This window comes from Schistocerca serialis, chromosome 4, assembly GCF_023864345.2.
Source record: "Schistocerca serialis cubense isolate TAMUIC-IGC-003099 chromosome 4, iqSchSeri2.2, whole genome shotgun sequence".
NCBI classification, from domain to species: Eukaryota; Metazoa; Arthropoda; class Insecta; order Orthoptera; family Acrididae; genus Schistocerca; species Schistocerca serialis.
The window spans coordinates 91,078,235-91,222,413 of NC_064641.1; the positions used below are offsets into that span (position 1 = coordinate 91,078,235).

Sequence of the window (144,179 nt, forward strand, 5' to 3'; positions counted from 1 at the left end):
GCTTCTACATGAGGTTACTCCGGCTCATAGCCTTCATGATTATGGAGTAAAACACTGTCAGAGGCCATTTATAGCCGCTTTCAAGGAGACGTTACGCTTTTGGAACGGAGTCCCAGCCATATGTCCATATGACCACTTTTTTTCAATTGTATGCACTGCATATAACGACTCATGACATTCAACAAACACAGAAACAAACAGATCACCACTGTACACTGTCTAATGGTTCTTATGGAGTAATACAGCGAGGTCCACAGGATTACTATTGTGGAATTCTATGGAGAAGAGATTTTTGGCCTCGAGAGAAATTTTAATGAGCGAGTACAAAACGTTATCTCTAATTCTACAACTGACTGACAGCAATGATATAGGGCAGTATCACGCTCACCTGAACGACAATACTTCTTGAAAAACAGAACAGTCTGCACCTTACCTATGTTGTGTAGTTTTAGTAGGAGTGCAATGTCACACATATGTAGGTAAGCCAATCAGCCGCATTGAATTGGTATGAAGGGAGATGAATTTCCTTGTGTGGCTGATGATTAGCTGTGTAGCTTCAGGGCCAAGGGCGCGTCGGGTCTGTTACGTCAGCCAGGTGCAGAGGGGAGTAGCAAAGGGCCGCATGTGGGTAAATCGCAAAGCTGAGAGTTTCGACAAGAGTCATCTCCCTTAGCAGAATGCGGAATGATCAGCAATGGCGGGCTTTGAGACAAACTATAAGTTCTTTGAGAACCTACAATAATTTAAAGGAAATCTGAATACATTTGCGAGCTCAGAGAAACGATGCTCATCCAGTGAGACAGCAATAGTTTCAATAAAAAAAAAATAGCTCTGAGCACTATGGGACTTAACGTCTGAGGTCATTAGTCCCCTAGAACTTAGAACGACTTAAACCTAACCTAAGGACATCACACACATCCATGCCCGAGGCAGGATTCGAACCTGCGACGTAGCGGTCGCGCGGTTCCAGACTGTAGGGCCTAGAACCGCTCGGCCACGCCGGCCGGCAATATAATTTAAATAGCTTTAAAACAACAATATTTAATAATTTACAGCAAATAAACATTTCACAATGAACCTCTGAATTAACAACTTTTAAACGCTTCATGCCATATCAATTGCATTGCGCTGCAGCTGCCATCTCTGAAAGCTACGTATATTTCTCTATTCTATTTCTTGATTTATTGCGTTTATTATACACTTTCATTACCCAAATATTTGTCAGAGAATTGTAGCCTCCACAATTACACAGCAGATGAATACATTATGAATAACTCACATTTTGTCATAACTGTGTATTTATCCGATCCACAGTTTACATTGGCAGAAACTTTATTTAAATATTAATTACAAGTGGTAATACAAAATCATGGTGATATAGGAAGTCATCAATCACATGTCTTCACTGACACCACCTTTGTAAAACAGTGCCAAGAGACGCTTCTGACAAGAAGGCGTAAATAATTTTTTAAATAATGTTTAACGAGAGTCTGTTGTCATTTATCGTTAGCGCATGTGCGCAAGAATACTGGCTTATTTATTTATGGACGAAACTATACTGACTATTCTGATATTTATTGTGAGTGATATGATGTGACTGAATGTTATAACATTTCTTTACTTCTTATCTGTGGAACATAAGAACGAAGTAATTCTGGTGGGAACGCCCTACAGCCAATTGGAAAACACACAGTGGCGTAACACTATCGTAAATGGTAAATGTCGAGACTGGCATTTTGCCAATGAAGGGCACGAGTGAGCGATTCCGGACTCTGACGTTTGTACTGAAAGCAAAGAGACCCGCCGGAGGTAACGTGCGTGATTCGGATGTGTAGGCGATAGATTCTGTACAGTTGAGAGTAGCTACGAGACTTCAACTTTTCAGGACTTTTTCGATTAGGTCTTGGAGGGGATATTTGGATATTCGTTCTGGAAGTAGGCATATCTGCTTGTGGTATCGTATGGTTTTTAATGAAGTGGGTTATAGATTTTGAGCTATGGACGGCAGCTACCACACTTTAACTTCTGACGGAACTTTATATTTCGAGAGGCTGAATGTGCTCCAGAGTAAGTCTCTAAGTCTTGCCGCTTGTATTACGGCACTGAGGATACAGTATGAGTTACTATTCTTTGAATCGCGCGTGTTGATTTGCAAAACATCATGCCGAATTCTGAACTATTCTGAGTTGGCGAATATTTTATGCATTGTGATTACGAAATGGACTTAGTTTTCGCGTATCTTGGTTGACTATTTAATTCGTGGATTTTATAATCATGTTAGTACCGTTCCCAAAGTAACATTACTGTATTCGATAGGGGTATTTTCTTATTGTATTTCAACTGATTATCGTAGGAGTACTTTATGTTTATCTGAGATTTCCTTTCTTGGACAAACATTATTCAACATAATTCTATGTCGTCTACATCAATTACAGACTTTAGAATAAAACCTTTTTTATTAAATTATTCATTTAATTTTTACTTTTAATTTCTGTGTATTATATTAACTCGCAATTATAGCCAATGCGTAGACTACTTGACTACAGGATCATAGCTTCAGGTTTTTATTTGCAGCGAATTAGCTGGACCCTGTGACTACATCGAGCTACTGAGACGCGCATAATCCGAGTACCTGAAGTAGAGTAACAGCAGGTAAACACGCAACTTGTTTGCTCGTAAGGAATACTGTTAGGAAGCGCAAGTACACTAGCAGTAACAACAGGAAAGGAGCAATTTTGCTAAGTGATACAGTTTAGCAAGACAAAATTTTATCTTTCAACCTATTTTCTGTTTTGGTGATAGTGGGATTACTCAGACCATGGCTAGAGTTCGTTGACCCATTTACTGTCTTAATGAAAGCACCGAAAATCTTTGGGTTTTTCATCTAATCGATAGATCCTCAAATAGTTAAGTCGATAAGCGAAGGTTAAGATTGTGAATTTACACCCTCCTGGTGTAAGGAATAATTCATTTCAGGGTATTCGTATATTTCTAGGTGACGTTTTCTCTGTTTCTTCTAAACTGTAGTTTAGCCTATAGTGGCTTTACTTTCCCAAATTTGATGAGAAATAATTTGGCCTTAGCGAATGCTACATAACGTTGAACTGTGTAATTTAAATATTTCACGGTAATTTAAACAGTTTCCTTTGGTTCGGCAACGATTTTGGCTCCGTTTTGCGAACGAAGTGGAAGGAAGCCCTAAGATTGACAGACTGCCGTTTTCCGCCTGTTCTTACATGTCCTTATCAAGTTGTAGACTACTACTGGTCAAACCGAGCGCGGTGGCACTGCGGGTGGCACACTGGACTCGCATTCGGGAGGACGACGGTTCAATCTCACGTCCGGCCATCCTGATTTAGGTTTCCCGTGATTTTCCTAAATCACTCCAGGCAAATGGATGGTTCCTTTGAAAGGGCATAGCCGACTTCCTTCCCCATCCTTCCCTAATCCGATGAGACCGATGACCTCGCTGTTTGGTCTCTTCCCCCAAACAACCAAACCCCAGTACTGGTCAAACATTCCGGTGTGCGATCGCCAGTTTCCTGGATGCTCCTCTTTTCCCTCAGTAGAACAGGATATGTTTCGTTGTAGTACGTCTGGCATCCATCCTACCCCAGTTCCCGTAATGATCCCTTTTGCATATGCAGAGGTGGGACAATACCTCGAACCAGTCACTGATGACGCAGGTATTATACTAGGCCACATTCCTTCAACTACAAAGCCTGGGCGCTAAACCTCGGACGAGGTAATGAAATTCGATGTGTGAGTCAATCTACGGGAGAGCACAGTTTCTGAGCACCACACAGAAACGCAAGTGTGACTTCCGTGAGCGACTGAATGCTTAACCATGCAGACACGGAGCACAGCATGGCGAGAAAGTCAGATCCGAGTTAGCTGTGCACAGCGTAGAAACTGAACTGACCTGGTCTGTTGCCATCGACAAGTTAACACCCAGGACTGACCGTACAGTACTTCACAAACGTCATATGTGACAGTGTGGCGAAGTATTCTCCTGTAATACCCATACCATCTCATCCGCATCCGTATCGGTGGCCACTGACGGGGATACTAAATCCCTCCCACTGAAAAGGGCACATAGTACCGAGCATGGCCACACTTCTGCCGCAACTTCTGGTGGAAGACCTGAAGGGGCGTGAGGTTCCCTGGCGGCAGGGGGGACCGCTGAGATTGGCAACTTCGATGCGGCCGACTCTGCCTGAATGGCATAAGATTGCGGAGGCTGGTGTAATGGCTGGCCCGCTTGAGTGGGCGGGGGCGTGGATTCATCTATGGGCAAGTGGAAAAAGGAGGGTACAGGTTCTAAATCCATGGTCCCGTTCGGACACCGCGGGATCGATCGCCACCGACACAGTATTCCACAGGCGAAAGCAGGTGGGCGGTGGACGCAATGGGAGTGGCCGCGTGTGGGCAGTTAAGATACTCCCGCCGGTAAAACGCCACGAACAACAAAGCTTGGCTGGCGCATATTAGAGATGATGGCACTACAAGGACTAGGAGGCGCTGACATCCTCAGCAAACTGTCTTCGGTTGTGACCTATCACGACACCAGGCAGCCACCTAGGTTGCTGGCCATAGAATGCACCCAGACTGCAGCCCCACGAGGAAAACGAAGAGACCGTGACCATTCGGGGCATGGTCATCAGGATGTAAATAGTCGAGGAAGTCCTGCGGCTGGCACCGATGCAATCGCTCAAACAGCTCCAATCATCCGGCATTGCCCGACATGTGGGTAAAACGTTTGACAGCGCATCGTCGCATGTTGGAGTATTGAAAGTTCTCACGGACAACTCCACCTCTAAGTTAGAAGCCGGACGAAGCAGTGATACCGTTGTGGATGTACAAAATCCTCAAACCCCCACGACACACCAACTGTTATTGGAGACGAGAGTTCAGTGAAAGTACTCGAAAGCGTGTGAACTTCTGCAGTCGACTTTGTGGAAGACAATTCAGTACCCTGCGGAAAATTGGACAACACATCCCCAACCAACAACCACATGATTCTCAATACCTGTCCCATGAAATCATTGGGCGTCGTGTTACAGTGGTTTATTCATTTATTTATAATGTAATTAAATAAAAAAATAATGTTCCAAGGCTGCTCCAGGACTCAACAAGGTGAAAGAGACGTGGTAGATTAGCCTGATTCTGCATACAGGCGGCGAAAGACCGCGACATGTTCGTTATCATGATCAATTGCCGTCCAGAGTGTTCATACGAGACGTACCCCAGTGCGATGCACGTGGCAGCTGGAGTATGCGGGTACGCAACGCCGGAGAGACGCCAACTCGACAACTTTGCTCCTCTGCGGCAAGACGTCCTAGACCACATGGAGGCAGTCAAGCAGGAGAAAAAAACCTGTGGAACTGAAGAACTCGAGTCAACCAACGTGGGCAGTTGAAATGATTTTCCGAAAAAGCGTGTCCCGCTGGCATCAACGATAATGCATCAGAATTAGAATACTGAGGGGTGGACCGGATATGAATCACTTAACAACAATTATTGAGAAAGAGCACCCACTTCCGTAGTCAATGGGCAGTCCTATCTGGTGGTTTGGAACAAGGGCTGAATGAGTAAACCAGCAGCTTGTGGTCAATGATGAGTAGCAGCTTCACTACAAAAGAAAACATGAATCTTTTTAATGCTGTAAATTATGGCCAGTGCCTCCTTTTCCACCTGTGAAAAAGTTAAGCTGAAATGGCTCTGAGCACTATGGGACTTAACTTCTGAGGTCATCAGTCCCCTAGAACTTAAAACTACTTAAAGCTAACTGACCTAAGAACTTCACACACATCCATGCCCGAGGCAGGATTCGAACCTGCGACCGTAGCGGTCGCGCAGTTCCAGACTGTAGCGCCTAGAACCGATCGGCCACCCCGGCCGGCCAATACGTTAAGCCACTGAAAGCTTCTTTGGAGCTTTACAAATGGGCTGCTTGGTCCTACTTACGTTACGATGCGACAGGACGGTCTGTATGCCACACTGGGTTGCCTCGGCGGTCAGGGTTAACGGTATACCCGGCATAAAGGAAGACAGACAGGGAGTGGAGCACAGACAAAGTTTTAGTGACTGAAAAGATCTTTGCTACAATTCATGGTGAAACATTCAGCTCTCCTTTATATCGCACCATTCGCCACTAGTTTCGGTCAAATGACCTTTGTCAGGCTAAGCTGGCATAAACGGCAGGAAATTTTCACCATAATTTGAACAAAAGCAAACTGCTCTTTTGAGTCCATCATAGTATTTAATAGAGTTTCTAATGCTAACCCTAAATACTAATCAATAATTAACAACAAATCACAAACTCGATTGCCCTTCGTGATTAGAACTTCCTGAATATGGCCGCAGATGACTGACAAAAAGTCACCTTTAATATGGTGAAGAAGGCACTACTCCGGAGTTATAATGGATGGCATTGTTTCAGGGTCGTTGCGACCTCCTTTTACAACAGAGCCATCGCAGTCTTATTGTAGCTCTTCTATAGCCATGTTCCGGAAACAACCTTACAGTGCATGAAAGCGGGGGAGCATGTGAAATTACTCGAAAGAAATGTGTATGCACTGCACTGTGCTTTGTACAATAACTGATATAGGGTTTCCGCCTTTCCTATTACGAAGTGACGAGCTCCAGTAGTTTACGGCTGGCTTTGTAATTGCGAACTGTCTTTATACTTCCCTTTGTGATGGGAATTATCTCACATTTATCCAAATTTAAGTAATCTAGAAACCATCTGAAAAATAATGCTGTTTTCCATTTCTTTACAGTTACGACACGGTGATATGGTCCAAATGGCTCTGAGCACTATGGGACTTAACTTATGAAGTCATTCAGTCCCCAAGAACTTAGAACTACTTAAAGCTAACTAACCTAAGGACATCACAAACATCCATGCCCGAGGCAGGATCCGAACCCTGCGAACGTAGCGGTCGTGCGGTTCCCAACTGTAGTGCCTAGAACCGCTCGGCCACACCAGCCGGCCGATACGGTGATATCTTTCTGCGGATAACTGCTTCACCTAGCGAACAGTCTGACTGCTGCTAATCCTTGATGATTCACTATTACATTATCTGTCCTTTTAAGCGCACAAATCTTACGTTACTTTTCTTCTTTTGCGAAGTTTGCTGTCCAGTATCAGCTAAGAAGTGTAGTCACGTAGTTCGTTTCATCGTGTCAAAGAAAATATACTAACGTAATTAATTACTGGTACGTTTCTGCAACTGCGGTACATGTGGAAGTACCCGCACCAAAGCGCCATAGAGGAAGAAACGATATGGTGCAGCCCATTGATTAACTGCACCATCCGACTGTAATTGTTTGCTACATTAAAGGGAACAACGCTCCATCACTCCTTGGTAAATTGGTGGTGGTTTAAGTCAGCAGCACACTGTCTTATAATTTTCAATATTTGAGCAATAATTTCTATCAGTTATTAGCAATTGTTATTCGTGCCAAATCACGTGCAGTTTTTTCAATGAACGCCACTCAGCATGCATAATTGCGGATTTCATGCGGCTTACACACGTGGTGCTCTGTACACGGAAATTACCTTAATTTAAGAGCTAGTACGTAAATCGGTTGACGAATTTTATCCCTGAAGTTCACACTGGTGTTATCTGAGGACCAAGACTTGTTGTTTTATTGTTTTTGAGGTGAAGGTTTGCTTGAGAAGAGGCAGACGGCTTGATACTAACGTACTTTTTCAATACGATCTGTATCAAGTAAGGGTATACTCTTGACTTCTAGTGTTTTAATCCTCATTCACTGTTTCGGTTTTACTCCGTTTTGATCATCGTCAGTGTGCCACATCAGTATTGTGTTTAGTGCTGTTCTACTGTGCGTCAAGAGGTGTGATTTTAATTTTGTGCTGGCCTTGTGGCCTTGTGGTTGTTATGTGCTAGGCCATCCGTCGATACTTTTATGCTCCGGTCATACTGCGCCTTGTGTTCTTTTAATTGTACCAGTGGGTGGTTTTTTGTGTGCGCTACTTTTTACTGTTTTTATCTCCATTTTACAGTCGCCCCTTTTTTTGTCTATTGTCTTCCATGATGTTCCACCTTTTTTATATCTATGTACACCATGTTTCCTCCTTCATGTTGTTTTTAAATGTCTTCTATTGTTTGTTCTGTCTTTCGGCTGAAGAGCAGTGCATATGCTGCTGCCAACCCGTCCCGATGGGGAATTGAAATACAATAAAGGAAAAAAAAATCGGTGTTACTTGAACATTTTGCAACCAATATGTAATTTCTCGGCGTCACAATCACCTTCTAAAGAAGATAATTTTGTAGTTACCGAAACTTAGGTCAAAGTCTCAAATAAACCCGTGTCACGCAACTAGTTGGCTGAATTTATCATCCTTTGGAAGACTGTCAGGTGAGGCAGTGATTAGGTAGCATAGGGTCCTCCAGTATTTGAAACAAATCTAAGTGATGAAGAACGAAGTGGCAGTATGAACAGCAATAGCTGTGAAGGCCCTGTTGCTGTATTAGCGACGTGTCGCAGACGAAACGACTGTAAATAACATGAAAATCAGTCATGGATCATCTCTAAGCTGCTCGTACTGCATTCTGAAACTGACGAATGTCGCTGAAAGTGCTCACATGCTGCTTCTTTGGGCTGTCAAATTTTGCCTCGATCACCGTGTTTTCCTGCCATGGGACGCAGCGACTTCTTCCTCTCACCTCAGCAGACGGAACCATTCAGTCAGCATCGTATCCACAACGGTGAAGAGATCATTGGCGAGGCGCAACGTGAACATTCTAATTGCAGGTTTCCACAACCGAGGCCTCTGACAAGCTGGCCATCGTTGGGAAAAAAAACGTGTCGCATTGAACGAATACGCAGAGAAGGACGGGAACCATCATTAAATTTCAAGGCTCTGCTACTTTTACTGTAGGTGATAACTGAAATCATATGACTGCCCGTATTACTTTCTTTTGAAACACAGTCATATACACTACTGGCCATTAAAATTGCTACACCACGAAGATGGCGTGCTACAGACGCGAAACTTAACCGACAGGAAGACGATGCTGTGATATACAAATGATTAGCTTTTCAGAGCATTCACACAAGGTTGGCGACGGTGGCGCTCCTACAACGTGCTCACATGAGGAAAGTTTCCAACCGATTTCTAATACACAAACAGTAGTTGACCAGCGTTGGCCGATGAAACGTTGTTGTGATGCCTCGTGTAAGGAGGAGAAATGCGTACCATCACGTTTCCGACTTTGACAAAGTTCGGATTGTAGCCTATCGCCATTGCGGTTTATCGTATCGCGACATTGCTGCTCGCGTTGGTCGAGATCCAATGACTGTTAGCAGAGTATGGAATCGGTGGATTCAGGAGGGTAATACGGAACGCCGTGCTGAATCCCAACGGCCTCGTGTCACTAGCAGTTGAGATGACAGGCATTTTATCCGCATGGCTGTAACGGATCGTGCAGCCACGTCTCCATCCCTGAGTCAGCAGATGGGGACGTTTGCAAGACAACAACCATCTGCACTAACAGTTCGACGACGTTTGCAGCAGCATGAACTATCAGCTCGGAGACCATGGCTGCGGTTACCCTTGACGCTGCATCACAGACAGGAACGCCTGTGATGGTGTACTCAACGACGAACCTGGGTGCACGAATGGCAAAACGTCATTTTTTCGGATGAATCCAGGCTTTGTTTACAGCATCATAATGGTCGCATCCGTGTTTGGCGACATCGCGGTGAACGCACGTTGGAAGCGTGTATTCGTCATCGCCATATTGGCGTATCACCCGGCGAGATGGTATGGGGTGCCATTGGTTACACGTCTCGGTCCCCTCTTGTTCGCATTGACGGCACTTTAAACAGTGGACGTTACATTTCAGATTGTTACGACCTGTGGCTCTGCCCTTCATTCGATCCCTGCGAATCCCTACATTTCCGCAGGATAATACTCGACCGCATGTTGCAGGTCCTGTACGGACGTTTCTGGATATAGAAAATTTTCGACTGGTGCCCTGGCCAGCACATCCTCTAGATATCTCACCAATTGAAAGCGTCTGGTCAATGGTGGCAGAGCAACTGGCTCGTCATAATACGCCAGGCACTACTCTTGCTGAACTGTGGTATCGTGTTGAAGCTACCTGTACACGCCATCCAAGCTCTGTTTGACTCAATGCCCAGGCGTATCCAGGCCGTCATTACGGCCAGAGATGGTTGTTCTGGGTGCTGATTTCTCAGGATCTATGCACCCAAATTGCGTGAAAATGTAATCACATGTCAGTTCTAGTATAATACGAGGGCAGTTCAATAAGTAATGCAACACATTTTTTTTCTCGGTCAATTTTGGTTGAAAAAACCGGAAATTTCTTGTGGAATATTTTCAAACATTCCCGCTTCGTCTCGTATAGTTTCATTGACTTCCGACAGGTGGCAGCGCTGTACGGAGCTGTTAAAATGGCGTCTGTAACGGATGTGCGATGCAAACAAAGGGCAGTGATCGAGTTTCTTTTGGCGGAAAACCAGGGCACCTCAGATATTCATAGGCGCTTGCAGAATGTCTACGGTGATCTGGCAGTGGACAAAAGCACGGTGAGTCGTTGGGCAAAGCGTGTGTCATCATCGCCGCAAGGTCAAGCAAGACTGTCTTATCTCCCGCGTGCGGGCCGGCCGTGCACAGCTGTGACTCCTGCAATGGCAGAGCGTGCGAACACACTCGTTCGAGATGATCGACGGATCATCATCAAACAACTCAGTGCTCAACTTGACATCTCTGTTGGTAGTGCAGTCACAATTGTTCACCAGTTTGGATATTCAAAGGTTTGTTCCCGCTGGGTCCCTCGTTGTCTAACCGAACACCATAAAGAGCAAAGGAGAACCATCTGTGCGGAATTGCTTGCTCGTCATGTGGCTGAGGGTGACAATTTCTTGTCAAAGATTGTTACAGGCGATGAAACATGGATTCATCACTTCGAACCTGAAACAAAACGGCAATCAATGGAGTGGCGCCACACCCACTCCCCTACCAAGAAAAAGTTTAAAGCCATACCCTCAGCCGGTAAAGTCATGGTTACAGTCTTCTGGGAGGCTGAAGGGGTTATTCTGTTCGATGTCCTTCCCCATGGTCAAACGATCAACTCTGAAGTATGTTGTGCTACTCTTCAGAAATTGAAGAAACGACTTCAGCGTGTTCGTAGGCACAAAAATCTGAACGAACTTCTCCTTCTTCATGACAACGCAAGACCTCACACAAGTCTTCGCACCCGTGAGGAGCTCACAAAACTTCAGTGGACTGTTCTTCCTCATGCACCCTACAGCCCCGATCTCGCACCGTCGGATTTCCATATGTTTGGCCCAATGAAGGACGCAATCCGTGGGAGGCACTACGCGGACGATGAAGAAGTTATTGATGCAGTACGACGTTGGCTCCGACATCGACCAGTGGAATGGTACCGTGCAGGCATACAGGCCCTCATTTCAAGGTGGCGTAAGGCCGTAGCATTGAATGGAGATTACGTTGAAAAATAGTGTTGTGTAGCTAAAAGATTGGGGAATAACCTGGTGTATTTCAATGCTGAATAAAACAACCCCTGTTTCAGAAAAAAAATTTGTTGCATTACTTATTGAACTGCCCTCGTATATTTGTCCAATTAATAACCGTTTATCATGTGCATTTCTTCTTGGTGTAGCAATTTTAATGGCCAGTAGTGTATTACAAGAGGGCTAGGAGACGCCCTGCTAAATGTCGTCGACACGCACCGTTATACGCCTAGTTGTCTGCGTCCAAGAACTAGCCGGCAGAAGGCCGGAGGCCACTTTCACAAGGCGCTGACCGTCGGCCTCAGCGTATATAAACGCGCGGAAGCTGGTTCCAGGTATGCACTGGCTAACAGCGGCAGCAGTAGTAGCATCGGCATAACAGGCGCGCAGCACCACCAGCAAACATGAAGCTCCTGGTGAGTTCACCTAACACAGGCTCACTACGTCTTACCAAAGGCGGAGCGCAACATCTCTCAACTTCTTACTGCTAGCTTTGAGACTTTATAAATGTATTTATATCATTTTATGTTGAATTTACTTTCTCAGCCAGTAAGCACATTATTACAGACACTATTATACGCATATGATATCAATAGACTGTTGGTCATTACCTATTTAACTTAAAATATATCTGGAAATAAGTCGGGGCTTTATGCACTTCTTCCGCTCTCTAGATAAAAATTACTGGGAGAATAAAAGGAAAGTTAAATGAAGCGTCTATAGCCTGATTATTAAATTGTGATCCACTGGAAGGATTAATACAAGCTTTCAAAAGAAGCAATTCAGAGATATTATGAAAAAATGTCAATCAAAATATGCGAACGACGATTTGGACTCCCATGAATGTAGTTTAAATCCCTTAATCTTTACACAAAAATGGTATCAGAGCTTAAATGTAGACAGGTTCATTTTAGATGGAATTGTAAATTATTTGGTGCTTCAGCTGGTATCAGAGCTCTGCGTGTAGATAGGCTCTTTGGAGCTGGTGTTGGACAATATTTTATCGCGGAGATACAGATACAAGAAAACTATGTAGTTAAAAATGCTCGACATGCGACATTCTGTTTCCCCACATCGTTTCATTCTATCCTGAGTGGTGTACGCAACCACAGCTACGAACAGGTGTAGGGGGAGGTTATCAAAAGAAAGTTGTTGCACATCTGTATCGTGATGGGTTACAACGCTAGGCTATAATAGGCGCAGCTCCAGCTTTCTTGTGTGAAAGAGGTACTTGGTCACAAACGGGCAGAATATTGTTAAATCGGTGTTACCTGTTATAAATGACGCTCTTAAGCAAAATTACAGACCTTTTCTGTGACTTACCTTCTTGATACGTAACAACAAATATTGCATATTTCTTTCAGCCCCACTGGCGCTCTTATTATTAGTAAACATGTGACTAGGGCCTCTCGTCGGGTAGACAGTTTGCCCGGGGCAAGTCCTTCGATTTGACGCCACTTCGGCGACTTGTGCGTCGATGTGAATGAAATGATTAGGACAACACAACACACAGTCCCTGAAAGACCCAGTCGGGAATCGAACCCAGGCCATAAGAATTGACATTCTGTCGCCCTGACCACTCAGCTACGGGGTTCTGTGTGGAACCTTTCAGGAGGATTTTGTGAGTAGGTAAAAGTTAATTCCGATTTTTTCTAAGAAAGAAAGGAAGAACTTGGATTTTCCCGGTAGACACGGTGGTTAGCAATGTGACAGAATGTTTTGTGGTATGTTTAAGTTACACCACTTTATAACCCACAGGAATAGTTCTCTAGTTATGAAAATTGTGGCTCTTACTGCAAGATATTTTCAGGATTCTGCATCAATTAGGTGTCATTCTGTCATTCTGTATGTCTGTCAACACCCTTTCTTCTCAGGAACTGGAAAACGTAGCAATTTGAAATTTGTGTCAATTACTAAGGTGAACTGTCCCTTGGTGGTGTGAAAAATTTAAACTTCTAAGCCAATGCAATCAAAAGGTGCGGCCACTTATGTCACATAATATGATACTCGCAAACTGTTGAACTGTTTGTATACGCAATTACCTTCGTAGAGGGCCCCCAGGGTGCGAGATCCTCGCACTGTTTTGTTCAGAAAGCATTATCATGATGTATAACATCCGTTTTGGAATTAATTTACAGGGCCCATGTATTTGCTCCCTTCTAGTGTACAAGGGCTATGAAGTGGTACTCGGATTAGATAATTCTAGGACACTGATTTGCCGTCGTTCACGGTATATGAAAAGGTAGAATTTCGAATATTAAGAGAAATGGTCGTCATAAAACGGGAATTCGGCAGCGCTCTAATCACGCATACGCCAGTATCTACGAACTGCAATACCATAAAGGACCAGTGAACGTTAGTGTTGTTGGAATGAGCGAGAGATCGATTCCTTGTCTAGCCACAACGGCCTTTATTTGCTGACTTTTATCTGTTCGGTGCTCACTCTGGCTTCTTAATCGTTACACTGGATTTGCAGCAGTCTGTGAACCAAACACGCGTAAACACTTAGTAAGTACAAAGAAATACGTGTACAGTCATTTATATTAGTACAATTTTAAGACACTTTTGAATTTAAGTGTTCGATCTGTCATCTCCCCCTCCAGTTTCTACCCCATGTATATTCAAAATATACATAAATGACCTTGTGGATGACATCGGAAGTTAACTGAGGGTTTTTGCGGATGACGCTGTGATATATCGAGAGGTTGTAACAATGGAAAATTGTACTGAAATACAGGAGAATCTGTAGCGAATTGACGCATGGTGCGGGGAATGGTGATTGAATCTCAATGTAGACAAGTGTAATGTGCTGCGAATACATAGAAAGAAAGATCCCTTATCATTTAGCTACAATATAGCACGTCAGCAACTGAAAGCAGTTAATTTCAGAAGTTATCTGGGAGTACGCATTAGGAGTGATTTAAAATGGAACGATCGTATAAAGTTGATGGTCGGTAAAGCAGATGCCAGACTGAGATTCATTGGAAGAATCCTGAGGAAATGCAATCCGAAAACAAAGGAAGTAGGTTACAGTACGCTTGTTCGCCCACTGCTTGAATACTGCTCGGCAGTGTGGGATCTGTACCAGATAGGGTTGATAGAAGAGATAGAGAAGATGCAATGGAGAGCAGCGCGCTTCGTTAGAGGATCATTTAGTAATCGCGAAAGCGTTACCGAGATGATACATAAACTCCCGTGGAAGACTCTGCAGGAGAGACGCTCAGTAGCTAGGTACGGGCTTTTGTTGAAGTTTCGAGAACATACCTTCACCGAGGAGTCATGTAGTATATTGTTCCCTCCTACGTATATCTCGCGAGGAGACCATGAGGATAAAATCAGAGAGGTTAGAGCCCACACAGAGGCTTACCGACAATCCTTCTTTCCACAAACAATACGAGACTGGAATAGAAGGGAGAACCCTTAGAGGTACTCAAGGTACCCTCCGCCTCACACCTTCAGGTGGCTTGCGGAGTATGGATGTAGATGTAGATGTAGATATGTTGCTGCCTATCATGCATAATATGCTGGCACATTGTTCAGTGCTTGTTCTGGTCTGCCTACAGATCGTCCTGAGTGCCTTGGTGGCAGTGGCTCTGGCCACGCCCGGCTACCTGGGGGCGGGCGCCTACCTGGGGGCGGCGGGCGTCGCCCCCGTCATCGGCTCGGCGCCGGGCCTCGTCGCCCCACAGCCGCCGGCCCCCGTGGTGGTGGGCGGCCTGGCAGCCTATGGCCCCGCCAACATCGTGCTGGGACCGGAGGGCGTGCCCCTGGACACGCCTGCGGTGGCCGCCGCCAGAGTGCAGCACCTGTCCGCGCGTCTCGCCGTGCAGTCTCGCGGGTCGGGTAGCGCAGCCGCCGCCGCCGCCGCTGCCGCCGCCGCCGCCGGCGCCTACGCCGTGCCCGCAGCCGTCGCCGCCCCCGCCGTCGCCGCCGTCGCCCCCGCCGCCTACGGCGTTCCTGGACTCGCAGGCCTCGCTGCCGCCAAGGCTCTCTACCACGGCTGAAACATCTGCGAGCCGATGTTGAAACGTGCCCTGTAAAGCAGCTTGTGTACACAATTCGGCGTAGCTACTGCAGATGTACACAATCTTTGTATATTACTAGAGGACGCCAGAGGACGAATAAATTATGATTAATAGCTATGTTTCTGTTGTTTTTTGTCTTCCGTTGTCCTACTGTTATAGCATGTATTCTCCAATATACTTCTAAAGCTTATCCCAGATATATTAGTCACAAGGCTTATGTCGAATGTCCTAACAACTCTACAAGAGGAAATAGTCACATTCAGAAAAAGAAGAGGAATAACGGTTGAATGGCGGTAAAAGATGCCGATCCATAATATTGGGAACAGTTTGGACAAGCACTAGCCAGTAGCCGGCCGGGGTGGCCGAGCGGTTCTGGGCGCTACAGTCTGGAACCGTGAGAATCCTGCCTCGGACTTGGATGTGTGTGATGTCCTTAGGTTAGTTAGGTTTAAGTAATTCTAAGTTCTAGGGGAATGATGACCTCAGAAGTTAAGTCCCTTAGTGCTCAGAGCCATTTGAACCATTTTGAACTAGCCAGTAAGACAATTCGCTCAACTAATCTTATAGATGAACAGTACAGATAAATAATATAGAACAGCGGCAAGAAGGCGAATGCTACAAATCTTTTGGTATACAGACGGACAGACAGACAATTCTGAAATGAAATATTGTACTGCGAATAGTTTACGCGTACAAGAGGCGACAGAGACTACGATGGGCTGAAAGAGAAAGAAAAAAAAAACAAAGGCAACCTATGTCTATAGACAGCTTCAACAATGAACTATTAAGGAACGTGACTTTCTGTATAATACTACTAAGTCTGTTCAATATGCTGGCAAGGAAGGCTCATAGCAAGATCGTACAAAAAGTACAACTTATATCGCCTTTCATTGAGGGAGAAAGAAGATCACGCCAGAATTATATGAAGACTGACTTACTTATTCAGCATACTGTTTCCCTGAGCAGCAGACTAAAAGTAATGTAAGTATATACTAAGTGAGGAACGATAACAAATGCAGTATTTCTGATGAAACAGGTAACTGAAGAACATGCAAAATTTAATTCGGAGAGTCAATAGGCATTTTTTACTAGGAAAAGCCTTCGATAAAATTAATGGAGAACAACTGTGGTACCTAATGAAGAAAAAGTTTAGCTTCGAGCGATGAAGTAGTGAAAATAACAGATTATCACATAGGTAAAAAGGCAAGGCCTGGTAGAAATTCCTGGATAAAAGAGGAGAAACTACATTTAGCTGACGAAAGGAGAAAATATAAAATTGTAGCAAATGAAGCAAGCGAAGGGGTATACAGGCGTCTAAAAATATAAGATCGACAGAAATGGGAGAATCGCTAAGCAAAAATGGCTAGAGGACAAATCCAAAGCAGTACAAGTATGCTTAACTAGGGGACAAATATATAGCATTTTGTCAAAAACTGACATTCTGAAATCGTGGCTAAGTACAAAATACACGTCGATTTTTGTAAGGAAAAGAACAGCAACCAGCCGCTCTTTATAATGCTATTTATTTATTCAAATGGCAGTTGACGTCTAGACACACACTGGTTGACGTCAACGTAAGTTTTCGCTTTTTTATTCCGCCTTGTGGCGGAGGTTCCTTGGGGAGGTGGTGCCTTAAAGCTAAAACGATGTTAAAAACGACCTACTTAGACGTAACTATTCCTAATAACGATTGAACATAACGTAAAGAAATCTTTAAAGTTCAGTTATTATACATATAGTTTATTTATGTAGGAATTCTCCCGTCATTCTGTTGCAGTTTTGTTGGTTTCTGTTCACTAAATGCTGAAGATTATTTCAAGCACTTATTTGATATACATATATTCACATAATGTAAAGCACAATACACGATCAACAAGTTTTTGTCACATGGGAAAATGAGTACATAAATGGCTATTGCACAAAACTGAAAGAGTCAAAGAATTTCTCTCTCAGAGACATCTCAACAAGTATCTGATGTTACAGTAGAGCAACTTACAAACTACGAAAGTTTAATTGCATGCAATTTATTTTCAATAAACATTAATTACAAATAAAGTAAATAAATGGAAAAGCCAATCTGTTAGACAAAGTTACTTAAGTAATATTACTTAAATACTGTGGCACACACTCGTAACATAATAAATGATCATAAATAAGCGTATGTATAAATATTTCGACAGTGGACGGTTCTGTGTCACATGGTCGCTACTTGAAAGTTTAAACTAATTTAACTATTGTAATAATGCGTGAGTAAGCAGGCTGTTATATTTTAGTATAGGGTTTCAGTCTTCTTATTTTTACCGTCAAGGCGAGTAGTGTTTATTCATGTTTCAAATTGGGAAAAAGATGATTGAAATTTTGTAGAAAGATTGCATTTGATAGCTCAAACTGTTCATTAAGGATTTGTAACGCCACCTTTCTCAGAATGATGCAAATCGGGATGTAGTCTTCAGTGCATTTTACTGCATGTCTGTCGAGAGTTGTGTGCATTTCATATGTAGGTTCTGATATTTTATTCGAAGGACCACTTATAAGGACATTTTCCTGTTGCTCTTCGTAGCCATACATTTACAGATACAACAAAAACTGTACATAGCTGTTAAGTTTTACCCATTTCAGAACTCTTTCATGATGTTTGCATAGCAGATAATATTATGTCCTCTGTCTTTTTTTTTTTTTTTTTTTTCATCAGCTTACCTGCACGATCACGGGAAACTTATTCTAAGCCTGTTTCATCAAGAAAATTAAGAGTAAATTCCACAGTGCAAATTTGTAAGTTCATTTTAGTGAAGCAGAAGAGTTACGAGAGGACAGTGCGAATACGAAGAGATAAAATTAGATGCCTGTGGTGAGCAGCCGGGTAAGTGACACCATGCATGGAGTCACGGTTCTGAATCCGCGTAGCCAGGCAGGTGACCGCGATAGCAAACGAGAGAGGACTGTTCATAAGGCATCCTGTTAATTCTCGTAACAATCCAATAAAAATATTGTACATGACATATGAAATTTTTACACTGATTTTCGAAGTTTCTGGAAGAGTGACGAATGAAAATCCAGGCATCAGAGATAAAATAGAAAAGAAAATGCCTCATGAACTACTCCATAAGCACAGTCGCTTGTCGTTCACAGTTTCCCAGACACCAGTGTGATTAGCTACAGAGTATTTCACTTTATTTCAAACAGTAATTTGCCACCGTTCAATATTCTACATTATTTATAAAGAGAAACATGATGAGATGCAATGTATGGATTTCAGTTTTACGTGGCGTGCTGCTTTTCGTATACGCTCTAAGACAAAAAACGTAGAGCCACGAAGGAATTACCAGAATGGGACGGGAACCTGTAGACGTGATCTACATGTACACGCAAACAAATAATTACAATCTCAGAAAAATTGGATGATTTTTTAAAGAAAAAAGCTTGATAAACTTAGCATATCAATAACGCGTTGGTCCTCCTCTGACCCTCATACAAACAGTTATTTGCCTTGGCAATGATTGACAGAATTATTTTATGTCCTTCTGAGTGACATCGTACCACATTCTGTCAAATATGTGAGCGTTAGAGCGTCAGAATCCGAGCTGCTTGGAGGCTCCTTCCCAGAATGCTCCAAAACGTTCTCAGATGGGGAGAGATTCGACGATCTTGCTGGCCATGGATGGGTTTTGCAAGCACGAACAGGTAGTTGAAAGTCATGCAGTGTGTGGGCACGCATTATCTTGCTGAAATGTAGCCCCAGAATGGCTTTCCACGAAGGGCAACAAAGCGGGTAGTAGAATATGATTGTCGCACCGCTGTGCTGTAGCGATGCTGCGGATGACAACCAAAGAGGTCCTGATTTGAAAAGAAATGGCACTCCAGACTATCACTCCTGGATGTCGGGCCGTATGCCAGCCGACACGTTGATATCCCACCGCTGTCCAGGGGGTCTCCAGAAACATTTTCTCTGGTCATTGGGTCACAGTTTGGATCGTGTCTTATCTCAGAAGACAATTATACTTCAGTCAACGAGATTACAGGCCGAATAAATGTCTGGAGACCCCCCAGACGGCTGTTGAATATCAACCGGATTGCCGCCTGCAATATGGTGCGACACTCAGGTGTGATGATCTGGGATGCCATTTCCTTTCAGAGCAGGACCTCTTTGGTCGTCATGAGCGGCACCTTTCTATCACAGCGGTAGGTCGACGATATTCTAGGCCCCGTTTTGTTGCCCTTCATGGCAAGCTATTCTAGGCTTACATTTCAGCAAGATAATGTCCGCCCGCACACTGCGAGAGTTTCTACTGCTCATGCTTGTCAAACACTACCTTGGCCAGCAAAGTCACCGGATGTCTACCCAGTGGAGAAAATTTGAAGCTTTATGGGCAATGCCCTCCAGGAAACTTGGATTTTGAGGATATATTTGAAAGAATGTGGTACGATATCACTCAAGAGGACGTCTGCCCCCGGTAGCTGAGTGCGCAGCGCGACGGAATGTCAATCCTAAGGACTCGTGTTCGATTCCTGATTTGGTCGGAGATTTTCTCCGCTCAGGGACTGGGTGTTGTGTTGTCATAATCATTATTATTTCACCCCATCGGCGCGCAAGTTGCCGAAGTGGTGTCAACTCGAAAGACTTACACCCGGCGAACGGTCTACCCGAAGAAAGGCTCTAGTCACAAGACATTTACGTTTTACTCAAGAGGACTTCCAACAACTCTGTCAATCACTGCCAAGGCAAATAATTGCTCGTATAAGGGACAGAGGCGGACCAACGCGTTATGGATTTGCACAGTTTGTCAAGTTTGAGTGAATCATTCAATTCTTGTGAAATTGTTATCATGTGTTTGTGTATACACGTGCACCACATCTACCTATTCCGTCCAATTCGAATAATTCCTTGATGGGGCGTCGTAATCTTTATCTTAGAGTGTACATGTGGAGTTAAGTTTTACGTAAGACTTTCTCATTTGTCCACTTTATTCTCGTCTCACAGTTTCCAAATGATGATCTAGTCGTAAACTCGACGAGTTGTGTGAAATACTTAAATAAAAGTGATCTTGTATCAATAACTTTTGAAAGGAACGAATGGGAGTGTTCTCCGGCAATCGCGCCGTGGCTGTTTGTGTAATGTGGTAACTTCCTGATGTATGGATACATTACTTGTATTGAGGATGTTGTATAATCAGTTTCACTTTAAAAGGCTTTATAACTATATTGTTTCCGAAGGGACGTGCAGAGCATTCTTCCCTCATTTAAAGGTGGCTTAACTTTATCTGTACATATTAGTTTCATAAAAATCAACCATTGATTTAAACGTACGACACATTCTACTTATTTTTTAGAGCCAAATTCGTAAGCTATTAATGATCACTAGTCATACTTTCATTACGATAGTAGATCTGTAATGATTGGTACAACACATTACAGATATACAGCTGCCGATTTCGCCTCCTGTATCCAGTTCAATCCCATTTCTCTGTCCTAATAGTTCCCACGTCTCCCATTATTTCCCAAGCCTTTTTACACGTTACATTTTAGGTAAGTGATTGAGGTGCTCCAGAATTAGGAATGAATGAATCGGATGCAGTGGGAATCCTGATTTGTCTGTCACCAGCGAACGATTCAGAAACAGACTGATGTGCCATGTGCTTACGTATGTCAGCGTGCACTGTACAGTGACCTTTACGTTCGGAACGTTAGTTCTGCTGCAAAAGTTCGAGAAATAGTTGGTGGGCACAAGGATACATTTTTGTTTCTACGTTTAATGTCCATCCCCCGTTCACACGGCACCCGACTTACGCAGAAAAAAAAAAAGAAATAGGAAAATGGCAGTTGTAGAGTAAAACAATTTCTCATCTGAAGCGACAGTTATTAAGAATTTCTAAGAAGAACTGTGTAAATCTCTTTAGAGATCCTAAGAGAAATCTTGAAATCCTGTGGGGAATATGCGCTGTTTTCAAACTTCCTGGTAGTTCATAACGTGTTCTGTAATTTGGCTCGAAACTAGAATCCTGCTTTCCATTGAGAATACTCTTAACGACAAAGCTATCTACACTCATCTGGTCAGACCATTGCCTGCGGAGGACAAAAGCTAAAGTTTGAGAGACGATCCAGTATTCAGTTTTAATCCATGTGGAAGTTTCACCTGTAAATATTAACTTACGTTAGAGGCGCTTGATAACCGATTCATAACATCGGGTGCAAATGATGTGTGTGATTACAGATGGTCGTTGAGAGTTGTAATACAATACTTCTTCAGAGTAGTGTTTCATGAAAAACATTGCACAAAAAGCTTGTCACCCTCACGAGGAATAGCGTGAATGAAATGCAACATCTGCTATTGTCTGCCTAATACCCATGATTCGGAGATGAAGAGAGTCAAAAAGTTTGTTCACGTATGCCTTATCAGACAAAAGCCTACCATTGATGATTTAATTCCGTAGACCTACCAAAATGCACGGGTGTTGCTCTATACAGATATCTTCTATGGGAGAATGATAAAGCGAATTTGTGGGGCCAGTTGATGTGTGATAGGGTGCCTGAATCCTCAACGATCGAGGAATGTCAGCTTGCAGTCGTGTGATGTGTCAAGTAAGCACTCATCGCGATGTTGTGGAGGAAAGGACAGGAGATGGTCATCAAGAATGTTGACATTGCTATCATGGTTCGTTTCTACCGTAGCCTGAGTATGTGGGACTAAGCTATCATATGAACAAGACCTGTAAAATATCAAAAACCACCTGCGGTCCTAAATAAAGCTTCCACATTCTGATTTAAAGAGCTGCTTGAGCCTTTAGTGCATTTGATGCCACGCATCAACTGAAATTCTGTGTTGTTTGGCCCATTTAACAAGTGTATCTTAATATTTCGAAATTTTGCAAAGTACCCAACTCCAAAGTTGGACTGCATGCAGTTACCTACATATTTTTCAATAGGAAACTGCTCCATAAGGAATTTATTTACTAATAGTAGCAATACTTGAAGAGTTTGAATTATCATTGACAAGACATCACATTCCTCTTCAGCCCCCATTCACTGGCATCTTTTTATGACCACTGATCTTACACTGTGTTACATAACTGCGAATGGTATTCAATCTTTGTAGTAACATCGGCTAACCCATGTCGAAACACTAACGAATCAGGAACGCCATTCGAATTGTGGTCAGGGTCACGTCCAAACACGATAATTTATTTCTGCTGTTCTAACACATCTCCACTTCAACCAGTGTAATGCTGCATCCATTTAATCTATTGGATCATATGCGCTGCTTTCACGGCGTAAACGATCTGTGAAGGTTTAGGCAGCAGCTGTGGCCGAGCGGTTCTAGGCGCTTTAGTCCGGAACCGCGCTGCTGCTACGGTCGCAGATTCGAAGCCTGTCTCGGGCATGGATGTGTGTGACGTCCTTAGGTTCGTTAGGTTTAAGTAGTTCCTAGTCTAGGGGACCGATGACCTCAGATGTTAAGTCCCATAGTGGTAGAGCCATTTCAGCCATTTTCTGTGGATGTTCACATGAGCACCAGTCTTTCACCATCATAATGCTCCACGTTGCCAACGATCTCTGTTATGGAAGCGACTAACAATTTCGTCCAGTAAGGTTAAGTACTCCTATGCTGTTGATATTTATTCAGTGTAATGTTGTGTTTGTGTTGTAAGGAAGTACAACAATGGTATTTACTCAATAACAACAGAATGATTAGAATGTAAAGTATAATTTATTATCTTTTGCCTTTTTCTGTACAGTGTAAACGAATACTTTATAGTTCGCGCTGCTTTCTCCCTTTTGAGTAGTCGGTGAGGTGATCTGTTGCACGGTGTTAACCGTCGTCTAGCGTAGTTGTTTTAGCCGTGGTAGGCAGCCTTGAGGGCAGCCAGGGATCCGGGAGCAGCCAATAGGCCAGGAGCAGCGACAGCCGCAGGAGCGACGGCGGCGACAGCGGGGGCAGCGACGACAGCGGGGGCGGCGTAAGCGCCGTAGGCTGCGGCGGAGGCGGCGGCGAGGGCGGCACCGTTGATGGCGGCGTCGCGGGCCCTCGTCTGGGCGACGGCGGCCAGGTGGGCGCCCCTGGCGGCGGCCACGTCAGGGGTGTCCAGGTTGTAGCCACCTGGCCCGACGACGATGTTGGCCGGACCGTAGGCGGCGAGGCCGGGATGGATGCCGCCCACATAGACAGGAGCTGGCTGGACGGCGGCAGCGAGGCCTGCGGCGTAGGCGGGGGCGGCGACGCCCGCCCCCAGGAAGCCGGGCTTGGCCAGGGCCACGGCCACGACAGCACTCAGGACGATCTGAAAGTAGGTTTCAGCCGCTCATTTCAAAACTATCACAGATTTCACAGATTTCAATTGTACACTATGTTAGGCAGTAACTGTGCTACAATAATCTTATTAAAGTTGTGCTATTATCTTTCAAACATGGCTTTCTTTCTATGATCGTGTTGTCACGAAGAAAATTTATTCATATTTAACTCACTTCAAGGGTGCAAAAGAAATTATTGTTATCTCGTTTACTTACCAATTACAGATTAAGAGAAAAGTGAGGAACATAGTAAATACATTGTAGTGCATCCACTGTGCAAGAAGATAGAGACTCGAGTGCATGTTCTCTTATACCTTTTTCAATATGTGTCATAAACATTCATGGCCACATCTGTAGCTGAGTGGCCGTCTATGTGGATGACTGCTGTGCAGAAGACCTGGGTTCAATTCCTGGTACTGCTTTGAATTTTTTCTTCAGGGAGGTTTGTGCAGTCATCCTCCTAAAGCCAGCTGAGGAGCTGCTTGACCGTTCGGTAGCGGCACCAGCCCTGATAAACTGACAGCAGTCAGCAGTGTGGAGTACTGTCATGTGCCCTTCCATGCTACATTCACATGACACCAGTGGCTAATGGTTGATATGGAGGTGGAACAGACGTAGGTGGCTTGTATGTGGCCAGAACAGTTCTACCTTTCTTGTATAGACATTGATAAGCTGATTTCTGTTGTTTTATTTCAGCAGTGTTTTCCGTAAGAATGCTGAGAAACAACGTAACTGAGCACCTGGAACTTACCATACAGATCTCTTCACTGAAGTAGATACGTACTAGAAATATACTCCCGTTCTTATTCATAGTCAAATCGTCCAGTTTCAGCGAGCCGTTCCTGACGCTTTCCTTATATAATTCTTTTTCTAAATTCAGTAGGCAAATCCTGATCATTTTCTATGTTCCACAAGCCCACCTCCATCGAAAAATATCTTGTCGCTTTGTATCATATGCGTGATAACTTTCATATTTATATGTTCGAAATATTAATTCGTTTTTAGCTGATCGCGGTGGAGGTTCGAGTCCTCCCTCGGGCTTGGGTGTGTGTGTTTGTCCTTAGGATAATTTAGGTTATGTAGTGTGTAAGCTTGGGGACTGATGACCTTAGCAGTTAAGTTCCATAAGATTTCACACCCATTTTTTAATTCGTATTTAAATTTAAAATCTCAGTGTTTCCTTGTGTTCTTTCTATGTCTTAAATACTTTGAGACAATAATAAATGTTAACGTTTCCTTCTCCCAATAGCTTGAGCGAGCGAGGTGGAGCAGTGGCTAGCACACTGGATTCGCATTCAGGAGGACCACGGTTCAATCCCGCGTCTGGCCTTCCTGATTCAGGCTTTCCGTTATTTCCCTAATTCGCTCCAGGCAAACGCCGGGATTGTTCCTTTGAAAGGGCACGGCCGACTTCCATTTCCATCCTTCCCTAATCTGATGAGACCGATGACGTCTCTGTCTGGTCTCCTCCCCCAAACAACCCAACCCAACCCAATAGCTTGATACAGACAATTGTCGACGTAGACTGCATATTAAGGTCTTTGGATGATCTTGCATCAGACACTAATACAGCAGTAAATTTTTCGTGGACTTCATCCACGTGTTAAACAGTTCTGGAGTGAAACTTCGTGGCAGATTGAAACTGTGTACCGGAGCGAGACTCGAACTGGTGACCTTTGCCTTTCGCGGGCAAGTGCTCTACTATCTGAGCTACCCAAGCACGACTCAACGGCCCGTCCTCACAGCTTCACTTCTCCCAGTACCTCGTCTCCTACCTTCTGCAATACCAGCAGGAAATACAAGAGAATAATACGAGTCGTATAGCCGTCGCTTAGTTTAGGTGAGTGAATCAGAAGATACTCCTGTTACTCCCTAAATGTCTTGGTTTTGCTTCAAGATGAACGTACTTCTAGAAGCCTAGATGCTAATAATGTCAGAGTGAAGCATCCAGCTTGCAGATGTGTCACAGGGACGAATGTTAGACGTCGCTGGAATGCTGTATCACACTCACCAAGCACTTCATGTTGGTGGTGTAGGTTTCCAGTGCGACGACCGCTGCTGCTGTTGCTCCCGCTGCCTGTCTGCTGCTGGACTGTGCCTAGGTTTGCCTATGGTCCGTTTATATACCCGGCGATAGCTGTCAGATATGCGTGAAAGTAGTGCAGGCGTCCTTCTGCCGCTGCGACCTGAAGTAGCCGTTGGCACACAAAATGGGTACTCCACCAGCCTTCCTGCTACTCGGGGTCTCCGCGTGCAAACTGCTATTTTAGCAGCTGCTCTGACTCTTTGATACCAATGAAGAGCAAAGATAACCCTTTCTAATGTGAACACATTTCCTAAAAAAAATGGTGAATTAAGTTGAATTCTCTGAATATTTTGTCATCTTCTCGGGGTCTCCATGTACAAATTGATATTTTCACGGTTGCTCTGACACTTTGATACCAGTGAAGAGGAAAGATAACCCTTTACAATCTGAGCACATTTAAAAAAATGGTGAATGAGGTTGAGTTATGTGAATATTTTGTCATCTTCTCGGGGTCTCCGTGTGCAAACTGCTATTTTCGCAGTTGCTCTGACTCTTTGATACCAATGAAGAGGAAAGATAACCCTTCATAATCTGAACACATTTTTAAAAAAAATGGTGAATTAAGTTGAATTCTCTGAATATTTTGTCATCTTAGATGATGAAAAATAATAACGAATTTTACGCCCTACAAATTTAATGGGGAAGGCGGATCGGATTTTAGTTCATCTTAATAGTCTTTTGATGTAATGTAGAATATTTGATATTTTAAGGAAAAGCTATGAATAAAGGCTTGTGTTATTTTACTTTTGTGGGGGAAAAATGTTACAGAGTTTACAGTTCATATTTTATGGCACAAAAATGTAATAATCACTACAAATTTATAACTTTGTAATACAAAAACATGGTGCAGATTGCTTCACTTTTTGTGGAAGCGTCTGAAACAATCCTTTCCCTTTGGAATATAAAGTGTTTCACTTGTGCTATTTTACTGCTCATACAAGCATCATCTTGATGACAAAATGTCACCCATGCTGTCATAATAACCAGGGTATCACTGATCCAGACCGCGTTTTTGGTGAGGTTTATATGCGTCTGCCTTTTTTGAGGAGCCAATACATATCCTAACAGTTATTCACACTCTCCTTCCCCCTTCTTTCCGTCTCTGCCAGAGGCATCCTACGTTAAGCAGACCCGTAATGGTCTTTTCCGCACTCTGGTTTTCATGGCAGAGCTCTTTGTGCAGAGACCAGCTGCTGATAGCTTGAAGATCTGCGAAGTTCCGTGCAAATGACAGAACGCTAGTCGTATCACGCTCCTCTGACAGAGAAAGAGTATGATTTTCTCTTAGAATTGAGTATCATAATGTTAACGTACATCAAAGCTTTCCCATAAAACAATAATAATCAGAGGGAACAGACAACTGGATCAATTAATGCCTAAAGCAATGCAGTGAACACCTAATTCGCACAGTCGTGCTAGTACCAAAATTTCACCTAAGTTGCTATGTATAGGCATTAGATTACTAATAACCGTCGATAGTACAACATCATTTAATTATTTAAATGACTATATGGCGTAATTTCTTTTGGAAGTGCAACTGTACCAGTTTAATTTTTTGGGCCAGTTGGGTAATATTAATGAAGTTGACATGCACCTAGTGAGTCTTGGGCCTTAGTAATGCTGACACTCTCTGTGTGGGCCTGCCGGTGTGGCCGTGCGGTTCTAGGCGCTTCAGTTTGGAACCGCGTGACCACTACTGTCGCAGGTTCGAATCCTGCCTCGGACATGGATGTGTGTGATGTCCTTAGGTTAGTTAGGTTTAAGTAGTTCTAAGTTCTAGGGGACTTATGACCTCAGATGTTGAGTCCCATAGTGCTGAGAGCCATTTGAACCATTTTTGAACTCTCTGTTTGGAATCTCACAGCTTGTCTATTTCGTGTCAGAAAAACCGTAAAGGAAGAGAATAGCAGTGATGAGGTGTTCAGTTATAGCAGAATGTTGAAATTAGATAGACTTATACGAAATAAGGAGACTGTTCGAAAAATCGTCAAGAAAAAGAATATGCGGAAGAGACTGACTAGATGAAATGATATGATGACAGGACATGTGCTAACACATCAGCGAATAACTGCCGCGGCACTACAAGGAATAATAGTGAGTAAACATTGTAAGGGATCGCAGAGATTGCAATATGTTCATAAATGTGGACGTGTGTAAGTTCTGCTGGGAAATGATGAGGTTGGAGTGGGAGGGGACGAGTTCTCGGCTCGCATCAAACCAGCCAAGATAAAAACGGAGACTTTCTATCCCGTTGGAGTCGTGTGTTCGGCTGTCATAGGCACAGCCGCTATTTCAGCAACGAAGTGGATAGATCACCAACTTCGTTTAAAAAGGGATGTCAATGTGCTGTTCGTTTCTGTCCCGCAGGGAAGGAAGACATTATAAAATCACGAAATGGAGCTAAACTGCCAAAAAACCGGATTATATAAAACTGATGATTTAGTATATGACGTTAACAGTTCAAACCTAGCAGATATCGCAAATGGAATATTTTGTATCCCGCCTGGAAAGCGGCCCGTGGGTCTGCTCCTGAAAAGTGAAGGGTAGGCCGAATGTAAGAAGTGAGTAGGAGGAGGAAAAGGTGAAACACATCGGTACTGCGTTTAACTTTACAGAATATTTTATAGAGAATAGCAGTCAATGACATACGTAACTTTGCACTGAAGAGCACGTAGGTGGGAAGCTGGATAGGCATCAACGCTAATAGCCACTAGTTGTAGGACAAACTATCATTGAAGTAACTGAAGCAACTAAGTCTGTAATGGCTAGCCCCCTATGATGTAGAAGCTAAGTTGCTCGGTCGTCGGGTCGGAATCAAATGGGTAGAATCTGGAGCGGCGCTCGTAGAGCTGCACAGCGCCAGCTAGAGGGCGCTGTCGTCTGTGTCGGTGTCGTAGTGCCAACCTAGCAGAGCGCACCTACGTTGTGGCATCGTAGCTATCGATACCACAGAATACATCTAACCAACCTGAATTTAAAAAAATTTTTTATTGCTGTATTAGAATATCCAACATGCTCAGCTCCGTCGGACTCCAATCATTCTTGGAGCTCTGACTCTTGTTTACTGTTCACTCTTCCAGCTGCGGTCTGCGTCTTGTTACCCATTCCAATCTCCTCCACATTATACACAATAAATTAATGGGATGGTACCTCTGTCGGGCAATCCTATTTTAGAATGGAGACTTCAATAATGCAGTTTCACCTGTGCGAATGAGCGTTCAGTTACATATCATTTTCCTTTGCTAAGCATTTGTTATAAGCTACTTCATCTGCTCTTGTAAGGACTGTTAAACCAGGAGCTATTCCATAACCCACATCTCCAGGAAAAAAGGCATTAAAAATACTGCCAGTCATGTGGTCCATTTCATTGCTGTGCAAGCTGCTTGAACGTTACCTCTGGATTTCCCTTTTCTCTTGATGTGGTCATCTCCATGTCATGCAGTTTCTTCATAAACATATGCCGGCCGCGGTGGTCTAGAGGTTCTAGGCGCTCAGTCCGGAACCGCGCGACTGCTACGGTCGCAGGTTCGAATCCTGCCTCGGGCATGGCTGTGTGTGATGTCCTTAGGTTAGTTAGGTTTAGGTAGTTCTAAGTTCTAGGGGACTGATGACCTCATAAGTTAAGTCCCATAGTGCTCAGAACCATTTGAACCATTTGAACCATTAACATATAGGTAGAATCGGCTGACCGGAAAGCAGCTCGGAATGAAAAGCTTTTTGCTGTTACGTCTTGGCCGTTTAAATAACAATTGTAATCGTAGGACATTTTATCTAATCCGACATTTTATTTATTACTGCGGTCGCTGCTTCCCAGAAGGTGACTGATACCGTGTGCTGAGTCGGATGTCCTCAGGGAAACAACAAACACCCAAAGTACCTTGGGGTTACCCTAGATAGGACACTAACATTCAAAGAACACCTGACGAAAACTGCAGCGAAACTTAAAACACGCAACAACATATTGCAGAAGGTCTGTGGCACCACTTGGGGCTCCACAGCATCTACCTTAAGAACATCCGCACTTGGCTTGGTGTATCCAGTGACAGAATACTGTGCCCCAGTGTGGCTCAACAGCTAACACACACACATGGTAGATAGCCAACTTAATGCAACAATGCGTATTATATCAGGCACAATCAGGCCAACTCCTACAGTGTGGCTGCCCGTTCTCAGTAACATAGCCCCTCCTAACCTGCGCCGTGAACACGCTCTGGTTAGAGAATTCCAAAAAATCATGACCAACCCTCAATTACAAATCCATGAAGATACTCACGACATCCAAGGAAACCGACTCCTGTCCAGGCATCCTCCACTAAAGACCGCACAGGCTCTGCGCCAAACCAACTTTAAAATAAATGACCGATGGAAAGAGGAATGGGAGAGCAGAACAACAGTAAACTGCCACAGTATGCCATGCATCTTTAGTAAATCAAAAGGATTTGATTGGCCTCGCAAAGTTTGGTCAACTCTTAATCGCATCAGAACCAACTGTGGGAGATGCGCCGACTCCTTACACAGATGGGATAAACTTCCTTCGGCCGCTTGCGACTGTGGCGCTGAGAGACAGACGGTGAAACACATCGTGCAGGAATGCCCACTAAGGGCATACGAGGGTGACCCACAGGATTTCCTAATGGCGACCCTAGAGGCAATCGACCATTTATTATCTAAGCTGGACGTCTGCTTGTGATTGCTCTTCTGTGAGTGTAAATTTACAATTGGCGGTGTCCTTATATACAAACTGTTATTTATTGCTCTGTTTATAGATATGTGATTTTTTTTAAATCGTGTTGTTTCTGTAATTTTTACTGTGATGTTATGAGCCATACGCTAAATAAATAAATAAAGCAGGGGAACAATATTGAAAACCAGAGTCTCCTTCATGTCGTGATACACAGACGTTGGTTGGTTGGTTTAAAGGCGGAAGAAGGGAGCAAACTACGAGGAAATCGGTCATTTCATACAGGATACCTCCGAAAAGCCGGCAGGAGCGGCCGAGCGGTTCTAGGCGCTACAGTTTGGAACCGCGTGACCGCTACAGTCGCAGGTTCGAATCCTGCCTCGGGCATGAATGTTTGTAATGTCCTTAGGTTAGTTAGGTTTAAGTAGTTCTACGTTCTAGGGGCCTGATGGCCTCAGAAGTTAAGTCCCACTGTGCTCAGAGCCATTTGAACCATACTTCCTAAAATCGTGTCTGACGTCCTTTTTACCGACTTAGTGCAGGTGCTTGATGTGGTATGGTCTCGACAAATCATTTTAAGTTCCCTGCAGAAACACTGATCCATGCTGCCTTTATAACAGTCCAAAATTGCGAAAACGATGCCGGTGCAGGATTTTGTGCGCATCCTGACGTCTCGGTTGCATTCCATAAATTTTCAATGGGATTCATGTCAGGCGATCTGAGTGGCCAAATAAATCACTCGAACTGTCCGAAAAGTTGTTCAAACCAAGCGCAAACAACTATGGCCCGGTGACGTGTCGCTTTGTCATACATAAAAATTTCATCGTTGTTTGGGAACACGAAGACCGTGAATGACTAAAAACGGTCTGCAAGAAGCCGAACATTACCATTTCCAGTCACTGGTCGGTTCAGTTGCACCAGAGAATCCAGTCCATTCCATATAAACACAGCATAATGGAGTCACCATAAGCTTGCCCAGAGCCTTGTTGACAACTTGGTCCATGGATTCGTAGGGTCTGCGCCGTATTGGAACTCTACCATCAGCTCCTACCAATTGAGATCGAGACTCATCTGACCAGTCCACCGTTTTCCACTCATCTGAAGCCCAACCGATATCATTATGAGCCAAGAAGAGGCGCTGTAAGCGTTGTCGTGCTGCTAACAAATGTACCGGGTGATCAAAAAGTCAGTATAAATTTGAAAACTTAATAATCCACGGAATAATGTAGATAGAGAGGTAAAAAATGGCACACATGCTTGGAATGGCATGGGGGTATATTAGAACAAAAAAAAAAAACACCCCATATTGCTAGACGCGTGAAAGATCTCTTGCGCGCGTCGTTTGGTGATGATCGTGAGCTCAGCCGCCTCTTTCGTCATGCTTGGCCTCCCAGGTCCCCAGACCTCAGTCCGTGCGATTCTCTTTCGTCATGCTTGGCCTCCCAGGTCCCCAGACCTCAGTCCGTGCGATTCTCTTTCGTCATGCTTGGCCTCCCAGGTCCCCAGACCTCAGTCCGTGCGATTCTCTTTCGTCATGCTTGGCCTCCCAGGTCCCCAGACCTCAGTCCGTGCGATTATTGGCTTTGTGGTTAGCTGAAGTCGCAAGTGTATCGTGATTGACCGACATCTCTAGGGATGCTGAAAGACAACATCCGACGCCAATGCCTCACCATAGCTCCGGACATGCTTTACAGTGCTGTTCACAACATTATTCCTCGACTACAGCTATTGTTGAGGAATCATGGTGGACATATTGAGCATTTCCTGTAAAGAACATCATCTTTGCTTTGCCTTACTTTGCTGTGCTAATTATTGCTATTCTGATCAGATGAAGCGCCATCTGTCGGACATTTTTTGAATGTTTGTATTTTTTTGTTCTAATAAAACCCCATGTCATTCCAAGCATGTGTGTCAGTTTGTACCTCTCCATCTACATTATTTCGTGATTTATTCAGTTTTCAGATTTATACTGACTTTTTGATCACCCGGTACTCGCGCCGGTCGTCTGTCAAATTTCGCTGCACTAACGACACGTTCGTCGTACGTCCCACATTGACTTCTGTAGGTAGTTCACGCAGTACTGCTTGTCTGTTATCACTGACAACTCTACGCGAACGCCGCTCTTGGTCGTTAGGTGAAGGCCGTCGGCCACTGCCTTATTCGTGGTGAGAGGTAATGTCTCAAATGAGGTATTCTCGGCACGCTCTTGACATTTTCGATCGCGGATATTGAATTCCCTAACGATTTCCGTAATGATATGTTCCATGCGCCTAGCTCCAGTTACCACACCGCGTTAAAGTCTGATAATTCCTTTCCTGCGGCCATCAACGCGTCGGAAATCTTTTCACAATATTTAACTGAGTACAAAAGACAGCTCCGTCAATGAACTGACCTTTTGTGCTTTGTGTACGTCTGAATATGTTCATATCGCTGTTCCATGACTTTTGTCTCCTTAGTGTAGCAGATTCGACACATATTTTCGTATCAATAAAAACAAAAGGTGGCTCGCGAAAGCGAAACCAGGTTCACAGTTCTGTAAAGCAGTTTACATCCTGCCTGAGCGCAAGAGAATGCGGAAATGATGCCATGGCTGACTGCAGTCCGTTTAAGATTACAGGATAAATGATGTCAATCACTTGGCGCTACACTGTTGTCACATCGGCTACCGCTCGGTTAAAGGCGACACACAAACACGGCAGGTCACGTCGCAATTGCTGGAATGCTGCTCGTGCAGTGCTGGGCAACACTGGAAGCTGCTGCCATCAGGTATGGCGGCAACGCGAGATGCTCTGTCCACAGCTGATTGTAAATGGCCGAAGACTGAACTGCCGCAGACAACGCGTATTGTGTCGTGGACGACCGGTTCTGGGCGCTTCATTCCGGAACTGCGCTGCTGCTACGATCGCAGGTTCGAACCCTGCCTCGGGCATGGATGTGTGTGTTGTCCTTAGGTTAGGTAGGTTTAAGTAATTCTAGGTCTAGGGGACTGATGACCTCAGATGTTAGGTCCCATAGTGCTTAGAGCCATTTGAAACTACTGAACGCGTATTGTAGCCGGGTGAACTTATATTCGTGTCCTAACCTAACCACAACCTTTTGATGTGCAAAGTATCCCAGAGAACAGCCTGTTAACAGGCAGCAGCAAAGCTATTAATCACGCTCGCTTTGCTTATGGCGACTGAAGTTGACCTGTACGAGCAAACTGAAGACAGAAAAAAATTCAGTTTCAGCTCTAAAAGCGAACTGTAACATCTTGTTTTTGCTATGCGAGCTGACGTGATACCGACCGATGAGTAGTGCTGTTTGCAACTTACTTATAGTTTATAGCCAGCACAGGTAGATTCCAGAGGAAGAAGAATGTTAAGTAGAAAAGAAAGCAAATGAAAAAGAGAATATGATGATGAAAACTATCCCATAAAAGATTAAAAATGACAAAAGTAGACTTAAACTAGTTAATTGAAAATAATAGTAATCAGAGTTATTTTGGCAAAGCTTTCTGAAAGAAAAGAATATTGTGCCCCAGAAACTGGGACGATACCACTGTGCTACAGAAGACCTTACAATAATATCGTTATATTTATTTATCTATTGAACTAGTTGCAACGATAATTTCCTGCCTTGAAATAGTTCAGTTTTACACAATGTCGTGTAAAGTTTACCTATTGTAGGCCGACCTTTGATGATAATTGAATATGAGAAGCAAAATTGCGTCTTGTGCGAAGGAATTCAGTAGTCTTTGGCTAGTGGTGTCGACGAAATGTGCGTATTTAGTTACCATCGTTTTGAGTGTGAGTGTGTGTTGTTTTGGATGTGCTTATCGAGTGTAATGAAATGCGAAATAAAACGGCCGGACTCAGGATTCGGGATCCAAACATAACAGGTAAAAAAGCCAGACAAGGAACTGGAATTTAACTGCCCATTTGTTGCGGCAGTTTGGCTACGGCGAACATTTCAGGCTTGTGCGGTCTGAGTGGAGCAAACCACCTCCAATACGTTTAGTGTCAACTACCTAATAATTGTAATCAGACTGTAGGTAACTGTGTTTCCATCACGAATAAGATATTAATAAACAAATGCACAAATGCACAAATTCTCAAAATAACGTGTAAATTGCCATAATGATCATCATTGTTGAAAGAACAGTCCTAAGTGACAAACGGCACATTGGAGTTTGGAGTTTGTACCATTACCTCCTTTCTGCATAATTGTTGTCGTGTGGAATTCATTTCAGTTATTTTGTATAAGTCAGTGCAGATTGCTACGTGCAGTTTGAAATACGCGTGCAGGCGTCAGTCGCAACCTACAGCGATGATAATGTAACATAGCAGTTCAAATTCTGAATACTGTTTTTGGAACGTCACGTATGTTTTGAGCGCCAGTAAATGTTTCTTAAATATAAATAGCGTTACTGAATCTCAATTCGCAGGCAAAAAGTTATTTATCATTAATGGAAATGTTACGCTCTCTTTCAATGAATGACAACGCAACAGAACCTGCAAGTAAACCAGCGATAATATAGAGCGTGAAATGATTTATTTTTCAGAAAATCAGTCTAAAGTTCACATAAAGAAAGAGTGGTACAAATACCTGGGTATTTTTGAAGTAATTACAAAAAATTTCTTTATCTCTTTAAAACTGAGTTAACTTTTAACCCTTTGAATTAACTGAAAATATTCTAAATCAGAGGTGAAGCCTCACCTAAGACTTGCGGTGTTAAATCTCTGAATAAGTTTCGTAATCAAAAATATTAACTAACTTTAATATTGAAAACTGACTGTAGAAGTATGTAAAAGCACTTAGATTTATTTTCCTCTGAGAGTGAAGCTCGCAAACACTGGAATATTTTTTTTTTGTACACGTAATGGCGGACTCAGCGCCACCGAAACAGTCGAAACCAGACAGCAATCGACAGCAATATTATTATTACCTTTAAATAAATTTCACCTGGAGGGAGAGCTGTTTTTGAAAGTAAACATAAGATACTTTCAATTAACAATATATTGTAACCTTCAAGCTCATACAGATAGTTATAGATACATCGATCCACAGGAGAGAGAGAACGAGCTAAAAACAGAGAACAGACAGGGGCGAGGAACATGGCTCTTGTGTATATACAGGGTGAGTCACCTAACATTACCGCTGGATGTATTTCGTAAACCACATCAAATACTGACGAACCGATTCCACAGACCGAACGTGAAGAGAGGGGCTAGTGTAACTGGTTAATACAAACCATAAAAAAATGCACGGAAGTATGTTTTTTAACACAAACCTACGTCTTTTTAAATGGAACCCCATTAGTTTTGTTAGCAAATATGAACATATAAACAAATACGTAATAAGTGCCGTTTGTTGCATTGTAAAATGTTAATTACATCCGGAGATATTGTAACCTAAAGTTGACGCTTGAGTACCACTCCTCCGCTGTTCGATCGTGTGTATCGGAGAGCACCGAATTACGTAGGGATCCAAAGGGAACGGTGATGGACCTTAGGTACAGAAGAGACTGGAACAGCACATTACGTACACATGCTAACACCTTCTTATTGGTCTTTTTCACTGACGCACATGTACATTACCATGAGGGGTGAGGTTCACGTACACACGTGGTTTCCGTTTTCAATTACGGAGTGGAATAGAGTGTGTCCCGACATGTCAGGCCAATAGATGTTCAATGTGGTGGCCATCATTTGCTGCACACAATTGCAGTCTCTGGCGTAATGAATGTCGTACACGCCACAGTACATCTGGTGTAATGTCGCCGCAGGCTGGCACAATACGTTGTTTCATATCCTCTGGGGTTGTAGGCACATCACGGTACACATTCTCCTTTAACGTATCCCACAGAAAGAAGTCCAGAGGTGTAAGATCAGGAGAACAGGCTGGCCAATTTATGCGTCCTCCACGTCCTATGAAACGCCCGTCGAACACCAATGAGGTGGTCGCCAATGATTCCGCACCATACATTTACAGTCCACGGTCTCTGTCGCTCTACCTGTCTGAGCCAGTGAGGATTGTCCACGGACCAGTAATGCATGTTCCGTAGATTCACTGCCCCGTGGTTTGTGAAACCCGCTTCATCGGTAAACAGGTAGAACTGCAACGCATTCTCTGTTAATGCCCATTGACAGAATTGCACTCGATGATTAAAGTCATCCCCATGTAATTGCTGATGTAGCGACACATGAAACGGATGAAAGCGGTGACGATGCAGTATGTGCATGACACTACTTTGACTCAGTCCACCGGCTCTCGCAATGTCCCGTGTACTCATGTGTGGGTTCATGGCAACAGCAGCTAACACACCAACGGCACCCGCTTCTCCTGTGACGGGCCTGTTACGGACCCGTTTGCGTGCTACGACCATACCTGTTGCATACAGTTGGCGGTAGATGGTTTGCAATGTGCGGCACGTTGGATGTTCTCCGTCCGGGTACCGTTCTGCATACAGCCTGCAGGCTTCAGCTGCATTTCGTCGACACTCGCCATAGATGAGTATCATCTCCGCCTTTTCAGAGTTCGAATACACCATGGTCACAGTTCCTACAACACTACACTATCACAGACGTCTGGTAACACGGTGTACTACAGTTGGTCTGCGTGCGGAGACGAATGCAGAATAATAATAGCAGCAAGCGCTACATGCAGACACTGCGACAGCTAGACCAAACCACAACAGTGCACTACAGACACACTCGTAAACACGGTCGTCATCGTAAACATGTCCCTGCAGATGCTGCTCGCCGACCGTGGCCCGTGTTTGTTACAACACGCAACTGAACGTCGGAGGTTTCAAGCGTCAACTTTAGGTTACAATATCTCCGGATGTAATTAACATTTTACAATGCAACAAACGGCACTGATTACGTATTTGTTTATATGTTCAGATGTTGCTAACAACGGCACATCACGGGGTTCCATTTAAAAAAACGTAGGTTTGTGTTAAAAAACATACTTCCGTGCATTTTTGTATGGTTTGTATTAAACAATTACACTAACCCCTCTCCTCACGTTCGGTCTGTGGAATCAGTTCGTTAGTATTTGATGTGGTTTACGAAATATATCCAGCGGTAACGTTAGGTGACTAACCCTGTATATTACACCAAGTTCCATGCTTTCATGAAACATGTAGTATTCTTTGCCATTAATGGAAAATATTTACAATATTTGTCACGGAACATTATCACACTCGACAAAATGACTTATATTATTACAGGCATTATGTTCTCTTTTTACATTTCATGTATTAGACAGGCTTCCAAGTGACGTCACAAGTTTTACCCTGAGAGACAAATGGCAGGGGACAGCAATACGCACACATACAGATAGCGGTATTATCGTGTACACAATATGTAGAAGGGCAGTGCATTGACGGAGCTTTGAACACCGAATGGTAGTTGGAACTAGATGCCTGGGACGTTCCGTTTCGAAAATTGTTAGTAAACTCAATATTACACGATCGACAGTGTCTAGAGTGTGCTGAGAATACCACATTTCAGGCGTTGGCTTCACTTAACGACCGAGAGCAGCGGCGTTTGGATAGAGTTGTCTGAGCTAACTCACAAGCAATACTGCGTGAAATAACCGCAGAAGTAGGTGTGGGTCGTACGACAAACGTATCCGTTAGCACAGTGCGGCGAAAGTTGGCATTAATTGTGTATGGCAGCAGATGACCGACGCGAGTTCTTATGTTGACACCACGACATCGCCTGCAGCGCCTCTTTTGGGCTCGTGACCATGTCGGTTGGACCCAAGATGGCTGGAAAACAGTTGTATGATCATAACACTTCCGATTTCAGTTGGGAACAGCTGATGGTAGAGTTGGACTGTGGCGCAGACTCCTCGAAGTCATGCACTCAAGTTGTCATCAAGGCACTCTGCAAGTTGGTGGTGGCTGCATAATGGTATGGGATATGTTTACTTTGAATGGACAGCGTCTTCGGGATGTGCGGCTACTTGTAGTCCATTTGCAGCCATTCATGGACGTGGTATTGTCAAACAACGGTGGAATTTTCATGGATGACAATGCGCCATGCCACCGCGCCACGATTGTACGTGACTGGTTTGAAGAACATTTTGGGTAATATAAATGAATGATTTGGCCACCCAGGTAGCTCGACATCAATTCTGTCGAACATTTATGGGACAAAATCGAGAGGTCAGTTACTGCACAAAATCCTGCAATCGTTGGAAGAACGAAAACCAACTCTAAAAAGTGGGGATTTGCATGCGACTCCACAGAATGTGAATGCGGTGAAGAAGAGACAATGAGTCAGCTTCTTGTCTGCAGCCAATGCCTAACGTCTTGCTCGCCACAGAATGTCATCGATGCCACCAAGGAAGCATGAGAAGTTGCTGCATACTGGTCACGCCGCATTTAATTGTAAGTGTAATGCTTATAGTGCCATGTTTTGGCACATTTTGTGTAACTTGTAAGCTATAGTGTGTGTGTTGCTCACACGATGAAATAAATCCTGCAACGATAGCACTTTCGCAATTGTGGGCGGCGGCAGATGCAGCATGCCTCAATATTTCTGAGGGGACTCACAACGACCCTTTGAGTCCATGGCATGTCGAAATGCTGCACTACACCGGGCAAAACGACGTTCAACACCATATTATTAGGTCTCCCATAACTTTGGTCACCTTAGTGTAAGCCTGCTGGGTGGGGTGTGGTGCGAATGAGCAGCTGTTGAATTTGCAGTTTATGCGACACTTGAGCCACACATTATCACTGACATGGAACTGATATGAGATTCAGGAAATTCAAACATCAGTATTGATACCATTCACACACCGTTGACCATCAGCTAGTATCGAGAGCAGTCTTCATCATTATTTTGATCTTCGCGTATGCAGTGTATCCCACCTCCATTGGTCGACATGTGGCGGAGGATTCACATAATGAACGCGACGATTCCTATGGTCGTCCCGCAACCTTCGGTAGGGTCGTGAGTTCCAAGTTCAGGGAAGAATTCTCATGTCTTAATTGCATCCTTCAGCTACTTGTGGGCTGTTCAGAGCCAGTAATCGTATCTTACAGAAAGGAAACAAGTGAAATTTTCCAAGAATAGTACCATAATGAAATCACCTAAGATTTTCGTTCGAGTGGTCGAATCTACATCTACATCTACATGGATACCCTGCAGATCACATTCAAGTGCCTGGCAGAGGGTTCATTGAACCACCTCCACAATTCTATATTATTCAAATCTCGTATAGCGCCAAGAAAACGAACACCTATATCTTTCCGTATGAGCTCTGATTTCCCTTGTTTTATCGTGATGATCGTTCCTCCCTATGTAGGTCGGTGTCAACAAAATATTTTCATATACTGAGTAGAAAGTTGGGATTGCAATTTCGTGAGAAGATTCCGTCGCAATGAAAAACGCCTTTCTTCTAATGATTTCCAGCCCAAACCCTGTAACATTTCTGTGACACTCTCTCCCACAGTCCGCAGCTCGTGGTCCTGCGGTAGCGTTCTCGCTTCCCGCGCCCGGGTTCCCGGGTTCGATTCCCGGCGGGGTCAGGGATTTTCTCTGCCTCGTGATGACTGGGTGTTGTGTGCTGTCCTTAGGTTAGTTAGGTTTAAGTAGTTCTAAGTTCTAGGGGACTGATGACCATAGATGTTAAGTCCCATAGTGCTCAGAGCCATTTGAATCCTTCCCACATTTCGTGATAATACAAAACGTGCTGCCTTTCTTTGAACTTTATCGATGTACTCCGTCAGTCCCATCTGGTAAGGATCCCACACCGCGCAGCAGTATTCTAAAAGAGGACGGACAAGCGTAGTGTAGGCAGTCTTCTTAGTAGGTCTGTTACATTTTTTAAGTGTCCTGCCAATAAAACACAGTCTTTGGTTAGCCTTCCCCACAACATTTTCTATGTGGTCCTACAATTTTACGTTGTTCTTAATTGTAATACCTAGGTATTTAGTTGAATTTACGGCTTTTAGATTAGACTGATTTATCGTGTAACCGAAGTTTAACTAGTTCCTTTTAGCACTCATGTGGATGACCTCAAACTTTTCGTTATTTAGGGTCAACTGCCACTTTTCGCAGCATTCAGATATATTTTCTAAATCGTTTTGCAGTTTATTTTGATCTTATGATGACTTTATTAGTAGATAAACGACAGCGTCATCAGCAAACAACCGAAGACGGCTGGTCAGATTGTCTCCAAAATAGTTTATATAGACAAGGAACAGCAAAGGGCATATAACACTAACTTGGGGAACGCCAGGAATCACTTCTGTTTTACTCGATGATTTTCCGTCAATTACTACGAACTGTGACCTCCATGACAGGAAACCACAAAACCAGTCACATAACTGAGACGACATCCCATAAGCACGCAATTTCACTACGAGCCGCTTGTGTGGTACAGTGTCAAAAGCCTGCCGGAAATGCAGGAATACGGACTCGGCCTGAAATCCCTTGTCAATAGCACTCAACACTTCATGTGAATAAAGAGCTAGTTGTGTTCCACAAGAACGATGTTTTCTTAACCCATGTCGACTGTCATTCTTCCATCCATCTCTTCATGCAGAATTGGTTACTCTCATTTCTTGCAAGTAATTTCAATATCTGTTCACGGAGAAGTGAAATAGAAAGTACAGTATCCCCGTTGCGAAACAGCCTAATAATTTCAAGACAAGTTCTCAAAACACCATCTTTACCACTAGTGCATAGACCACTACCTACTTCAGAGTTACATGTATGCTGAAATGTAGCAGAATTCACTTTCTCACCCCTTTCAATATCTATGCAGAATGGGCTGCGTCACTGTAGCATATCGGTTGTACTTCATTCGACGCTGTAGGTTCACCTGCGGCGTCAGTGGTAACCTGTAGAACGCCAGATTTGCTTTTACGTTGTTGATAACATATTCTGGAATAGTCCCGCCCCAGAGAACTGAATGGGGAAAATTTCATCTATGGATGTTTCACGTAGAAGAATCATCATGATTATAAATGAGAAATGCATGCCCTTTGATTAGGAAACGAATGTAGTGTCTTCTTGCTTTTAGCTGTGTACGGTATGGACAAATCAAGTCCATACTTCCAAATATCACAATGTCATATCAGTTAACCATCCTGACTATGCCCGTACAGCTCTTAAAACAGCTACTGCAACTTTTCAGCGTTCTGGATAGATATTGCTACAATGCGGTATGTACTTAAGTTTCTCTACAGTCCTACATGATCATTAATCGTCTCCGTGAAGCAACAATAAGCGAGGAAGATACTGAATTACGAAGACAGTCTAGTTTGAAATGCTGTCTAGTTTCAGTATAGTTAAGCCTCTAACCGTATATTTATTGTCAAATGCTTTATCACGTGCTTTTGTAAAAACAGAAACATTAAGTCATCAGTGAGTCATTACCTCCTCCCTTCATAATTTGCGAAGCGAAACAGCGTCGTAAATAATATTGTATGGCAATTAATCAAATATTTGAAAAGATAGCCGAATGAAAGTGGTAAACAATGCACAAATTAACTGGTAGAAAGGTGAAGTCGTCAAACATGAAGTTAAACCCTCTTCTGCTAGTATATACTTACCTTGATCAGAAAGTAGATACCTTATGGCCATCAAAGTTGACAACTTTTTACCAGAATGATCTACCGAATAATTGAGATACTACAGTTAAATCGGAAGCCGCGTGTTTTACTTTGACCTACAAATACTCGAAGTTCTACAAAAATTAACAAAAGGCTCCACCAAAATGAATGTATTCCTCTGAATTCGTATATGAATTTGGTAACAGATTATAAAACTGTGAAATTCTAAATATCACGAATACAACCACTGTACTAAATAAAACATTGGGCCATTTCTATGTTGGGCCATTTCTGTGTTATGTGTAGAGTTCTTTTTTTTTGTGTGGATAAATTGGGTGATCGTCGCTAGTGCATTTGCAACGGCAGCTGTAAATCAAATTTTGTAATTTTGTGACAGATTAATCGGATGCCTGTAAAAGTCTGCAGATTTTATCCAGGACTACTCAGGTTACAAAATTCAAGAGAAATGTGGAATTTCGTGAAGTCCATAGGGTAAAATTTGTACAGATATTTGCATCTTCAGTTTGGTGTAACGACTCATTTCAGTGTACAAGAGCCACTGCAAATTTATTACCTTTTTAAATTATTTAGCATTATCAGTTTACGACATTGAAGCACTATACTGGCAAAAGCATCAATAAGAGCAATTTCTCTTCTACGTGACGCTGGACGTCAAATTGAACCCAAAACTAGAGTACAACACGTAATCGTCCTGTGTTCTTGTAATGAAATGTTAAAAGAACGATGCAATCCCATCTGGGCCTGACGCAAGACTAATCTGCAAGCATGACATCTCTTCAGTTGCTTGACTGCCACGAATTGTTAAGATTTCTGATAAACTTGTACTTTAGTAAATGTTGAAGATTATACCTCAAGCGAACAGTTTGTTAATTAGTGCATCAAGTGATGCTCTGCTATTCAATGACAGTTGTATATTATCCAGTACTTCTGGGGCAAAGAAGTGTGTCGAAGTTAAGTAAATCTTTAGTCCAGTTATGTAATAAAGTGAACAAATATTTCACGTGTTCTATTTCGATGAGCATTCTCCCAGAGTAATCAAAGAACCCACAGTTGTGGCTGGACGTAACTAATTTCATCTAGTCACAACGGAAAAATCTTACTTGCATGGAGTAATTATCGTAATTTCAGAAAAAGACTGCCGCACACTTGAACTCAACGCTGTAATTTCTAAATAGAGTCAGGAAGTCCGAAAAGTGTTCCGAATTTCAACATTCTTCCCTGCCATAGTCTTAGTGAGTAACATTACCTTCTTCTTAAGACATGTCTGTGTTGCAAAATATTCTGTATTCCTTAACTGGGGCGTATATCCTGCCAGCTATTATAGGGGCACTACTTGTCTTCCTTGTACGTCAAGTCCTTGATGACGTCACACATCCTGTTACATTAAGCCGATTTATTCGATTTTACACAAATATTACATTCATCTACTTGGATTTTTGTTGTTCTTTATATTCACGACTAATTTCATTTGCTAAAATGCTTCCTCGCACCATGTTGACTCACAGCACACATTTGACATTTTATCTTCTATGCATCTGAGACATGTAGTAGGCGGATATTTCCAAGATCCCAGTGATGTCTAACGCTGATCAAAGGTTTTAATCGTTAATGGCATACGAAAAGTAACGTTTTCGCGCTGATAATATTTTTTATTAGAAATGATTAATATTTCCAATTACGCTAAGAGGAGCAAACATGGTAACTTATATCACAGCTTAATAATAAGTCTTAGAACGGTTTCACAGCCAGTCATATCATATTTCTTCCAGTTTCAACGGGCATTGTAGCAGCTCTCGAGGTATCATACAGGAAAACCGACCACTGGCTCGCTCGACCACTAGACATTAGGGTCCTTATGCGAGGCTATGTTATTAATTTTCCACCTTGTTATAGTGCCTATATTAACCAATGTTCAATAGTACATTACTGATAAATGAAAAAATGATAACCAATGTCGCGACACAAATATAAAAGTTTCACTGTTAGGAACCGTCGCAGTATTATGACTGTAATGTGCTGACTACAAGAAAGTGGTAGCACTCCAAGGGCGAGCATTGTTTTAGAGGTGCACCTTATGAATTTCTGTTCCCAGGCTAAGTAAGCTACTCTGCATGCATGATGACAGAAGCAACTGCAGTAACACATACGTTATTGCAGTTTGGGTTCAAAGGCTATACATGTGTGCAGACTTGAGAAAAAATGATTTTCACTATCAATGATATTATTTATGATTAAATGTTATTTCACGCTTGTGCTTTTTTAATAAAAGATACATTTACCAGTAAAAATAAAAAGTAGAGGCTTTTTGTGTCTTGGCGACGGGAAGGAAATTCGGGCAATCTTTTAACCGACAATGATAAATATGATATTAACCATGCCTTGCTGAAGTGGGCAAAAGTCACGAGAAAAATAAGAAGAGTCTTACTGAGGTAGATCTTATTACAGGCAGCTACAGCTACAGTATTCCATAAGAAAGAAAGAGATATAGAAGTGGCTTTTTTTGCAAGACACCTTGCTGTACACGATGACCTCCAAGTACAGTATTTAATTCCTAGATTCGTATCGAAGCACAGAGCCCATCGTCACTAGCAACTAATGCAGAGAATAAACAAATAAATGTATACATATCGATGTTTCTAGATAATAATATTTTGTACACCCAACAATGAAATTATACAGTATATATTAAGAACATCCATATCAATTGATGTATGTGGGAATTACAGAACGTATATGATATCAAAATTGATGTGGATGCGGAAAACAGTACGTCATGACTACTTGAAATACACTCCCTAGAGTATTTCCTAGTCTTGGCAGTTGATGGTTGGAGTGCTGACACATAAGCTGCGCATCCAGTAATGCTGGCAACTGATATGTAATGCATGGGGATCATATCAACCTGTACCGCATCAAAAAAAAACTGATGATGACGCACCGAAGCGTTGAAACTGGTAGCGACAGAATAAAATAAAGTCATAAGGACGCCTGTAGGTGTTTTTATTTGTCACGATAGTAAACGGCCGTCGTCCCACAGATCTCCTGTTAAAGTGATGGACACACAAAAACTTGAGATCTAATCACTACCTTGTCTATGTGAGCACGATAGCATCCAACATCTGTCTCACCTATGAAGCAAGGAGATCTTGGGTACACATTACAGCTGCCAAACATTAAACGGCCACGTTTCCTGGTCACAATGGGCATTATTGTCAAGGAGTGGAAATATGTAGTGGGTGATCAGGGTACAGTATCCATATTACAGTCTCTTATAGACTTTGACATCATATTCAGAAATATTTTTGACCCGCACTCACTGTACAAGGAAGGGTGGTCGTTTAGCATCTGACAGCTGTAACATGTACACAATGACCTGTGTGCAGGAGAGATGGTAGAGATACAGGATCCTAAAATGCACCCATAGAGATGGTTATTATGAGATTTTAAACTGTCACCTTTGACATCACAGAAATTTTGTGGCTGACATTCGAGTTCAAATGGTTCAAATGGCTCTGAGCACTATGGGACTTAACAGCTGAGGTCATCAGTCCCCTAGAACTTAGAACTACTTAAGCCTAACTAACCTATGGACATCACACACATCCATGCCCGAGGTAGGATTGGAACCTGCGACCGTAGCGGTCGCGCGGTCCCAGACTGACGCGCCTAGAACCGCTCCGCCACTCCGGCCGGCGACATTCAAGTCACTTGATATAGTATTACATATACAACTTATTTTTACGTTGCAGATATCGATACATACGCGTGTGTTTCTTTCTCTGCCACATCAGATGCCACTGACAATGTGCTATAGCATTAGAGCCGTCTGAAAGTTACATACTTGCAGTTCATGATGTACTACTAGACGTCTTTTAGAATACAGCATACTTACAAGCTCTGCAGCACGCAACATACAAGAGACGGGAGAGATATTTTCGTCAGAAAAATGGGAAACTCTAGGAAGCCTTATTATGGAAAAAATGGTATGTTTGTAGTGTGGAACTAAATGAATTGTAAAGATAAAAAAAAATGTTTTTGTGCTAAAAATAATTTACTGCCCTTCACTTTTTGGTACAAGGAGTCACAGACTGTGAGGTATCAACGTATTCAGTGGGATCAGGTGAACCATATCCCACTGCTCCGCCTTGTTAGCCGTGGTAGGCGGCCTTGAGAGCAGCGAGAGCCCCAGAACCGGCCAGCAGGCCAGGGGCGGCGACAGCTGCGGGGGCAGCGTAGGCAGGGGCGACGGCAGCCAGAGCGGGGGCGGCGACGACAGCGGGGGTGGCGTAGGCGCCGTATGCGGCGGCGGAGGCCGCGGCGAGGGCGGCGCCGTTGATGGCGGCGTCTCTGGCCCTCGTCTGGGCGACGGCCGTCAAGTGGGCGGCTCTGGCGGCGGCCACGTCAGGGGTGTCCAGGTTGTAACCGCCGGGACCGACGACGATGTTGGCCGGGCCGTAGGCGGCGAGGCCGGGGTGGATGCCGCCCACCAGGACAGGGGCGGGCTGGACGGCGGCAGCGAGGCCTGCGGCGTAGGTGGGGGCGGCGACGCCCGCCCCCAGGAAGCCGGGCTTGGCCAGGGCCACGGCCACGACAGCACTCAGGACGATCTGAAAGAGAAAGATTATTGCTGCAGAACACTAAATCTGCGAGTTATTTTCGTTCTTCGCTATATTTAAATCAACAGTTTAATCCCTACTCGCAAGCTAAAACCTATGCATTCCCTAATAGTCTAAGACCCGAAGGTTTGTGAACATATGCTGTCTTGCTTTTACAGAGAGATAAAATTATTCTCAGGACTTGATGACAACTTTTTGTCCCAGCTTATTAATCTGGGGAGAGAGCTTTTATGTGGCATGGCTGTATGTTCTCTTATTTTGAGATGATTAACATTCTCCTATGTAGTGAAAAAAGGCCCTAGCTGTATACAGATACTTTGTGCATGAGAAAATTCCTGTAACTATCCCAAATGAGTGATGTCGTTCGTGCTTTGGTTAATCATAGATAATCTGCAAACAAGACACAGCTTTTAAGTGTTATATTCAGATTTTACATCACAGGAATGTCTCGTACCTAAACAAGTAAAAGCACCACCAATCCGATAAAACTGCTGTGACTATTTGTTGCTAAGTACAAGATAGATTTCTTTCTCACCTTTACCCACAACCTTTGTGACAAAAGCACCAATTGGTGACAAGCGGCCTGGAAACACGATGTGCTGAATTCTTACTTTCATGAAGTTTTGTTCTAAACTCCTTTACCTCACTAATTTGTCATATGTCCCACTTCCTTATTCTTGACCCTCGTCTCCGTGATAAATGCGTGGTACCGCACCTCTATAATCTCCACATTTTATTTCAGTTAGCCACTGATGCTGTCCTAGTAGGATCATTTTACAGTTCTCGCATGTATAGCAACCACTCTACAACATATAACATTTAAATAGTCTTTTCCGTGAAGGCCTCGGTCAAATTAGTGACGCAGTTGCACGAGTTACACAACAAACCTCATAAATAACAGCGACTGTACAGTTCTTTCTGTTTCCGTTTGGCTAACCTTATTGTTGTGGTTCTGGATTTTCAGAGATAAAGAAGAAGTAGGCTGGCGTCCACGGATTCGGTCATTTGAAACTAGACGGATGTAAATACATAGAGTTTCATATTAGGACGCATCAGCGGTTTCATTCCTTTGTGGCTGTCTCCTCTCTTAGCCACATCCAAGAACCAGTGCAAGCTATACCAGTAATACTACTACAAGACCACCTCTTCCACTGAAACTTGATTCTTTCTAATATACGGATTTTTCCTGTGGAAATCATTCAGGTCTTTAGGGTATTCCTAGACGCTGCCCAAGAAAAACCACCGTTCTACTACCGCATGGTGCCTGACACTCACCAGGCACTTCATGTTGGTGGTAGAGGTTTCTAGACTGCGTCTGCTGCTGCTGCTGCTGCCGCTGGACTGTGCCGACGTCTGCAGATGACCCGTATATATACGCAGGAGGTCGCCTGCAGAGATTCGTGAAAGTAGTGCAGCCGACCTTCCGCTGCTCGGCCTGGACCACTGAATGACACCCAGCAGGTAATTGCGCTAGCGCATTCCTGGTGCCCAAGGCGGCTTCCTACACCGTACCTGCGCTTGTCTGTAAAATCCGTCTTCAACACATATGGAAGGTTTAAGAATATCTTATGAAACCTCAAGAATCTGAGTTAGGCTTGATTTCAGTGTCTACTAGGGATTCAACTACATTATGATGCGCTTTCGGCTACTATTCAGCTGCCAATAGCTTCAATTATTGTAGCGGACATGGTACGTTGCTGTTCCATCGTGTGTTTCTGTTTCAAGCTCTCCGGTGCTAACAGCCTCGGATGTCAGAGCGTGGCTTCTTCCCTAGAATCAAAGTAGAAATGTATAACTGGACGACATACCGAATGATAGAATACTAAATACACAGGCGAGGAAAGAAATCGATCGATGACCTTTAACAGAAAAAAGGACACGCCGGATAAGGAGAAAATGGCGATACTAGCAGTCGTCACTGACCAGTGACGAAGTGAACGTGCTCCAGATGTCGTATACAACATGGCAATTACAACGCTATAATATTTGTGACTCTTAGAAATATAATAAACAGTTTGGATTACGAGAATTTCCTACATTAGGAAAAACCAGTACCAATTACGCTAACTTATATTTCGTTACATTTATTTAATACGAGAAACAACTATCCTAAAAGTCGGTTCTACAGCTGTAATGGAGATTATGATAAGCGATAAATAATATGCGGCTAGTATCGAAAATAAACTTGAGCTATGTGGCTCCAGTGATCCACCCGGATAGCCGCGTGCAGTAGAGTGCCATTTCCGGGAAGCGGGGAGACATGCGAGCACTGGGTCGAATCCACCTGGCAGATTAACGACGTGGGCCGGTGTGTCGATCAGCTTGGGAGTCATTTTTGACAGTTTTTCACATTCGATTAGGTGAATTCCGTGCTAATCCGCAGACACTCTTCGCAGGCAATATGAGTAGAACATTACACTTAGGAAGATGGGATACACGAATTTGTTCTGCGGATGAACGTGTGGCGCCAAGCGTTGCCTCCTGTCACCCTCTACTAGCAACAACGCCAAACCCAATAATTAACATGTCGACCCCGGCAGGATACTGGATGAAGGTCAGGAAAAAGAAGGAAGGAGCTGTTTGAATCAAGTGGAGAGTACGATACACACTAGGAGGTATATATACGTATCAGGAATAAGTCAAAAAGAGATTTTTAATTATTTATTTCAAATGAAGCGAATCGAGTGTCTTAAAGGAGTTTTACATCTCCTGTAGGGACCGCGAAACATTGTAAAAACTACAAATAAAACATACAAGGCGAATCGGGAACCCACCGATAAATTTTCAGATGTTGTTCAGCGATATCTTCTGAGTGTTTTCATACCAGGGACCCACGGTCTCCGTCGGCTAGTTACAGAGTAATAACGTATAAAACATTAATTCCGTTTGTTACGTCACTGAACTTTGTTTCTGTGAAAATACCTTCACAAAAGTGAAAAAGCCTCTCATTTGCGTTTCCAAAATGTATAACGCAAAAAGAACAGTACAAGAAACCTTGGAAGCAAAAGTATTACCATGTGGTTGACGTAGCTGTAAGGTTAGCTCATGATCCAGTCATGTGATCGATTTTAGATTCACATGAATGAATGTAGGCTAGAGACCGCCCAAAGTAGCTTCCATCGTTTTCAACAGTTTTTGTTGTTGACAGACGTGAGGCCGTGTTTTGTCCAGCACTTGTAAATTTTTGAGTTCTGCATACGTAAGTGTTGTACAAGAAATAAAGATCCTCGTAATTACTGTTAATTCTTCAGTTACAGAATTTTATCGCAAATAAGATTCATAATTGTTGATACTAATTATGTACTGTTTGGATATTTAAGCCACATTTCGTCGGTTATGAGCGATCTTGTACCTTAAAACAAGATACATGAAGCACAAGAAACTGTTGAAGCACACAGATAATGTAGTATTAGCAAATTAACCAAGTTTCGTTAGTCTTAAGAGTTTGCGATGTCTTAAAAATGGAAATATGTGCTAATTTCCAGTAGCTTGAACTTTAAAAAATATTTCATTTGTAACCGGATTTTGATCATTCTTCCTCCTAATTTATTTCACTTACTAGTTATTGGTGTGCAGTAGACTAATAATATAACAGGCAAACGACTAAGTATAGTACTGACAAGATTTTGGTTACAGGAACGATTTTAAAGTTGAATAGCCTCTCTTTTCATAGTTATACGACCTTGTTGTACCTTGGAAAATGTTTTCACATTTGGATAATTCTTAATTTTCCGGAGAAATATCTGTAATTTCAGAAAAATACTGCACACACAAGAACTGAACGACGTACTTAAAAAAAATGAATGTTAAAATATATTACTTTTCTGTTACAGTTCTGGCTAGAGGCGGAAGTCTTGAAAGTGTTCCACGCTACAACACTCTCCCCTACTGAAAGCAAACGAACAGTAAAGTGAGCAGTATTGTTGTCAGAACAAGTTTGTTCCAAGTAAGATGCACAGCCCCCTATCTTCAGTGCAGTACATAATCAGAAGTAATTGGGGCAAGAAACCAAACGAAATCAATAACTTTGTAAAGCATTGTCCGCCAACGTGGTTCACCCATACCCAAATTCACAGAAGGTACCAATGAACAACGTCTGAAAGTTTGTCACTGGAGTACTAGTTTAGCCCGTATATTGTAAAAAAATTCAAACAGGTAACGAACAATAAACTTCAGCTATGCATTTCAAATGAAGACTGCGATCACAGTTACTAATAAAAATGATTGTGTTCTAAATACATCGAAGTTCGTATGATTGTAGGAGTTCAACTATTTTTCGGAAAGAAAAAGAACCGAGAATCTTCAGAAAAAGCATTACAGCGTGGTGGGGACTATAATCACCGTCTTAATAATACAGTTAAAAAGGTGCACCACGATAAAACCTTAGACAGTATTGGTCACTGGTCAGGCCGACGGTTTCTACCGCAAATTACTCTTGACCCGACTCTTGCTATGGCATTCAGGAGTGGTTCACCTGGTCCTGGAAGCGGCGGAGGAGGGAACAGATAGTAGAGGCAGTGAAACACTAGAATATGCCCAAGATGGAAGTGCATGTTGGGAGAAATAGTTAGGTAGGGACGAAACGATTAGCACATGACAAGATGCGATATACCATGGCATCAAACCTGTCAAAATATTGGCAACTTCCTTTTTTTTAAAACAAAAGGAGAGGGAGAGGGAGAGAGATAGAGAGAGACCCTTGACGCGCGTCCACTCCAATTACGTCTTCACTAAGACATTCCAGTCTGGCTCAAGATGCCTGAATTGTCTCACATTTCATCCAACTGACGACTGTACCAAATCCTCTATACCCCTGTGTTCCCTCCCTGTGGTGGATCGAAGAACTTACCCATGACTCTTCGTTCAAAAAGGAAAATAAAATCTGTAGTTTCTCCAAATAAATGAACCCGAACTTCAGTTCAGTACAGCTATTCTCAGTACCCTGAACCCAAGAGTTTGTTCCTTCCGACAGACTGTGTGGCTTAAGCCGCTGACTAAGGCTGAAGAAGATCATTCACAGTTATAGTGTTTGCCTAGATTTCAGGTACGATGAGTCTTCTGTAGTAACTGCTGTGAAATAATTGCTCTGAAGCACTTCAACCTTCCGACATTTTCACTCGATTGGTTTTCAATTACTGGTGGTTACTTTGTACTTGAATTACAGTACCATTCTTCTTTCCAGTGTTCATATTAGTAGTGTCAGTGACTGTCATCTTTATAGAATTCCATAAATTGTATTGATATAAACCAGCTGATATTACTCTGGTAAAGCATCTGCTTTCTTATAAGGTATATCTAGTTTTTGCAACTTCTCTTCGTTCATTTTTCAACAATATCACCTGATATTCTTAATTCTCAAGAGCCTCACCATCAAAATGCAATGACCAACTTTCTCTTTGCATTGGTTTCTTCATTTCTTCTTTAAGAGCTCCTTTAATTGGAGATCTGTAAATACCAGATTGCGAAGACGTCTCAGTATCAACTCCACTTTCAGATAATACTTGCCGCTTTACTGGTTTATAACTATGAAGTTGTGAGTAATTGTTTTGCAGTCTTTCCTTTTTACTTGTGTTCTTCATCTAACTATTGAACTCATGATATTCGCTGTCAAAGTGTGATGTTAATGTACTTGAAGAAGAAGTAACAGTTTCAGTTTTTGTTATTGTGGTTGTTATTGTTGCAATGTTGATGTAGTCTGCAAGGATATTTTTCTTGTTTTTGGTGGATGAATCATCGTGGAACTCGCAATCTCGTGCAACAAACATGGCCTTTGCTTTCAGTCTGAATATGGTATAACGTTCTGTTGTCACTACACAGTTGTTCACCATTTTCTTTCGTAATGTTATAAATGTGTTCAGTCGATCATATCTTCCTCGTCTTACACATTCATCATAGATGTTTAATACCTTAGTCAGTTTTGCCCCTATCACGTGAATCGACGATATCGCGAAATTTAATTTCTTTTGCCATAAAATTGACACTTCCATCACAATTCCCTTTATACGTTCTTTCCTTTCTTTTATGGATGTTAGAAGGAACATATGACGACCAACAGTTTGTGTTTTGAGCGGTATCCCGTGAAAATATTAAAGTCAGTGTTCTTCTAATAAAACAATTATTTTTTGCAATTTTACATGCGATTCTCTATCTTCTTCGTCCAGATTTTATGGTTACTTTTGGTGGTAAAAGCAACTATTTTAAAATTCAGTGTTACTGAAAATTATACCTCAACGAAGGAACACCTGAGCACTCAGTTAATTAACCATAACATGCCACACTCAATCATCACAAAATGACAGTCATGTCAACTGCACTCACAATGCGGCAGAGGAAAAAACACACATACTTCTGTTGTTTATGTTCCTTTGCTCCTGAAAGCAGCCGTTCTTCTCAAATTTCCTGATACTGACCAGCTCACCTATGTGTTAGGAAGAGAGAATAGGGAGTTACGAAACATAAGTGTTTCTTGAGTCATACTACTAGCTGCAATATTCATATATTACTACTTACATGAGTTTATCAACTTTGTGTTTGGGCGTGACCATTTTGAAAAGGTGAGCATAATTAAGCTCTTTATTCGCTTTGATTGGGGGTGCATCGATTTATGACAGAGGGAATTCACTATTTTACAAAAATTAAAACAGTTACAATACTAACGCATCTACTGAACTTGATCAGAAAGTAGACAACTTTTGACAAGCTTCCTCTGCCGAAAAACGTAGATTCTGTACCGAAATGGGAAGCCTTATGTCCCACTTTGACATACAAATAGCTGAAAATTTAGAAAATTTCACAAAAATTAAAGTTTTTGAAAATGAATGTATTGATGTGACTTCATATAACAATTTGGTATTATAGTATGACATTCTGAAATACGACATTTTAAATGTCATTGAATCGAAGACACTGGGCCATTTCTGCGAGGACGTGTTGGAAAGCAATACCGTACAATTTTGGAAAGCAATTTTAATAAAACGAACTTTGTTCTTCATGTCTGTGTATTTATTTTTCAACGTAATCTCCATGGCGACGAAGATATTTCTCACAACGAGAAATCAGTTTATTGATACTGTCTCTGTAGAAAGTTTGTTTTCGTTGACGGAGCTACAATCTCACCTCTGCTCGCTCCACTTCGCCACTGCTAAATTGAAATTCTCGAAGGTATTATTTAAGTTTTGCAAACACTCCAAGCTCAGTCACATATGTTGAGTTTAGTAACACTATTTCCTTAATTAGGAGCATCAGCAACCTAACGTACCACATTACTGGTAGATACAGTCATCAACATACATGCCTTTTATTCTACTGTAGTGGTGCTGTTTCCTATGGGACCAAATTGATCACACTACTCAAGGTATCTGAAACTAACTTACGCTAAGAACAACACGCACACACGCCCGAGAGAGGAGTCGAACCTTAGACGGGTGCAGCCGCGCGACCTCGCAAGGCGCCTGAGACCACGCGGCTTCTCCGTGCGGCATTCTTCTGTGAATTTCAATTGGAGGTAAGTTTTCCGCGCTTTGAAAGTCGCACCGATATACACTCCTGGAAATGGAAAAAAGAACACACTGACACCGGTGTGTCAGACCCACCATACTTGCTCCGGACACTGCGAGAGGGCTGTACAAGCAATGATCACACGCACGGCACAGCGGACACTCCAGGAACCGCGGTGTTGGCCGTCGAATGGCGCTAGCTGCGCAGCATTTGTGCACCGCCCCCGTCAGTGTCAGCCAGTTTGCCGTGGCATACGGAGCTCCATCGCAGTCTTTAACACTGGTAGCATGCCGCGACAGCGTGGACGTGAACCGTATGTGCAGTTGACAGACTTTGAGCGAGGGCGTATAGTGGGCATGCGGGAGGCCGGGTGGACGTACCGCCGAATTGCTCAACACGTGAGGCGTGAGGTCTCCACAGTACATCGATGTTGTCGCCAGTGGTCGGCGGAAGGTGCACGTGCCCGTCGACCTGGGACCGGACCGCAGCGACGCACGGATGCACGCCAAGACCGTAGGATCCTACGCAGTGCCGTAGGGGACCGCATCGCCACTTCCCAGCAAATTAGGGACACTGTTGCTCCTGGGGTATCGGCGAGGACCATTCGCAACCGTCTCCATGAAGCTGGGCTACGGTCCCGCACACCGTTAGGCCGTCTTCCGCTCACGCCCAACATCGTGCAGCCCGCCTCCAGTGGTGTCGCGACAGGCGTGAATGGAGGGACGAATGGAGACGTGTCGTCTTCAGCGATGAGAGTCGCTTCTGCCTTGGTGCCAATGATGGTCGTATGCTTGTTTGGCGCCGTGCAGGTGAGCGCCACAATCAGGACTGCATACGACCGAGGCACACAGGGCCAACACCCGGCATCATGGTGTGGGGAGCGATCTCCTACACTGGCCGTACACCACTGGTGATCGTCGAGGGGACACTGAATAGTGCACGGTACATCCAAACCGTCATCGAACCCATCGTTCTACCATTCCTAGACCGGCAAGGGTACTTGCTGTTCCAACAGGACAATGCACGTCCGCATGTATTCCGTGCCACCCAACGTGCTCTAGAAGGTGTAAGTCAACTACCCTGGCCAGCAAGATTTCCGGATCTGTCCCCCATTGAGCATGTTTGGGACTGGATGAAGCGTCGTCTCACGCGGTCTGCACGTCCAGCACGAACGCTGGTCCAACTGAGGCGCCAGGTGGGAATGGCATGGCAAGCTGTTCCACAGGACTACATCCAGCATCTCTACGATCGTCTCCATGGGAGAATAGCAGCCTGCATTGCTGCGAAAGGTGGATATACACTGTACTAGTGCCGACATTGTGCATGCTCTGTTGCCTGTGTCTATGTGCCTGTGGTTCTGTCAGTGTGATCATGTGATGTATCTGACCCCAGGAATGTGTCAATAAAGTTTCCCCTTCCTGGGACAATGAATTCGCGGTGTTCTTATTTCAATTTCCAGGAGTGTAGTTGCCTTACACACCTCTATGTTACACTTCAGAATCTTCCAGCGGCATAGTATTGCAACTAACGTCAACGGGGCTGGAAAGTCGACCGAGTTATAAACATGACACGTTATAAGCCAACCGATTTTGAGAACAGAACAAAAAATTCGAAGGCATGAAGGCATTACTTTTCAGTGTGTCCTAGCATATTACGTGTTGAGCAGTAAGCTCTTCCTTCCTGTGGTTTGCTTTTTTCCTTTTCTCCATTGTATCGGAAAATTGGGTCATTGTCGGCGGCGGGCTTCACAAGTGCCTTGCAGTGGTAAAGTTGCTACAAATTTTATGACAGTTTAATCGGATGCCTGTAAAGAGGACAGCCCAGGTTGTCAAACGGAAGGGAAATGTGGAAATTTGCGAAGTCCATCGTCTATTTAATCAGCTGCTACTTGTAAATTCTGTGTATATACTTCCATTCTTTTTCTTGTTCCTTTGTCACTAATCCACGTAGGTCGGTATGGTTATTTAACGGATTTGGCATTGTTTGTTTAAGGGATGGCAAGATGGCCTTCCTCTCGCTATCCCGCTACCCCGCGTGGGATGGAATTTCCGTAGGATTTCCGTACCAGTCCATGGGATGTGGTCTACCGCCAGAAACAACATTCCTGCTGGCCGGCATACCAGGACTGATTGTTAACCCGCCAGACGGATTCAGTATGAGGCTTCATAGAAACGACGCTTGCCCGCACGCCTAAACAGGCGTGTTAATCGTTTGTGTAGATTATGAAATCAATAATTATGTACAACGGCTCTTTCGGGTGTGCAAGAGTCATTACCTTGTAAAATCGTTAAACGTTACCGGTTGTACAACTTCAGAGCAATGCACTAGCAAAAGCAACAATAACTGCACTTCAGATACGTTCTTGCGTGACGGATTATCAAACCTCTGGGCCCGGATTCGATTCCCGACTGGGTCGGGGAATTTTCTCCGCCCACCGATGGCGTGTTGTGTCGTCCTCATCATTGTCGTATCATCCTCATCGACTGCAGGTCACCGAAGTGGCGTCAAATTGACGGGGGCCCTCGCCATACTATTAAAAAAATAAATAAAGATATTTTTTTGACAAAAGTTACACTTTCACACACTCACAGGACGACTACAATATGAAGTCCAAACAGCGTTACTAACCAAATGTGTCGCTAAAGGTTTTCAAATCATGTTTCTTCACACTATGCCTTTATCGTGAATGTTAATTCCGAGTGCAAACCTTAACTCAACAGATAATATTGTGTACTTCTCAAAAATACATTGTATTTTTTGTAATTCTTATTAAGGGATTCCCGAAACTTGGCAGATAAAGTTTTGATAAGGAACCCATGTCCGTAAATGTACGGTTTGGATATAAAGTAAATTTCAAGATCGATCACTTTGAAATGTCTCGCACCACGGTGGGCACATAGCGGAGACAATGAGCTCTAAGAGTCGTGGCTACAGGGGTCCGTGGCGTGGGCAATATTCAGAGTACTCCTCATCGTCGTCTCTTCTTCTACTTGTCGAAGAACGTCCTCTACAAAGTCGAGAACTCAGCACGTCGCCAGTGGAGTGCAGAAGTCAACCCTCCTAGCTGCGAAGGTACTCGTCTCCCGCGGCCGTTGTTACACTCGGGCGAAAATGGTCTGTGATGTCAGAATTACAGGAGGGACTGACAACAGCCTCTTCTTCTCAGTTTCTGTGCGCATAGTGAAGCGAATATTTTATATCAAAATGATACGTTTTGAGATAATGATTTCATATCAAAACATTATCTAATGCGTCCCCTCTACAACCCCAATAAGCCAGTAATAGGTTCAAACATGGTTCAAATGTCTCTGAGCACTATGGGACTCAACTGCTGTGGTCATAAGTCCCCTAGAACTTAGAACTACTTAAACCTAACTAACCTAAGGACATCACACACATCCATGCCCGAGGCAGGATCCGAACCTGCGGCCGTAGCGGTCGTACGGTTCCAGACTGTAGCGCCTTTAACCGCTCGGCCACTCTGGCCGGCCCAGTAATAGGAACTGTGTACTTTATTATACATGAAATTGAGCTTTCCTCTTATGATACGCGATCAGATTCCAATTTAACACTGTTCTGAATACACACTACATCACAGTAACAGTAAAGGAAACAAAGTGTGATTAATGTACATTATTAGCACCATTTTGGGCTAATGCCTAGCATTTTGCTTCGAATTATTAAGAACTGACTTGCAGACTACATCAACATTGCAAGAAAGTAATTCAAACAACATGGTTATGACCTCATTAATTGTAACTAAATAAGGGGAATTTCAAAGATATTCAGTTTCCCGTGTACAAACAGTGTGAGAACTGTCGCAGTACATCGACTTAAAACATTGGTCTGTAGAGTGGTATACACTTAATCAACAGGCACAGCTCATTTACAAGCACATGATGGAAGCATTGCTGATGTATTGGAGAGAATTCGCGACACTAGCAGAATCCTCAAATATTTATTCTTACAATAGATTTATACACAAAGCATTTTCAACATTGTGTACCACGTACACCACAACGGAGACCTGTACACCAGACCTGTAGTAGAGACTGTCTTGAGACAATGAATTAGAGGTAAAAACGTTTGTCGAAGCACTGGACGCATTTCACCAAAACATCGGAGCGACGCTTCAGAACATTTAGTCGTGGATGTCTCATGTATGGGGCATTCCACCTTCGACGTCATATAGGCTTTTCACATGCCACTGTGTCGAAGACGTATCATGATTACTCGGAATCTGGGAAACCGTCACCTCCAGGGTCCAGCGACATGGAATAAACTTTTGACCGTAGTCCATACTCCGATGTCGGATTGCTGTTGAAGGTAGACGATCGACAGGACACTAATTGACAGGTATATTCAACGCTGAAAGAGTCAGCAGGAATGCCATCCCAGATTCACGTTCTTCCTGTATATTTCGGAAGTCATATTCCTCTCTCCCCGAGGTTATCTCAGTTTCAGACGCGACGTAATGGTGTGCAATCTAGAATTGGCGATAGGTGAATCATTGAGCGAACGTGGACAAGCCTGACTGGCCCGGTGAGGTGACAGCAAATGTCAGTGTCAATGATCAGGGATCATGAACAGGCTAGCCAGTATTGTAAAAATCGTGCGCCGCACCAGGACATTTATGGAATTCTCAAAAGTTTGCCGTCCAAGATTGAATACGATGTCTGACCTTGGGTACTGCCAGAGAGTCCCGCCAGTTTTTATAAAGTCGTGCAAATGTACACATACGTTATTCATATTAGGTGCATTGTGCTGCCACCTACTGCCAGGTACTCCATATCAGCGACATCAGTAGCCATTAGACATCGTGAGAGAGCAGAATGGGGCGCTCCGCAGAACACACGGACTTGGAACGTGGTTAGTTGATTGGGCGTCACTTGTGTAATACGTCCGTAAGCGAGATTTACACACTCCTAAACTTACCTAGGTCCACTGTTTCCATATGATAGTTTAAGGGAAACGTGAAGGGACACGTACAGCACAAAAGCGTAGAGCCGACCTCGTCTGTTGTCTGACAGAGACCGCCGACAGTTGAGGAGGGTCGTTATGTGTAATAGGCAGACGTCTATCCAGAATATCACACAGGAATTCCAAACTGCATCAGTATCAACTGCTAGTACTATGACAGTTAGGTGGTAGGTGAGAAAACTTGGATCTCATACGCCACACATCACGCCGTTAAATGCCAAACGACGCCTCGCTTGGTGTATGGAGTGTAAATATTGGACGACTGAACTGTGGGATAACGTTATGTGAAGTGACGAATCACGGTACACAATGTGGGGACCCGACTGCAGGGTGTGGGTATGGCGAATGCCCGGTGAAAGTCATCTGCAAGGGTGTTTAGTGCCAATAGTAAAGTTCGGAGGTGGTGGCATTGTGGTGTGGTCGTGGTTTTCATGGAGGGGGCTTGCAAACTTTGTTGTTTTGAGTGACACTATCACAGCACAGGCTACGTTGATGTTTTAAGCACCTTCTTGATTCCCACTGTTGAAGAGCAATTCGAGAATGGAAACTGCATCTTTCAACACGATCGAGCACCTGTTCATAATGCACGGCCTCTGGTGGAGTGGTTACACGACAATAACATCCCTGCAATGGACTGGTCTGCACAGAATCCTGACCTGAATCCCATAGAACACTTCTTTGATGTTTTGGAACGCCGACTTCGTGCCAGGCCCCACCCACCCATATAGATGCCTTTCCTCAGCGCAGCACTCCGAGAAGAATGGGCTACTATTCCCCAAAAAACCTATCAGCGCCTTACTGGACGCATGCCTGCGAGAATGGAAGGTGTCATCAAGGCTAAGGGTGGGCCAACACCATACTGAATTCTAGCATTACTGATGGAGGGTGCCAGGTGTCCATATACTTTTGATCACATAGTGTATAATTTGTTTAAAACACTATCACATTGAACAATCGCGTCATGAAAAAACTGAGGTACCTATTGTGACATTGAATTTGAAATTAACTATTTTAATCGAGAGATTGTAACAATTATAATGAAAATGCCGTCAACGACGTGCGGCAGAAAATAACGCACAAGAAATCACATTTTTATACAAAATAAAGTGTTTATTTGTCTTAATTGTAATTATAGTTGAGAAATTGATTTTAGAACAAAACAAACAACAGAGAAGAACAGGATATCTAGACAACCATGGAGAACAATAATATTAAAATATTCCGATTCAGAGTGGGCAATCGTAAGTCTGAACTTCGCGGGTTAATTTTCGATTGTCTTTATCATATTTTACAGTGCTGAAATCTGTGTAATTATTTGGTAAGTAGAAGCTGCTTCAATCTGAAAGGTAATCTCACTCTCGCGCAACCTTGTGCTTGAGTAGATATTCCTGTGACCGGTCTGTACAGTAGACTGCCAACATTTATGGCTGTACTCTGTTAATTAAAAAGAACGTCAAACAGCCCGCAGTATTGGAGCCGGAGGCTGTGAAAGATACCACCACCTGTGTCTTAGCGAATGAGTCATGTATGTACACCTGCTACTACGGTAGCGTGGGAACGGCTCCTGTGTCACTTCTTAGCGACCGTAGATTCACTACCTATAAGAACATAAATGGTATACTACCGTTTGACATTCAGGAGAAGATTGTATCCATATGTCAGCTTTATAACTATCATAGTTTCAGAGATAGAAAAGATTGCTAAAAAAAGCCAAACACCTACATTTAGGAAACTAAATCCAGTTAGGAAATATAATAGTTTATATTTTGGTATTATTTAAAAACATAAACAGAACTCTCAGTGTGCAGAATTAGTTAATTGAGATTTTATATTAAAACTTTATTTATTTTTCGTTATCGTAGTATACGAGTAAAAGTCAGACAAATTATTATTTGTGTCTAACATTGCTGTGCGAGCGAATGTGACAGAATGAGAGTGTGTACGTTGGACATTCGTCAGATTGTAATGTTGCATTATATACCGTCTTAAGTAACCCGCAAGAGTTACGCAAGCCTGTCGTGGTAAAATGTTTATTGAGAATTACCTACTTTGCTGATAACGTATGATTAGAACTGAGTGCTGTTGTAACAGAGCAGCCAGAATGTCAGCTAGAGTATTGTCGGTATCTAAGCATATTTCCAAATTTATCGCCTTTTAGTTTTCGTTTATTAAACATTACTTTAATATATGCTTGTCAGAATTGACGCAAACGGTTCTGTATATAAGGATTGGTGCTGGCCAGTTTTGGCACAAGAATGATCAGGAGCGAGCATTCTGATTGGCAGCGAGTATGATCAGCCAATCAGAAGTGAAACGGTTCCCACTCGTTACCTGATAGTTATTCAGGGGATGAGGTCACAAGAAAATAGTCCCTCATTAGCTTTGAACGCCGACGCTCATGTTACTAGTGCGAGTCAAAATAGTGTGTAGAATGGATAGAATGAAGGAAAATTGAGTTCCTCGCGTTTGATACGTGCCGTGACTAACACTGATGTACTTATGGACAGTTTTGTGAAGTTTGGAAGTTTTAGAACTGTTTTGTTGGAATGATATTCCCCTGAGAAAATTTGGCCTTCATAGTATCCGCGTGGCATCTTTTAGTAGTCAACCACTGAGCATTTTTGGCCAGCAATTTCTTTTTTGAAATCCGCCAGAAGGACCAAATGTAATAACCCATGTTAGTGGCGGTATTAATGACTGTGGAAACGTTGTTTAATTCGGGTCAGATTTAGACAGATTACTAGCTGCTGTGTGTGTGAAATGAGTGTATGAATTGTGAATTGGCGTAAATAACCAATAGTTTAAATGTGGACTTAATAGTACCCTTTCTTTGATTATAAGAACAAATAAACAATTTTGTGTGGAAATTTCGGACAGTATTTTCCAGAATTCCATCTATTATCTTACCGCCCGACAAATTTTTTACTCACGACTTTTCTGCAGAACTTTTACTTCATTACTAGAGTTGCGCAGCCTCAGTAATTGTCGATATTAGATGGTGTTCTTTTATCAACGCTGCTTTTACATCATCTTCTAAGTATATGAGTTCATTGCTCTAAATCACTACATATCACTAAATTCAATAGCTTATGTGACGACACCAAAGAGCTGTATAGTACAAAAATTACGTGTTATAGCCATAATGAATAATCGTCAAACGGCTCCTAGTAGAACAAGGCTTTTATGTATGGACGGCGTGAAACAGTACGATCTCTGTAATACGTCCACGATAGGGAACGCTAGATCGCTTTGAAAAGAATGGGGAAATGTAACAGGGCGTCTCTCCGGCACTTCAGGGACACAAAGTGGAAGCCGTTCTCGAAATGGAACTCAATATCAATCTCATGACCCTTAAAAAGTAACCTGAAGTAGCCTTCTATTTTGTAAGTTGGTGATTCTAATCTCCATTCGGCTATCCTGATTTAGATTTTCCATGGCTTCCATAAATTACTTAATGAAAATTGCGGGTGGTTCCTGTCATAAGGCAATTGTTGAGTACCTGTCCAGTCCTGGCAAACCGGTACGTATGAGGCGTAAGTTGGTTTTTTGTTACACTTTTGAACCCCGACGTGTCCATTACCTTCCTAATAGGGATCCACAGTTGAATAAATGTACTACAACTGCTGCACCGCAACCACAGACCAGAGTGGTAGCCACTGGACTATCTCTCACGGGACGTTCTGAGAGCTTCGGAAACTTCCGAATTCAGATCTCGAGGCCTAGCTGTTCACTCCCTGCTGTGAATTGGTTCAAGTAGAATGATAGTGATTACATGAAGACACACTTCCAAATTTGACAGGAGCAACTCTTATATTCTTCGAACACTTGCGTGTGGTACTTCTTCAAAAAATATACTCACCAACATGCCACTTGCGTTATGTTTTTTCCAGCAGTTTTTGTTTCGATATATTGCCGCAATATTTTTGGAAACCAATGTAATTGGGAGTACTGTACTTGGAGGATAGTGTACCCAGTAATGCTCGATGTTTCCTCGTCGCTGTTTTAATGTAGTGACTGACTTTTGCACTAGGGACTCTCGTAAGAAGTATCCGGCATTTTCTACTGTTTTTGTTGTTGTGAAACATGAGGCAGAGAGTAACGAAGCGTTTGTAAATACCACAAGTTCTGCATTTTATATTTGGCCCGTAATATTTTGTTGTCTTCAATGTTCGAAAGAACCCTACACCCACGCTACTGTGGGCACAGCATGATACTGCGGACCAGACCACAAAGCTCGTAATATTACGAACACAACTTAGCGAAAACACCCTTGCCCATAGTATTATGGGCTTTCCAACACTGAAGATAATGTAATATTACCGGCATGGTACTCAGAGTGTTAAGTGCTGTACAATACATTGAAGCTATTTCTTTTAGTTGTCAATAGGTTACACTTCAAAACTATTCGATTTGAAATTGATCTCTGATAACACTCGTGGCTAATTTTATTTTTGTGACTGATTATTAGTTCGTATCAGAGTAATAAGGTAGCACATAGATTATTAAATGCAAGATTGACAAGATTTATCGCTTAGAAACATTACCATGAAGTACCTTGAAACAGGTTTTCACATTTGGAGAAACCTTACTTTACTGGGGAAATGTTTGTATTTTCAGAAAAAGACCGCAGTACATAATAAGTGAATGCCATAATTTAAAAAAGGAACTAGAGAATACACTAAATTTCAGTTCATGGTTGGCTTGGGGTGAATGTCTGAAAAGTGGTCCATGGTACAAAACTCTCCTCTACCACAATCTTAGTGAGTGAAGTCGATACCTTCGGTTCACAGCTTGTATCTTTATTGTAAAGTATCCTGAAATCCTTAATTTGGGCATATATCCTATCAACTACTTCAGTGGTAACGCATCTGTGGATATGAAATCTTTGATGAGATCACTCTTCCTGGTAGAATAATTTGATTTATTCAATTTCATGGGACTATTAAAATCACCTACGTGGAATTTTTGTTATTCTTTAGCTATAAGACGGGCTGCGCTTCCTATAAATGCGTCATCGCTGCAGTTTTACCCAAAGGATACATTTTGTAAGTAGGCTGTTTAGTTTTTTATGTTGGTAACGCCACATAGCGCTCTGTATGAAAATCACTGGCTGTGTTGTGTGCAGTCTGTAGCTGGTTGGCATTGTTGGAATATTCCCTATTGTAGTGTTGGGCAGTTGGATGTGAACTATTAAGGCAAATACACTGTTTTTTTCTCTATCAAAATCTTTCATTTGCTAAGTATGCCTATCAGTAGTTAGTGCCTTCAGTAGTTAGAATCTTTTATTTAGCTGGCAGTATTGGCGCTCGCTGTATTGCAGTAGTTCGAGTAACGAAGATTTTTGTGAGGTAAGTGATTCATGAAAGGTATACGTTATTTTTAGTCAGGGCCATTCTTTTGTAGGGATTATTGAAAGTCAGATTGCGTTGCGCTAAAAATATTTGTCAGTTTAGTGTTGATCAGGATAAGTAAAGAGCGAAATGTCTGAGTACGTTCAGTTCTGCTCAGCTGTTTGAAAATCAAATAACGTAAGGGGTATCCAAGCACAGTAATTCATAAATTTTTCAGAGCGGATGTTTCAATTTGACATTTTGTCATCTGTGCACCTGTTTGAAACAGTGATTAGACGGATGTTTCCATGGTCTCAATGATGTCTATGCTGATAAATGATTTTGGATTTTGATGATGTAAGGAAAGTAACATTTCCGCGCTGATGTTTAATGTTTTTAGAATGGTCCAATATTTCGAAACAATCTAAGATGTGCACCGACAATGTCTTGTGCCAGAGCTTGAAAGAAAGTCTCAGAATGGTTTCACAGACTGTTCTGCCGTACATTCTTCCAGTTTCGTAAGAACTTAGTAGAAACACTCGAGGTATCTTACACGAAAACCGACCAACCGACTCAGCCGGCAACTAGACACTAAACGGCTTACGCGAGGTAATGTAATTAATTTTATCTTGTTTTTGTGTGTGTATGAATGACTGTTCAACAGTATACTACTGAAAAATCGTCAGATAGTCAACAGAACAACACTAACAGATCTTCGATTACGTGGCTCGCTAAATATGAAGGATTTAAGTTTGAGAACCACCACGTTATTCTGACTACAGTCCGCTAAGTTCAAAAATTTGCTGCGATTTCGTGCGCGAGAAATGTGTTGGCACGTCAAATTCTGAATTTCATGGGCCAAGCTAACTAAGCTTCACGACATACATGATAATAGAAGGAATCGCAATGTGATGTACTACCACATACGTTCTGTGCTTTGTTCGCATACTATATACCTCTATAGATTTGAAGAAATACTTCGACTATGAATGAAATTGTTTGTGATTAAGAGTTATTTCATGCATATGCCTTACTATCAACATTTGAATTTTATAGTAATAAGAAAAAATACACTCTTATTGAGTCAGATATAATTATGACACCTATAGGTAAGGTAGTCAATAAAAAAGAACCAATCCATGAGAGGTTTTAGTTAAGAGACATCTTTCTGCACACCATGACCTGCAGAAAAAAATAGTTAATTCCCAAATCTGTATTTGGTTATTCAGCGCATGTCTGTGGCATTTGATACAAAGCACGGACGAACAGATGTATACATATTAACATCTACAACCTAATTAAGTTTTGTATACATAACAGTAGAAACATAAAGTTTCATATTACGCACGTCCATTTCAAATGATGGGTTTGTGTGCTTGTGTGTATGTGTGCGTGTGTGTGTGTGTGTGTGTGTGTGTGTGTGTGTGTGTGTGTGTGTGTGTGTGCGTGCGTGTGCGTGCGTGTGTGTGTGCTTGTGTGTTATAAAATCTCTATGATGTCGAAACTGATGCGAATCTATAGAAACTTATGGCTGTTTAAAACCTAGTTATAACAATGCCTCTCTGAGCACAGTACAATCCAACATACGTTCCACCTCTGAAGTACACAGATTATGCATAAATGTTGCAGCTACCAAACGCTAAACGGCCATATTTTCTGGTCACAATAAGCATTACTGCCATGGAGTGAAAATATGAAACTGTTGATGACACATTGCAAATCTCTTTGTCATCTTTGAGATCATATTCAGAACTATGTGTGACATGCCTTCACTGTATGAGTAGCTGGGCAAGGAGACTATACCACAGTCTTTTTTTTTTTTTTCTTGTTATGTCCGATATCATATCCAGAACCATCTGTGACATGAGATTACTGTAAGGAGGAAGTGTGGTCCTTTAGAGTTTGACAGCTATAACATGAACACATAACGATGTGTGAACGAGAAGTGGTCCAATTGTCGCATCCCAAGATGCTCAGATAGACATTGTTATAATTCGAATTTAAATATCCATGGCATTCTATGTTCTCTGGGTCGACATCAGTTTTCACATCATTGAGATTTTATAAGTGACATGCACGTCACTTAATATAGACGTGCTAAGTACCCTTACATTACTACCAAAATAGCTGTCAGGCATTTCAGCATTTTACATGCAGCTCCTAGTGTAATGCAAGATGTCTGTCAGAAAATACCGTACATACAAGCACTTGGGGACCAAATAAACAAGATTTTCAGATGGAAAAGGTATTTTCGTTGGACGACTAAGAAAACCTAGTAAGCCTTAATGCAGAAAGAATGGTTAGGTTAAAGTGTGATTCTAAATGGATGGTAAAAAGGAAACTTTTTTTTTTATTATTCACTTATTTGCACAGAAAGTCACAGGTTCTGACGCATCAATGTAGTCAGTGGGATCAGTTGACCCATTTCCCACAGATCTCCCTCGTTAATCCTGGTAGGCAGCCTAGAGAGTAGCAAGAGTCCCGGGAGCCGCCAGCAGGTCAGATGCGGCGACAGCAGCCTCAATGGGGTCGACGACCAGTACGGAGACGGCATTCAATTGAAAGCTCATAGTTTCATTTTACATGTATACTTGATTGGTAAATGAGGTATAAAACCGTGTGTGAAAACAAGATAATGGCAATTAATTAAAAACAGTTTATTTAGAAGAGATTTGTACAACATTCAGTAATACAATAGCCTCTTGAGCGGCGAAGGCGTTGAACAACCGCACATTTTGGCAGTCCTAGAGAAGAGCCTTCGTTGTGACAGGTTAACCATGGTAAGCAGCCTTGGCAGCCAGGAAGGCAGCCCCAGGACCACCGTAGACAGCGGGGGCGACTGCGGCGACGGCAGGAGCGGCGACCACGGCAGGGGCGGCGTAGGCGCCGTAGGCGGCGGCGGAGGCGGCGGCGAGGGCGGCGCCGTTGATGGCGGCGTCGCGGGCCCTCGTCTGGGCGACGGCGGCCAGGTGGGCGCCCCTGGCGGCGGCCACGTCAGGGGTGTCCAGGTTGTAGCCGCCGGGACCGACGACGATGTTGGCCGGGCCGTAGGCGGCGAGGCCGGGGTGGATGCCGCCCACATAGACGGGAGCGGGCTGGACGGCGGCAGCGAGGCCTGCGGCGTAGGCGGGGGCGGCGACGCCCGCCCCCAGGAAGCCGGGCTTGGCAAGGGCCATGGCCACGACAGCACTCAGGACGATCTGAAATAGAAACATTATTGTTGTACAATGCAAAATCTACCAATTATTTTCATTCTACTTTACATTTAAATCATCAGTTTATCCCTACTTGCAAGCTAAAAACTATACCTTCGCTAATAGCATAAAAGCCAAAGTATGTTACTATATGTTGTCACTTTTTACAAAAGGTGAAATTTTTCTCAAACAGAGATGTCAGCAGTTTGCCCTAACTTGTTATGGTGCCGAGATTGCTCTGCTGATTCCTGGTATCCTGCTATGTGGTAACATTCTCATAAGTAGTGCAGTATTGGCATGTGAGAAGAGGTCTTTAACTGCAGTGAGTGATCAGTATTGTTTTCATAACAATTGTAACACTGCTACTATGTGTGTAAGATAATTGCTGTAATTAGCCCAGGTGAGTGTTCTCGATCATGCTTTGTGTCTCCGCCCCCGTTAGCTGAGTGGTCAGCGCGGCGGAAAGCCATGCGAAGGGGCCCAAAGTTAGATTCCTGGCTGGGGTAGGAGATTTTCTCCGCTCAGGGACTGGGTGTTGTATTGTTGTCACCATCATTTCATCCCAATATCCAACGCACAAGTCGCGCAATGTGGCGTCGAATGCCGTAAGTACTAGCCCTCGGTGGCTGAACTTTCCCGAGTGGGGGACTCCAGGCGCACAATGCCGTACGCTCATTTCCATGCTTTTTGTAATCGTAAACGTTTACTGCACAGTACACAGCTAATAAGTGTTATTTGCAAATTTTACATCACAGGAATAGCACACTATAAAAAGAGAGTAAGCAAATTTGATAAACTTGCGGTACCTATGTACAACATTGATCTATTTACTTTATCGATATCTTTATTACCTTTCGTCACAAGCTTTTGTAAGATAAGTACAAACTCTAAACAAGAAGACTTGATACTTTATGTGCTGAATTCTTACAAAAAATAGTTCAAATTGCTCTGAGCACTATGGGACTTAACTTCTGATGTCAGCAGTCCCCTAGAACGTAGAACTACTTAAACCTTACCAACCTAAGAACATCACACACATCCATGCCCAAATCAGGATACGAACCTGCGACCGTAGCGGTCGCGCTGTTCCAGACTGTAGCGCCTAGAACCGCTCGGCCACTCTGGCCGGCTTGAATTGTTACAGATCCTAGGTATGATCTCTTTCTTTTGTGGAGTTTTATCCTGATGTGCTCTACCTCATTAATTTATCCTACATTCCACTTTCTTATTCTTCACCCTCCTACATTCTGAAAAATTCATAGTACTGGGTATCCTTCAGCATCCCTGCTACAAGGCACTTGAGGTACTTGCAACTATGACGTTGTCTCAAAAAACTGTATTCTTGCATTTAATGACAAATGCTGTTCTAGTAGGACCATTTTGCAGGAAATCACTGTCTCTGTAGGTACACCAACTACTCTGATAACACCAAATTTTTAAATAGTTTTTTCTACGAAGGTCTCCGTCAAAAAAGTTGCCCCGTTGCATCAGTAATATAACGATGCTTTGTTATTTACAATAACATTGCAACTGCTTCTCTTTCCTTTTGGATAGCCTTATCTTCGTCGTTCTGGCTTTTCAGAGATGAACAATAAATGAACAGCCGTCCAAAGGTACTATCATGTTGAAACGTCGGGTTTAACTCATATAGAGTCATGTACTGGGACGCAGTATCGATTCTATTCCGTTGTCAACGGTCTCTTCTGTACGTCATCTACATGATCCAGTGCAGCTGTACAGCTGATTACTGTAGAAGACTACCTGATCCGCTGAAACCGAGACTGTTTCGAAAATGTGAATTTATTTGTGAGAGTCATGCAGGTCGTTAGCGCATTCCTCAACGCAGTCCAAGAAACTCCACTGTTACAATACACCACGGTGTACCGCACTCACCAGGCACTTCATGTTGGTGGTAGAGGTTTCTAGACTGCGTCTGCTGCTGTTGCTGCTGCTGCTGCTGCTCCTTCTGGACTGTGCCGGCGTCTGCAGATGACCCGTATATATACCCAGGAGGTCGGCGGCAGAGGTTCGTGAAAGTAGTGCAGCCGACCTTCCGCTTCTCGGCCATAACCACTGAATGACGCCCAAGCCGGTAGTTGCGTTATCGCATTCCTGGTGTGCGAGACAGCTTCATATACCGTACACACGTTTATACCCTTATTCACTACACATGAGAGGCTCAAAAATATACTATGAAACCCCAAGCGTCTGACTTATTTTTGATACCAGTCCTTAATAATAATTCAAGCACTTGGTGCAGCACTTTCGGCCAGTATTCAACTGCTAATAGTTTCAATTATTGTACAGGACGAGCTAAGACGCTGCGCGATCGTAGGGTTCTGTTTCACACTCTGAGCATCCCCTGAAAATATGACCGCTGTGCCAATGATGAAGAACTAAATAAACGGGTGAGGGAAGAAGTCTAGCGAATACCTTTACCAGATGAAGGAGCACGCTGGATAAAAGGGAAATTTCGAGACAAGATGATGGTATTGACCAAGTACGTATTGAAAAGGCTAAAGACGTCGTTAGCAACATGGCAAGTGTAACCCACTTTTATTGGTGATCTTCTGAAGATTAAACAAAACATGCAGTTTTTATTACGAGAATTTCCTACATTAGGAAAAACTTATTCGATTTACAGTAACTAAAAACATATGAATAATTGAATACGAAAATATTTCTTGGATATAAAACGAATCAAGTATCATAAATACTACTTCGTCGGCACTATGAATAAAAAACCAGCAGCTAGTATAGCAAAATACCAATGAGCTTTGTGGTTCAAGTGACCTGTCCGGATAGTCACGTGTATTAGGGTTCCGCTGCAGGGATATCCCATTCTTCCTGTTGAAATTATAAAGCCCAAACCACATTTAACTGTATAAAGATTGCCACACAACTATACCAGCGTTGAATTTTATCAGTACTCCCAAATTTTCTACATGAAGCTGTTCACAAACATTTAGCTTATCCTTCTTGTTATCCATTCATCATCACCTCCATGAATTATGTCTCTTTTGTGGAATGTTTTTACATCCGATTACATGTTATTGATCCGTATTCTGGATAGTTTAGGTAGTTATCTAGCTGTTTTGACAGATACAAAGAATAGGAGAAGAGTAGGAAGCAATGAAGAAAACCAAAGAAGGAAACAGCACTGCAACAGATTGGGGCCCTATGCACACTACTGCACATATTCACTAAAGGGTAGTGAACCCCCTGGGGTTTCCTTTCTCACAAATGATCACTTCTCTACCATAACACCTGGGTATCACAATTCACGGTGTTTATCACAGTATTTAGTTCCCTCCAGACAATGGTTAGGTTACCGTTTACCAGTACCCATCCCTCTGTTCAAGATATCCCACAGTCCCCTCTATCAACCTACATCTCTGTTGATAGTGCAAATTCTCTACCAATACTTAAACAATATTACTTTTTTTTCATATGATGTCTGACTTTCATGATTTGCTAATCATATCATCACCACATTCATTTACACTTCACTTAGACCTCCAATCACAATTTGGATATGTCCAACAAACTTTCATTACATCACTCTCTATCTATCGTCGAACCAGTACACATTGAATAATTGTATGGTAAGTTCCTTAAAATATTTGTACCTCTCTGGCACAGATGCCACTTTTAAGCTACCACAAACTCTTCTAAACTTATTGTTTTCTGAGCAGTTCATGTAACTTGACTCCTGACAGTATTTACAACAGAATCTAAATTTACTTCTGCACTGAGATCAAGAGCTATGTTGTCAGTGTTATTGCCTTTCTGTACCTGTGTTACTGAAGATACCAAAATATTTTTATCCCCAATCCTCTCCTGTTCTTGTTTCCAGAAATGGTCTCTCTGATTTTTTCTACGTCTTCCTCATTCCTCCTACTACATTCCTGGAAAATCTGATCATAGCCACTCTCTACTTCACCTTTCTCTTGTTCATTCTCAGCAGCTTGTTTGTCAATGTTTTTGTCCAAGTATTCTGTCTCTCAGTTTCTAATACTTTCTGAATCGTTTTCGTTTATAAACATTTTAATTTTAACTTATTAAAATGTCAGGTCTATTCTTTTACCTGCCTCCGTCTTTGACTCATCTATCTTTATGCTAACAGTTTCTATTTCCTGCGTCAGTTGTTTCTGCACTTCTCTCATTTTCTCTCATGATCTGGTAACAGGTTTTATCTACCCACTCAGTTCTGTGGAACATAACCGAGTTTAACTGTTGCAAGCTTTCCCTAAAATTTTGAATAGTTAGATCGTTAATTGAACACACTATTTTGGAGGATTGTTTTGCATTACTATATGGAGCTATATCATGTAATGTAACTAGCTGTGCATCATGATTAGACAGACCATTCTTAGTGGGAAAAGTTTTTATTTGATTAAATTTATCTTGGTCTATGAAAACATTATCTATTAGTGTGCTGCTTTCCTGTACCACCCAAGTAGGAAAATCAGTAACTGGTGTCAAATTGAAAGAACCAACTAATACTTCAAGGTCAAGCTTTCTATCAGACTCTTTCAGAAAATCTGCTTTGAAATCCCCACAAACAATAATTTGCTTTGCTCTGTGTGGCAGACAGCACAACGAAGAACGCAAGTTTTTCAAAAATAGTTGACAATTTTCCAATGGAGACATACATGCTTACAATTATAAAAGTGCCATTATTTAGTTAAAGCTCGCATGCACATGCTTCTATACGATGCTCTATGCAAAAATTTTTAGTTTCCATATTTTTCACATTACGACTGATTTTAACATATATGCAACTCCTCCTCTCTCCAGAGTGTCTCTGCTTACATGTGCTGAAAGCTTGTATCCATCTACATTTACCAATTCCATACCTGTGACTACATGATGTTCAGACATGCATCTATCCCACCCTCAGTTCCTAAATCTTCTAAGCAAACAAGAAGCTCATCTACTTTGTTTTTTAATCCTCTAATATTCTGATGCAATATATTAACACCATTTTTCACTATCCTTGTACGTGAAAATTATGACACAATAAAATTATTTTTCACTGTACTGTTATGACAATCCTGAGATATTTTCACATCTCTAGTATCTAGTCTGAACTTCTCATTAAGCTTAATTTCAATCATTGTAGGATGATTGGACACAGATCTTAGCCAAAAAAAGAACTTCCCTCCCTCCCCCCCTTAAAGATTTTTCTATCATCCCAGCCAGTTTACCCTTCCCTTTCCTATTGAGATGGAGGCCATGTCTTGTGAAATCCCACCTACCAATACCATCAACAGGAACCAAACCTATGCCTGACAAAGCAGCCACCCGAAGCAGCTGATCTAGCTCCATATTGACTGTCCTGACAGAGCTGTTCAATTCGGGCCATCGTATCGCATGACAGCAGGAACCAAGCCAACATTTTTATGGCTCGTTGCAGATGCTATTTTTACCAAGTCACACTCAATATTGCAGCCCTGATCCCTATCAATACTGTTTCCCACTCCACCCACCACCACAACATGATCCTGCTTTGTAAAAACCTTGCACAATGATCCTACATTCTCTATCCCTTGGCTAAGACGTGCACTGGGCTTGAAAATACTTGTGACCTGGCACCTGTCACCTAATTTTTCCTGCAACATCTGGCCCACACCTCTTCAATGGCTACTACCTAACAACAGAACTTTCCTCCTACTTTCCACTTTTTTTGCAACAGTTTGTTTCCTAGTGAAAGACTGCTGAGTGCTGACTACACTTGAGCCTCGTCCTTAGCTGACTGAGGTATCTATTCTTTGTACCAATGATAAAACTGTCAGATACTGTTCTCTTTCTGTGACCCTGTTCCTTGCCACCACGTGCAACCTGTCTTCACCCTCCTCCCCCCCCCCCCCCTTCCTAACCTTATCTGCTCCTCCGTAGCGCTATCCAGTTCAGCCTGAAGCGCTCTGATCTCCCGTTTCTGTTCCGCTATTTTCCAATCCCTTGAACATATTTACCATCGTTTTGTGTGAGAGTATGTAATGTTCTGGGTGTGTTTACCAAGTGTAATGAAATGCAAAATAAAAGGTCCGGACTCAGGATTCGGTACCCAAAAATAAGATAAAAAAGCCAGACAAGGCTTTTTGTTGTAGCAGTTTCGCTAGGGTCAACTGTTCAGACTATAACTAATTGTGTTTCCCTCACAAACAAGAACATAATGCATAAAGTCGTTACTGTAGAATCTAAATTCATAAACAAGTGCACAAATTCACGAAATGACGTGTAATTGCCACAATAATCATCATAGTTGAAAGGACAGTCCTAAGTAAGGAATGTCACATTAGAGTTTAAAGTTTTACCCTCAGGGATGAAAGTCAGGGAACAGCGATACGCACACGTACAGATGGCAGTAACATCGTGTTCACAGTGTCTAAAATGGCAATGCATTGGCGGAGCTGTCACTTCTACTCAGCTGATTTCACGTCCAAAAGGTTTCCGACGGCCGCACGGCGGAGATTAAGACTTTGAACACCGAATGCTAATTGGAGCCAGATGAATGGGACATTCTATTTCGCAAATAGTTGGTAAATTCAATATCCCACCTTCCACAGTGTCAACAGTGTGCGAAAATACCACATTTCACCTCGCCTCAGACAATGCAGTGGCCGATGGCCTTCGCCTAAATACCTAGAGCAGCAGCGTTTGCATAGAGTTCTCTTTCTGTGGCCCCTGTTCCTTGACACCACTTGCAACCTGTCTTCACCCTCCCCCCCCCATAACCTTATCTTCTCCTCCCTAGCACTATCCAGTTCAGCCTGAACCGCTCTAATCTTCCGTTTCTGTTCCGCTGTTTTCCAATCCCTTGAACATATTTACCATCGTTCTGTGTGAGAGCAACTCTACGTGAAATAACCACAGAAGTAAATGTGGGTAGTGCGACAAACGTATCCGCTAGCACAGGGCGGCAAAAATTGGCACTAATGGCCAATGGTAGCAGACGAACAACACGAGTTCTTTTGCTAACAGCATGACATCGCCTCAACGCATCTCTTGGGCCCGTGTCGGTTGGACCCATGACGGCTGGAAAACCGTGGCCTGTGATGGCAAAGTTCGAGTGTGGTGCAAACTTCACGAAGTCATGCACCCAAGCTGTCAACAAGGCACTCTGCAAGTTGGTAGTGGCTGCACAATGGTATGGGATGTGTTTACTTTGAATGGGTCCCCTGGATGTTCTGATACTTAGTGACCATTTGCAGCGGTTCATGGACGTGATATTGCCAAACGACAATGGAATTTTTTTGGATGACAGTACGCCATTCCACTGGGTCTCAATTGTTCGTGAGTGTTTTGAAGAACATTCTAGGTAATTCGAGTGAATTCGGATAGCCCGACGTGAATCTTGTCGAACATTTGCAGGACAAAGTCGAGAGGTCAGTTAATGCACAAAATCCTGCAATGGTAGCGCTTTTGCATTACTGGGCTGTTACAGAGGCAGCATTGCTCAATATTTCTGAGGGGACTTTCAACGACTTTTTGAGTCCATGACATGTCGAAATGCACCACTACGTCGGGCAATAGGAGGTCCGACACTATGTTAGGAGGTGTCCCATGATGTTGCCTCATCAGTGTAAGCCTGCAGCGTGGGGTGATGAGCGTTCGTTGAATCAGAAGTTTATGTGACACTTGAGCCACACATGATCACTGATACAGCACTGAAATGCGACTCAGAAAAGACGAATATAAGGCCGCGTCATTTATCGACACCGCCCGTTGACCATCAGCTGGTATCGAGAGTAGTCTTCATTATTATTTTGATCCTGGCGTTTGCAGTGTTGCCCACGTAGATTGCTGCACGTTTGGAGGATGATTCATATAATGAACACGACTATCTCTGTGTCGACCCGCAACCTTCAGTAGGGTTCTGAGTCAAAGAGTTTAGAGTTAAGGAAAGAATGCTCATGGCTTAATTGCACCCTTCAACCATTTGGGGATCGTTCGGAACCAGGAATTTTGTCTTACTGAAAGGAAACCAGTCAAAGTATCCAAGGATGGTACCGTAATAAAGTCGCCTAAGATTTTCGTTCACGTGGTCGAACTGTCTTCCTCGTTCTTCCATCCTTCTCCTCATGCAGAATTGGATGCTCTCATTTCTTGCAGGTAATTTGAACACCTATTCACGAATAAGTGAAATATAAACTGTAGTATCCCCGTTGCGAAACAGACTAATAATTGTAAGAGTTGTTCTTAAAACACCATCGTTAGCACTAGTGCATAGATCTCTGCCTACTTCAGAGATCCATTTTCACTTAAATGTAGTTAAATATGTCTCTAATCACTATGGGACTTAACATTTGAGGTCATCAGTCCCCTAGACGTAGAACTACTTAAACCTAACTATCCTAAAGACATAACACACGTCCACGCCCGAGGCAGGATTCCAACCTGCGACCGTAGTAGCAGCGCGGTTTCGAACAGAAACTGAAATATAGTAAAGTTAACATCTCACCCAGTTAAGTATCTATTTCAAATGGGTGCGACACTGTAGCATATCGGTTGTACTTTGTACGATGGGTTAATAAAGTTTCTGAGTGCCTTCGGCTGTAACCCATTGTTGTTGTTGTGGTCTTCAGTCCTGAGACTGGTTTGATGCAGCTCTCCATGCTACTCTATCCTGTGCAAGCTTCTTCATCTCCCAGTACCTACTGCAGCCTACATCCTTCTGAATCTGCTTAGCGTATTCAACTCTTGGTCTCCCTCAACGATTTTTACCCCCCCCCCCCCCCCCCGCTGCCTTCCAGTACTAAATTGGTGATACCTCAATCTCTCAGAACATGTCCTACCAACCGATCCCTTCTTCTAGTCAAGTTGTGCCACAAGTTCCTCTTCTCCCCAATTCTATTCAATACCTCCTCATTAGTTATGTGGTCTACCCATCTAATCTTCAGCATTCTTCTGTAACAGCACAATTCGAAAGCTTCTATTCTCTTCTTGTCCAAAGTATTTATCGTCCACGTTTCACTTCCATACATGGCTACACTCCAAACAAATACTTTCAGAAACGACTTCCTGACATTTAAATCTGTACTCGATGTTAACAAATTCTCCTCTTCATAAACGCTTTCCTTGCCATTGCCAGTCTGTATTTTATATCCTCTCTACTTCGACCATCATCAGTTATTTTGCTCCCCAAATAGCAAAACTCCTTTACTGCGTTAAGCGACTCATTTCCTAATCTAATTCCCTCAACATAACCCGACATAACTCGACTGCATTCCCTGATCCTCATTTAGCTTTTGTTGACGTTCATCTTATACACTCCTTTCAAGACACTGCCCATTCCGTTCAACTGCTCTTCCAAGTCCTTTGCTGTCTCTGGCAGCATTACAATGTCATCGGCGAACCTCAAGGTGTTTATTTCTTCTTCATGGATTTTAATAACGACTCCGAACTTTTCTTTTGTTTCCTTTATTGCTTGCGCAATATACAGATTGAATAACATTGGGGATAGGCTACAACCCTGTCTCACTCCCTTTCCAACCACTGCTTCCCTTTCATACCCCTCGACTCTTATAACAGCCATCTGTTTTCTGTACAAATTGTAAATAGCCTTTCGCTCTCTGTATTTTACCGCTGCCACCTTCAGAATTTGAAAGAGAGTATTCCAATCAACATTGTCAAAAACTTTCTCTAAGTTTACAAATGCTAGAAACGTAGGTTTGCCTTTCGTTAATCTTTCTTCTAAGATAAGTCGTAGGGTCAGTATTGCCTCACGTGTTCCAACATTTCTACGGAATCCAAACTGATCTTCCCCGAGGTCGGCTACTATCAGTTTTTGCATTCGTCTGTAAAGAAGTGGCGTTAGTAATTTGCAGCTGTGACTTATTAAACTGATAGTTTGGTAATTTTCCCTTGCTGTCAGCCGTTCGCAGTACCAAAACAGCAAGGCCATTTTGGTTTGTGTTACAAGGCCAGATCAGTCAATAATCCAGACTGTTGCCCCTGCAACTACTGAAAAGTCTGCTGCCCCTCTTCAGGAACCAGACGTTTGTCTGGCCTCTCAACAGATACCGCGCCGTTGTGGTTGCACCTATGGTACGGCTATCTGTATGGTTGAGGCACGCAAGCCTCCCCACCAATGGGAAGATACATGGTTCTGTAACCCATAGAATGCCAAATTTGCTTTTAAACTTTTAGTAACATCTTCTCGAATAGTAACAACCCAGAGATCTGAATGGAGACAATTTCATCCACTGACACCCAAGAAAAAGTCATCATGATTATGAATGGGAAATGAAATGGGTGCCCTTGGATTAGACAACGAATGTAGTGTCTCCTTGGTTTTAGTTGTCTACGGTAGGGATAAATCAGGTCCATATTTTCAATGTCACATCAGCTAACCATGATGGCTGTTGCCCATACACCTACTAAAACGGCTACTGCAACTTTTCAGCGTTCTCAACAGGTACTGCTACGGTGCGGTGCACCTGAGTTAAGGCTTTCTGTATCATTGAAGGATGCAAGAGATGCCGCCACTTCCAAGCCTTCGGTTGTTATGGACGTGTATCAATGAACAATTCATATGATACACACGAAAAGTGTCACAAAAAGGACGTATGTACTTATGTTTCTCTTTAGTCCCAAATGGTTATTAACTACACTGAAGCGCCAAAGAAACCGGTACAGTCGTGCATATTCAAATGCAGAGATATGTAACCAGGCAGAATACGGCACTGCGGTCGGCAACCCCTATAAAAGAAAAGAAGTGTCTGGCGCAGTTCTTAGATCGGTTACTGCTGCTGCAACGGCATGTTATCGAGACTTGACTGAGTTCCACGTGGTATTATAATCGGCGCACGAGCAATAGTTCACAGTATCTCCGAGGTAACGATGGAGTGAGAATTTTCCCTTACGACCATTTTACGAGTGTACTGTGAATATCAGGAATCCGGGAAAACATCGGATCTCCGACATCGCTGCCGCTGGAGAAAGATCCTGCAAGAACTGTGCCAACGACGACTGAAGACAATCGTTTAGTGTGACTGAAGAGCAACCTTTACGGAAATTGCTGCTGATTTCAATGCTGGGACATCAACAAGTGTCAGCGTGCGAACCATTCAACGATACAGCGTCTATATGGGCTTTCGGAGGTCAACTCGAGTACCCTTGATGACTGCACGACATCAAACCTTATGCTTCGCCTGGGCCCGTCAACATCGACGTTGGATTGTTGATGACTGGTGGGATGAGCCTCGCTTCGGATTGTATAGAGCGGATGGACGTGTACAGGTACGGAGACAACTTCATGAATCCATGGACCTTACATGTCAGTGGAGGACTATTGGTGGAGGATCTGTAATGGTGTGGGGTGTGTGGAGTTGGACTGACAAGAGACCCCTGATATGTCTAGATGTGACTCTGACAGGTGATACGTACTTAAGCATCCTGTCTGTGTTTTAGAAAGCACATAGACATTAGGCTACTGGCCTATATTTTGTTGCTATTCTTTTGATATATGATTATTTAATTTGTTTATGTATTTAATAATGTGTGTTAAAGCGTGATTATGGTCCAGCCGTCGAAATATTTACATAATTTCAAGTTATTTAAATGTAAATTCCTGTACTTCGAAAGTGTTTTATTATGTTTGTGTGGGTGCGTTGGCATGAAGACATGGAGCGAGCGCTCTAGCCAATCACAGCGCTCGTGAATGGGGAGACTGGATGGAAGCGAGTTCGGGTGAAGAGTTCTGGACAGGACGGGACAGGACACGGGAAGTGCTGGATGCGACGGCTCGACGGACGCGGATTCGACGGAAGGACTTGGAGAGTGGAGCGGTTTGCACGTGGTTGAGAGAGGTAGAAGTACCTCGGAGTGCCCACTTGTGAAATTTCCGTGGCTTCTACAGTGAAAACGTAGTGTGCGTATAGAAGTGAATATCTCGCGAGCTATGTTGTTGTTCATTACTAATTACGTGCAGTAGGAATCTATTGTTTCCCTATTATTCAACTTATATTTTATTTAATTCCTGGACCAGCGACATCAATAAGTGTTTTGCAGAAATATACTGCATTCTCAAAAGTACTTCTACTATCTTACTCATCATTTAAAGTCGTTAGGATAGTACGTGCTGATTTTATGTAATTGCTGTCCTTCATTGGCTAATTTATGTGTTACTTTCATCATTTGCAATTGCCTAGTGATAGAAACCTTTGACCTTTCGATTGATGTATGTATTCTTATTGTATACTGTAAACTCAGCAGTATTTGGCCTGTAATGCGGCAACTACGTTTCCCAGCCCCTAGACCACGAAACCAGTCAAAACTTTTAATATTTCAACCCTGAGTCGGCGGGTATGTAGTTGGAGGAGAAGAGAGGATATAAAATGTAGACTGGCAATGGCAAGGAAAGCATTTCTGAAGAAGAAAAATTTGTTAACATTGAGTGTAGATTTAAGTGTCAGGAAGTCGTTTCTCAAAGTATTTGTGTGGAGTGTAGCCACGTATGGAAGTGAAACGTGACGATAAATGGTTTGGACTAGATGTGAATAGAAGCTTTCGAAATGTGGTTCTACAGAAGAATGCTGAAGATTAAACGGGTAGCTCACATAACTAATGAGGAGGTACTGAATAGAATTGGGGAGAAGAGAAGCTTGTGGCACAACTTGACTAGAAGAAGGGATCGGTTGGTAGGAGATGTTCTGAGACATCGAGGGATCACCAATTTAGTATTGGAGGGCAGCGTGGAGAGCAAAAATCGTAGAGGGAGACCAAGAGATGAATACACTAAGCAGATTCAGAAGGATGTAGGCTGCAGTAGGTACTGGGTGATGAAGAAGCTTGCACAGGATAGAGTAGCATGGAGAGCTGCATCAAACCAGTCTCAGGACTGAAGACCACAACAATAACAATGTATGTGTTTCTTTCTCTGTCAGATCAGATGCCACTGACAGTGTGCTGTACCAAGAGAGCCACGTAGCAATTAAATATTTTACTTGCAGCTTTTCGAGTACTACTATATGTGTCATAGAAAACAGCATACTTACAAGCTCTGCAGCACGCAACATACAAGATTTTCATACAAGAGAGATATTTTCGTCAGAAAAACGGGAAACTCTAGGAAGCCTTATTATGGAAAAAATGGGTTGTTCATAGTATGGATCTAAAGGAACTGTAAAAATGAAGAAAACGTTTTTGTGCAAAAAATAATTTACTGCTCTTCACATTTTTGTACGAGAAGTGACAGGATGTGAGGTATGAAAATAGTGGGATCAGGTGGACCATGTCTCACTGCTCCGCCTTGTTAGCCGTGGTAGGCGGCCTTGAGAGCAGCGAGAGCCCCAGGACCGGCCAGCAGGCCCGGGGCGGCGACAGCCGCGGGGGCAGCGTAAGCAGGGGCGACGGCAGCCACAGCAGGGGCGGCGACGACAGCGGGGGCGGCGTAGGCGCCGTAGGCTACGGCGGAGGCGGCGGCGAGGGCGGCGCCGTTGATGGCGGCGTCTCTGGCCCGGGTCTGGGCGACGGCCGTCAGGTGGGCGGCCCTGGCGGCAGCCACGTCAGGGGTGTCCAGGTTGTAGCCGCCAGGCCCGACGACGATGTTGGCCGGGCCGTAGGCGGCGAGGCCGGGGTGGATGCCGCCCACCAGGACAGGGGCGGGTTGCACGGCGGCAGCGAGGCCCGCGGCGTAGGCGGGGGCGGCGACGCCCGCCCCCAGGAAGCCGGGCTTGGCCAGGGCCATGGCCACGACAGCACTCAGTACGATCTGAAAGAGAAAGATTATTGCTGCAGAACACTAAATCTGCGAGTTATTGTCGTTCTTCGCGACATTTAAATCAACAGTTAATCCCTACTCGCAAATAAAACTTATGCATTCCCTAATAGTCTAAGACCCGAAGGTTTGTGTGTATATGCTGTCTTGCTTTTACAGAGGGATAAAATAATTCCCACCGCGCGGGATTAGCCGAGCGGTCTCAGGCGCTGCAGTCATGGACTGTGCGACTCGTCCTGGCGGTGGTTCGAGTCCTCCCTCGGGCATGAGTGTGTGTGTTTGTCCCTAGGATAATTTAGTTTAAGTAGTGCGTAAGGTTAGGGACTGATGACCTTAGCAGTTAAGTACCACAGGATTTCACACAGATCTGAACATCAGGAACTGATGACAACTTCTTGTCCCAACTTATTAATGTGGGGAGAGAGCTTTTATGTGGCATGCCGGTTTTCTTATTTTGAGATGATTAACATTCTGTTAAGTAGTGAAAAAGGGTCGTAACTGTAGTGATCGGTTACTAATGTTGTAACTGGTGTAATACTGATGCTTTGTGCGTGAGAAAATTGCTGTAACTAGACCGAATGAGTGATGTCCCTCATGCTTTGGGTAATCGTAAATTATCTGCAAACGAGACACTGTTTTTAAGTGTTATTTGCAGATTTTGTATCACAGCTGTGGCTCATAACTAAAGAAGATTAAGCATCACAAATCTGATAAAACTGCTGTGACTATTTGTTGCTAAGTACATGATGGATCTCTTTATCACCTTTACTCACAACCTTTGTGAAAAACATGCCGGCCGCTGGTGGCCGAGCGGTTCTGGCGCTTCAGTCAGGAACCGCGCGACCGCTACGGTCGCAGGTTCGAATCCTGCCTCGGGCATGGATGTGTGTGTTGTCCTTAGGTTAGTTAGGTTTAAGTAGTTCTAAGTTCTAGGGGACTTATGACCTCAGCAGTTGAGTCCCATAGTGCTCAGAACCATTTCCTTTGTGAAAAACGTACCAATTGACAACAAGCAGCCTAGAAACATGATATGCTGAATTAATACGTCATAGATATGAGCTGTTTCTTTCATGAAGTTTTGTACTCAACTCCTTTACCTCACTAACTTGTCATACGTTCCACCTCCTTATTCTCCACCCTGCTCTTTCTGATAAATGCGTGGTACTGCACATCTATAAGCTCCATATTGTCTTTCAGTTAGCTTCTGATGCTATCCTAATAGGATCATTTTACAGTTTTCGCATGTACAGCAACTGCTCTACAACATATAAATTTTAAGTCGTCTGTTCTGTGATGGTGCCCATCAAATTAGTTACGCAGTTTCACGAGAAACATAACAAACCTCATAAATTACAGCAACGGTGCATTTCTTTCTGTTTCCGTTTGGGTAACCTTATTTTTGTTGTTCTGGATTTTCAGAGATAAAAAATAAGTAGACTGCCGTTCAAGGATTCTGTGATTTGAAACTAGACGGATGTAAATCGCATAGAGCTCCATATTACGACGCAGTATCGATTCCCTTCCTTTGTTACTGTCTCCTCTCTTTGTCACCTCCAAGAACCAGTGCAAGCTGTACAAGTCATAACAGTACAAGACCACCTCTTCCATTCAATCCGTGAATGCTTCGAAAATACAGACTTTTATTGTGGAAATCATTCAGGTCTCCAGCCTATTCCTAGACGCTGCCCAAGAAAAACCACCATTGCACTACCCTATGGTGAGTCGCACTCACCAGGCACTTCATGTTGGTGGTAGAGGTTTCTGGATAGCGTCTGCTGCTGTTGCTGCTGCTGCCTGCTGCTGCTCCTGCTGGACTGTGCCGACGTCTGCAGATGACCCGTATATATACGCAGGAGGTCGGCGGCAGAGGTTCGTGAAAGTAGTGCAGCCCGACCTTCCGCTGCTTGGACTGGACTACTGAATGACACTCAGCAGGTAATAGCGCTAGCGCAATCCTGGTGTGCAAGGCAGCTTCCTATAGCGTACCTTGTCTCTAAAACCCGTATTCAGCACGTAAGGAATGCTCAAGAATATCTTATGAAACCCCAAGCATCTGAGTTAGGCTTGACTGCAGTGTCTGCTAGGGATTAAAGTACTTTATGCTGCACATTCGGCTAGTATTCATCTGTCAACTATTGCACCGGACGAGGTACGTTGCTGTTCGATCGTGTGGTTCTGTTTCAAGCTCTCTGGCGCTAACAGCCCCGGATGTCCGAGCTAGGCTTCTTCCCTAGACTCTAAGGAGAAATGTATAATTGTGCGACATACCGAATCATAGAATACAAAATATACTGCAGAGGAAGGAAATGTATCGAATACCTTTACCAGACAAAAGGACACGCCGGATAAGGAGAAAATAGCGATACTACCTGTCGTCATTCACCAGTGAAGTAGTGAATATTCTCCAGATCTCGTAAACAACATGGCAATTACAACGCCATATTATATGTGGCTTTTAGAAGTGTAATAAACCCTTTTGATTACGAGAATTTCCTACATAGGAAAAACAAGTTCGAATTACGGTAACTTATATTACGTTACTTTAATTGAATACGACAACAACTACATTACAAATTGGTTCTACAGCTGTAATGGACATTACGATAAGCGATAAATAAAGAGCGGTTAGTATCGAAAATAAACTTGAACTTTGCGGCTCAAGTGACCCACCCGGATTGCTGCGGGCAGTAGCGTGCCATTTCCGGGATGCTGGGAGATATTCCGGCACTGGATCGAATCCACCCGGCAGATAAGCGACGTGGACCTGTGTGCCGGCCAGCTTGGGTGCGATTTTTCGCCGGGTTCTCACATCCGATTAGGTGAATACTGAGCTAATCCCCACACACTATTCGCTAGCAAAATAACACCACACGTCGGACGACGGGACACATAAATTTGTCCTGTGGGAGAAAGTGTGGCGCCAGGCGTTGCATCCTGTCATTCTCTACTACCAACATTGCCAAACCCATTAATTAACATGCCGACCCCAGCAAGATACTGGATGAAGGTCGTATATCGTAAAGAAATTTAAACTGTTAACGAATAATAAACTTCAGCTATGCATTTCAAATGAAGTCTGCGATACGCAGTTACTAATAAATACGTTTGTGTCCTAAATACACCGAAATTCGTATCACTGTAAGAGTACAACTACATTTTGGAAAGAAAAAGAACCGAGAATCCTTAGAAAAAGCATTACAGCGTGGTGGGGACCACAATAAATAGCATGACTTTGAAAGGAAAGAAGAAAACGACTGATAAAGCGTCTAAATGTTATTATTCCCTCCAAAACAGAAGGGACAGTAATTTGTTTCTCAGACAGAGCAGATATTAAAACAATTTTGTTTCGAAACCGACAAAAATATGGCAATAATCAGCGTCTTAATAATACAGTTCAAAAAGTGCACCACGATAAAACGTTAGACAGTATTGATCATTGGTCAGGCCGACGGTTAGTTCCGCAAACCTCTCTTGATCCGATTTCGCTAAGTCCGAAGAAGATTATTCACAGATAAACTGTTTGCCTAGATTTCAGGCACGATGCGCCTTCTGTAATAACTGCTGTGAAGTAACTGCACTGAGGCACTTCAACCTTACGATATTTTCATATGATTGGTTTTCAATTACTGGTGATTACTTTGTACCTGAATTACAGTACCATTCTTCTTTCCAGTGTTCATATTAGTTGTGTCAGCGACCCTCATCTTTACAGTCTTCCATAATTTGTGTTGATCGAAAACAGCTGTTATTACTTTGGTAACAGTATCCGCTTTCTTAATTGGTAGACCTAGTGTTTACAACTTCTCTTCGTTCATTTTTCAACACCAACACCTGATAATCGTAGTTCTCAAGAGTTTCGCCATCAAAATGCAATGACCAACTTTCTATTTGCAGTGTTCTATTCATTTCTTCTTTAACAGCTCCTTTAATTTTATATCTGTAAATACCAGATTGCAAAAATGTCTCAGTATCAACTCAACCTTCAGATGATACTTACCGCTTTATTGGTTGATAACTCTGAAGTTACTAATTGTTACTAATTGTTTTGCAGTTTTTGTTTTGTTATACTTCTTCCTTTTTACTTGTGTTGGTCACCTAACCATCGGACTCATGATATTTGCTGTCAAACTGTGATGTTGATGTACTTGAAGAAGAAATGGTATTTTTAGTTTTTGTTATTGTGGTTGTTATTGTTGTAATGTTGATGTATGGTGCAAAGATAATTTTCTTGTTTTTGGTGGATGAATCATCGTGGGACTCGATGTCTTGTGTAACAAACATAGGCTTTGCTTTCAATCTGAATATGAGTTCTGTCATTACTTCACGGCTGTTCACCATTTTCTTTTGTAATGTTAAAACTGTGTTAAGTTGATAATATATTCCTCGTTTTTCACATTCGTCATTGATGTTTAATACCTTAGTGAGTTTTGCCGCTGTCACGTGAATCGATGAGGTCAGGAAATTTAATTTCTTTTGCCATAAAATTCACATTTCCATCACAATTTTCTTTATACGTTCTTTTCTTTCTTTTATGGATGTTAGAAGGAACATATAACGACCAACAATTTGTGTTTTCAGCGGTATCCTGTGAAAATATTTAAGTCAGTACTCTTCTATTGTAACAATTCTTTTTTCCAGTTTCCTATGCGATTCTCGAAATCGTACTACCTTCTTCATCCAGATTTTCTTGTTCCTTTTGGTGGTAGAAACAACTATTTTGGAATTCAGTGTTATTGAAAATTATATCTCAATGAAGGAATAGCTGAGCAGTCAGTTAATTAACCATAACATGCCACCCTCTATCACCACAAAATGACAGTCATATCAAGTGCACTCACAATGCGTCAGAGGAAAAAACACACATACTTCTGTTTTTTATGTTCCTTTTTTCCTGAAAGCAGCCGTTCTTCTAAAATTTCCTGTTGCTGACCAGCTCACCTATCTGTTAGGAAGTGAGAATAGGGAGTTATGAAACATAAGTGTTTCTTGAGTCATACTACTAACTGCTAAATTCACATATATCTACTTACATGAGCTTATCAATTTTGTGTTTGGGTGCGACCATTTTAAAAAGGTGAACACAATTAAGCCCTTTCTTCATTCACTCTGAATGGGGGTCATCTGTTTATGACAAAAATTAAAGAAGTGAAAACACTAACACATCTAGTGAACATGATCAGAAAGAAGACAACTTTTGACCAGCTTCATCTACCGAAAAATTTAGATTCTGTAGCGAGATAGGAAGCATTATGTTCCACTTTGTCAAATAAATAGTTGAAAATTTAGAAAAATTCACAAAAATTAAAGCTTTATGAAAATGAATCTATTGATGTGATTTCATATAATAGGTTGGCGCTAGTGTATGACATTCTGAAATACGAAATTGTAAATGTCATTGAATCAAAGAGAAACATTGGGACATTTGTGAGAAAATGGTCTGTGATGTCAGAATTACAACAGGGCCTGACAACAGCATCTTCTTCTCAGTTTCTGTGCGCATAGTGAAGGGGATATTTTATATCAAAATGGTACGTTTTGAGTTAACTATTTCTTATCAAAACCTTATCTACTGCAACCTCTCTACAACCCCAACAAGCCAGTTATAGGAACTATGCAGTTTATTATACATGATGTTGAACTTTTCTCATATGATACGCGATCAGTACGAGTGAGATTCCAATTTAACCCTTATCTGAAAACATAGTGCATTACAGTGACAGTAAAGAAAATTAAAATGTGATTAATGTACATTCAGTATTTTTGTAGCTATAACGTTTTCGGGAAATGCCACACCACAAACTTGCTAACGTGAGTGAAAGGGATTGTGAGTCACTGTGTTAAGACTAGCACGGGCTTGGAAGTGATAATTGTTCACCTAAGTTTCAGAATCTATTAATTAAGGACAAAATTTCCAACCATTCATTTCGTGAGAGAACTTTCCCCCGAAACGTAGATGAGTGACTATAATTGCAGCCTGGTTCACGTCGAAATAATGTAGGTTTCACTCGGCTTCCCTACTGATGATCTGCTGAAACAATGTTCAAAGGTAGGTGCAGGTTCGTCGTAAAGGGACGGAAAGAACCTCGCTGCCGCACGTGGTGCATTGGTGCCGGGAAACACTAAAGCCGTAGTATTTTGTATCCGCGGTCGAGGGAATGGTTAGGTTTAAGTGTGATTCTAAATGGATGGTAAGAAGTAAACAAAATGTTTTTTGTTCTTCACTTATTTGGGTAGTCAGTGGGATCAGGGACTTCCCACAGATCTCCCTCGTTAACCCTGGTAGGCAGCCTAGAGAGCAGCAAGAGCCCCAGCAGCGGCCACCAAACCAGATGCGGCGAGGCAACCTCAGTGGGGTCGGCGACCAGTGCGGAGACGGCGTTCAGTTCACCGCCCGTAGTTTCATTTCATGTGTATACTTGATTGGTAAATAGGGTATAAAACCGTGTATCAAAACAAGATTGTAGCAAATTTAATAAAAAAAGGGTTTATTTAGAAGTGATTTGTACAACAGACAGCATTACACTAGCCTCTTGAGCAGCGAAGGCGTTGAACAACGGCACAGTCTGGCAGTTCTACAGAAAAGCCTTGGTTGTGACAGGTTAACCATGGTAAGCAGCCTTGGCAGCCAGGAACGCAGCCCCAGGTCCACCATAGGCAGCGGGGGCGATGGCGGCGACGGCAGGGGCGGCCACCACGACAGGGGCGGCGTAGGCACCGTAGGCGGCGGCGGAGGCGGCGGCGAGGGCGGCGCCGTTGATGGCGGCGTCGCGGGCCCTCGTCTGGGCGACGGCGGCCAGGTGGGCGCCCCTGGCGGCGGCCACGTCAGGGGTGTCCAGGTTGTAGCCGCCGGGACCGACGACGATGTTGGCCGGGCCGTAGGCGGCGAGGCCGGGGTGGATGCCGCCCACATAGACGGGAGCGGGCTGGACGGCGGCAGCGAGGCCTGCGGCGTAGGCGGGGGCGGCGACGCCCGCCCCCAGGAAGCCGGGTTTGGCCAGGGCCACGGCCACGACAGCACTCAGGACGATCTGAAATAGAAACATTATTGTTGTACAATGCAAAATCTCGCAATTACTTTCATTGTACTTTACATTTAAATCATTAGTTTATCCCTACTCGCAAGCTAAGAACTATACCTTCGATAGCAGCCTAAGAGCCAAAGTATGTTATTATATGCTGTCAGTTTTTACAAAAAAACGAAATTTTTTTCAAACACTGATGTCAGCGGCTCGTCCTAACTTGTTACTGTGGCGAGATTGCTCTTGTGTGGTATCTGCTGTGACTGCAACTATGTGGTAACTTTCTCATAAGTAGTGCAGTATTGCCAAGTACGAAGAGGGCTATAACTGTAGTGAATGATCACTAATGATTCCATAACTATTGTAACACTGCTACTATGTGTGTAAGATAATTGCTGTAACTAGCCCAGGTGAGTGCTGTCGATCATACTTTGTGTAGTGCGACCCCGTTAGCTGATTAGTCAGCGCGGTGGAATGCCACGCTAAGGGGCCCAAAGTTCGATTCCCGGCTGGGGTAGGAGATTTTCTCCGCTCAGGGACTGGGTGTTCTGTTGTTCTCACCATCATTTCATCCCCATATCCGACGCGCAGGTCGCCCAATGAGGCGTCGAATGCAGTAAGTACTTGGCCTCGGCGGCTGAACTTCCCCGAATGGGGGACTCCAGGCCAACAATGCCACACAATCATTTACATGCTTTTTGCAATGGTAAACCATTTGCGCACAGAACACAGCTCTTAAGACTTATTTGCAAACTGTACATCACAGGAAGAACACACAATAAAACGGAACAAGCAAATTTGATGAACTTGCTCTACCTAGGTACGACAGTGCCCTCTTTACGTTATCGATATCTTTGTCACCCTGCGTCACAAGCTTTGCAGGAAAAGTGCAAACTGAAAGCAAGGAAACTACATAATTTATGTGCTGAATTCTTACAGATCCTTGGTAAGATCTCTTTCTTTCGTGGACTTTCTTATTCTTCACCCTTCTAATTTTTGACAAGTTCATAGTACCGTATATCCTTCAGCATCCCTGCTACAAGGTCCTTGCAACTAAGACATTGTCTCAAAAAGCGGTATTCTTGCATTTAATGACAAATGCTGTTCTAGTGGGACCATTTTGCATCAAATCACAGTCTCTGTAGGATCATCAACTACTCTGATAACACAAAATTTTAAACAGTGTTTTTCTATGAAGGTCTCTGTCACATTAGCTTCCCCCTTGCATCGATAATATAACGACGCTTTGTTATTTACAGTAACATTGCAACTGTTTCTGTTTCCTTTTGGATATCTTTATCGTCGTGGTTCTGGCTTTTCAGAGATGAAAAATAGATGAACAACCGTCCAAAGGTATTTTCATGTGAAACTGTGTGGGTTTAAATCACATAGAGTCATGAATGGGACGCAGTATCGATTCTATTCCGTTCTCAACGGTCTCTTCTGTAAGTCATCTACATGATCCAGTGCAGCTGTACAGCTAATTACAGTACAAGACTACCTGATCCGCTGAAACCGAGACTGTTTCGAAAATATGAATTTATTTGTGAAAGACAGGCAGGTCCTTAACGCATTCCTCGCGCTGTTCTAGAAACTCCACTGTTACAACACACCACGGTGAACCACACTCACCAGGCACTTCATGTTGGTGGTAGAGGTTTCTAGACTGCGTCTGCTGCTGTTGCTGCTGCTGCTGCTGCCCCTGCTGGACTGTGCCGACGTCTGCAGATGACCCGTATATATACCCAGGAGGTCGGCGGCAGAGGTTCGTGAAAGTAGTGCAGCCGACCTTCCGCTGCTCGGCCTGAACCACCGAATGACGCCCAAGCCGGTAGTTGCGCTATCGCATTCCTGGTGTGCCAGACAGCTTCATATACCGTACACACGTTTATACCCGTATTCACTATATACGAGAGGCTCAAAAATATATTATGAAACCCCAAGCGTCTGACTTATCTTTGATATCAGTCGTTAATAGTAATTCAAGCACTTGGTGCAGCACTTTCGGCCAGTATTCATCTGCTAATAGTTTCAGTTATTGTACAGGACGAGCTAAGATGCTGCCCAATCATGGGGTTCTGTTTCACATCCTGAGCATCCCCTGAAAAAATTGACTGACGTGTCAGTGATGAAGGACTAAATAAACGGATGAGGAAAGAAGTGTAACAAAGACCTTTATCAGATGAATAAGTACAATGGATTAAAAATGAAATTCGAGACGAGATGATCACATTGACCAAGAACAAACTGAAAATGCTACAGACGTCGTTAGTAACAAGGCAAGTGTAACGCACTGTTGTTGGTGATTTTCTGAAGATTAAAAAACATACAGTTTTTATCACGAGAATTTCCAACATTAGGAAAAACTATTTCGATTTACAGTAACTAAAAATATATGATTTATTGAATACGAAAAACATTTCTTGGAAATAAAACGAATCAAGTATCAGAAATACCACTGCCACGGCAGTATGAATAAAAGAAATACCGTAATCTAAGAGCAGCTAGCATAGCAAAATGCAAATGAGCTTTGTGGCTCAAGTGACTTGTTCGGATAGTGACGTGTGTCACGGTTCTGCTGCCGGGATTCTTCCTTATTCCTGTTGAAATTATAAAGCCCAAAAAAATTTAACTACATAAATATTGCCACACAACTATACCAGCCTTGCTTTTCATCAAAACTCCCAAATTTCCTACATAAACCTGGTCACAAGCTTTTAGCTTATCGTTGTCGTTTTAGTCTATCAGTAATTTATCGATTCACCATCATCACCATGAATTATGTCTCATTTGGGGAATATTTTAATATCCGATTACATCTTCTTGATTTCTACTCTGGATAGTTTATGTAGTTAACGAGTTGTTTTGACAGATACAAAGGATAGAATAAGATTAGAAAATAGTGCAGAAAACTAAAGAAAGAAAGATCACTGCAACAACTTGGAGTCCTATGCACGCAACTGCACATATTCACTAGAGGGTAGTGAACGCCCTGGGGATTCCTTTCTCATGAATGATCGCTTCTCTACTATGTCACCTGGGTCACACATTTCGTGGTGCTTATCACAATATTTAGTTCCTCCCGACAGTAGTGAGGTTACCGTTTACCAATATCCATCACTCTGTTCAAGATATCCCATAGTACCCCATATCAACGTACATCTCTTCTGATAATGCATATTCTCTACCCACACTTAACCAATATTACTTTTTTTCTATATGATGACTGTCTTTTATGATTTGTAAATCATTTCCTCATCATATTTATTCAAACTTTGCTTAGACCTCCTACCACAGTTTGGATTTGTCCGACAAACTTTCATTATATCACTCTCTATCTATCGTCGAACCAGCACACATTCAATAATTCTGTGGTAAGTTCCTTAAAATATTTGTACCTCTCTGGAATACATGCCACTTTTAAGTTAACACAACCTCTTCTAAACTTATTCTTTTTAAGCAGTCACATGTAACTGGTGTCCTCACGGTTTTAATTTCAAAATCTGAATTTACTTCTACACTGAGATCAACAGCCATGTTGTCAGTGTCATTACCTATCTGTACCTGCATTACTTAAGACACTAAATTATTTTTGACCCCAACCCTCTCTTGTTCTTCGAATTATACAGGATGAGTCACTTAACATTACCGCTGGATATATTTCGTAAACCACATCAAATACTGACGAATCGATTTCATAGACCGAACGTGAGGAGAGGGGTTGGTGTAATTGGTTAATACAAACCATAAAATAATGCACGGAAGTATCTTTTTTAACACAAACCGATTTTTTTTAAATGGAACCCCGTTAGTTTTGTTAGCACATCTGAACATATAAACAAATACGTAATCAGTGCCGTTTGTTGCATTGTAAAATGTTAATTACATCCGGAGATATTGTAACCTAAAGCTGACGCTTGAGTACCACTCCTCCGCTGTTCGATTGTGTGTATCGGAGAGCACCGAATTATGTAGGGATCCAAAGGGAACGGTGATGGACCTTAGGTACAGAAGGAACTGGAACAGCACATTACGTCCACATGCTAACACCTTTTTATTGGACTTTTTCACTGACGCACATGTACATTACCATGAGAGGTGAGGTACACTTACACACATGGTTTCCGTTTTCAATTACGGAGTGGAACAGAGTGTGACCCGACATGTCAGGCCAATAGATGTTCAATGTGGTTGCCATCATTTGCTGCACACAATTGCAATCTCTGGTGTAATGAACGTCGTACACGCCGCAGTACATCTGGTGTAATGTCTCTGGAGGCTGCCGCAATACGTTGTTTCATATCCTCTGGGGTTGTAGGCACATCACGGTACACATTCTCCTTTAACGTATCCCACAGAAAGAAGTCCAGAGGTGTAAGATCAGGAGAAGGGGCTGGCCAATTTCTGCGTCCTTCACGTCCTATGAAACGCCCGTCGAACATCCTGTCAAGGGTCAGCCTAGCGTTAATTGCGGAATGTGCAGGTGCACCATCATGCTGATACCACATACGTCGACGCGTTTCCAGTGGGACATTTTCGAGCAACATTGACAGATCATTCTGTTGAAACGTGATGTATGTTGCAGCTGTTTGGGCCCCTGCAATGAACTGAGGACCAATGAGGTGGTCGCCAATGATTCCGCACCATACATTTACAGTCCACGGTCGCTGTCACTCTACCTGTCTGAGCCAGCGAGGATTGTCCACGGACCAGTAATGCATGTTCCGTAGATTCACTGCCCCGTGGTTTGTGAAACCCGCTTCATCGGTAAACAGGTAGAACTGCAACGCATTCTCTGTTAATGCCCATTGACAGAATTGCACTCGATGATTAAAGTTATCACCATGTAATTGCTGATGTAGCGACACATGAAACGGGTGAAAGCGGTGACGATGCAGTATGCGCATGACACTACGTTGACTCAGTCCACCGGCTCTCGCAATGTCCCGAGTACTCATGTGTGGGTTCATGGCAACAGCGTATTCCACGTTTGGTGTCACGAAGTATTCTTTCACACTCCGATTCATTGACGACTTTGACGTACACCATACTGCTTAATGTGGACAAATGAATGCCCAAGATGTCAGAAGGTCGGATCTTAGCAATATCATGTAGGAAGCGTTCTAGTTCCAAGGCTTTTGGTCATGCGTAATCGTTGCAGAAGGTGAATCGTAGTGTTGATTTTCTAAAACGGTTGGCGAGCGCGCGTGCTCCGCAGGCGGAAAACAAACAACATGACCGCACTGCACGGCGGCGAATGCCGGACTGACTGAGCCACCGACGGCACATAGTATAGTGCGACTGCAGGGACTGTTTCGCGCACGCCTCCCGCGAGACCCACATTCTCACCTTATATTACCGCACACTACATTCGTAGTGTCCCTACCCAACACACTCATTACTCGTGGAAGACAATCTCACCATGTCCCGTAAGAGTTCGGGTAATATGTGTGCATCTGCACAGAAGAGGAAAATCATGGACGGTATTGCCAGAACTATATACTTAAATGGATATCGTGTCTCTTCTTTCGGACATGTCCGAAGTTCCCTTCCACTTTCGTCCACTTTAGATAGTTTGTCAGGTCGTGACTTGTGTAGATAATTTCATTGTAATTCGGTACTGTGATACCAGTGTGCTATGGAGAAGGGATGGACAAACTGTGTTATTTTAGTTTTCAATGCTCATCCCTCATTGAACCTCAAGTGCCCTCATTGTTTCAGCGATTATGTTTATGTGATTCACTTTTGTTTTCTTCTGATGGGTGGTTTGATGTTGAATGGCATGGAATGTGTCGCATGCCCATATGTTAGGGGAAGCTTTCACAATGCTGCCTGTGCAGTCCCAGGCTGTAGTTAACTTGAATTTCCTTCCATGGGTAGTAAATCAGGAATGAGGGGTGCAGTTGTACGGGTGTGGTAGGCCATGGTTGGTAGGAAATCCATTCCCCCGCCACTTACTGAAGGCGGACTGGTCGTTGATGTCACTATGTGTGGCATTGGGACGCTGGTATTCCAGTTGGCTTTAGTATGTGCTGTACAAATTTTGATGACGACGATGGTATTTCAGATGGAATATTTGGATTGAATTAAGCACTAATTCATTCCTCTTTAGGAAAGACTACGAGTAAATGAGGTTTTGGCAAGTGACTTTTCAAGTTTCCCTCCCTCGGGCATGGGTGTGTGTGTTCGTCCTCAGGATAATTTAGGCTACGTAGTGGGTAAGTGTAGGGACTGATGACCTTAACAGTTAAGTCCATAAGATTTCACACACATTTGAACTTTTTTTTTAAACACTGGGACATACAGACAGACAGAGAGACGGACAGATAGACTACTTAGTGATCTTATAAGGGTTCCGTTTTCATTGACTCATGTACACAACCCTAAGAGTGCTGTATTACACCCGTAAACGAGTAACCACAAAACTGCTCTAAGTGGAAAAGGGCTTGTGTATGAAGACGGCGATAAGCAATACGATCCCTATGTCCTGTCCACGAAATGGAGCCCTAGGTCGTTTTGAAAAGGATGTACAGTACGGTTCTCTTTGAGGAAACCTCCCAGTATTTGCTTTAAGTAATTTAGGGAAAAAATGTCGATGTGTGAGTTGCGACGATATTTACACAAATGGGGGTTGCACACTAAATGTAAACATCATCCACATGGACCTGTTGTCACATGATAAATGGGACTCAGTTGCAGCCGTATTGGTGTCAAAAAGTGAACAAACTGAGTAGATTTTCCTTGGCCTTTCGAAATTAGTTCAAGCAAAGCACGGGATGATTTCCATTATAAAGCCATGGTCTCACCCCTGTCACACCCCTGTAACCATATTAATTCCGACCTTTTTTCGCCTATATTTTTGTAACACTTCATATTCATTATCTTTACAAAATTGATCGACGGCCGAATAAAACTACTGCTACTTCTATACCCCAATCCGAGACCACGGTCGAAGCCACTGTGCATCACTAGGAGCTCTCTGAGAGCTCTGCAAACTTCCAAATTCCGGTATTCGGGCTTGGCTGTTCACCCTATGCAATGAGTTCTTTCACACAGAATAACTGTGATTACTAGAAGCCTCACTTTCTCGTTTGACTCAAAAGAAATGAGCAAAACTGGCTTACTTAAGACAGTTTCGTGAGGAACTACTTAAAATGCACTCTTCAAAATGATGTCATTTGCCTTACGTTTTCCTGAGCAGGTTTTGTTTCGATATATTTCCATAACATTTTTGGAAACCAAAGCAGGGGGACTGCTGTCCCTGGAAGACATCGTGTCTGGAGACATATTTCCTTGTTCTATTGACTGATTTTAGAATCATATGAAGGAACGTGCTCTAGAGACAGCCTTAAGCAGAAAACGCAATATTACGTGCATGGCAATCGATGTGTTAAGTGCTGCGCATTATATTACAGCTATTTGGACAAAACTGTTAATTCTTCAGTTACAGAGTTTTATTCTGAGTAAAATCCTGCATGTTTTTAAGACTAGTTATGTAACGTGGGGACTGTTAAACCTTAGTTTGTCTTTCATGCACTACCTTGTACCTTGAAACGGAAGAAGATCTGTTACCACGGAACACGTGACGTTTGCAAATGAACTGAGCTTATTTACTATCTCAACGATTTTCATTGCCTTCAAATAGATTTTTTTTTCGTTGACAGCAACTTGAATTTCAAACGTTTTTAAATTTTTAATTGTTTCTTGATAATACGGTTCAAAGCCTATACTGGTGCCCAATATACCACGGATTCGGATACAATGGAGTGTAAAGTAAGTGCTCCTAAATAAAATATAATTTATGAAGTTTTACGCTCTCAGCACATTTTATAAACTGGAATAAACTGATTACAGTCTGCATGTAGCCTTTCTGCAATAAAATTTATGCTGCAACAACCACGCCATTTAAACAATAACCGAAGTACATGGACATAATTAAAGTCATTTTTTGGTTTGTTTCAAAAGCATACCAGAATAGCTGCTGGATGGAACATTTGAATACCGATCTCATTATAACACTGTGACGCAGTCAACAAAGTGGTTACCGAGTGAGGTGGCGCAGTGGCTATCACACTGGACTCGCATTCGGGAGGACGACGGTTCAATCCCGCGTCGGGCCATCCTTATTTAGGTTTATCGCGATCTCCCTAAATCGCTCTAGGCAAATGCCGGGATGGTTCCTTTGAAAGGGCACGGCCGACTTCCTTCTCTGTTCTTCCCTAATCAGATGATACTGATGACCTCGCTGTCTGGTCTCCTCCCCGAAATTACCCAACCCCCAACAAAGTGATTATGCAACACTGCGTGGCAATAATCGAAATGAGTACAACCATTATCTAACTCATAAATTATTCGTTAAACAGTGAAATAAACTTATACAATCATTGTTTAGATTTCTGCGTGATTGTTATGATGTCACAGAAACCTAATGCAAATTCTGTGAGTGATAAACTAAAGAAAAATGGTGAAGAATGGCGAAACCAAAATGTTGTACCTGAAGGAAAAATCACGGCATGGGTGAAAGAAGAGAATAAATTATAAAGTTTTGTTAACAGAATTGAAAGTGAAGTGGGAATGAACACAAAAAGGACTAAAATAGGAAAAGGTATTGAACTCCACGAATGCATTTATAGACGGTTTTTAAAAGAGTGAAGTGAAGCTGTGTCACTTTCCAGGTCAATTATTAAGCCCAATCTGAATAATTTCAGTTTGATTTACATGACAATTAAGATGTTATACCTTCCGACGGATGGTTTTCAAGATGTAAATGTTGCCATGAAATTCGTCAAATGACCATTGAAGGAGCACCAGGGTCTTGCGACAGTGAATTTGCTTCACAGTTTGCTAAATTCGAAACAAGGTAATGGTAAATGAAAATTTAAATGATCATCAAGTATACAACTGTGATGAAACGGCGCTTTATTATCGATTGTATCAAACCAGAACTCTCGATACAGAAAGTAAGCAGATAAGAAGGGTTTTGAAATGAATAAACACGGATATTTGTCCTCTTTGCCACATATAAATCATGCCACCTTGTATAGGTAAAAGTCCGAAATATTTCAAGCATATAAACATGTCATCATTACAGTTCACTCACAGGCATTCAAAGAATGCTTGACATATGACATTCTCACCAACTGGTTTCAAGAAGAGTTTGTTTCGTCAATGAGAAATCATTTTCGATCACTTAAGCTTCCACCGTCAAAACAAATTTTAGTACGACTTGTGGTTACGAGGTAGCTTTTTCCGACTAATAACAGCATTTCGGGAACTTGAAGGACGTGTGCGTGTGAGAAGAGATTTCTTCGCAGTAGCATCGCACTACGGTGCGGCAGACCATAACTTGCTGATCACAGAAATTTGCTACCATTCCAAGAGCGAGAAACTTATTAGCAGTCCACATACAGGGTTCTGGAAGGAACTGGTAGTTTGGTAGTACATACCATATTGCTTGCTATGTTCACGTACCATAGATTTTAAAAAAATCTTCCACTGTCAGAAATACAGTATATGATTAACAGTTCTCTTATGCATGTGCCTTGTTGTCAACAGATATATTAGTGCTAAGAGAAGATACAGTCTTTTAGTCCCCGTCACAGACATCTATAGCTGCAGTCTTTCATGAGAAAGTAACAGGTATGGAAGAGGCGTTTGTTAAAAGAAATCGTGGTGTACACCATGAGCTGCACGTAAAATATTTAATTACAGCATCAGCCATACAACCAACCGTTGGAGGCATCTTATACGGAGGACAAACGAATAAACTTATATATACAAGTATTGATATTTACAACATTATAACATTTTGTATACAAAAAAGGAGAAACACAAAGATAAATATTACGCATGGTCAGATCACAAGATGTGTGTCAAATTACAAAATCTCTGTGATGTCAAAACTAATGGCAATTAGCAGACTTATAGCCCCATTGCTATTTAAAACCTGATATCAAACATCTCTGTGTTACCACGATAGAATCCAACACCGGTCTCACCTCTGCAGAAAAAAGTCATGCGCATATGTGACAGCTGCCAAACGCTAAACGGTCACATTTGATGTTCACAGTGGACTTTACTGTCATGGAATGAAAATGTGGAACTGTTGATTGGGACACAGAGTGTGTGTGAAATCTTATGGGACTTAACTTCGAAAGTCATCAGTCCCTAGGCTTACACACTACTTAACCTAAATTATCCTAAGGACAACCACACACACCCATGCCCGAGGGAGGACTCGAACCTCCGCCGGGACCAGCCGCACAGTCCATGACTGCAGCGCCCCAGACCGCTCGCCTAATTCCCCGCGGCAGGGGGCACGGAGTCTGTACTGCAATTCTCTTCTCATCTTTGATGTCATATTCAGGACTATGTGTCATGTGCACTCACTATATAAGTTTGTCGGGGCCAAGAGACTACATTACACGTCGTTTATTATGGTTCAAATGGCTCTGAGCACTATGGGACTTAACATCTGAGGTTATCAGTCCCCTAGAACTTAGAACTAATTAAACGTAACTGACCTAAGGACATCACACACATCCACGCCCGAGGCAGGATTCTAACTTACGACTGTAGCTGTCGCGCGGTTCCAGACTGAAGCGCATAGAACCGCGCGGCCACAGCGGCCGGTATTTTATTATGTCTAATGTCATTTCCAGAACCGTCTAAGAGATGCACTCACTGTACTCACTGTATGACAAAGTATGATAGGTTAGCGTTTGACAGCTATAACATGTATGCGAATGACGTCTATACAGCAGAGGTGGTACAGATGTTGGATCCTGCTGTGCTCACAAAGACATGCTTACATATTTCTGTTTTCTGGATCCCCTTCAATTTCAACATCAAAGACATTTTATAATTGATACAGATGCACACAGTTTGTATGTACCCTTATATTTGCTTGTTATGTATGCAAAATAATGTTATGTTGCGCTATACACTTGTTTGTTTGTGTCAGATGCCACTGACAATGCCACTATACCAAAGTAGCAGTCTGGCAGCTAAGTACTTTACATGCAACTCATGGTGTACTAAAATACATCATGTAGAAAATAACACACTTCTAAGCTCTGGAACATCAAACGCACAAAATTTTCATACTGGAAAGGCATTTGCATTGGAAGAATGAAAACTTTAGGAGGCCTTACTGTAGCTAGTTTATGGTGTGAGTCTCAATGGACGGTAGAAATGAACAAAATGTTACCGTGCAAAAAATAATTTACTGCTCTTCACATTTTTTTACAGAAGTCACAGACTGTGAGGTATCAACATAGTGAGTGGGATAAGGTGGACCATGTCTCACTGCTCAGCCTTGTTAGCCGTGGTAGGCGGCCTTGAGAGCAGCGAGAGCCCCAGGACCGGCCAGCAGGCCCGGGGCGGCGACAGCCGCAGGGGCAGCGTAGGCAGGGGCGACGGCAGCCACAGCGGGGGTGGCGACGACAGCGGGGGCGGCGTAGGCGCCGTAGGCGGCGGCGGAGGCGGCGGCGAGGGCGGCGCCGTTGATGGCGGCGTCACGTGCCCTCGTCTGCGCGACGGCGGCCAGGTGGGCGCCCCTGGCGGCGGCCACGTCAGGGGTGTCCAGGTTGTAGCCACCTGGCCCGACTACGATGTTGGCTGGGCCGTAGGCGGCGAGGCCGGGGTGGATGCCACCCACATAGACGGGAGCGGGCTGGACGGCGGCAGAGAGGCCTGCGGCGTAGGCGGGGGCGGCGACGCCCGCCCCCAGGAAGCCGGGCTTGGCCAGAGCCACGGCCACGACAGCACTCAGGACGATCTGAAACCGAAAGATTGGTGCTTTACAATACTAATTCTCTCAGTATTTTCATTCTTGCTGACATTCAGATCAATACTTTAAGCGCAACTCCCACGCTAAAAGCTATTCCGTGGATAACAACGCAACTTCGAAATCTATATGAGCGTAAGTTGTTTCCTTTTACGGAAGGATAAAAGTGATTTGAAAAACCTGATGGCAGCTTATTAAAGTGGGGAAAATGCTTTTGTGTGCTGCATGTTGTTCAGTTCCTGGTTTGCGATGAATAAACGTTATCATAATTGGTATGTTACTGCCGTATGAGGGGAAGGCTGAATGATGAATACTTTTCACGTAACAAGTATAATATTTTTATATGGCAATATCTGTAACTAGTCCAACTGTCCATAGTCTCTGCATAGCAGTAAATTATTAGCAAACAATACGCTGCTGTTAAGTGTTGTTTGCAAACTTAGATCCTCCACCTTAGTTGAGTAGTCAGCGTGTCTTACTGCCATGCAATGTGCCAGGGTTGGATTACTGCCAGGGTGGGAGGTTTTCTATCATCAGGGACTAGGTGTTATGTTGTTCTCATCAATACTGCATCAACAACTACAAGCAAGTCGCACAGTGTGGCTTCAACTGAAAAGACTTGGTCTTGGTTGGCCGAACTTCCCCCAGGTGGAGACTTCTGGCAATCCGCGTCATACGATCATTCCATTTTCGTTTGCAAACTTTATGCGAATTGCAGACAATAAAATGAGGCTAAGTAAATAGAGAGAAAATTGCTGTAGCTATGCACATTATCGAGCTCTTACAACATTCAGTCGCAAGCCTTGTGAGAAATGTACAAGCTGATAGAAAGCAGCCTATATACTAGATATGATGAATCTTTAAAGATCCAGCATATGTCTTTTTTTCTTTCGTTGGGTTTTATTCTGATCTCTGTTACTTCAATAATTTGTCATACTTCCCAATTTCTTATTCTTCACTCGCCCACTCCCTGATAAACGCATATCATTCAGCACCGCAAATTCACACAAAGTTCCAATGAAATGTTTGCTTCAAGGTGCAAAAAATTATATCCCTGCAGTTAAAGATTACCGCTGCTGTAGTAGCATCATTTTTCGGGAAATCACATCTGTGAAGGTAAGTATCTGCTCTGATAACGTAAAACCTTTAAATAGTCTTGCCATGTGAAAGTCATCCAATCAGTTAACGCCAGCCGGCCGCGGTGGTCTAGCGGTTCTAGGCGCGCAGTCCGGAGCCGCGCGACTGCTACGGTCGCAGGTTCGAATCCTGCCTCGGGCATGGATGTGTGTGATGTCCTTAGGTTAGTTAGGTTTAAGTAGTTCTAAGTTCTAGGGGACTGATGACCACAGAGGTTAAGTCCCATAGTGCTCAGAGCCATTTATAGTTGACGCCATTGGTTGAGTAACATAACGAACGTCATAATTTTAATTAACAGTGCAGCTCTTTCAATTATCTTTTGGATAACCATATCGTTGTAGTTTTTGATTTTCGGAGATGAAGAAGAAGAGAACAGCCGTCCATGGATTCTGCTTCCAGAATGAGATTTTCACTCTGCCCGCGAAAGGCAAAGGCCCCGAGTTCGAGTCTCAGTCGAGCACACAGTTTTAATCTGCCAGGAAGTTTGATGGATTCTGTTATTTGAACCTAGGCGGATTTACATCACAAAGAGTCACGTAATAAGACGCAGTATCGACTCCATTCCGTTGTCAACTCTCTCTTTTCTCAGTGCCCTGCACGATCGAGTGCAGCTGTACGCAGAATAACAGTACAAGATCACTGAACCCGTGAATGTAGATTTTTTTTGTGAAAAATCGTTCAGGTCTTGAGCGTATTCCTAGACGCTGCCCAGTGAACACCACTGTTGTGCTACCCCACGGTGAATCGCACTCACCAGGAACTTCATGTTGGTGGTAAAGGTTTCTGGACTGAGTCTGCTGCTGTTGCTGCTGCTGCTGCTGCCGCTGGACTGTGCCGACGTCTGCAGATGACCCGTATATATACGCAGGAGGTCGCTGGCAGAGCTTCGTGAAAGTAGTGCAGCCGACCTTCCGCTGCTCGGCCTGGACCACTGAATGACACCCAGCAGGGAATTGCGCTAGCGCACTCCTGGTGTGCAAGGCAGCTTTCTATACCGTACTGACGTTTATCTGTAACAACCCCTATGGGAGGCTTAAAAATATGTCATGAGACCCCAAGCGTCTCACTTAGGTTTTGTATCAGTCGCTACCAGGAATTCAAGTACGTTGTGTTCACTTTCGGCGAGTATTCATTTGCCAACAGTGTCTATTATTGTACGTTACTGTTCGACGATGGGCCGGCCGCGGTGGTCTAGCGGTTCTAGGCGCGCAGTCCGGAACCGCGCGGCTGCTACGGTCGCAGGTTCGAATCCTGCCTCGGGCATGGATGTGTTGGATGTCCTTAAGTTAGTCAGGTTTAAGTAGTTCTAAGTTCTAGGGGCCTGATGACCACAGATGTTAAGTCCCATAGTGCTCAGAGCCATTTGAACCATTTTTTTGTTCGACGGTGGGGTTCTGTTTCATGCACTCTATCTCTAACTGCACGAGCAGGCGTTCTTACCTGCGAAAAGAATCGAAACGTTTAATTCGACAAAGTGCCAATCGATGAGGAACAAAATAAACAGACGAGGAAAGGAATATGTTTAAGACCCTTACCACATGAAGGGACTGGCTGGATGAAGTGGAAATTGAAACACTGGCTGTCAGCATTAACCAATGACGTAGTGAGCATGCTAGAAACTTCGGAAACAAAGTGGCAACTATAATTAAATAGTATTGGTATTTTTTAAAACAAAAGTCAGGCTGACAAACTGCCTATTGGCTTCTGTCTCTGGTTCTTCAGCCGACGTTCATCTGATTATTTTACTGACGTTTCGCCAGCACGGGTGGCTGGCCTTGTCAAAGCTTCACCCTCCATTGCCGGTGGTGAACTGGAGCCGAGATCGCGGTTTCAGACTATATGTACCTGGCGCTTCAACGGAATGACTGGCTGTGGCAGAGCACGCACTGAGTGAGACCGACCACGTAGTAAAATTTGCCGACACGGAACTTCTGGCTGTAGAGAAGTACCATCACACCCGCTTTTTCAGGGAAGCTGTAGAAATACAAAAACACGAGAACAGCTTCAACAAGAAAGAAAAAAATCATAAGGTAAACGGATCCTGGCTTCCCGTACTGCAGTGAACGACCGTCACAGGTAGCAAGAGGAGAGCCGCACCGGAAATAACAGTAGAGAAGCCCTAGGACGTTGGCACGCCAGGTACATATAGTCTGCGGCCCCGAGCTCGGCTCCAGTTCACCACCGGCAGTGGAGGGTGAAGCTTCGACAATGCCAGCCACTCGTGCTGGCGAAACGTCAGTAAAATCATCAGATGAGCGTCTGGCCGAAGAACCCGAGACAGAGGCAGTTTGTCAACAAGTGACCACGAAAGCCTTAACAATTTTGTAAAAGTCAGGCTGTTTTGATTAGGAGAATTTCCTACTTTGAGAAAAACTATTTCTGGTAAGATGAATGATATGATAATACCCTTACCGTATATGAGAAATATTTATCGCAAATAAAATAAATCGAGTATTGTAAAAGCTATTTACACAGCAATAACAAACATCTAGGGACGTATCATGAACCAAAAATAAAGAAAAATATCGTGCTTAAACAGCAACTAGTATAGAAAAATACCCTTGAGCTATGTGACTCAAGTGACCAACCTGGAAAACCGCTTCTGGTAGCGTGCCACTTCCGCGATTAGGGGAGGCGCGCCGGCCCCAGACCGAATCCGCTCGGCGGATTAAGGGCGAGGGCCGTACCGGCAAGCAAAGCCTAGATGTGATCTTTAGGCCGTTTCCCACATTCGAATAAGTGAATACCGGGCTGGTTCCGACTTTCGACCACAGTTACAGCATTCGCAGTCATTTTAAATTTTAACACTACACGTAGTATGCCGGGAAACAGATTTTGTCCCGTATTGGAAAGGGTGGCAACACGAAAGTCACAGGGCCACTCTCTACTTCTAATATAGCCCTATCCAATAATTAACATGACGACCGTTAGAAAATACGGGACAGAGGAGGGTAGCTACATGTATTAAGAGCAGACACAGTATACATCTGCAGTATATACTTCGTACAAACATACACTTTCTTAAATGGAGATTGAGGTTAACAATCTAAAAGTAGGACAAATTAATTTTTTTTTGTTACAGGATTCTACTGCGAATCGTTTGAGAAATATTGTATTTTGAGAAGTCCTCACAGCGACAGTTCTTTGTATCATTCAGTTGCGTGTCGCTGATCACGAGGTTGTGTGTGGTTTGAGTGCATCACGACTTGCTAGTCATAGCACTGAGAGCGCACAAGTATCACAGCCTCCCAGCAGACCATCTTACACGGATGCTAGAAGACGTTCCCCTCCTCACTAGGAGGAAGCTGTAGTACCAACATGATGCAGTCCATAGTGCACGAACTACTACAGCAAGTCTTCACGATATGTTGCCAAATCGTTGGACGGGACGCAGACGACCTCCACCTTGCCTGCTCCGTTCCTCGGAGTTGACGCCTGTAGACTTTTTTCTGTGGGGAAAGCTGAAAGGCGCTGTCTACAAGGACTTATCAATTAGAACCAATAATATGCAACAACGTATTACTGCAGCCTGCTCAGATATCTCTACTGAAATGCTAGCACGTGTGCAGCAGTCGTTCCACACAAGACTTTTCTTCTGCGAAAATCTCTTCACAAAAGTGAAAGCAGGTAATTTGCAGTTACCAAAACATAAACACAAAACAAAGAACAACACAACAACCTCAAAAGTAGAAGTACTATGATATGGTTGCTGTAAGGTGAAGAAGCATGTCACACTTGAATCTCAAGATGATTTTAGAAACACGTGAAGGAATTTGCACTAGAAACCGCCATAAGCGGACACCCCCATAATATAAGTTTTTCATATTACGTGCATTGTGCTGCTACCTACTGCCAGGTACTCCATATCAGGGTCCTCGGTAGTGATTAGATATCGTGAGAGAGCAGAATGCGGCGCTCCGCGGAACTCACGGGCTTCGAGCGTGGTCAGCTGACATGTTGGCACTTGTATTACACGTCTGTACGCGAGATTTACAGACTCCTAAACATACCTAGGTCCACAGTTTCCGATGTGATAGTGAAGTGGAAAAGTGAAGCGACACGTAAAGTACAAAAGCGTACAGACCAACCTCGTCTGCTGACTGACAGAGAGCGCCGACAGTTGAAGATAATCGTAATGTGTAACAGGCAGACATCTATTCAGACCATCACACAGGAATTCCAAACTGCATCAGGAGCCACTGCAAGTACTATGACAGTTGTGCTGGAGTTGAGAAAACTTAGACTTCATGGTCAAGCGGCTGCTCATAAGACACACATCACGCCGGTAAAGGCCAAACGACGCCTCGCTTGGTGTAAGGAGCGTAAACATTGGACAATTTAACAGTGGTAAAACGTTGTGTGGAGTGACGAATCACGCTACACAATGTGGCGATCCGTTCGCAGGTTGTGGTATGGCGAATCCATGGTGAACGTCATCTGCAAGCGTGTGTTGTGGCAACAGCAAAATTCGGAGGTGGTGGTGTTATGGATTTGTCGTGTTTTCATGGAGGAGGCTTGCACCTGCTGTTGTTTGGCGTGGCACTATCACAGCACAGGCCTACATTGATATTTTACTCACCTTCTTGCTTCCCGCTGTTGAAGAGCAATTCTGGGATGGCGATTGCGTCTTTCAACAAGATCGAGCACCTGTTCATAATGCACCGCCTGTGGCGGAGTGGTTACATGACAATAACATCCCTGTAATGGACTGGCCTGCACAGAGTCCTGATCTGAATCCTATTGAATACGTTTGGGATGTTTTGGAACGCGGACATCGTGTCAGGCTTCACCGGCCGACGTCGATACCTCTCTACAGTGCACCACTCCCTGCATAATGGGCTGCCATTCCCGAAGAAACCTTCCAGCACCTGATTGAACGTATGCCTACGAGAGTGGAAGCTGTCATCAAGGCTAAGAGTGGGCCAACACCAAACTGAATTCCAGTACTAGCGTAGGAAGACGTCTCGAACTTGTAAGTTAGTTTCAGCCAGGTGTCCGGATACTTTTGATCTCATAAAGTATGTTCTGCTGTGCATTTTTGTTGTTGCTAGACATCAGGTTGTGTGTTTTGCCGCATGGGTAAAAATTTCGAGTTCTGCATACTTAAGTGTTGTACCAAATATTGAAGCTATTCGTTATACAAACAGCAAAAATAGTTCTGCATCATCGTGGTTCCCAGAACTCCTGAAGATTGACTTGACTGTGGATATTGTATCACAGACATAGTCCCTTTGACTGTTCAGAGATGTCACTAAACCCGCACAAAGATGTAAACAATCACGCATGAGCAGCGCCTATGAGACGCAGGGGTTCCGACAGCCGATCAGTTCCACTCATTCCATCAGGAAGGAGGTACACGGCTCGTGCTTTCTGTAGTTCAACCATGCCTAGACGGTCAATACCGCGGTTCGATAGCGTCCACATTGTTATTTTGTGGCAGGAAGGGCTCTCAACAAGTGAAATGTCCAGGCGTCTCGGAGTGAACAAAAGCGATTTCGCTCTAACATGGAGGAGATACAGAGGGACAGGAACTGTGAATGACATGCCTCGATGAGGCCACCTAAGGGCTACTACTGCAGTGGATGATCGCTACCTACGGATTATGGCTCGGAGGAGCCCTGACAGCAAAGCCACCGTGTTGAACAATGCTTTTCGAGGAGGACAGGTCGTCGTGTTACTACTCAAACTGTGCGCAATAGGCTGCGTGATGATCAACTTCACTCCCAACGTCCATGGCGAGGTTCATGTTTGCAACCACGACACCATGCAGCGCGGTACAGAGGGGCCCAACAACATGCCGAATGGACCGCGTAGGATTGGCGTCACGTTCTCTTCACCGATGAGTGTCGCATATGCCTTCAACCAGACAATTGTCGGAGACGTGTTTGGAGGCAACCGGGTCAGGCTGAGTGCCTTAGACACACACTACAGCCAGTGCTGCAGGGTGTAGGTTCCCTGATGTTTTGGGGTGGCGTCATGTGGGGCAGACGTACGCCCCTGGTGGTAATGGAAGGCTCCGTAACGGCTGTACGATACATGAATGCCATCCTCCGACCGACAGTGCAACCTTATCCGCCGCATATTGGCGAGGCATTGGTCTTCGCTGGCGAGAGTTCGCGCCCCCATCGTGTACATCTTGCGAATGACTTTCTTCAGGATAACGACATCTCTCGAGTAGAGTGGCCTATCGAACATGCCTGGGATATATAGAAAGGGGTTGTTTGTGGACGACATGACCCACGGAACACTCTGAGGGATTTAAGCTGAATCGCTGAATCTCTGGTGAGGAGTGGGACAATCTGGACCAACAGTGCATTGATGAAATTGTGAATAGTATGACACGACGAGTACAGGCATGCATCAGTGCAAGAGGACGTGCCACTTGGTATTATAGGTACCGGAGTGTACAGCAGTCTGGGCCACCACCTCTGAAGATCTCACTGCATGGTGGTACAACATGCGATGTGTGGTTTTCATGAGCAGTGAAAAGGGCAGAAATGTTGTTTATGTTGATCTCTATTGCAAATTTCTGTACAGGTTCCGTAACTCTAGGATTCGAGGTGATCCAAAACTTTTTTTGGTGTGTGTTTATTGTTAATACTTCAGTTCCAGAATAAAAGTCTACGTATTTTTGCGACTAGTTATATGAATTTTGGCTATCTAAGACACATTTCACCTGTCCTGCACCATCTCGTACTATTAAACAGAAGGAGATCATTTACCAGGCAACATGTGATGTTTTGAAATTAACAGAGTTTCGTTAATGTCTAACAAATTTACTTGGATTGAAAATGGAAATTTGTGTTGGTCTCATATACCTTCAGTTCAAGAATGCTTTTAAGCTCTAACTGGTTTTTGATAATACTTCCACTTAATTTCATTTCACTTACTGATTATCGGCATTTAGCAGAGTAGTACATAACAGACAGACGACTGCGAAGAGACCGACAAGATTTGTCGGCTGCTGCGCTTTTAAATTTCAATAGAATGTCTGTTCCTATTAACATGCCCATGTTGTACCTTGTGATATGTCTTCAAATTTAGAAAAGGACTTAATTTTCCGGAGCAATTTCTATAATTTCAGACAGCGGCACATAAAAGTGAATTTCATCATTTAAAATGGAATAAGAAAATATATTAATTTTATGTTATAGGGCTGGCTAGAGGTGAAAGTCTGAAACGTGTTCCATTGTACAAGCCTCTTCCCTACTGGATACAAACTTGAGAACGAAAATTGGCCTTACCGTTGTCAGTACGACGTACCGTGAATGAATGGAACAAGTTTGTTTCCAAGCAATATGCACAGTGCTTACAGTCAACAAAGCTAATTGGTGCAAGAACCAAAGTGAAATGAAATAACTCTGTAACGAACCGCCCAAGACCGTGGGCCTCTTGCACCAAAATACGCAACAGGTATTTCTGAACAACCTCTTAACGTTTGTCGGTGGAGTACTGGTTTACCCTCAGTATCGTAGAAAATTTGAAACAGGTATGGAATAATAGACTTTAGCTATGTATCTCAAGTGGAGACTGTGCTACACTGTTTCCGATATGTATATGCATACGCAGCAACACACATGAACAAAACGAACTGAGTACCGAAAAAAAAAGCTCCACAGCTATAGTAGGTATCACGATATATAAAGAAATCGAAGCTAATATCGAAAAATATTCTTTTGCTATACAACTCAAATTAGTATTGCGGTGCACAATGACTAATAAATATGAGTGTCTCGTGAGTAAATCGCAACTCTTATCATCAAAAGAGTTCAGTTGCTTGTAGGAATGAAAATGAATTTGGTATACTAAGCACATGCGTTAAAGCTGGGGCGGGGACCATAACAAACCATACGAATTTTAAAAACAAGTTTATTGTAAACAAAAAAGGAATGTTAAATCGACTAAATACTATTATTCCTCTTAAACAGAGGAGGCAGTATTTTGGTTTTCGAACGCAGTAGAGATTAAAACTATACTTCTCTCGAAACCAATCCAAATATGATAACAATCAGAGATGTACAAATACTTTCCAACCACAGTATTGGTCACTCGTTAGACTTGAATGTTAGTAGCTCAAATTGCTCTTGTCCGTTATTTGCTGTGGCATCCAGGGTTAGTTAACCTGGCAGTGGAAGGTACAGGAGAGAGAACAAATAGTAGGGTGAGGGCAAGACTAGGATAACCCAAAGGTGGCAGTATATGTTGGGAGTAATAGGTAGAGATGAAATGATTAATACAAGATAAGATGTACGACGACATCAAAACAGTCGAACGACTGGCGACTAAAAAAGAAAAAAAAAGAGAAAATATTGAAAAAAAGAAAAAAAATTGAAATAAATATAAAAAATTTCTTGATGGGATGTCTGTCCAGGGACATGATATCGTCATTAACGACGTTTCAGTCAGGCCTCAGATGTTCGGCCTCTTGCATATTTTATCCAACTGATGACTGTACCGAATCCTCCATACCATGTGTTCCCCAAGCTGTACTGGATGGAAGAGCTTACACATGAGTTTTAGTTCAAAACCGATTTTCCCGGGTACTTGAGCGCGAACTTCAGTACTGTACTACTGTATCAGGGTCCTGTACACCTGCGTTTGTTCTTTCAGACAGTCTGTGTGACTTGAGAGGTTAACCGAGGCCGAAGAACATCTTTCACAAATATAATGCTTGACCATACTTCTGGCACTAAGCATCGTCTGTAGTAACTGCTCTGAAGCAGTTAAACATTCTGATATTTTCATACGATTGGTTTTCAACTACTGGTGCTTACGCCGGTTGGATCTCTGTTACTCAAGAGATACTCGTTCATCAGTTCGCATTACAGTACACGTCAGCGGGCCTGTAGGATGCATCGAGTTGAAGACAATGCTTTTAGCATGTACAGTTGTCTTCTGCATTGTTACTTGAAAGATTTGTATTGTATTGTATTGCATGTTAACCGGGGACCTAGAAACGACGGAGAGGCTCCGTCCCCACCACAGCCGCAGTGGTCCACAACACCACGACGACTACCGCAGTCCACTTCACCCCTCCGCCGCCCCACACCGAACCCAGGGTTATTGTGCGGTTCGGCCCCCGGTGGACCCCCAGGGAACGTCTCACACCAGACGAGCGTAACCCCTACGTTTGCGTGGTAGAGTAATGGTGGTGTACGCGTACGTGGAGAACTTGTTTGCGCAGCAATCGCCAACATAGTGTAACTGAGGCGTAATAAGGGGAACCAACCTGCATTCGCCGAGGCAGATGGAAAACCGCCTAAAAAACATCCACAGACTGGCCGGGTCACCAGACCTCGACACAAATCCGCCGGGCGGATTCGTGCCGGGGACCAGGTGGTCCTTCCCGCCCGGAAAGCCATGCGTTAGACCGCACGGCCAACCGGGCGGGCTACTTGAAAGGTTTAATAACATATACTTTGTGGTTTTGAAATCAGTTTATCTCTGCCACATTAGTGAATAACCTTCTCTGTGCCATGATGTGTGTCAGCGACCGACTATTAATTTGCCCGAAAGCAACTTAATAGTCGGTCGCTGACATGTATCTCTTCGTTATATTGTTTTTACCCACCAATTCTACAAATTTCCTGTAAAAGTTACACTTAAATTTTTCTGGTTCTGGACAGTATTCAGAACTTGCAAATGCTGTACTTCTGAGACAATCATGTCACATGCAGGTACATTAAGCAGATATGTAGAAATATGAAGTACACATACCAAGGACCCTATATTATAGGAGGGTCGTTCAGTAAGTACTGCAACACTCTGGTTTTCTCCGCCAGTTTCGGTTGAAAAACCACAAAATTTGTTGTGAGACATCGTGGAATATTCTCGCTTTAGACCCTACAATTTGGCGTTACTCATAGCCTTCAAAATGGCGTCTGTAATGGAAGTGCTTTCCAAGCAGAGAGCTGTCATTGTGTTTCTTTTGGTGGAAAACTGGAGAATCGCAGGTATTCATATGCGCTTGCAGAATGTCTACTGAGACCTGGCAGTGAACGGTGGGTGCTGGGCGAGGTTGCCTGTTATAATCGCAACAAGGTCGCGCAAACCTGTCCCGATCTCAGGGGCGCCGGCCGGCCTAACACACCTGTGATTCCTGGAATGTTGAAATATGTGGACACTCTCATTGGAAGTGATCGACGGGTGACAATCAAACATCTCGCTGCCCAACTGGATCTTTGGTGGTAGTGCTGACACACTCGTCCACCAGTTGGTTTACTCGCCCCAACTTAAGACCATGGAGAGCAACAAAGGACCATCGGCGCCTAGTTGCATGCGCGTTATGAGGCTGGACGTTACAGTTTTTTTGTCGAAAATCGTCTCAGATGGTGAAACATGGGTTCATAATTTCGAACCGGAAACTAAAGCGCAATTCATGGCGTGGTGCCTACACCAGCTCCCCTCCGAAGAAAAAGATTCAAGTCTCACCTTCAACCGCTAAAGTCACGGCGGGAATCTTCTGGCACGCTGTATGAGCTGTCCTGTTTGAAACCCTCCTTTATGGTGCGACTGTCAATTGTGAAGTGTATTAGGAACCCTCAGGAAGTCGAAGAAACGATATCATCCTGTTCATCGTGCGAGCTAACACCCCAAAGATGTTCGGGCTCACATGCGTTTCCTCTTCGTCGAAATGTCTTGGCTCAGGCTCGTCTGAGGGTTGAACCGCACGTGTTGCATTACACGCCCTACATTAGACACTTGTGACCCTTTGAATACATTGTGTCGCTGATGGAAAGTTTGCGAAGTACAAAGTTAACATAACATATAATAACAGTAATAATAATATCGGGAATTAAATTAACAGCCCATAAATGATGTAGCCCACACAGCTCCGATTTGGTTAGAATAATGTTTATTCAGAAACCAAACTAATAGGGAAAGGGGTTGTATTTACAGTCACTGTTACCCTCAAGTGCATATCCATTTGACACAGATCGATCATTCACAATCTCATCGCGAAATACGACTTATCTACGCGAAAAGTCAGAGTTCACACCAGCCGCGCAGCTGCTCATCGCTCAGAGATTAAGTCCTGCGATACTTCCTAGCTGCCTAAAAGGCAACTGTCCGCTTTCGTGTCTCAATCCGAACTGCACAGTTTGGTGTCTCCAGCCGAACTCTCCGCTTTCGCCTCTGCTCCAGCTCTGTCCCTCTGCCTGTCCCCAGCCGCGTTGCCCGTTCGCCAAATATCCTCGCTCAACTAACTAGGGCAGTACCCGTTCACGAAGCCGCCTGATTAAAAAAATTACCTATTTGATTCTCATCTCTTACTAATTTCATTCCAAAATTCTGACGCCTTTCTGCCGATTTATTAGCACCTATCACATTCCCGTTTACTCGCGTGCTATTCACCGCCGGTTTATTTTGCCATCTCCGGACCTGAGATGCGGCGAAACTTAGTTTCCCGATCTCTCATTACGCTGGTTAACTTCACCAGGTACCGGTCCCTCAAATATACGTTCTTGGTGTCGGTCCCTAACACGAAAGTATCCGCTCCCATTACCCCTTTGAAATTTATCATTGGATGTGTTCCTGTTACCGTTTCCCTTATCAAATCTGTTGTCAGCGTTCCGTTGATAACTTCCCGGATGTTTTTCATACTAGTTACTCAGAATGTAGTTACGATTTCCTCTCCGAATACTATTTGTCTGCTTACGTTGCGGTTTAAATTTTAACGACCATTCTAATTTTTCTACAAAGTCCAAAAATTTATCTATTGAGTTGGTAGGAGTGTGCACTAGACCCCACGGCAATTTTTCCGGTAACCGCCTTTTCAACGTAGTAATTTCTGTAAGCACTCCGAATGGACGTTTCACGTGCATTAATCTCTCAAGTTCACATTTACAAAGTTCTCGCATCGACCCGTTCCCGTATTTAAATGTTGCCCCCTTCAGAAACTCATTTTGGAGTCGCGTTTGCTTCCCTTCACTCCAGAACTTGTTCAGGAAACTGCTTTCAGATATTTCGTAGGTAGTGAACGTATCACTGTGTATATTTGCCCACGATTGGGGCTCACCTTTCAAATGTCTTTTCACGTATTTCATCTTCGCCTCGTCGGACTTTCCCCTTATAAAACCATCCCTGCATGCTGCTAGAAAATTTATTCGGTGATATTTCCCGTAGTCTCCAAATCATTTGACCGTTACCGAGTTCATCTACGGAACACTTATCACTGTAGAGGTTTGATGTGCTGCTAAAGAATTCAACTCGTTTTTTATTTCATTGATTTGCTTTTTAACTTCATCAGTTTCAATTTTAATGCAAGATTGTACTTGTTCCTTTATTTTATCTAATTCTTTCTCCCCTTTCCCTACTCGAACGGATAAGTTACTAATAATGTCTGTCGTCTCAGGCATTATATGCGATCAGGTTCAAGACAGATTAGGAAAATCATTTTATATAATAGGAGATAATGTAGAACACTATAGGACACTGTTGTTGTTACCAATGTTTTCGAACATTTTTCAGATGGTCACGTGGAAGAGAGTGGTAATGCACTAGAGTACACGTTATTTGTTAGCATACACTCAATCTGAATTCACAAAAAAGGAAGAAGAGCAGAAAAAGAAAGTTTTGCTATCTATCACATAAGGCCCCCTGCTGATTAAACGGCTCCTAATATGTTTTCTACATGTATTATTATCGGCAACCATACAAATACATTTTTCCTCAGCTTCTTTCTTAATATCTTATGACATTTCATAGCTTCATCTGTACTTTCTCACTTCTTGGAATACAGCAAATTACTTCCTTAGTCCATCAACGAACCATTCGTGTTGCTGTACGTCCTACCAACGTCAATTTCCCTTTTATTACAGTGACAATCGTGTCTTCAACTGTAAGCGCTCCCCTCATGATACGAACAATTTTCTTTTCAGCATGTTCATTGTGCCATGCTTGAATCTCACTATAATCGATTATCAGTCCCAACTAGAAACCTCCTCTCCTAATTGCTTCCAGCAACTATCGGATCCTCTACAAGTGTTTTTAAAGAACTAGTTGCAAACGTTTGCCAGAGTAAGGTAGACTGCAAGTCATCTATCATCACAACAATGATCGTACATAGCACTTTTACAGTGGCAGAATTCAGGGATCTAAAGTACGAATTCTTGGAAGGACCACACTGTTCATAAGAGGTGACTGCCACATAATTCTAAAGTTAATTAACAAATAGAGACTTCCACAATGGTTGCTTCGTAAAGAACACAGCCGGGTCTTTTCCAATACCTCTCCCTATCCGACCATAAGCTCTGTCCCTGATGACTCCCATGTCGACGAGACGTTAATCCCCAATCTTCCTTCCTTCCTAAAACCAATGAAATATTTTGGCTAAAAAACGTTTTTTGCCTGATGATATTGTTATGGTGACAGAAGAAGGTTAATTCTCAGATCTTCCAGCATCTCACTTCAAGAACATCAACTCGCTTGTCATTTTTCAGCGGTCTGATGCAGCCCGCCACGAATTGGTCTCCTGCACTAAACTCTCTAAGCGTATCACTTGCACCAATATTCTTAATTATTTGTAGGGTGTATTCCGGTCTCTGTCGTCTCAAGCAGCTTTTACTGTCTCCAGCTCACTCTATAACAATGGAACTTAGTCCCTGATATCTTAACACATGTTCGGCCACTCTATCCCGTCTTCTTGTCAGGTTCTTCCATAATTGCTTTCTTCGCTAACTCTGCAGAGAACCTCCTCATTCCCTATCAGCCCACCTAATTTTCAACATAGTTCTACAGCACCACATCTCAAACGTCTTGATTCTCTTTTCCGGTGCACCCACAGTCCATGATTCACTACCATATAATGCTGTGCTGGAACGTTCTTTTACAGAAATTTCATGTTTAAATTATTTATTTTAGTGTGTTACATCGATCGCTAAGACCGATTTGCATTTCTCAGCGTGTTATGTATGGTCTACTACAGAAATTACATATCGCTATGAAGTGCGAGGAGCTGAGTACTTTTTATTATTCTCACTTGAAGGATTTCATTCAGTTTCATCCACGGATGGAGAGTGAAGTTATTTATTCCTTATACGTACTGCATGAGCTGTTATTTTTACTGTACGGAATGTACAAATATTGCATGCAATCTATTGTCATCTTATTTTATAGAATCTGGTATATAAATGTAATTAGCCAATTAGCACAAAAAGTGTTGTGTAAGAAACATAATTTAAATAATTTTGCAGTGGTTCCTATAAACACTGATTACTTCACAACGTTTGGCAATGTGAAACTAGACTGTTATCAGTCTTGAAGAAATATTGCTCATCTGCATTAGATCTGGTCATTGGACTGCAGTGACAAGTGAAGGTGGAACATTCAGGATGCCATAATACACTTCGTGACATTCCTACCACCTTTAAGAGAATCCTCTCGTGTCACCTATGCATACCGACAATACTTCGCTCTTCTTTTATCCAAGGTATGGTCAAGAAAACTTAGTTTAATCTTTGTCCATGGTACACAGCCATCCCAAACAACAGACCAGTATAAGCCATCAGAGGTCGGGCTTTAAATTAAGGACCTGGACTTGTTGTAATTTATTAACTGTTTCGAACCTTTGTGATGAATTCTTTCTATGTATTTTTATTCAGCAGTTGTTATTAAAGAACTTCAAGAATCAGCCGTCCTTTACTGTCTCATTAAATTGAACGTTGCGAAGAAAGCGTAGAGACCCTTGCTTGTGTCGGTGGTTGTAATTACACCCTTCTCTTCTGGGTTTGCATTCTTCCTATCAGTCCTGCGCCGTCTTTGCGGTATGCGCTGTGTCTCTGGCTGCCTACACTGCCCCTGCGAGTCCTAAGCAGCTTGCTTGAGCTGCTGCCCATGAGTAAAGTGTCCATGAACATTCGACGCCAAAGAAGCAAGACTGTTCACCTTACTAAGAAACTATTCCTTCTGACATGTTAGTACGCGTCTGTTTCCTACTTTTGAACTATGTCCGTAGGCTGTAACTAGCGTCGTGAAATGAAAATGTTCTTGCGCTCTGCCAGAGGGTTTGTGCTCCTGCGCTGAAGACAATCGCCACCAATTAAACAAACTTGGCAAACCCAGGGATTCCCATCCTCAAGCTCGTTTCATTTGTGTCGTACTTCTTAGATGTCATTTTCCGACGGGGAACAACATCACGTCTGTACTCGATTATTCGTCTACTGTCGCTGAGCTGTTCGATTATGGCGAGCCATTTTGACAGCATAAAGATGCAGTTGAAATTAGGAAAACTAATGTGGCCTAATATATAAGGACAAATGGTTTTTTCGTTAATCCAAACAGGTTTTTTTTGTGGAGTTGTATAGATTAACTGGCTGTTGGGAGAAGTTGAGGTAAAGATTATAGAGACAGACAGAAACTGAATTATCAAAGATAGTGCCAGTAGTGCATATGAAGAGCCATGACAATTAACACAAAACTGAAATACGGAAGAAATTTCTTTGAATGTACGTCTGGGGCACAGCATTCTATGCCAGTGAAACGTGGACTGTGAGAAAACCGGAGCAGGTACAACAGACGAATGTTGAAAATTAGATGGACAGATAAGGTAAGGAATGCGGAGCTTCTCCCCAGGATCGGCGAGAGAAGGAACATATGCAGAAAACCGACAAGAAGAAGGGACAGGATGCTAGTACACCGTTAAGAAGTCAGAAAATAACTTTCATGGTACTATAGGAAACTGTAGAGGATTAAAAGCGTAGGGGATGACAGAGATTGGGATACATCCAGTAAATAATTCAGAACGTAGGTAGCAAGTACTACTCTTAAATGAAATGTAGGCGCGGTAATGGGATTGGTGGTGGGTAGCATCACCAGTGAGAAGAATAATGACTAAAAATATGGAATGATATGGAGACTGATTGAAATAAAAGGGTAATCTCATTCAATAATAAGGCCACACAAGCCATACCTCATAAAGCTGCTGTCATAAGTAAGTAGCTTAATGTTGCTGTAATTATAAGACATTTTGAAAATGTATCTTCAGTTCCATATGTCAGCATGTAGTAGTATGCATATCAAAAATAAAAGTCCTTTGATAGTGATGTTCAAAGGGCCAAGAATTAATGGTGTAATATACACTAGCTAGCAATGGTTAGTAACCTGCGGCTCTTTATTATTTACTGATTACTTTGAACATGTGCGCTTTTACAGTTCCTAAGTCATTGCTACGTAAAATAAGTACTGAATTCTCTATCTCTTGAGGCTTTGCTCCCGTCAACTAATATTAATCAGGGAGTAGTAGACTCCAGAATGTCAACACCAACTGTAGTATTCGACGCTCATGTACGTAATAACACTCTCATCATTAGAAGGATATGGTAAATGTGGGTAGCATAATTCGACTCACGGGACACCGACAAAAATTGGAACAACCGTGCATCCAGCATTAGAAAGTGCACTCAGCCTGTCAAATATTCCGTCTTCATGAGAAAGAGTCATAGTGAGTCCAGAGGCGTTAAATTTATACCAGTATCGCTAAAACTGCTGTTGCATGATGTCATTTACTGAGAAAATCTATGCATTAAAAAATATGTGTAAGTACGTATGTTTACATCTCCTCTTAAACCACCGACTTCAACCAAATTGGTACATATATTATTTAAACTCTGGAAAGGAGCATTGTGTAAGTAAAAGCCACATACCTTCTGAAGAGTGGGGGTGCAGAGCGAAAATTAGTTGATGCGGAAGAATAACTCAAGAGTACCTGGAGCAATTTCAAGCAAATTAACGCAGGAATCAAATATCTCTACCACTTTGGAATGAGAACAGGGATGTATAACCGGTTGGTATTGCTTTCCTATATATACCGGACTGGGATACTTTAAAAGTTGGACGCGCAATTTGTCTCTCATCTGTGCTACCGATTGTGTCAAGTAGATCACGAGAATAAGCACTGTAATGAGCCATCAGTTTTGTCATCCAGATTTGGTACGTAAGTTCATGTCACACATCTGAATATCCACAGGTAAATTTTATATCCTCTCTGGCGTTGTGTCGTGTAAAACAGCACAGAATCAGACGTATATGTGAATAGGCGTTCGCAGGTGAAGGTGTGAGTAAAAAGCTAATAATATACAATGTATAGGAGGAAAACAATGTAAAGGTGTCTTTCTTACAACAGAAATTGAGAAATAACAAACCATAGTGTAATACCATATGGTTAATGGACGAAGATAAGGTAATAAATTACACATGCAGCAAATCGAGTTTGTGAAGCATCATTTTTAAATTACTGCAGAGAAATTGTAATAAAAAATACCAAAGACATACATAACTCGTGTAAATAATTATGCACTAAATTAGTGTGATGTAATTATCGACTTATTAGCACGTAGTTAAAAATTATGCAGAAAAACTAAAAAAATAAAACATCACTCGGCTGGATGAAGCACCTAAGATAGGATACAGATCATACATCCTTCCTTAAGAAGCACAATACATCGCATCAGGGAAATTTCTGTTGTATTCCAAACACTTAAGTGTTGTACATCTGCTAAAGAAAGGTAATGCAGAAGTCATAGGAAGCTACAGGCTAAATTCCTTGCTGTCACTTCTCTCAAGAGTAGTAGAATCAATTAGGCCTATAAAAGAAAGTTTATTGAATTACGAATTGGGTGCAATTTGTATTCCAAAACGGGAAAGTTTACATAGACTCACTTATAGCGGCGCTACGGTCGCAGGTTCGAATCCTGCCTCGGGCATGGATGTGTGTGATGTCCTTAGGCTACTTAGGTTTAATTAGTTCTGAGTTCTAGGCGACTTATGACCTCAGAAATTGAGTCGCATAGTGCTCAGAGCTGTTTGAACCATTTTGAACTTATAGTGGAAAAAATCTAATAGTTGGTGCTCTTTACAAGGAAGAGTGTGTCACATAAACTTTCATAGATCAGCCTAAGGCATCTGATAACACATAAGCTAGTATCATTACAAAAGGAGTTGTAGGAAATGAATGGTTCCAGTTTTATCTAGCACACAGGGTAAATGAGTAAAACTAATACAAGGCTAAATGTTTCGTGAAAACTTACGGGAACCAAAATAGATTAATATTGGGGGTCTCTCAGGGAGCACATTGCAAACCAGTAGTGTTACAACAGTGGTAGTCGTAGGAAAATGATTTTTTTTCTTTTGACAGTAATAATGAAGTCAGTGTTAAAATCAGACAACTCCTTCAAGAGAAAGCAAATGAAATTCTCGGCTGTTGTTGTTGTGGTCTTCAGTCCTGAGACTGGTTTGATGCAGCTCTCCATGCTACTCTATCCTGTGCAAGCTTCTTCATCTCCCAGTACCTACTGCAACCTACATCCTTCTGAAACTGCTTAGTGTATTCATCTCTTGGTCTCCCCCTATGATTTTTACCCTCCACGCTGCCCTCAAATACTAAATTGGTGATCCCTTGATGCCTCAGAACATGTCCTACCAACCGATCCCTTCTTCTGGTCAAGTTGGGCCACAAACTTCTCTTCTCCCCAATCCTATTCAATACTTCCTCATTAGTTATGTGATCTACCCATCTAATCTTCAGCATTCTTCTGTAGCACCACATTTCGAAAGCTTCTATTCTCTTCTTGCCCAAACTATTTACCGTCCATGTTTCACTTCCATACATGGCTACACTCCATACAAATACTTTCAGAAATAACTTCCTGACACGTAAATCTATACTCGATGTTAACAAATTTCTCTTCTTCAGAAACGCTTTCCTTGCCATTGCCAGTCTACATTTTACATCCTCTCTACTTCGTCCATCATCAGTTATTTTGCTCCCCAAATAGCAAAACTCCTTTACTACTTTAAGTGTCTCATTTCCTAATCTAATACCCTCAGCATCACCCGACTTAACTCGACTACATTCCATTATCCTCGTTTTGATTTTGTTGATGTTCATCTTATATCCTCCCTTCAAGACACCATCCATTCCGTTCAACTGCTCTCCCAAGTCCTTTGCTGTCTCTGACAGAATTACAATGTCATCGGCGAACCTCAAAGTTTTTATTACTTCTCCATGGATTTTAATACCTACTCCAAATTTTTCTTTTGTTTCCTTTACTGCTTGCTCAATATAGAGATTGAATAACATCGGGGAGAGGCTACAACCCTGTCTTACTCCCTTCCCAACCACTGCTTTCCTTTCATGTCCCTCAACTCTTATAACTGCCATCTGGTTTCTGTACAAGTTGTAAATAGCCTTTCGCTCCCTGTATTTTACCCCTGCCACCTTTAGAATTTGAAAGAGAGTATTCCAGTCAACATTGTCAAAAGCTTTCTCTAAGTCTACAAATGCTAGAAACGTAGGTTTGCCTTTCCTTAATCTTTCTTCTAAGATAAGTCGTAAGGTCAGTATTGCCTCACGTGTTCCAGTATTTCTACGGAATCCAAACTGATCTTCCCCGAGGTCAGCTTCTACTAGTTTTTCCATTCGTCTGTAAAGAATTCGTGTTAGTACTTTGCAGCTGTGGCTTATTAAACTGATTGTTCGGTAATTTTCACATCTGTCAACACCTGCTTTCTTTGGGATTGGAATTATTATATTCTTCTTGAAGTCTGAGGGTGTTTCGCCTGTTTCATACATCTTGCTCACCAGATGGTAGAGTTTTGTCAAGACTGGCTCTCCCAAGGCCGTCAGTAGTTCCAATGGAATGTTGTCTACTCCGGGGGCCTTGTTTCGACTCAGGTCCTTCAGTGCTCTGTCAAACTCTTCACGCAGTATCGTATCTCCCATTTCATCTTCGTCTACATCCTCTTCCATTTCCATAATATTGTCCTCAAGTGCATCGCCCTTGTATAGACCCTCTATATACTCCTTCCACCTTTCTGCTTTCCCTTCTTTGCTTAGAACTGGGTTTCCATCTGAGCTCTTGATGTTCATACATGTGGTTCTCTTATCTCCAAAGGTCTCTTCAATTTTCCTGTAGGCAGTATCTATCTTACCCCTAGTGAGATAAGCCTCTACATCCTTACATTTGTCCTCTAGCCATCCCTGCTTAGCCATTTTGCACTTCCTGTCGATCTCATTTTTGAGACGTTTGTATTCCTTTTTGCCTGCTTCATTTACTGCATTTTTATATTTTCTCCTTTCATCAATTAAATTCAATATTTCTTCTGTTACCCAAGGATTTCTACTAACCCTCTTCTTTTTACCTACTTGATCGTCTGCTGCCTTCACTACTTCATCCCTCAGAGCTACCCATTCTTCTTCTACTGTATTTCTTTCCCCCATTCCTTTCAATTGTTCCCTTATGCTCTCCCTGAAACTCTGTACAACATCTGGTTCTTTCAGTTTATCCAGGTCCCATCTCCTTAAATTCCCACCTTTTTGCAGTTTCTTCAGTTTTAGTCTACAGGTCATAACCAATAGATTGTGGTCAGAGTCCATATTTGCCCCTGGAAATGTCTTACAGTTTAAAACCTGGTTCCTAAATCTCTGTCTTACCATTATATAATCTATCTGATACCTTTTAGTATCTCCAGGGTTCTTCCATGTATACAACCTTCTATCATGATTCTTAAACCAAGTGTTAGCTATGATTAAGTTGTGCTCTGTGCAAAATTCTATCAGGCGGCTTCCTCTTTCATTTCTTAGCCCCAATCCATATTCACCTACTACGTTTCCTTCTCTCCCTTTTCCTAACCTCGAATTCCAGTCACCCATGACTATTAAATTTTCGTCTCCCTTCACTATCTGAATAATTTCTTTTACTTCATCATACATTTCTTCAATTTCTTCGTCATCTGCAGAGCTAGTTGGCATATAAACTTGTACTACTGTAGTAGGTGTGGGCTTCGTATCTATCTTGGCCACAATAATGCGTTCACTATGTTGTTTGTAGTAGCTTACCCGAATTCCTATTTTCCTATTCATTATTAAACCTACTCCTGCATTACCCCTATTTGACTTTGTGTTTATAACCCTGTAGTCACCTGACCAGAAGTCTTGTTCTTCCTGCCACCGAACTTCACTAATTCCCACAATATCTAACTTTAACCTATCCATTTCCCTTTTTAAATTTTCTAACCTACCTGCCCGATTAAGGGATCTGACATTCCACGCTCCGATCCGTAGAACGCCAGTTTTCTTTCTCCTGATAACGACATCCTCTTGAGTAGTCCCCGCCCGGAGATCAGAATGGGGGACTATTTTACCTCCGGAATATTTTACCCAAGAGGACGCCATCGTCATTTAATCATACAGTAAAGCTGCATGCCCTCGGGAAAAATTACGCCCGTAGTTTCCCCTTGCTTTCAGCCGTTCGCAGTACCAGCACAGCAAGGCCGTTTTGGTTATTGTTACAAGGCCAGATCAGTCAATCATCCAGACTGTTGCCCTTGCAACTACTGAAAAGGCTGCTGCCCCTCTTCAGGAACCACACGTTTGTCTGGCCTCTCAACAGATACCCCTCCGTTGTGATTGTACCTACGGTACGGCTATCTGTAGTGCTGAGACACGCAAGCCTCCCCACCAACGGCAAGGTCCATGGTTCATGAGGGGGGGGGGGGCTGTTCTATATGCAATAGATTATTACAAAACATAGGGAAAGCAAGTACCATTAAATATGACACTGTTAAATTAAGTGTAGATTGGACCGCTACAGATTGCTTAAAAATACTAATATCTGTATCTTTCATCTTTCCTGTGGTGCGAGAGTTAATCTGGAGGAACGAATGGAAAGAATTAGGAGCCGTTTCCTTAGAAGGTTTTTAGAGAGTGTACATCATTAAGGGTGCCTCAAATCATGTTTTTTCTGTACTATGTATGTATCCATTCAGCACTGGTAAACTATTCTTATAAACCTGAGCTACAGTTCTTCTACATACTCTTGACAGGCTTTCTAGTTTCTTCTTGAGATATGACACTATATTGTCTTTATTTAATTTGCTAAATATGCGCATCTTGCTACTTGTTTTTGTGGCTCCTTGAACCCTGGTAATTACGGTTGCTAATACTGTCCCATGGTCCCTCATACTAGTTTTAATGCCGACATTCTAAAATACGCCAAGTGTAATTCATGCTGTAAGATAAAACTTATTTCTGATGTGTGCTTCCGAACTGTGTTTTATGAGCAGTTATCAGAGAAAGCGTGCTATATTGCTTCACAAGACGCCATGTCACACCCACTAATTACAAACGATGATTTTCTCAGTCAACTCTTGAATGATCAACAGTATGATTTAAGAACTTATATATTAACTAGCTGAGGTTTTCCAAAATGTTTTGGTAAAATGAGAAGATAAGTCTGGTGGGTGACAGAAGGAGCCAGTTTAAGTTTACAGTTATATTTCTATTGACTGTCTAGAATCTCACAGTGATTCCGCATAGCCCAGGGATCTTGTTCAGTTTTAGCGAAGTGAACTGGTTCTCAACACCACTATGCTAATATCCATATCAATAACCTATGTAGAGATGTGTGATTTAACCTGTAGTAGTATTCCTGGGCATTCCTTTGTAAAGGAACACTTGAAAATCGACTTATGCATTTCGCTACTGAGACTTGCCCCAACGATCTCGGGTGCAGATCTGATTTATGTCTCGATGGATTTCCGTTATCCTCTATAGCATTGAACAAAGCCGCTCCATTTCCCACTAACTTAGCCACACGATATACGCTAGGATTTGCCTAATAGTGCCTCACTGCTGACAACTTAGGCCCTAGTCAGCTTTGGGTGCCTAGTTTTATATGATCTCCTGTGTATTTCAAGAGTATCTGAAACTCGTTACGAACGTTTGGAATGTTGATCGCTAGGATTTTAATGAACTCATCAACGGGGTATCATTTCTCCGTGTCTTACACAGATACTTCAGGGCTTCACACAGCTTTCGTTACCCATGCGTCGTAGGTCTTGTTAATTCACAGTTGAGATTCTTGAAAAACCCACGAAACTTCTAGATGAAGTCTGAGAACCATTTCTGGGACAATGCTGTAGACGGTGAATTACGTTGAAACTATGTGAGCAATGTTACAGACTGGGAAGTTTGTTTAAATTCCGTTAGAAAGGCTTATCTTTATTATAACCACAAAAGATGATATGGTGAGCCGCCGAAGAATAGTACCCTTGAAGTAAATTTGCAGGTCTTAGACAAAGAACTAACTGTATTTGAGATGTGATCATAAGGGAACAGGGGGTTAAGTAGTAAGTGGAGAATAAGGAACGTAATGGATGGAAGAGTATTCTGTGTAATACCCCTACCAAGAGGTCTGACAGTCTGGTATTATTTTTGTTTAAACGTCCAGGAACATATCTCATTTAATGAAGCAGAGAAAAATAAAACACGTCCAGAAAATAAAAACTTACGAATTTATCACAGATTGCAAGTAGGCACTATAATGCGCTAATCAGCAATATAGAAGACGGAGGAATTGAGAACTTCAAATCCCTTTGCATGTCGAGCATTTGGGGCGCCTATAATGTATAACGAGATGATGCTATACAATCATATGCGATATTTAGGCATCTGAAATAATAAATCTCATGTGTATTCAAACATCCATACAACGTCTATTTGTTTTTTGTTTGTTTTTGTTTTTCAAAAATTCACACTTTTCTTCACTTTCCGTCCACAACCTAAAGTACTTTTATGACTGCTACTGTTCTTCCCTCTTGCATATGGTATTAATTCTCTAGTTTGCCATAACATGACTTGTAGCGTTAGTAGAAGCCGGGGAGTGTGGTCTATTTAGGTACGTTGCAGAGCTGCCGGTTCTCGCACACAATTTTATGATGAAACTCTACAGTAATGTAATGAAAGTCTCGTTACTCGCAGCTACCTTGCGAAATCGTAGATCATGCATATTCAAATCGAAGATTATGGACACCTAGTAACGCAGGGCCTGAATTATACTCGTAAACAATACGGCTACTTTACTGCTTTGTAATTGACACGTAAGTGCCTGGCAGTGTGTTCGTCAAACCAATTCAGATTATGGAACATTCTCTAAGAAGCCGTGGGAAAAATGAACATTTAAATCTTTCTAGACGGGTTTCGGTTACTCTAATTTTATTATCATTATCATTTCTATGTAGACTGGAGACAGTAAAATATTTTCACTTTCAGAGATGATTCAAATTTCGTGAAAAGCTCTCTCCGCAATGAAAAACATCTTCGAATGGTTTCCACCTCAACTCGTTTATCATACCCGTGACATCCTCTCCCCTGTTTGCCCTTCTTTGAACTTTTTCGATGTCCTCCGTCAATCCTATCTGGTAAGGATGTCATACAACACAGTAATACTCTAGCAGAAGCGAAGAAGCGTAGTGTACGAAGTCTCTTTAGCAGACCACGTTGGCCGTTGCACTGTTGCACCTCCTAAGTATACCGCCAGCACAGGATACTCTTTGGTTTGCCTTGCCCACAACATTACCTATCTGATCATTCCTGATAGTAATTCCTAGATATTTAGTCGAATTGACGGCGGTTACATTCGTGTGATTTTTCGTCTAATCGAAATTTAACGTATTTCAATTTGTACTCATGTTGACGACCTCACACTTTCCCTTATTAAGAAACAATTATCAGTTTTCGCCCCTTTCAGATGTCGTGTCTAAGTCATTTGCAGTTACTTTTGAACTTATGTTAACTTTACTAGGTGGTAAATGAGAGAAGCATCTGCAAACACTATAAGAGTGCTGCTCAAATTGCCTCCTACATCGTGTATATAAATTAGGAGCAGCAGCAGATCTATAACACGGCCTTGGTGAACGCCAGATATCTCTTCTGTCTCACTCGATGATTTTCTGTCGGAGAAGTCACTGTTCAAGCCTCATAACTGAGGCGACACTCCATACACATGCAATTTGATTAGAAGCGTCTTGTGAGGAACGGTTTTTCAGCGTCAATAATGCAGCCTAATGAACTATGTCATACAACGAGTCCCCTGTGACAAATCAGTAAACAGGGTGCGCACAAGCAGTGGTCCGAGCTGATGCAGTAACACACAAATGCCATGAAAAATAAGACCTGGATTTCGGAGTGCCTCAGGTCATGAACTGTGTTCCAGAAGAGCAGGGTCACAGCTGGTATTCGGAGGCGTTCTCTTCCAACGGAACGAATTTTTGTGTTGACATAGATGTGACAAAGGCTTTTAAGCCCTTATTTATACCGTAGAAATTGACAAATTTGTCTCTTACTTTCACTCTCGTTCTCACTCCTTCCCTCCCCTTCAACAACCGTCTCTGCCTCCTTTACTTCACCATTTCCTATTTCAGTGTTCTTGGAGAATTCACAGTTTATGGCAAGGCAGCGTTTGTTTCACCGAACCACCTTACTTATGTATTGGATTTCGGTCGACATTTGATCTCCGTTTCATATAACATCGATATAAATATTGATCTATAGTGAGACAGTTGTTTTCAGAATGAAAAGTCACATAAAAATCATAAAGTCCCATGTGATTATGACCTACGAGAATGGAACCAGCTATACGTTTTTTGCACATAAATTCTTGTGTACTACGATACGAATTACAGGAATAGCTGGATACATATGAAAGACGGTTGTCCGCTGCTTCAGTACTGCGCTTGAGTTCCTCGTATATCATAGACTTTATATGTATTACGCATTCATTATGCTGATGGAAACCACAAATACCGCCTTGGAAAACCTGGATAGCGGCGAGGTCACCCGGTGAAAGGAGGCGCGGCCTGCATTAGTGTCTAACGGAAACAGCGGCCATGAGTCACTTATCATATGTTTGAGGAAATTCCTGTTCTTAACACTTAGTCTGCGGTTGTATGCATTACTATACAACAATAAAGAAATGGTATGTATAGAGGATGTTTGTTTTAACTTGAGACAACTAAACATCGTACGAAAGGATGTTAACAGCAGTAAAACGGGACATCTGTTTGTGTTGCAGTTGCCAGCCTCCTCACCACCCCTCCTACGTGGACGCGGTCTACTTTCTGTTTTCAAATGGGAATCCACCATTTTAATTCCACATTCGGATATTATGCCAAAGAATACTTCAGGTTTAGTCAAACCATTGTTTCCTCATTCGTTTTAGATGGCGCTGTAATCGACAAATACTAAGTGACCCCGACTTTGCTGTTAAAAAGAGACGCATTTGCATTTCACTTTATGATGAAAAGTCTAGTACGACACAAGAAAAAAAGCACTAGGTTAAATATATTTTTTTTCAATTTAAATTTGATAATTATATTCACTCCTGGAAATGGAAAAAAGAACACATTGACACCGGTGTGTCAGACCCACCATACTTGCTCCGGACACTGCGAGAAGGCTGTACAAGCAATGATCGCACGCACGGCACAGCGGACACACCAGGAACCGCGGTGTTGGCCGTCGAATGGCGCTAGCTGCGCAGCATTTGTGCACCGCCGCCGTCAGTGTCAGCCAGTTTGCCGTGGCATACGGAGCTCCATCGCAGTCTTTAACACTGGTAGCATGCCGCGACAGCGTGGACGTGAACCGTATGTGCAGTTGACGGACTTTGAGCGAGGGCGTATAGTGGGCATGCGGGAGGCCGGGTGGACGTACCGCCGAATTGCTCAACACGTGGGGCGTGAGGTCTCCACAGTACATCGATGTTGTCGCCAGTGGTCGGCGGAAGGTGCACGTGCCCGTCGACCTGGGACCGGACCGCAGCGACGCACGGATGCACGCCAAGACCGTAGGATCCTACGCAGTGCCGTAGGGGACCGCACCGCCACTTCCCAGCAAATTAGGGACACTGTTGCTCCTGGGGTATCGGCGAGGACCATTCGCAACCGTCTCCATGAAGCTGGGCTACGGTCCCGCACACCGTTAGGCCGTCTTCCGCTCACGCCCCAGCATCGTGCAGCCCGCCTCCAGTGGTGTCGCGACAGGCGTGAATGGAGGGACGATTGGAGACGTGTCGTCTTCAGCGATGAGAGTCGCTTCTGCCTTGGTGCCAATGATGGTCATATGCGTGTTTGGGGCCGTGCAGGTGAGCGCCAAAATCAGGACTGCATACGACCGAGGCACACAGGGCCAACACCCGGCATCATAGTGTGGGGAGCGATCTCCTACACTGGCCGTACACCACTGGTGATCGTCGAGGGGACACTGAATAGTGCACGGTACATCCAAACCGTCATCGAACCCATCGTTCTACCATTCCTAGACCGGCAAGGGAACTTGCTGTTCCAACAGGACAATGCACGTCCGCATGTATCCCGTGCCACCCAACGTGCTCTAGAAGGTGTAAGTCAACTACCCCGGCCAGCAAGATCTCCGGATCTGTCCCCCATTGAGCATGTTTGTGACTGGATGAGGCGTCGTCTCACGCGGTCTGCACGTCCAGCACGAACGCTGGTCCAACTGAGGCGCCAGGTGGAAATGGCATAGCAAGCCGTTCCACAGGACTACATCCAGCATCTCTACGATCGTCTCCATGGGAGAATAGCAGCCTGCATTGCTGCGAAAGGTGGATATACACTGTACTAGTGCCGACATTGTGCATGCTCTGTTGCCTGTGTCTATGTGCCTGTGGTTCTGTCAGTGTGATCATGTGATGTATCTGTCCCCAGGAATGTGTCAAAAAAGTTTCCCCTTCCTGGGACAATGAATTCACGGTGTTCTTATTTCAATTTCCAGGAGTGTATATATGCTGTGTTTCATACTAGAATGTCGTGCTCCCAGTTTGGCACAGCTTTGCCATAAGAAACACGAAAGCGGTCTAAGACGTCCGTCTTCTGGTCGGCTCCTGATCGTTGTCAGAAGGAGGCTAGTTTTTGATTATGCAAAGGCTTCTATTACTTGGAAAAGATCATCCCAGATTTCTTTACGTAATCAGTACGAAATTTATAATCACCTAAGGGACCTTTAACAATGAACAATAGAAAAAATTGCGGTTTTGCAAATGAAATCATTAATAAATGGGGCAGCTATGAGTTGCACAGAAGACAAGGAGCGGCCTTCTGTCTATGACGAGGATGCCGCAGTGTTCTCTGTCGTAGTAAAGGCTGTTTGATATTTGCAAGAATAATATGACATGGAGGAAAAAAATATATATACAGGAAAAGAATAGAATAAGAAATCTGATAAACACTAAATATATTCAAACAATTCTCACAAGCAATTAGGGCTTATTTATAAACAGTATAACTTACATAAGTACTTTTCTAACTGTATTGTGCGATCAGATTTCAGCCTGTCCTGTGCTAGCTCAATTGGTTCACGTTTTTGTCACAAATTACAGTCTTTACGTTTCTCCTTCCTTCAAGACAATTCTTGCACCGTTCAACACCTTCATAACAATAACTCGCCGGTTTACAGTTTCGAACATAAATTACTTGAATTTTATTAATTAATAATGCTGTCTGCACGCTGGCAAGACCGCTCACTTTTATGGCTTAAAGTTGACCTTTTTTACGCTTTCGCATTACAAGCAGAAGTACGATAAAATCTGAAGATCTACAAAAGTTTTTACTGTCATCTTTTATTTAGATCGAAGCGGAACGTTCAGTTCAGCTTCTGTTAAAATGTTTCTTTGACTGCGCAATCGATGTATTAGCGTCCGCGCGAGATGCGCATCTTTACAGTTACGAAAATTATATAAAACAAATGTCTTGCAAAGAATAGGTCTCATGAGATGCGATTTAATATACACGTAGGTGAATGCATTTTCAAGGGTACTCACAGCTTTTATATGACGGAAATCCCAATAATATTACAAAATGCAAACCTTAGTTTCCCAACGGTATATATACAGGTTATTTGTTTTAACATGAAACAACCAAACATCGTGTGAAAGAATGTAAGCAGCAGTAAAGCGGGACATCTGTTTGTGTAACAACTGGCCACCTCTTAACCGCCTAATAGAAAGAGAGGCTTGTGAAATATTTAGTACCTTAATGCAGTAATGTACTCATTGGATGCGAAAAACACAGAGTAATGAGAACAATCCGAAAAGCTTGTGGGGATGTTGCACGGGGGACTGTAGTGAGAAATAATTGCTAAGAAAAAAATTGATACGTTGCATCGTTTCGAGTTATTTAGTACTGAAATTAGAGAATCATGTCTTTGGGTGGAGAAATACACGCACATGCTCACCCTAAAGTGCGGTAGTGCACAGACATCTGTTGATCCGTGGGTTACCACTTGTTGAAATCCTCTTTTTTTTTTTTTTTTGTCATCACTGTACTGACTGGTTTGATGCGGCCCGCCACGAATTCCTTTCCTGTGCTAACCTCTTCATCTCAGAATATTCCCATCTCTGTCTTCCTCAACAGTTTTTGCCCTCTAGTACCATGGAAGTCATTCCCTCATGTCTTAGCAGATGTCCTATCATCCTGTCCCTTCTCTTTATCAGTGTTTTCCACATATTCCTTTCCTCTCCGATTCTGCGTAGAACCTTCTCATTCCTTACCTTATCAGTCCATCTAATTTTCAACATTCGTCTATAGCACCACATCTCAAATGCTTCGATTCTCTTCTGTTCCGGTTTTCCCACACTCCATGTTTCACTACCATACAATGCTGTACTACAGACGTACATCCTCAGAAATTTCTTCCTCAAATTAAGGCCGGTATTTGATATTAGTAGACTTCCCTTGGCCAGAAATGCCTTTTATGCCATAGCGAGTCTGCTTTTGATGTCCTCCTTGCTCCGTCCGTCATTGGTTATTTTACTGCCTAGGTTTCTCGCTGTTCTCATTTCTACTACTTCTCATTACCTTCGTCTTTCTCCGATTTACTCTCAAACTATACTGTGTACTCATTAGACTGTTCATTCCGTTCAGCAGATCATTTAATTCTTCTTCACTTTCACTCAGGATAGCAATGTCGCTAATGACATTGATATTAGTAGACTTCCCTTGGCCAGAAATGCCTTTTATGCCATAGCGAGTCTGCTTTTGATGTCCTCCTTGCTCCGTCCGTCATTGGTTATTTTACTGCCTAGGTTTCTCGCTGTTCTCATTTCTACTACTTCTCATTACCTTCGTCTTTCTCCGATTTACTCTCAAACTATACTGTGTACTCATTAGACTGTTCATTCCGTTCAGCAGATCATTTAATTCTTCTTCACTTTCACTCAAGATAGCAATGTCATTAGCGAATCGTATCATTGATATCATTTCACCTTGTATTTTAATTCCACTCCTGAACCTTTCTTTTATTTCCATCATTGCTTTCTCGATGTACAGATTGAAGAGTAGGGGCGAAAGGCTGCAGCCTTGTCTTACACCCTTCTTAATACGAGCACTTCGTTCTTGATCGTCCACTCTTATTATTCCCTCTTGGTTGTTGTACATATTGTATATGACCCGCCTCTCCCTATAGCTTACCCCTACATTTTTTAAGAATCTCGAACAGCTTGCACGATTTTATATTGTCGAACGCTTTTTTTCAGGTCAACAAATCCTATGAAAGTGTCTTGATTTTTCTTTAGCCTTGCTTCCATTATTAGCCGTAACGTCAGAACTACCTCTCTCGTCCCTTTACTTTTCCTAAAGCCAAACTGATCGTCACCTAGCGCATTCTCAATTATCTTTTCCATTCTTCTGGGATATTATTCTTGTAAGCAGCTTCGATGCATGAGCTGTTAAGCTGATTGTGCGATAATTCTCGCACTTGTCAGCTCTTGCCGTCTTCGGAATTGTGTGGATGATGCTTTTCCGAAAGTCAAATGGTATATCGCCAGACTCATATATTCTACACACCAACGTGAATAGTCGTTTTGCTGGCACTTCCTCCAATGATTTTAGAAATTCTGATGGAATGTTATCTATCCCTTCTGCCTTATTTGACCGTAAGTCCTCCAAAGCTCTTTTAAATTCCGATTCTAATACTGGATCCCCTACCTCTTCTAAATCGACTCCTGTTTCTTCTTCTATCACATCAGACAAATCTTCACCCTCATAGAGGCTTTCAATGTGTTCTTTCCACCTATCTGCTCTCTCCTCTGAATTTAACAGTGGAATTCCCGTTGCACTCTTAATGTTACCACCGTTGCTTTTAATGTCACCAAAGGTTGTTTTGACTTTCCTGTATGCTGAGTCAGTCCTTCCGACAATCATATCTTTTTCGATGTCTCATTACCAGTTAGAATTTGCCCTTTTCGGAGGTGAAAAATTTAAGCTAGGTGAGCAAAAGCTACGCTTGTTGTGTTTGAGGAAACCAAACAAAGTACACACACGTTTGGTGACGTCACTTCAGGCAGGCTACTTGAATTTGGGCGCGCGACGACCACTTTCACTATCTTAAATGCTAAACAACTCGGAAGCGACGAAACTTATTGACTTCCTTTTAACAATTATTTCTCAATATAACCTCCCCTGCAATACCTTTACAAGCTTTCCAGACTCTTTCTGACTTCACTGTACATCCGTTCAGTACATTGCATTAGTAAAACGATAGACAGAAAACAGTTAGGTTGCTATGTAAGTTTTTAATAACATAACATTCTTTGCCTGCATCAGTGGAAGGCAACGGGATACTACCACTGGAATCACTTCTACATCTACATCTACATCTACATACATACTCCGCAATCCACCACACGGTGCGTGGCGGAGGGTACCTCGTACCACAATTAGCATCTTCTCTCCCTGTTCCACTCTCAAACAGAACGAGGGAAAATGACTGCCTGTATGCCTGTGTACGAGCCCTAATTTCTCTTATCTTATCTTAGTGGTCTTTCCCAGAAATATAAGTTGACGGGAGTAAAATTGTACTGCACTCAGCCTCAAATGCTGGTTCTCTAATTTTTCTCATTAGCGATTCACGAAAAGAACGCCTCCTTTCCTCCAGAGACTCCCATCCGAGATGCTGAAGCATTTCCGTATCACTCGCGTGATGATCAAACCTACTAGTAACAAATATAGCAGCCCTCCTCTGAACTGCTTCTATGTCCTCCCTCAATTCGACCTGATAGGGTACGCTCCCTCCCCCCATGAACCATGGACCTTGCCGTTAGTGGGGAGGCTTGCGTGCCTCAATGATACAGATAGCCGTACCATAGGTGCAGCCACAACGAAGGGGTATCTGTTGAGAGGCCAGACAAACGTGTGGTTCCTGAAGAGGGCAGCAGCCTTTTCAGTAGTCGCAGGGGCTACAGTCTGGATGATTGACTGATATGCCCTTGTAAAACTGACCAAAATGGCCTTGCTGTTCTGGTACTGCGAACGGCTGAAAGCAAGGGGAAACTACGGCCGTAATTTTTCCCGAGGGCATGCAGCCTTACTGTATGATTAAATGATGATGGCGTCCTCTTGGGTAAAATATTCCGGAGGTAAAATAGTCCCCCATTCGGATCTCCGGGCGGGGACTACTCAAGAGGACGTCGTTATCAGGAGAAAGGAAACTGGCTTCTACGGATCACAGCGTGGAATGTCAGATCCCTTAATCGAGCAGGTAGGTTAGAAAATTTATAAAGGGAAATGGATAGGTTAAAGTTAGATATAGTGGGAATTAGTCAAGTTCGGTGGCAGGAAGAACAAGACTTCTGGTCAGGTGAATACAAGGTTATAAATACAAAATCAAATAGGGGTAATGCAGGAGTAGGTTTAATAATGAATAAAAAAGTAGGTGTACGGGTAAGCTACTACAAACTGCATAATGAACGCATTATTCTGGCCAAGATAGACACGAAGCCCACGCCTACTACAGGAGTACAAGTTTATATGCCAACTAGCTCTGCAGATGACGAAGAAATTGATGAAATGTGTGATGAGATAAAAGAAATTATTCAGGTAGGGAAGGGAGACTAAATTTAATAGTCATGGGTGACTGGAATTCGTCAGTAGGAAAAGGAAGAGAAGGAAACATAGTAGGTGAATATGGATTGGGGCTAAGAAATGAAAGAGGAAGCCGCCTGACAGAATTTTGCGCAGAGCATAACTTAATCATAGCCAATCCTTGGTTTAAGAATCATGAAAGAAGGTTGTATACATGGAAGAACCCTGGAGATACTAAAAGGTTTCAAATAGATTATATAATGGTAAGACAGAGTTTTAGGAACTAGGTTTTAAACTGTAAGACATTTCCAGGGGCAGATGTGGACTCTGACCACAATCTATTGGTTATGAACCGTAGATTAAAACTGAAGAAACTGCGAAAAGGTGGGAATTTAAGGAGATGGGACCTGGATAAACTGAAAGAACCAGAGATTGTACACAGTTTCAGGGAGAACATAAGGGAACAATTGACATGAATGGGGGAAAGAAATACAGTAGAAGAAGAATGGGTAGCTTTGAGGGATGAAATAGTGAAGGCAGCAGAGGATCAAATAGGTAAAAAGACGAGGGCTACTAGAAACCCTTGGGTAACAGAATAAATATTAAATTTAATTGATGAAAGGAGAAAATATAAAAACGCAGTAAATGAAGCAGGCAAAAAGGAATACAAACGTCTCAAAAATGATATCGACAGGAAGTGCAAAATGGCTAAGCAGGGATGGCTAGAGGACAAATGTAAGGATGTAGAGGCTTATCTCACTAGGGGTAAGATAGATACTGCCTACAGGAAAATTGAAGAGACCTTTGGAGATAAGAGAACCACATGTATGAACATCAAGAGCTCAGATGGAAACCCAGTTCTAAGCAAAGAAGGGAAAGCAGAAAGGTGGAAGGAGTATATAGAGGGTCTATAGAAGGGCGATGTACTTGAGGACAATATTATGGAAATGGAAGAGGATGTAGATGAAGATGAAATGGGAGATATGATATTGCGTGAAGAGTTTGACAGAGCACTGAAAGACCTGAGTCGAAACAAGGCCCCCAGAGTAGACAACATTCCATTAGAACTACTGACAACCTTGGGAGAGCCAGTTCTGACAAAACTCTACCATCTGGTGAGCAAGATGTATGAGACAGGCGAAATAACCTCAGACTTCAAGAAGAATATAATAATCCCAATCCCAAAGAAAGCAGGTGTTGACAGATGTGAAAATTACCGAACTATCAGTTTAATAAGCACAGCTGCAAAATACTAACGCGAATTCTTTACAGACGATTGGAAAAACTGATAGAAGCCTACCTGGGGGAAGATCAGTTTGGATTCCGTAGAAATGTTGGAACACGTGAGGCAATACTGACCCTACGACCTACCTTAGAAGAAAGATTATGGAAAGGCAAACCTACGTTTCTAGCATTTGTAGACTTAGAGAAAGCTTTTGACAATGTTGATTGGAATACTCTCTTTCAAATTCTGGAGGTGGCAGGGGTAAAATACTGAGATCGAAAGGCTATTTACAATTTGTACAGAAAGCAGATGGCAGTTATAAGAGTAGAGGGGTATGAAAGGGAAGCAGTGGTTGGGAAGGGAGTGAGACAGGGTTGTAGCCTCTCCCCGATGTTATTCAATCTGTATATTAAGCAAGTAATAAAGGAAACAAAAGAAAAGTTCGGAGTAGGTATTAAAATCCATGGAAAAGAAATAAAAACTTTGGGGTTCGCCGATGACATTGTAATTCTGTCACAGACAGCAAAGGACTTGGAAGAGCAATTGAATGGAATGGACAGTGTCTTGAAAGGAGGGTATAAGATGAACATCAACAAAAGCAAAACGAGGATAATGGAATGTAGTCGAATTAAGTCAGGTGATGCTGAGGGAATTAGATTAGGAAATGAGACACTTAAAGTAGTAAAGGAGTTTTGCTATTTGGGGAGCAAAATAACTGTTGATGGTCGAAGTAGAGAGGATATAAAATGTAGACTGGCAATGGCAAGGAAAGCGTTTCTTAAGAAGAAAAATTTGTTAACATCGAGTATAGATTTAAGCGTCAGGAAGTCATTTCTCAAAGTATTTGTATGGAGTGTAGCCATGTATGGAAGTGAAACGTGGACGATAAATAGACAAGAAGAGAATAGAATCTTTCGAAATGTGGTGCTACAGAAGAATGCTGAAGATTAGATGAGTTGATCACATAACTGATGAGGAGGTATTGAATAGAATTGGGGAGAGGAGGAGCTTGTGGCACAACTTGACTAGAAGAAGGGATCGGTTGGTAGGACATGTTCTGAGACATCGAGGAATCACCAATTTAGTATTGGAGGGCAGCTTGGAGGGTAAAAATCGTAGAGGGAGACCAAGAGATGATTACACTAAGCAGATTCAGAAGGATGTAGGTGGCAGTAAGTACTGGGAGATGAAGAAGCTTGCACAGGATAGAGTAGCATGGAGAGCTGCATCAAACCAGTCTCAGGGCTGAAGACCACAACAACAACAACAGGGTACGCTCGAGCAGTACTCAAGAATTGGTCGTATTAATGTTTTATAAGCGGTCTCATTTACAGATGAACCACATCTTCCCAAAACTCTACCAATGGACCGAAGACGACTATCCGCCTTCTCAACTGCCATTACATGTTTGTCCCACTTCATATCGCTCTGCTCTGCAATGTTGCGCCCAAATATTTAGTCGACGTGACTGTGTCAAGCGCTACACTACTAATGGAGTATTCAAACATTGCGGGATTATTTTTCCTTTTCATCTGCATTAATTTACATTTATCTATATTTAGAGTTAGGTGCCATTCTTTACAACAGTCACAAATCGTGTCCAAGTCATCTTGTATCCTCCTACAGTCAATCAACGACGACACCTTCCCGTACACCACAGCATGATCAGGAAACAGCCGCACATTGCTATCCACCCTATCCTAAAGATCGTTTCCGTAGATAGAAAACAACAGCGGACCTACCACACTTCCCTGGGGCACTCCAGATTGTACCCTCACCTCCGATGAACACTCACCATCAAGGACAACGTACTGGTTTCTATTACTTAAGAAGTCTTCGAGCCACTCACATATTTGGGATCCAATCCCATATTCTCGTACCTTAGGAGTCTGCAGTGGGGCACCCAGCCAAACGCTTCCCTAGACGCTCATGCGGTGGACCTCTCTGGCGAGGCTTGCCCCATGACAAGACCTACAGTACGGCAGAACACAAAGTTTAAGTATTTTAGTTTTTTTTTGCCTTTATCTGTCATAAATGTACGTACTAAGCTTAGATGATACGAATAGACCTCTTATTGTGTGGTTTTGAATCTGATTCCCCTGCAATGGCTATTTCTATTTATGTGTGTTTTTGCTGGTTTATGTGTGTATACTACCGCGAAATATCATCTTTGATATATTTTAATATATACTGTAGCGGAACAAACTACCATTCAAGTGCACTTTAGATTTACTTTTCGAACATTCTGCTAGTGCACATCATGCCTACGTATTTCCAGCCCACCCAAATGTAGAATGTAACATGGCGGTGTGTAACGTAACTATGCCAGTGTGTGGAAAACAGCGTGCTGTATTCGAGTTTCGAATTCGAAGAGTTTGCGCACACATAAAGCACCCTCTCCTTCAGCATGACACAAGCGCTGCGAGATCTGCAACAATCCGACGCCTTGCATTCACTGTCTACGATTATTCTCCAAAAGAGTCGCGACTTGGCCTCATCCGATTTTCATCTGTCTCCAAAACTTAAGGAATACTTCCGAGGACTTCACCTTGGTGGTGATGAAGCGGTTTAAGGACAGATGAGGTTGTAACTCTGTCAACAAGTTAAAAATTTTACAGTGACTTTATCAAGAAACTGGTCCTTTGTTGGGATACATGTATTCATCGCCAGGGTGACTACGTCGAGCAAAAAATGTGTGGGCATGAACAACCAAAATGTAGAATATTAATAGCGTTTGTTTTATTTAAAAAGCTCTAATGGTTTTCACTAAGAAATTCAGAAGTGTTACTTCACAGCATGCCCTAGCAGTACCGATGCTATATGACCTATGAAGCACAGAGACTGTTAGGGCGCCATGTCACGGGTTGCGCGGCCCCTCCCGCCGGAGGTTCGAGTCCTCCCTGGGGCATGGGTGTGTGTGTGTTTTGTACTTAGCATGAGTTAGTTTAAGTAGCGTGTAAGTCTAGGGACCGATGACCACAGCAGTTTGGTCGCTTAGGAATCACTCACTTTTGAACATTTTATGTAAAAATTCTCTTGAATTACGCTCATTATATCTGGCATCTGATGAAGCATACGCTAATAAATAAGTTTCAGATGCTCAGCTTGTGTTTTTGACTTCGTGTGGTTCATTTTCCACAAAAATACTTTGAATCAAAAACATCTTGTTCTCAGTGAAGATCTGTGACAATTGAACTGGCAGCAGTAAAAAAGGTATAACGTAATAGTTTATGATGGTACAATTTGATCAGCAATATTTATTTATCTATTTTTGGAATTTCAACAGTTTCCTTACGTTGATCAGAAGACCTATTGCAGTTTCATATGATATATAGTCGTGGTACCTTCTAAATTTTGGCTAGGTAATAGATTTCGCACGTAACTGGGACTTGATTGAAAACACACGATAATAGGTAACTGCAACGTTCTACGAAACTCAGTCGTATATGGTAAAAGTAACTTACACTGTAGTTTATAGCACATTTGGATTGGGAAATTCACAAAAACGTACTATTTATTTAAAAATAGATGTTTGTTTTTACATACAGATCATAATGTTCTAGTAGACAGAAATAGTACTGGAATCTACATATAGTGGATATTCCAGATATTATGACATGGTTTTAAAAATTTAAGTTAATTTCAGATATTTCAAAAATGTATATTTCTTAGATTCACTAAAATTAGTTACGCGAAGTCTCTTAACTAACAATGTTTTTAGACGCCCATTAACTTACCAGACGTGCTGACACCATCTTGCCGGCCACCAGTCTGTCTATAGAGACAAAAGAAGTATTAAATTCAGGTTTAACAATTATTTTTGTATGTCGACCTTTTCAATGCCGTCTCCACCTGTCATTCCAGGGGAGGTCGTTACTGTACTTTTGTTCAAAAATACGTTCTTTTGATACAAAGTAAAAATGAAATTTTTCTGTGTGTAACAGATTTATGTTTATAACATCTTTCTCATATAAAAAATTCTCCTTAGTTCAAATATATCTGGACATATTCATGTTATCACTTTAATCTGCCTTTACTGACTAATGCTTTGTGTATGGCTATTCCTTGAGGAAGCACGACATTGAAGTCGAACTACACGACAGAAAGATTTGTACAACACAACTCCTTTACTATAACGACAACTGTAAGATGCAACATTTGTAGTATTCGTTCATGCTTGGTATAAGCCATGAGCTGATGTTTAGTTCTGCCTAATGTAAGCTATGTAGTTTTTATCAGATACTATGATTATCGCGAGTTGTGGTAGGGATCATGCTCTTACGATATGCAAGTCATTCTGAGAGACTATACGTTGTGCTTTTTGACATAGATCGTGCCACAGTCAATAGGAAACACATATGTACATTTATAACGTTGCTGTCATGGCGCTTGACATCACTAGCCCCATTTATAGATATTAGACCCATTGTTGTGTGTCGTACAACTGTGACATCCCTGTGTTGTTATGTATCGCAGCAAACCTGCACTATGTGGTCAAAAGTATCTGGACACCTTTTAGTGAACATTAATATGGGGTGTGTTCTGCGTTCGCCCTAACGAAGGCTAGGAACGCTTTCAAAGAGGTGTTTGAATACATGTGTTGATAAATGGCAGCATATTCTTCCTCAAGAGCCGAAACCGAAGAAGGCAGTGATTTTGGACGCTAAGTTGACCTTCTCATCCATCCCAGACTTGTTAAATTTTGTTCAGGTCGCAGCCTAGTCTATTCCAGAATTGTTATTGTCGACAAACCATTGTCTCAACGATGATTCCTTACGACAGTGTGAATTGTCACGCTGATGCAGTCATTGTCCCCAAACTGTCAACAGACCACAATTCTGTAAAATTTCTTCATATCCTCCTGCGTTTCACGTTTTCTTGAGCATAGTATGGGGTCGCAACCTTTAAACACGAAAAGCACTCTCATATCGTAACACCACGTCCTCTGTACTTCACTGTTGGCACCAAATATGATGGCAAATTTAATACACTCAAAATTCACCCATCCCAAACCCTTCTCTCGAACTGCCATAGGGTGCAGCGTTGTTCGTCATTTCATATCACTTGGATCCGGTCATCCACTGCCAGTGGCGTCGCTCCTTAGGGATAAAGTGTCTAAAGCGTCACTTATCACTGACCATAAAAATATGTAGCTTATGAGACACTGCTCGACCATTGGACCCCATTATATCTAACTTCAGAGCCCCAGTTATTTTACTGGCTGTAACTCTTTCGACTTCAAGAGTGATTGTTTCCACTGATTTCGTGTGATGTTTTACAGCTAACCTCCACAATGCTCGACGTTCCCTCTCTGTCGTTGCATGATATCTGCCTGGTCTTATTTTAGCAGTGATTTTTCTTTCATGTTACCACTTTAGGTTCAAATCAACGGCAGTCGACTTTGGCAGCATAAGAAGGGTTGAAATGCCCTTGATGGGTTTGTTACTCAGGCGACATGACTATTCCATACTCGAATTAACTGAGTCCTTCTGAGCGACCCTTTCTGCTGTTGCTCTTCCTCTGCTGACTGCGCAATACTCCCCACCTCCGTTTATACTGGCAGGTCCGCCTCCCGTGACATCTAGCGGGCGATTCAGCATTAAACAGGGGTATTCGGATACTTATGATCAAATAGTCTAGGAGCAAAGGCAGAGGGTGTTTTGTTATTTAATAGAAATGTATCCTGTCTACTGTGTCCCGATCAATGAATTTTTAGGTATGTCCCTTTTATAGCTTTAACATGGGTTGCTTTTCCATAGGCAGATGGTGCAGAGCGTATACTTACCAACCTCTGAAACTTATTTGATGTAAGAATTCTTGATAATGGCAGCTGTTAATCTGGATTAATGTTACGAAAATTTAGTTCCTACCAAAACATTCTTCAATAAAGTACTACTCATTAAAATCAACCTGTGATAATAACATCAAATTACTCAGATGTATATTAATATTTATCTACCACACAGGCATCTGCAGCCTCACTCGTAGGAATATAAGAGAAATCTCATACCCCCCCCCCAATTTCTTTGTTCCAGGTGTTCTATTGTTTCAACCCATTAGGCATAGGTAGCAAAATGTTTCAGACCTCTCTGTGTCATTTCATGACACAAATTGTCTTTGTCATCAGTGATCCATTTTGTACTCAGAAATGACAATGCTGTTATACCCACAGGCCTTTTCCACTTTATGATCAGCATGTCAGCAGTGGTGAGATGCTCCATCATTTTCTTTGTGACGTCCCAGTTCAACGTGGGATCAGCCAAGTTACTATGGATTTGGAGATGTTAGTGTCAGACCTTCCTGTTGCTACCCCATACGCCCCAGGACGGAATTAGTGCACCCCAGTAGTCTGCATCTAGTGGGAGCCATGAAATAGTGTGATGTTTTCAAATGTTTGCGAGTCGTGTAACTGAGGCGGGACGTGGGGACCAGCCCAGTATTCACCTAGTGGAATGTGGAAAACCGCCTAAAAACCCCATCCAGGCTGGCTGGCACACTGGTACTCGTCGTTAATCCGCCTGGTGGATTCGACCAGGGGCTGGCGCACCTAACCGTGTGCAGGAACCTGGCTAACCTGGCGTGTTAGTGGTGAGATTCTTCACTACCTACATCTTGAAAAAATTATGTAAAGTTTTGATGACACCCTATATTTGTGTTGCAATGACTGCAGGAAAGAGAGATGCAGTTCATCAGTTCAATTTTAATATTACAGAACTGAAAACTACAATAAAGTCATGAAAATTATAAAGCTTACATATGTTTTCAAGTTACTCAGGAAACCTGGCTACATCAGGTTATTTGAAATCGATGGTATCTTTCTGTGGCGTCGATAAGATCACAAAGATACTAGATCTTTCTTAACAAACTGAATCATTCCATTTATGACTCCACAAAAACATTTATTTCATCTCGTATCATGGTAGTAGGCTGTGGCAGTGAATGGAGCAGGTGTTGTAGCTTTTAGCAGTTGATATTCGTGGAGTTACAATAGCCGCTCCCCGCTCCACTCACCACCAACGCCAGCATCATGTTGTGACGATCTGAGCATGGCCAATCACTGGTCGAAACTGGTTATCACCGAAATAAATGTTTTTGCAATCGAGATTGTTTTAATCCGTTTTGAAGTAAGATACATTTATAGTTCGGAAATCAATGAAGAATGTGTAGCAGTTGCTTGGTTTTGCGGTAGATGTATGTATGTTTCTTCCAATACTACAAAATGTTGATACCTAGGAGATAGGTTCTTTTGAAAAACTACTTTTGAAATTTTCAGTGTGAGTTACGTTAAAATACGAGTATTTACTTGTGGACTACGGAAAATGCTGGAATTCACGAAAAGCGGTTCAACAAGTGACACTCGACGAAAAAGTCATAAAGTGTGTATTTCAGAGCATATTACTTATTTATTTGCTTGCTTATTGTAGTATTGCAATTCTGTCAGAGGCAGCAAAAGACCTGGTAAAGCAGCTGAACGGAATGGACAATGTCTTGAGGATACAAGAAGAACATCAACAAAAGCAAAACGAGGATACTGGAACGTAGTCGAATAAATTTGGGTGATGCTGAGGGAATTAGATTAGGAAATGAGATACTTAAAGTAATAAATGAGTTTTTCTATTTGGGGAACAAAATAACTAATGATTGTCGAAGTAGAGAGGATATAAAATGTGGACTCGTAATGGCAAGGAATGCGTTTCTGAAGAAGAGAAATTTGTTAACATCGAGTATAGATTGAAGTGTCAGGAAGTCGTTTCTGAAAGTATTTGTGTGGGATGTAGCCATGTATGGATGTGAAGCATGGATGATAAATAGTTTGTACAAGAAAAGAATAGAAGCTTTGGAAACGTGGAGCTAGAGAAGAATGCTGAAGATTAGATGGGTAGATCACATAACTAATGAGGAGGTATTGAATAGAATTGGGGAGAAGAAAAATTTGTGGCACAACTTGACTGGAAGAAGAGATTGGTTGGTAGGACATGTTCTGAGGCATCAAGGAATCATCAATTTACTATTGGAAGGAAGTGTGGAGGGTAAAAATCGTAGAGGGAGATCTAGAGATAAATACACTGAGCAGATTCAGAAGTAAGTAAGTTTCAGTAGGCAATTGGAGATGAAGAAGCTTGCACAGGATAGAGTAGCGTGGATAGCTGCATCAAACCAGCCTCTGTAATGAAGACCACAACAACAACATTGTAGTATGCTTCATTACGTGGTTATTTAAATGGCTGCTTAAAAGACATTCCAGTGACAAGAGGGCAAGGTGCCACTGACAATGCAATTCTGAGGGAGTGTATCAAAGTCACAGTGTACTCTGTTAAACAGATTGTACGCAGGTGATACCTGACGGTGGATACAATATGAAAATGAGTTAAAAAAGGGAGCATTCTCCTGATCTAAATTCAGAACTAATACCATTTATACTTTCAATGAAGGTATAAAATCATTACTTTTATTGAGATAAAAATAAAAAGTATTGCAAATATAAAAGTATTGAACGCATCACAATTTTAAGTATTTATGCCTGGAAATCAGTTTTGGATGTTACAATTAATTAGATTCATATCCCCATATTCTGGGAAAATATGCACCACAATTAAGAGGTACTCATTAAAAAAAATCAAAAGCCAACGATGAGGAAACATAGCTGAACAATTAATCTTCAATTGTCATTACAAGTTAGCAAGTTACTGGTTACTACAAAAACGATATAAAGCCTGATTAAAGAGTCAGAAATGACATTTTGCAGAACAATTACAATCTACAATGTAAGAGAGATGAGTATTTTCACTCTAAGATATAGATTAACGATAACAAAAGGAACTGA

The 144,179-nt window shown here is 42.7% G+C and overlaps 4 protein-coding genes across 6 annotated transcripts; 1 reads left to right on the forward strand and 3 right to left on the reverse strand.

Annotated features, from left to right (window-relative positions):
• Window positions 1-11,882: 11,882 nt before the first annotated feature.
• On the forward strand, window positions 11,883-23,292 carry LOC126474277 (cuticle protein 18.7-like). The gene is made up of 3 exons (XM_050101742.1): window positions 11,883-11,948; window positions 15,096-15,375; window positions 23,288-23,292. The coding sequence occupies exons 1-3, from the start codon at window positions 11,937-11,939 to the stop codon at window positions 23,290-23,292; spliced, it is 297 nt and encodes a 98-aa protein (XP_049957699.1). The 5' UTR covers window positions 11,883-11,936.
• LOC126473896 (cuticle protein 16.5-like) lies at window positions 23,276-48,122 on the reverse strand. 2 transcript variants are annotated; one of them, XM_050101237.1, is made up of 2 exons: window positions 48,080-48,122; window positions 23,276-23,830 (listed from the first exon to the last, which is right to left on the reverse strand). In XM_050101237.1, the coding sequence occupies exons 1-2, from the start codon at window positions 48,089-48,091 to the stop codon at window positions 23,387-23,389; spliced, it is 456 nt and encodes a 151-aa protein (XP_049957194.1). In that variant the 5' UTR covers window positions 48,092-48,122; the 3' UTR covers window positions 23,276-23,386. The 2 variants fall into 2 exon arrangements, with proteins under 2 accessions (XP_049957194.1, XP_049957193.1); XM_050101236.1 differs by lacking the exon at window positions 48,080-48,122 and adding an exon at window positions 25,852-25,921.
• Window positions 48,123-67,253: 19,131 nt separating this feature from the next.
• Window positions 67,254-83,283, reverse strand: LOC126473897 (cuticle protein 16.5-like). Of its 2 annotated transcripts, none has more exons than XM_050101239.1 (2): window positions 83,264-83,283; window positions 67,254-67,811 (listed from the first exon to the last, which is right to left on the reverse strand). In XM_050101239.1, exons 1-2 carry the CDS (start codon window positions 83,273-83,275, stop codon window positions 67,383-67,385), a joined length of 441 nt encoding a protein of 146 aa, XP_049957196.1. In that variant the 5' UTR covers window positions 83,276-83,283; the 3' UTR covers window positions 67,254-67,382. The 2 variants fall into 2 exon arrangements, with proteins under 2 accessions (XP_049957196.1, XP_049957195.1); XM_050101238.1 differs by lacking the exon at window positions 83,264-83,283 and adding an exon at window positions 69,699-69,767.
• Window positions 83,284-88,005: 4,722 nt separating this feature from the next.
• Window positions 88,006-90,248, reverse strand: LOC126473898 (cuticle protein 18.7-like). Its single transcript, XM_050101241.1, has 2 exons — window positions 90,183-90,248; window positions 88,006-88,559 (listed from the first exon to the last, which is right to left on the reverse strand). Exons 1-2 carry the CDS (start codon window positions 90,192-90,194, stop codon window positions 88,131-88,133), a joined length of 441 nt encoding a protein of 146 aa, XP_049957198.1. The 5' UTR covers window positions 90,195-90,248; the 3' UTR covers window positions 88,006-88,130.
• Window positions 90,249-144,179: the final 53,931 nt, after the last annotated feature.